Source organism: Oryx dammah, unplaced genomic scaffold, assembly GCF_014754425.2.
Source record: "Oryx dammah isolate SB20612 unplaced genomic scaffold, SCBI_Odam_1.1 HiC_scaffold_27, whole genome shotgun sequence".
NCBI classification, from domain to species: Eukaryota; Metazoa; Chordata; class Mammalia; order Artiodactyla; family Bovidae; genus Oryx; species Oryx dammah.
The window spans coordinates 114078589-114222767 of record NW_024070211.1 but is presented as its reverse complement, the minus strand read 5'-3'; the positions used below and the strand labels follow the sequence as shown (position 1 = coordinate 114222767).

At 37.4% G+C, this 144179-nt stretch overlaps 3 protein-coding genes and 1 non-coding gene across 5 annotated transcripts; 3 read left to right on the top strand and 1 right to left on the bottom strand.

Moving 5' to 3' along the window:
* The first annotated feature begins 25270 nt into the window (after positions 1-25270).
* Positions 25271-25578, top strand: LOC120854295 (ubiquitin-like protein 5). The gene has a single exon (XM_040228204.1). It carries the CDS (start codon positions 25271-25273, stop codon positions 25466-25468), a length of 198 nt encoding a protein of 65 aa, XP_040084138.1. The 3' UTR covers positions 25469-25578.
* Positions 25579-31138: 5560 nt separating this feature from the next.
* On the bottom strand, positions 31139-31243 carry LOC120855276. Its single transcript, XR_005719237.1, has one exon. It is a non-coding gene; the product is annotated as a U6 spliceosomal RNA (small nuclear RNA).
* Positions 31244-37981: 6738 nt separating this feature from the next.
* On the top strand, positions 37982-41151 carry ATP5MC3 (ATP synthase membrane subunit c locus 3). The gene is made up of 5 exons (XM_040228203.1): positions 37982-38115; positions 38303-38414; positions 39551-39628; positions 40135-40328; positions 40892-41151. The coding sequence occupies exons 2-5, from the start codon at positions 38376-38378 to the stop codon at positions 41004-41006; spliced, it is 426 nt and encodes a 141-aa protein (XP_040084137.1). The 5' UTR covers positions 37982-38115; positions 38303-38375; the 3' UTR covers positions 41007-41151.
* Positions 41152-55318: 14167 nt separating this feature from the next.
* ATF2 (activating transcription factor 2) lies at positions 55319-135199 on the top strand. 2 transcript variants are annotated; one of them, XM_040228201.1, is made up of 14 exons: positions 55319-55812; positions 66442-66541; positions 78231-78305; positions 79795-79864; positions 91124-91220; positions 94211-94329; positions 94457-94585; positions 98246-98424; positions 99924-100038; positions 103264-103350; positions 114391-114540; positions 117361-117567; positions 128182-128287; positions 132663-135199. In XM_040228201.1, exons 3-14 carry the CDS (start codon positions 78274-78276, stop codon positions 132887-132889), a joined length of 1518 nt encoding a protein of 505 aa, XP_040084135.1. In that variant the 5' UTR covers positions 55319-55812; positions 66442-66541; positions 78231-78273; the 3' UTR covers positions 132890-135199. The 2 variants fall into 2 exon arrangements, with proteins under 2 accessions (XP_040084135.1, XP_040084136.1); XM_040228202.1 differs by lacking the exon at positions 91124-91220.
* The last annotated feature ends 8980 nt before the right edge of the window (positions 135200-144179 follow it).

The window sequence follows — 144179 nt, the reverse complement described above, 5'->3', positions numbered from 1 at the left end:
TTTTCCTTTTGTTATTTGGGCTTTGGTGTAATATCTAGAAAATATTGACTGATTCAAGGTCATAAAGATTTAGGCCTTTTTTTTTCTTCTAATAGTTTTATAGTTTTATAATATCTTACATTTCAGTTTCTGATCTCCTTTAAGTTAAGTGTATATGGCATGTGATATGGATCCAAACTCATCTTTTGCAGGGGTATAGCCAGTTGTCCCAGCCCCATTTGTTGAAAATTATATTCTCCCCCCATTAAATTGTCTGGATACCATTGCAATATGAATTAAATGTATGGACTTGTTTCTGGACTCAGTTCTCCTTCATTGATCTGTACGTCTATCCTTTTGTTGACACTACTATTTGATTACTGTGGATCTGAGATCTGGAAGTGTGAAACCTCCAACTTTATTCCTATTTTTAAAAATTGCTTTAGTTATTCTTTTTTTTTTAAGCTGTGCTGCAGACATGTGTGATCTTAGTTCCCTAACCCCTGGAGTGGAAGGGCAGAGTTTTAACCACTGAACTGCCAGGGAAGTCCATGATTATTCTGAATCTCTTGTATTTTTTTTTTTTTAACTTTGGCTGCACTGGGCCAAGATATTAGTTCCCCAAGCAGGGATAAAATTCACATTTTCATATGAAATATAGAGTCAGATTGTCAATTACTGCAAAAAGCTAACCAGGATTTTTATAGGGATTATGTTGAATCTGGAGATTAATTAAGAGAGTATTGCCATCTTAACAATAGTAAGTCACCAATCCATGTGTACAGATGTTTTTTCTATTTATTTAAATATTCTTTAATTCATTTCAACAATATTCTGTGGTTTTCAATATGAAAATCTGACATTTCTTTTGTTAAATTTATCTTACATGTTTTATTTTTTGTTATTATAAATGAAATTGTTTCTTAATTTCATTTTATTGTTCATTGCTAGTATGTAAATTTATTTTGTATATTGATCTTATATCTTGCTATCTGAATTCATTTAAATAGCTTTCTTTTTAGTGGATCCCATAGGATTTTCTATATATAAAGACTATGTCACCTACAAAATGAGATACTTTTACTTCTTTCTTTCCAATCTGTGTGCCTTTTATTTCTTTGTCTTGCCTAATTGAGTGAAAGAGGAGAGTGAAAAAGTTGGCTTAAAGCTCAACATTCAGAAAACTAAGATCATGGCATCCTGTCCAATCACTTCATGGCAAATAGATGGGGAAACAGTGCAAACAGTGGCTGACTTTATTTTTCTGGGCTCCAAAATCACTGCAGATGGTGATTGCAGCCATGAAATCAAAAGACACTTACTCTTTGGAAGTAAAGTTACGACCAGCCTAGAAACCTAGACAGCATATTAAGAAGCAGAGACATTAGTCTGTCAACAAAGGTCCGTCTAGTCAAGGCTATGGTTTTTCCTGTGGTCATGTATGGATGTGAGAGTTGGACTGTGAAGAAAGCTGAGTGCCGAAGAATTGATGCTTTTGAACTGTGGTGTTGGAGAAGACTCTTGAGAGTCCCTTGGACTGTAAGGAGGTCCAACCAGTCCATCCTAAAGGAGATCAGTCCTGGGTGTTCATTGGATGGACTGATTTTGAAGCTGAAACTCCAATGTGAAGAGCTGATTCATTTGAAAAGACTCTGATGCTGGGAAAGATTGAGGACAGGAGGAGAAGGGGACGACAGAGGATGAGATGGTTGGATGGCATCACCGCTCAATGGACATGGGTTTGGGTGGACTCCGGGACCTGGTGATGGACAGGCATGGCATGCTGTGGGTTCATGGGGTAGCAAAGAGTCAGACACAACTGAGCAACTGAACTGAACTGAACTTGCCTAATTGCCTTAGTGAAAGTGAAAGTCTCTCAGTCGTGTCCAACTCTTTGTGACCCCATGGACTATAAAGTCCATGGAATTCTCTAGGCCATAATACTGGAGTGGGTAGCCTTTCCCTTCTCCAGGGGATCTTCCCAACCCAGGGATCGAACCCAGGTCTCCCAAATTGCAGGCAGATTCTTTACCTAGAGCTTAAATGCTAAATGGAAGGGGTAAGAGTAGATATCTTTGTCTTGTTTATGATTTTAGCAGGGAAGCATTCAGTCTTTTCACCACTAAGTATGATATAGTTGTAGATTTTTCATAAGTCCTCTTTATCAGATTGAAAATTTTTTCTTCTATTCTAGTTTGTTAAGGTTTTTGTTAAGAAAAATTGTTGGATTTTGTCAATTGCTTTTTCTATGACTACTGAGATATTCATGTGGGTTTTGTCCTTTGTTCTAGTATATTGTGTATCAGTGTTTATTCTTCTTTAAATGCTTGGAATTCAATGAAATCATCTAATCCTGGGCTTTTCTTTATGGGAAGTTTGTTTTGTTTTGTTTTTATTATTATTACTGCTTCAGTCTTTCTACTTGTTATAGATCTATCCAGGTTTTCTATTTCTTCTTGACTCATTTTTAATATTTTGTGTCTTTCTAGGAATTTGTCCTCTTCACTAGGTTATACAATTTGTTGACATATGATTGTTCATGGCATATTTTTGTAATCCTTTGGATTTTTTAAGTTTAGTGGTTATGTTCCCCCCACCCCTGATTTTAGTAAGCAGAGTCTTTCTCTCTCTCAGTTAGTTTAGCTAAAGAATTGTCTGTTCTGTTAATCATTTCAAGGACAAACTTTTCAGTTCATTGATTTTTTTTTCTGGTTTTCTTATCTTTATTTCATTTATTTCTTCCCTAATCATTATTATTACTTTTTTTTTTTCCTTTGGGTTTAGTTTCCTCTTCTTTTTCAGTTTCTTAAAGTGAAAAGTTAGGCCATCTATTAAGATCTTTCTTCTTTTTCACTATAGGCATTTATAATCTATATTTACTACTTTAACTGTATCCCATACAATCTGGTATTTATGCTTTCATTCCCATTCATCCCACCTACTTTCTAGTTTTGTTTATAATTTCTCTTCTGATCCATTGGTTATTTAGGAGTGTTTAATTTTCATATACTTGTGAATTTCCCAAATTTTCTTCAGTTGTTTTTTTTTAAGATTTTCTGCTGTGTACAACAGGCACTTTACTTGTGATTGCAATGCAATTATACCAGGGGTGTGCAAACAAAATGGGAAGAAGAGAAAGTCAGAGAGAGTGGGATCCTGGGATGAGCAAAACAAGAAGGCAGGAACATTGGGATGTAGCAAAGGGAGGCTAGAAAACCCCTTGAGTTCGACAAGTTTAGCACAGGATCCCCAGTGTGCCAAGACTGGGCACAGGAACTCAGTTTGCTAGGGTATCCATCACCCTCTACACATCCCTCCCTCCTCCAAAAAGCCCCTAGGGTAGATTCCATTTCTTTCCTCCTTTACAAAGAAATCTGTGTCAATAGCTGACTCCTCCAACATTTTCATTATAATGAACACCCGTTTTGAAAGCCACCTAGATTCACAAAACCTCAGCTTTGCCCGGATATCTTTTTTTTTTCCCCAAGAAGCACATTATTTTATTTACAGTCCCACTGTTTTATATGTACATTTATGGGCTGTCCAAAAGCACTTTTTTTTTTTTTTAAAGCAATCCTGGCAATTTTAAATACTCTAAGCAGCTCCTGAAGATCAAGTTGTCAAATTCCTCACTAAGGACAGCCTTAGGTCATCTTCGTGCTTCCAGAGAGTTAAGTATTCAGTTGGCAGCAGTCTATGCTTCCAGCGTCCATCTTTCACCTGCAAGGATGGTGATTCTCATTTCTGCCAAATTCTGCACATGGTTATCAAGATCTACACCTGAAATGGCACTCTCGCGTTGACCTGATTTCACACCACGACATGGTCGGCATACGTGCTGTTACAGGGTGAAGCCTTTCCCTTTCACACGCACAAAATCCCCTCATTAGAAATTCCCTGACACACAGTCAATGAACTCAAAAGCCCCCACCCCCATCGCCCCGTCTCCTGGCATGGAAAAGCAGACGCTTGGAGCCTCCTGAGGTCTCAACGACAACGTGGCACAGGCCAAAGCAGGCCGCTGCCCTCCATGCGTTCAGGTGCTGGGAGCATCTTGCCCAGCCGGGTTGCGGCAGCAGCCTCCCAAGACTCAGGGAGGCCGCAGGGTCCTGCCCAGCGCCTGGGCCCTCAGAGGCCTGGCTGCGGGACAACCCGAGCCATCCGAACCTCTAGCAAAGTAGCATCCCCACCGAGAGCAGAGGCCAGAAAACTGCCCAGATATCTTTATGTTATTAGAGTCTAAGCAAAAATGCCAACGTAGTGCTTCTTTTCTTGAAGTGCCTCTCATCCGAGGAGTTATTTTTCTCACTAGGCTATTTTACTGTTTTGAACAGTTTTACATTTAGTGTCCCACAAAGAACAGGTAAGTCATGGAAGAAGTGCAAGACCATATCCCTTATCTGAAAACCTGGAGGTCACATGTGCTTTAGAGGACAGATATGCCTCAAAATTCAGACCTTGTGATTCTATACCAGTCATGAAACACACAGGGAAAACCAAAATCTCCCTTCCAGTAATATATATCACTAGCGGCCATTTCCTTGGAGTGGATAATCAGGGACCACAAGCGGTGAATTCATGGCACCTCCCACAAAGACAGCAGCAGTCAGGCAGGTGGGATGCACCTGTTGTCCTCCTTCTCCACCCTCCCACCCCCTAATCCCCCACCTCCCTGGTCTCCCACAGAGAGTAAAGCGCTGGAGCCTGGGGGCAGACGGAGACCTGTTGTTGATTTCTAATTTAATTCCATTATGGAATTAAACCATATCAACTTACTTGATGTGGTTTCAGTCCTCCTAAATTTACTAAGACAGAAGAATGGACTCTGAATCTCAAAAGTCAGGAAGAACTTTCAGGGGGTTTTAATCAAGATGTAAGCAGTTAATTTAAGTTATCGAAAAGTCACTCTGGAAGAAGTGCAAAGTGTGCACGATTAGAGGATGACATGGAGGAGGAAAGGCCCATCAAAAGGCTATTGAAAATTATTCAGACAAGATGTTCTTAAACTGAGGCTGTGATAAGGAAAAGAATGAATGAACCAACATTATACTCAGGAAAGAGTGTCACTGAAGATGAGAATAATTATCTAGAAGGAGGAAGTCTAAAATGACTCTTGGGATTCTTGGAGCAGGGGAACTGCTCTGCATAATAATATAATGGTGGATAATGCCATTATACATTTGTCCAAACCCATGGAATGTACACCAGGAGTGAGCCCTGATGTAAATTATGGACTCTAGATGATAATCCAATGTAGTGTGACAAATGTTCTATTTTGGTGCAAAACCCTGGCAGTGAAGGAGGCTAGAGTGTGTATGGTGATGGGTAATATGGGAGCTCTTCGATGCTGTAAACAGCAATATTGCATAGGAACCTGGAATGTCAGGTCCATGAATCAAGGCAAATTGGAAGTGGTCAAACAAGAGATGGCAAGGGTGAACGTCGACATTTTAGGAATCAGCGAACTAAAACGGACTGGAATAGGTGAATTTAACTCAGATGACCATTACATCTACTACTGCGGGCAGGAATCCCTCAGAAGAAATGGAGTAGCCATCATGGTCAACAAAAGAGTTCAAAATGCAGTACTTGGATGCAATCTCAAAAACAACAGAATGATCTCTGTTCATTTCCAAGGCAAACCATTCAATATCACAGTTATCCAAGTCTATGCCCCAACTAGTAATGCTGAAGAAACTGAAGTTGAATGGTTTTTTGAAGAACTACAAGATCTTTTAGAACTAACACCCAAAAAAGATGTCCTTTTCATTATAGGGAACTGGAATGCAAAAGTAGGAAGTCAAGAAACACCTGGAATAACAGGCAATTTGGCCTTGGAATGTGGAATGAAGCAGGGCAAAGACTAATGAGTTTTGCCAAGAAAATGCACTGGTCATAGCAAACACCCTCTTCCAGCAACACAAGAGAAGACTCTACACATGGACATCACCAGATGGTCAACACTGAAATCAGATTGATTATATTCTTTGCAGCCAAAGATGGAGAAGCTCTGTACAGTCAACAAAAACAAGACCAGGAGCTGACTGTAGCTCAGATCATGAACTCCTTATTGCCAAATTCAGACTTAAATTGAAGAAAGTAGGGAAAACCGCTAGACCATTCAGGTATGACCTAAATCAAATCCCTTATGATTATACAGTGGAAGTGAGAAATAGATTTAAGGGCCGAGATCTGATAGATAGAGTGCCTGATGAACTATGGAATGAGGTTCATGACATTGTACAGGAGACAGGGATCAAGACCATCCCCATGGAAAAGAAATGCAAAAAAGCAAAATGGCTGTCTGGGGAGGCCTTACAAATAGCTGTGAAAAGAAGAGAGGCGAAAAGCAAAGGAGAAAAGGAAAGATATAAGCATCTGAATGCAGAGTTCCAAAGAATAGCAAGAAGAGATAAGAAAGCCTTCTTCAGTGATCAATGCAAAGAAATAGAGGAAAACAACAGAATGGGAAAGACTAGAGATCTCTTCAAGAAAATTAGAGATACCAAGGGAACATTTCATGCAAAGATGGGCTAGATAAAGGACAGAAATGGTCTGGACCTAACAGAAGCAGAAGATATTAAGAAGAGGTGGCAAGAATACACGGAAGAACTGTACAAAAAAGATCTTCACGACCCAGATAATCACGATGATGTGATCACTAATCTAGAGCCAGACATCCTGGAATGTGAAGTCAAGCAGGCCTTGGAAAGCATCACTATGAACAAAGCTAGTGGAGGTGATGGAATTCCAGTTGAGCTGTTTCAAATCCTGAAAGATGATGCTGTGAAAGTGCTGCACTCAATATGCCAGCAAATTTGGAAAACTCAGCAGTGGCCACAGGACTGGAAAAGGTCAGTTTTCATTCCAATTCCAAAGAAAGGCAATGCCAAAGAATGCTCAAACTACCACACAATTTTACTCATCTCACATGCTAGTAAAGTAATGCTCAAAATTCTCCAATTACGTGAACCATGAACTCCCTGATGTTCAAGCTGGTTTTAGAAAAGGCAGAGGAACCAGAGATCAAATTGCCAACATCCGCTGGATCATGGAAAAAGCAAGAGAGTTCCAGAAAAACATCTATTTCTGCTTTATTGACTATGCCAAAGCCTTTGACTGTGTGGATCACAATAAACGGTGGAAAATTCTGAAAGAGATGGGAATCCCAGACCACCTGACCTGCCCCTTGAGAAATCTGTATGCAGGTCAGGAAGCAACAGTTAGAACTGGATATGGAACAACAGACTTTTTCCAAATAGGAAAAGGAGTACGTCAAGGCTGTATATTGTCACCCTGCTTATTTAACTTCTATGCAGAGTACATCATGAGAAATGCTGGACTGGAAGAAACACAAGCTGGAATCAAGATTGCCGGGAGAAATATCAATAACCTCAGATATGCAGATGACACCACCCTTATGGCAGAAAGTGAAGAGGAACTAAAAAGCCTCTTGATGAAAATGAAAGAGGAGAGTGAAAAAGTTGGCCTAAAGCTCAACATTCAGAAAATGAAGATCATGGCATCTGGTCCCATCACTTCATGGCAAATAGATGGGGAAACAGTAGAAACAGTGTCAGACTTTATTTTTTTGGGCTCCAAAGTCACTGCAGATGGTGATTGCAGCCATGAAATTAAAAGATGCTTGCTTCTTGGAAGAACAGTTATGACCAACCTAGATAACATATTCAAAAGCAGAGACACTATTTTGCCGACTAAGGTCCGTCTAGTCAAGGCTCTGGTTTTTCCAGTGGTCATGTATGGATGTGAGAGTTGGACTGTGAAGAAAGCTGAGCACCGAAGAATTGATGCGTTTGAACTGTGGTGTTGGAGAAGACTCTTGAGAGTCCCTTGGACTGCAAGGAGATCCAGCCAGTCCATTCTGAAGGAGATCAACCCTGGGATTTCTTTGGAAGGAGTGATGCTAAAGCTGAAGCTCCAGTACTTTGGCCATCTCATGCGAAGAGTTGACTCATTGGAAAAGACTCTGATGCTGAGAGGGGTTGGGGGCAGGAGGAGAAGGGGACAACCCAGGATGAGATGGCTGGATGGCATCACAGACTCGATGGACATGAGTCTGAGTGAACTCCAGGAGTTGGTGATGGACAAGGAGGCCTGGCGTGCTGCGATTCATGGGGTTGCAAAGAGTCGGACACGACTGAGAGACTGAACTGACTGGACTAATTTTGCTATGAAAACAAAGCTGCTCTAAAAAATAGTTTATTTTATAAGAAGAAAAATGGTTTAAATAAAATAATAAAATGACTCTTATTTGAGATAGTAGTGACTTGATACAATGTATGACTCAAATAGGACCAATCAGAATCTTGGACTTTGAACCTTGAGCAGTGAAATTCAAAGCACTAAGGACTGATCTGCACTTTCTCCATAACCCCAAAAAACTGTCCTGCTGCTTTGAACCCAGAGCTGTGCCAGTTTTCATCCATCCACGGCCAGGATTAGGGTAAGGGGGTGGAGTAATTGAAGATGGAATACAAAATTTAAGTGGCACTCCAAAAGCTCAATAATCAAGATAAAGATTTAGTGCAATATTTTTAAAAATCCAGATTAATGCAGATCTCCATGATGAACAAAATATCAAAATCTTAAAGATAGGATCAGTGTTACTGATTTTTCCTTTTGCCTCAGGCTCAAATATGGCTTGAGCCTTGGTTGTTGACATTTTCCTTTGTTTCCATAAGCCAGTCCCTGTCTTTCCAATAATTCCTCCTTTTCATAAGTTAACCAGAAAATGTTTCCTTAGTTCACAACCCCAAATCCACCTGAGATGGAGTCTAACTTTCTATGTAAAGGTATTGTTGTTGTTACTCACTGAGTAATGTCTGACCCTTTTGTTACCCCATGGACTGTAGCCTGCCAGGCTCCTCTGTCCATGGGATTTCCCAGGCAAGAATGCAGGAGTGGATTGCCATTTCCTTCTCCAGGGGAATCTTCCCAACCCAGGGATCAAACAGGCATCTCCTGCATTGGCAGATAGATTCTTCACCACTGGGCCACCAGGGATGTTCCTTGGCTGCCACTGATTCCAAGTTACTATTCTAACTGATTGACCTTCTATTGGACAGATTCTATGTCATCCTAGTGCAAACCTAAAACTCCGTTTACCTGAAGACTATTTGAAATCAGAGGTTTTCTTTAAAAAAAAAAAAAAAAGCCACCGATTGAGAAAGAATCTCAAAATAATTACATTGAGTGAAAGAATTCAGAAAAAACGAGTACATATTGCATGGTTCCATTTATATAAAACTCCAGAAAATACAAACTAATCAATAGTGACAGAAAGCAGATCAGTGATTGCTTGAGGAGCAGGGGTGGCATGGGCAGGGAGGGATTACTAAGGACATCAAAGAAACTGGGGGATAATGGATGTGTTCACTATCTTGATTGTGGTGTTGCATTCAGGTATATACATATGTCAAACCTATCACATATACACTTTAAATATCTACAGTTTATTGTATGTCAATTATACCTCAATAAAGATGTTTTTAAAAAGCCACCTATTGGCCTTTAGATGTTGCAACTTTACTATAATTTCCACCTTTGGAAATTTTTAAAGTTTTACTTGAATACTACATAAAATGGTTTGACTTGATATTTCAGATGTTTAATATATTTTACTTATTCCATTTCGTCCTTTCTCTATACAGAGATGGATTTATTCAGATAATTAGAAATTGTTCCAAAGGAAGATTTCCCAAGGTTGCAATGGAATAGTAATTTAATCTATGAACAGCATAACATCTCATCTGAGAAGTGTATGAAAAGTATACATGATGTGCTGATTTCCTGCTCAAAAACTCTTGTGTGCAAATGATTCTCCACTTTTGAACAGATTGTCTTAAGGTTTTTGTTCGTTTCTAAGCTGTGTACTCCACTCTTGGGTCATACTTTCTCAAAGGAGAGATGTTTTACAAGCTGGACTTGTCTGTAGGCTCATTCCCTTAATCCTATTTGAGTATAGCCACAAATCCAACCTTGAAAATTAAAAGGGATAAAAAAATTTTTCCTTGAAAAAGAAAAATAATAAAGAAAATAGCATTTAATTATATTAAATTTTCTTTAATTTAACTTTAGAACTTGCCCTTGAAAGAAAGAAGTTGTATACAGAAGTTGGAAGGACGGTCAATGGAGACCTCAGTGGAAATTCTGAAGGAAACTTCGAGACACTTCCGAGGGCTTTACAGGCTAATAAGGAACTATTATTTCTAAATCTATTTTCCTCATTCAATCAAGTTGAGAGAGGGGATAAAAATTATTTTCCATAGTCACATTTCATTATTCTGCTTTGCTTTAGGTCTTATGGCCAGAGGTTCCTTTCCCTGGAAGTTGAGGTAAATAATGCTTCAGACTCTGACACATCTTTCAAGTCCACTTAATCAAATATAAAATCCAAACCACAGGAAAGAAAGAGGACTATCTCTTTTCAGTTTTCCTTGCCCCTTCATTCTCCAAGCCCCAGTTTCCCTTATACAATCCCAGAATAATCTATATGAGTTCTTAAAAGATTTTGCAGTCTTTATAAATTAATAACTTTATAAGTTTCTTCCTAAAAATTAATAGGTTTCTTTTTTTATTGTTTTACTTTGTATTTATTTTCAAGAGCTAGAGGAGTTTTTAATCTAAAAACTAATGTTTTAATCTAAAAATGTTCAAAGCTCTCCTTAAAACCCACATTTGATTATGGGACAAATGAAATAAATACACTTTGGTTTGTAATCAATGTAATTAATTTATAATGTATCGGAATTCTATAGCAGAAAACTCCATTTTCTGCTGACATTTTTATAGAACTCTTCTGATTTTAAGAGTCAGATCAGAGACTTCAGAAAACCGTTGATAAAAGGGGAAAAAGCCTAGCTCAGAAAAACAGAGTGGAAACCTTTATTAAAAAGCAAAGATGACTTTGCTTTTGGCAAAGTGGCACAGTGGGTAAGAATCCTCCTGTCAAGGCAGAGGGTGCAGTTCGATCCCTAGTCTGAGAAGATTCCACATGCCACAGAGCATCTGTTCTGTGCATTGCAACTACTGAGCCTGTATTCTAGAGCCTGCGTGCCTCAACTACTGAGCAATTACCAAAGCCCGTGTGGCTAGAGCCTGTGCCCCACAAGAGAAACCACTGCAATAAGAAGCAGAAGCACCGCCACCAAGAGTAGCCCCTGCTTGCCACAACTAGAAAAAACTCACGCAAAGCAGCAAAGACTCAGCACAGCCAAAAACAAAATAAATTTAAAAACAAAAAACCGCAAAGATAACATATATTTTTAAACTAAGATAAAGAAAAAATTTAATAAATATACAGAAAGAAAAAACCCAATAATGACATTTACAAACAAATGCATGCAGTTGATCCAAATTGTTGTTTTCAAGCATTACATGTACAAAGTCCTTATGAATGGCTTCCAGCTCACTGAAGAGAGAGTACTTCTCTACATGCCCAGTTACAACACTAAGGCAGATTGAGGGAGAAATATAATCAACCATTTGTTGATTATTTATTTTTTAATCATGTCCTCAAGTATCTACAGATGTAAGAAAGCATGTAGCTTCAGACTGGAGCTGTTTGCAAACAGCAGGATCATCTGGCCCAAGAAACAGCACTCACTGTGTGATGAAAACCATCCCTCCACAACCGTGTTTGGTTAGCACCTATGCCCTGCTGAAATTGGCATAGCACATTCTCCGTGGGCTTGCTGCCAGCCTAACAGATGGGCATGAATGTAACTCTGCCAAAGAACCAATGTGTGCGGTGAGCTCACAACTGTGGTTAGACAAGTTTCCAAGGATGTTGCATCTACTTAAGCTGCCCAGAAAAAAAATTTATGACTTACATGTCTTCAGATGGCATTAATGAATATGTAAATAATTCTCCAAATTGGTGGTTCTCAAAAGCATAGTTCCTTGTATCAGCAGCAGCATTGGCACCATTGGGAAGAAGGCTAGATCTGCAAATTCTCAGGCTCCATCCCAGACTATTGAATCAGAAGCTCTAGGAGTGAGAACCAGCAATCTGATTTAACAAACTCTCTGGGTCAGGGGTCCCCAATTTCTGGGATCTAAGGCCTGACGATTTGAGGTGGAGCTGATGTAATAATAATAGAAATGAAGTGCACAATAAATGTAATGTTCTTGAATCATCCTGAAACCATTCCTAGCCCCCTATCACCACTGGTCCATGGAAAAAACTGCCTTCCACAAAACCGATCCCTGGTGTCAATAAGGTTGGGAGCTGCTGTTCTAAGATGATTCTAATGCAACTCGAGAACCACTGCTCTAAACCATGTTCTCAAATGTTCAGATTACTTGAGAAATTAAAAAAAAAAAAAGACTGATGCCTATGTCTCAGGCCCAAAGATTCTGATATAACTGGTCTAGGATGCAGCCTGTGCCTCGAGAACTTTATTAATAAAAAAAATCTCAGGTGATTCTAATGGACAGCAAACGTGAGAAGCCCTGTTCTAACAAGCCTGGAATACCCTGTGAAGACTTTGGGAAGAAAGACTTCAGACTTCCACAAATGCAGATAAGTCTTTTTTGAAAGAACATTTGTACGGATCTTTGCTTAAATAATTCTTTGACTTTTTGATCTCTTTATTTTAAGCTATTGGATAGGATAAAGTTTATATAATCTGTGGCTTTTGGCAAAGTCCTGTGTGCTCTGAGTCACCATCAAGATTACTCTTTCCCAAAGCACTGTAAACTTCACACTCGATTTCAGTGTACTCTCTTTTTTCTTTAACCATTTTTTTTAATTGAAGTATAGTTAATTTGCAATGTTGCATTACTTTCAGGTGTACAGCAAAATGATTCACTATACACACATATACACACACATATATATACATACATCTATTATTTTTCAGATTCATTTCCATTATAGTTTATTACAAGATATCAAATATAGTTCCCTATGCTATACGGTAGACCCTTCTTGTTTATTTTATATATAGTGGTGTGTGTATGTTAATCCCAAACTCCTAATTTATCTCTTCCCACCTCTGTATGCTCTTTTAATCTCATGAACTCAGCATCTTCTAATATAATATCCCAAACTCTTTTCTACTGGTATGTCACTGCTCTGGTTCTCTTGAATACTGAAACCTAGTCTTCTTCCCAACCAGGAAAAGATCTGTTATAGTATAAGAAAATTAAATCTTCAAGAAGTCTAAATTGAGAAAATAAAAAACAGAAAAAATCCCCTTTAACACTCTGCTCTGCTTAGTCGCTCAGTTGTGTCCAACTCTTTGCAACCCTTGGACTGTGCCAGGCTTCTTTGCCCATGGCAATTCTCCAGGCAAGAATACTAGAGTGGGTTGCCATTCCCTCCTTCAGGGGATCTTCCCAACCCAGGGATCAAGCCCAGATCTCCCACATTGCAGGCAGATTCTTTACCATCTAAGCCACCAGGGAAGCCTTTTAACCCTAAAGTCTTTTAAGCCTAAACTTACTCAGCACATTTAGTGTAAGTATTCAACAAAGAAAGCAAGAGCCAGAAAACTTGAAATACCCATTAATTTGCTGTGCTTTCACTACCTGTGTCACATCAAGGCACAAGCAGAAACGGTAATATTTGCACATCCCACTAGAGTGAATGGGAGAGGTTGCTGCCAACTGGCCACTCCGAGGGCAAGAGATCAGGATCTTACACAGACCAACCTCACTGCTGGAGAGCTCTGAATCGATGAAAACTCAGATTCGTGGATTAAATCTTAATATCATTCTTTGGAAAATGAGACTTATCAAAGACTTGATTTCCCTTCAGTTTTTCAACGGCTAATCTATTGTAAGATAATGATGATAGCCCTTGGTACTATTCTGGTCTCTAAGTCCATTTAACACTGATAAAAACAATGTGAAGGGTGAAGTTAAGCAAGGGGACTTTGCTTCCTATGAGGGACTCTCAATTTGGTCACCTACTAGCAGTGTGACCTTGGGCAAGTAATTTAATTGTGTTTTACCTCAATTTCTCTACCTATAAAATAGAAGAATGATAGTATCTATCTCATAGGGTTATTGTGAAAATTAAGTGAGCTAATGAGCGGTAAATCATAATTCAGTTCAGTTCAGTCGCTCAGTCGTGTCCGACTCTTTGCGACCCCATGAATCGCAGCACGCTAGGCCTCCCTGTCCATCACCAACTCCTGGAGTTCACTCAAACTCATGTCCATCGAGTCGGTAATGCCATCCAGCCATCTCATCCTGTCATCCCCTTCTCCTCCTGCCCCCAATCCCTCCCAGTATCACAGTCTTTTCCAATGAGTCAACTCTTGGCATGAAGTGGCCAAAGTACTGGAGTTTCAGCTTTAGCATCATTCCTTCCAAAGAAATCCCAGTGGCCGCTATTCTTATCAACAATAGTTACAGGTAACAGTGGTGTTGTGTGGACCTTATTAGCCCTCACCCTCATTTCCGTTATCTCAGTCTCCCATGGCCACCATCAGTGGACCTACTGAGTGGCCATTCAGCCATCCTCACAGATGAACAGACAAGGCACAGGAACAAACAGCAAACTGGTAAGGCATGCTCTGCATCCAGACAATAAGCACAAAGTGCCCGCACCCTAGCAAGGTGTGCTGATGGCGTGGTTTTCAATTAGAGTGACAGAACAAGGTGGGGGAGGTGGGGAGGTTGGAAATATTTGGAAACATTTCTGGCTGCACAGAGCTGAGGAACGCTACTGGCATTTAGCCAGTGTTGCTCAATGTCCTCAAATCAATGGAAACCAAAATGGCAATAGCATCCACATCAAGAACAAGTCAGAAAAGGACCAGACCCCAGTGTGATGACTGGGGCGTAAGACAAGTCACCAGTACACGGACTTGAGAACAAGTACTAAGAGTGAGGAGCAGTATCTACTACACTGTGGCCCAGAGAGGGATGTTTATAAAGGACCCTCGAGATGAGCATCTATGGAAGGAAGGGGGCTTAGTCTGTTCAGGCCACTATAATTAAACACCACCAGATGGGTAGCTCAGAAACAAAAGGAATTTTTCTCACAGTTCTGGAGACTGGAAGTCCAAGATCCAGGCAGCAGCATGGTCACATCTTTTGGTGAGGACCCTCTTCTGGTTCCTAGCGAAGGCTTCTTACTATGTTCTCACAAGATGGAAGGAGGTAGAGAGCCCTATAGAATCTCTTTTATAAGAGCACTAATCCCCTTCATGAGGGCTCTACCTTCATGATCTAGTCACCTCTCAAAGGCCCTGCCTACTAAAACATTACCTTTGGGGTTATGACTTCAATACACAAACTCTGGGGAGACACAAACATTCAGACCAGAGCAGGGACAGAAGCAAAACTGGGAAATGGGAGAAATCAAGCTGACTCTGCGGGAAGTGCTGGAACCAGTACAGTGCTGGAGCTAGCTGTCGTCTCAAGTTGGGCCAAGATGTCAGTGTCCTTACATTCCCCATTGGTCAGTCATTGGATGTGGGCTGCCCTGTAGAGGGTGACTCTCAGGCAAGGCCATTCTCTTTTGTTAGGAGTCCATGAAGGGGCTAACAGCTGAAGGCTATCTGTTGACAATACTCTTAACAGCTCAGTTATTAATAGTATTAATAAGATCCATTGGAGAAGGAAATGGCAACCCACTCCAGTGTTCTTGCCTGGAGAATCCCAGGGACGGGGGAGCCTGGTGGGCTGCCGTTTATGGGGTCGCACAGAGTCGGACATGACTGAAGCAACTTAGCAGCAGTAGCAGCAGCAGATCCATTAAAAGAGGATCAGAGTGGCGTGTAACAGATGAACAAGTATGTAGAGTAACATGAACTCCCAGTGGCCAGTACCACAACACAGCCTCCTAGATCAACTTTCGGCACAAACACCTTCATCAAACACATTAGTTCTATGTCTAGAGTTTGGTTGATGATCTATGAAGCAGGGAATTTGCACAATCTCAAGACTATGCCCTGTTAACCTAACTTGGAATGATCTGAAAGAAGAAATCAGTCAATAAAGTGATGAAATTACCCCAACTCTCCAGCAAGACCCTAGGTGTCACAGTCTGTTTTGTGCGTTCAAGCCAAGAAATAGGCATTTGACACATTCAACCTTGCAGCTCAGACCACCGTGTTGTTATGCTAAAGAGACCCAAACATGGCTTTGTTTAGGAACTGCTTCTCCTTTTGTCAATCTTGTCTGGAAGGGATGAACAGCAGTCTTTTAACATGAATCCCTGTCATAAATATTCAATTAGAAGGAAGAAATTTTGACACTAGCTCTGGTTTATCCAGTGGTCCAGCGTTGCCCTGAGTATGTTTGCTCAGCTGGAACTCTCTCAGGCTACTTCATTCTAGTCAATCTGGTTTTCCCAAATTTGGATCATGTTCTTTTCTCCCTCCACATGGTGTCTGGGATCTTGTTTTCATCAGAACCAAAGTGATACCAGCCATTGAGTATCACCAGCATAGCTGCTGCTCAGAGAATCTTGCCACAGGATCCCAGTTCACCTTGCCTGATACCTTAATTTGGATTTTTGTGATTTGGACTTCTGGTCCAGCTTCCTTGAAAACTCATCAAGTCCGTTCCCCAACCCCTGCCCCTTAAGTAAAGTTTAAGCTTCCTCTCATCTCCTCATAGACCCCACACTGTTGAGGGTCCAAAATAACCACTAGAAAATTATATGGTCTATGACATTTAGAAGCCTCTTAGAAGGATGTTTCCAAAGTACAGACTTCAGGAATCAAATTAGTATAAGTCAACTCTAGCCACGTAGAGATGGCAGACTTTAACCCACAATTTCCTTGGCCTCTTTTCTTCCCAGATCTTGGTCTTTCCCCCACAAGCAAGGTTATTTTACTTCATACATCAAGTATTCCTCTAAACACACCAATCCCTTTGCTAGAACATGACTAAAGACATCGCTCAACATCTCATACACCCTTGGGGCTTCCTACTGAGGTTTGGTTTCCTGTCTGATTGGTATTCCTTCTGCAGTTAACTGACTGCACACAATCAGTAGTCATTTCCCAGGCTCTTTGGGATAACTCCAGCTCCCCCAAAACTCTGAGCAGTGGCTTTGTCCAGATAAATAATAATACCTTAGCCATTTAAGTAATTAAGATAAATATCTTAACCATAAATGATATGTATACTATGCATACCTGTATAATATAATAACAAATGTAATGTTAAATAAAATGTCTTAACCATTTAATAATATCAATAATGTGAGTAATATCTTAACTATTTGATACCAATATTGTAAATAAATCCGAACCATTTAATATAAATACAATTTATATAAATCATAAATAATATCTTAACAATTTATACCAATATTATTCATTTGAAAGGACTCTGCACAAATTCATACAGACTGAAGGTGGAATAGTGGTTGCCGGGGGCTGCATGAGATGACAGGAGGAGTTATTGTTTAATGGGTACAGAGTTAGGGGTGATGAAAAATTTCTGCAGATGGACAGTGGCGATAGTTGCACAACAATGTAAATGTGCTTAATGATTCTGAACTGTGCCAGTCAGTCAGTCAGTCCCATCGCTCAGTCGTGTCCAACTCTTTGCGACCCCACAGACTGCAGCACGCCAGGCCTCCCTGTCCATCATCAACTCCCAGAGTTTACTGAAACTCTTGTCCATTGAGTTGGTGATGCCATCCAACCATTTCCTCATCTGTCATCCCCTTCTCCTCCCACCTTCAGTCTTTCCCAGCATCAGGGTCTTTTCTACTGAGTCAGTTCTTCACATCAGGTGGCCAAAGTATTGGAGCTTCAGCTTCAGCATCAGTCCTTCCAATGAATATTTAGGATTGATTTCCTTTAGGATGGACTGGTTTGATCTCCTTGCAGGACAAGGGACTCTCAGGAGCCTTCTCCAACACCACAGTTCAAAAACATCAACTCTTTGGAGCTCAGCTTTCTTTATAGTCCAACTCTCACATCCATACATGACTACTGGGAAAAATAGAGCTTTGACTAGATGGACCTTTGTTGGCAAAGTAATGTCTCTGCTTTTTAATATGCTGTCTAGATCGGTCATAACTTTTCTTCCAAGGAGCAAGCGTCTTTTAATTTCCTGGCTGCAGTCACTATCTACAGGGATTTTGGAGCCCCCCAAAATAAAGTCTGTCACTGTTTCCACTGTTTCCCCATCTATTTGCCATGAAGTGATGGGACTGGATGTCATGATCTTCGTTTTCTGAATGTTGAGTTTTAAGCCAACTTTTTCACTCTCCTCTTTCACTTTCCTTAAGAGGCTCTTTAGTTCTTCTCCACTTTCTGCCATAAGGGTGGTGTCATCTGCATATCTGAGGTTATTGATATTTCTCCCAGCTATCTTGATTCCAGCTTGTGCTTCATCCAGCCCAGCATTTCTCATGACGTACTCTGCATAGAAGTTAAATAAGCAGGGTGACAATATACAGCCTTGACATACTCCTTTCCCTATTTGGAACCAATCTGTTGTTCCATGTCTGGTTCTAATTGTTGCTTCCTGACCTCCATACAGATTTCTCAGGAGGCAGATCATGTGGTCTGGTATTAGTGGGTAGCTGTTCCCTTCTCCAGGGGATCTTCCCAACCCAGGGATCAAACCCAGGTCTCCCACATTGTAGGCAGATTCTTTGCCAGCTGAGCCATCAGGGAAGCCCTCTGAACTGTATACTTAAAAATTATTACAGTAGTGAATTTTATATTATGTATATTTTACCACATTTTTTCAAAAAGGACTCTGGAAACTAATATTTTTCTTTCACATCACTCCTAGTTAGTTACTTTGATTGAAAGCGGACAGATATTCTCTCAAATACCCACAATTATGGCTGTTTATTGTAAGACTCAGGATGGAGCCAGAATCTCATGACAGTCAAGGAACAAGGATCAGGGTGGATCAGAAACTGCCCTGCAAAAGAGAGCTGTGACTCTTCCCTCTAGTGCTCCATCTCCACAGGGCTCAGCCCTCTCCCTCTCCCGACTTCTCCTCACACTTGTTGCTACTCTTCCCACAAAAGACTGGATTTCTCTTCTCCATCTTTTCTCCTTCTCATAGGTTCCTCTTAATTATTGTCTTGGCCTTCCCTGGGGGCTCAGATGGTGAAGAATCTGCCTGCAACACAGGAGACCCAGATTCGATCCCTGGGTCAGAAAGATCTCCTGGAGAAGGCAATGGCACCCCACTCCAGTATTCTTGCCTGGAAAATCCCATGGACAGAGGAGCCTGGTGGGCCACAGTCCATGGGGTTGCAATGAGTCAGACATGAGAGCAACCAATACACTATTGTCTCAGCCTCTTTACAGCTTAGCTTCCTCATACCTGGCTTTGCTCTTGGCCTCTATTGTGCGTTGTAACCCCCTCTCTACTTTCATACCAGCTCCTGCTATTACCCACCTCATGTTCTATTTCCCAGATCGGATTCCCACAAGCGAGCTTGTGATTGGTCCAGCTTGTAGTAGTGTTTTTTGAGCCAAGTCACACTATAAGCTGCTCTCCAGCCAATATTTTGGCTCCCTCTAGTGCAATCAGCCATATATAGGAAAGGAAGATTTATATGGTACAGAACATGGCCCCTTCATCTCCTCTTTAGCAGAGACCATAGCTATAATTGACACTGTGATAGCCACGTCCAGTACAACCTCATTTCCCATATCTTCACTCCTTATGCTGTGGATGATAATCCCTTTCCAGGCAGCCATGGCAATGGGTCAATGACATGTCTGGGTCCATGACATCTTTGACATCAGTAAACTTCAGGAATATCTCTACTATCAGATGGAACTAAAGACCAGATCCCTGACTTATATTAGCTAGACGCCCTCCTTGCTTTAGGGATCACCAGAGAGCACGCCTCAGGTGAGAACACATAACCAATTTGAAACACTTAGCTTGATTTTAGGACATGTTTTTACCCCCTGCTGTTTAATTATTAGTTTCCTAATGTTGGCATAACATAAATCCGAAAACTCCTTTGGAAAAATATATCATTTTTAATCAGCAAATTATTTTTAGTTCTTGGCTTTGGTCATTAAGTTCTAATAATGGCCCATAGCAAATGTACTAAGTACTAATGTTTTACATAGCACATGATAACAATTTATTGTGCAGGCAACATGCTAAGGAAAATATTCCTCCCAGTTGGAGATACGGGAGGCGCTTCCTTGAGACATCAGATGTGGCTGTCTGAGTCCTGTAGAGCAGCCTGAGCTCATCAGCTGGCTCACCTGCAGCTGTGCAAGGCTCACAGCTTCTGGACAGCAGAACAAGCCGAAAAGCTGCATTGTGGGTGCCCCCAAGTGGGTACATTTTGATGTGCATGCTGAGGATTTTCTGGCCAGCAACTCTAGCATTAGGTCATGTCTGGGGAACGTTTTTAAAGATGGAAAAAAGCTATATTTTGTGTATGATTTTTAGCATGCACCTCTTATAACCTAGTATTTACTGAAATAATATTTAATACTTCAGGTTATCACAGATCATTTATTTTCTAACTAATATCTTATGGGAAAGGTTTCAAGTTATAGCCATATAAGAGTGTGGAAGTGAAGATGATGGACTTTAATTTCAGACACAACTTGACTTTGAACACTCAGTCCCTTATTACTTGTGTGACCTTGGGCAAGCTACTTAATCCCCCTAATCATAATCATCTCATTTTAAAAATGGGATTCAGGAGTATTTGAAAGAGCATTTATCTTATAGGTCATGTTTTGTAATATAGACAATGTCTGACACACTAGAAGTGTTCAGTAAATATTATTTTTGTTTGTAAACAAAAATAGTTATGTATGTATATAAAATAATATTTGCATATATATGCAAAATAAAGTGTATTTATTGACATATGTCAAGGAGCTCCCCAGTACCTTTTTAATAAGTTCCTTTCCTGGTCAGTCAGACATAGGCAATTTCTGTAATTTATGACTGAGAACTGAGCAATGTATATGGTTATGGCAAGATAAAATGAATGAAGTTGACCTGGTTCCTCAAAAATGTCAGTGTCATGACAGACCAAGAAAGGCTAAGGAGATGTTCTAGATAATAACAGATTAAAAGACACATTGACTAAGTACAATAAGTGACTTTGGACTGGGTCCTGTATGAGAGGGGAAATTTTTCCATAAAGGACCGTATTGGGACAACTGATGAATGAAGCATAGGTTGTAGGTTGAATAAAAATATTTTATTAATGATAAATTTTCTGAATTGATTGCTGTGATTATGTAAGAAAATCTTCTTGTTCTTAGGAAATATGCAGAGAAATATTAAGGGACATGATGTGTGCAACCTACTCTCAAATGATTTAGAAAAATAAAAATATAACATCTGTGTACATATACAGATAGATATAGAGATATATTTATGTATAAAGACAATACCAGACATACACCATACATGTATACAAACAAAAGGAATAAGAGAGAATATGAAAAAGTGTAAAAGTGATAAAATTGGTGTCAGGGTAAAGGGTTAACAGTACTTCTCTATTCTCTTTTTGCAATTTTTCTTTTATACTTAAAATTTAAAAATTTAGGTGAATTTTTTTTGCAAAAAATATTTTAAAAATAATGAAGTACTTTCTTCCCAAAATACGAGCTACTTACCCAGTATTTTGACACAAACCCACAAAATTATTGCAAATTATTTGGCAAACAAAGTATGCTATATGTTAAAGGGATATCTTACACCCTGAAGAACCCTAGAATATGTTAACTGATTCCTTTCAAAACTGAGAAATAGAGCATAAGTGTTGTTATGAATATGAAAAATTATGAGCTGTAAGAGCTCAAAGAGACCTTAGAGAACACCTAGAAACAGGCTTTTTTCAAATAAAGAAATCACCCAAATTTCCTTAAAGATATATCATCCACTCTAAATCATTCTTGTACTCATTTCCTGATGGTTTAAACTTACCTATGATTCATTATTCTGAAAACTGTAATAAAGGGAAAAAATTAACAATTTCTTCTGCCTTTTCTATCCTAACTAATGCAAGATAATAAAAATAGTTGCCACCGGAAAGATTTTCCTTGTAGAATAACCCCAGCTAATAAGTGAAGAAGAAAAGATTGAAAAAGACCATGGCCATGTTTCAGTCCTAATGAAATAATGGATCTATGAAGTAATCATCAGTTCAGCTCAGCTCAGTCGCTCAGTCGTGTCCGACTCTCTGCGACCCCATGAATCGCAGCACACCAGGCAACTCCCGGAGTTCACCCAAACTCATGTCCATCGAGTTGGTGATGCCATCCAGCCATCTCATCCTCTGTCATCCCCTTGATTACTAACATATTTATTGAAAAATTGAGGTATAATTTTGGGGGTTGTTTTATCAGTAAAGGATATAATATAAATTTTGTATTAAAATTTATATTAAAACTTATTTCAAAAGTGTACAGTTTGATGGCATTAAGTACTTTCACATTTTGTACAAAATCAGTTCAGTTCAGTCACTCAGTTGTGTCCGACTCTCTGCAACCCCATGAACTGCAGTACGCCAGGCCTAACTGTCCATCACCAACTCCCGGAGTCCACCCAAACCCATGTCCATTGAGTCAATGATGCCATCCAGCCATCTCATCCTCTGTCATCCCCTTCTCCTGCCCTCAATCTTTCCCAGCATCAGGGTCTTTTCCAATGAGTCAGTTCTTCACATCAGGTGGCCAAAGTATTGGAGTTTCAGCTTCAACATCAGTCCTTCCAATGAACACCCAGGACTGATTTCCTTTAGGATGGACTGGTTGGATCTCCTTGCAGTCCAAGGGACTCTCAAGAGTCTTCTCCAGCACCACAGTTCAAAAGCATCAATTCTTCGGTGCTCAGCCTTCTTCATAGTCCAACTCTCACATCCATAGATGACCACTGGAAAAACCATAGCCTTAACTAGATGGACCTTTGTTGGCAAAGTAATGTATCTGCTTTTTAATATGCTATCTAGGTTGGTCATAACTTTCCTTCCAAGGAGTAAGTGTCTTTTAATTTCATGGCTGCAATCACCATCTACAGTGATTTTGGAGTCCAGAAAAATAAAGTCTGACACTGTTTCCCCATCTATTTGCCGTGAAGTGATGGGGCTGGATGCCATGATCCTAGTTTTCTGAATGTTGAGCTTTAAGCCAACTTTTTCACTCTCCTTTTTCACTTTCATCAAGAGGCTCTTTAGTTCTTCTTCACTTTCTGCCATAAGGATAGTGTCATCTCCATATCTGAGGTTACTGATATTTCTCCCAGCAAATCACCACTGTTCATTTCCAGAATTTTTTTTGGCATTCTAAAAGATACTCTGTAACCATTAACAACAACTCTCCATTTCCCTTCTCCTCAGTCCTGGTACCCTATATTTTAGTAATATTTCCTATCTCTACAAATTTGCCTATTCTAAGTACATCATAAAAAAAGGAATCATACAATATTTATCCTTTTGCATGTGTCTTATTTTTACTGTTTTCTAATTTCATCCATGTTATTGCATGTATCAAATTCTTTTGCTGAGATACAATAATTTTTTCAGTCATAATTTTTGTTTCTATTCTTAAAAAATCTCAATTTTCTAAAGCCTACTTCTCTCTCTTTTTTTTTGTAACTGAAGTATAGTTGATTTACAGTGTTTCAGGTATACTGTAAAGTGATTCAGTTATATATAAATATATATACATATTCATTTTCAGATTCTTTTCCATTATAGGTTATTACAAAATATTAAATATAGTTCCCTGTGCTATACAATAGGTCCTTGTTGTTTATCTATTTTATATACACTAGTGTGTATCTGTTAATCCCAAATCCCCAATTTACCCATCCCTATATCTTTCCCTGAAGAACTATGGATGGAGGCTTGTAGCACTGTCCAGGAGGCAGTGACCAAAACCATCCCAAAGAAAAAGAAATGCAAGCAAGCAAGTGGTTGTCTAAGGAGGCTTTACAAACTGCTGAAAGGCAAGGGAGAAAGGGAAAGATATACCTAACTGAATGCAGAGTTCCAGAGAATAGCAGGGAGAGATATGAAGGCAAAAATGAACAATGCAAAGAAATAGAGGAAAACAATAGAATGGGAAAGACTAGATATCTCTTCAAGAAAATTGGAGATATCAAGGGAACATTTCACACAATAAAGGACAGAAACAGTGGGGACCTAATAGGAGCAAAGATATTAAGAAGAGGTGGCAAGAATACACAGAACTGTACAAGAAAGTCATATTGACCTGTATGACCACAATAATGTAGTCACTCACCTAGAGCCAGACATTGTGGAATGTGAATTTAAGTGAGCCTTAGGAAGCATTACTATGAACAAAATTAGTGGATTTGAGCTAGTTCAAATCTAAAAATGATGCTGTCAGAGTGCTGTACTCAATATGTCAGCAAATTTGGAAAACTCAGCAATGGCCACAGAATTGGAAAATGTCAGTTTTCATTCCAATCCTAAAGAAGGGCAATGCCAAAGAATGTTCAAACTACCGTAGAGTTGCACTCATTTCACATGCTAGCAAGGTTATGCTCAAAATCCTTCAAGTTAGGTTTCAGTAGTACATGAACTGAGAACTTCCGTATCTTCAAGGTGGGTTTCAAAGAGGCAGAGGAACCAGAGATCATATTGCTAACATTCATTGGATCATGGAGCAAGCAAGCAAGTTCCAGAAAAAACATCTACTTCTATTCCACTGACTATGTGAAAGTCTTGACTGTGTGGATCACAACAGACTGTGGAAAATTCTTAAAGAAATGGGAATACCAGACCACTTAACCTGTCTTCTGAGAAACATATATGCAGATCAAGAAGCAACAGTTAGAACCAGACATGGAACAATGGACTGGTTCAAAATTGGGAAAGGAGTACCACAAGGTTATATATTGACACCCTGCATTTCACATGAGTACATCATGTGAAATGCCAATCTGGATGAATCCCAAGCTTGCTTGTGACTGAAATCAAGATTGCTGGGAAAAATATCAACAACCTTTGATATGCAGATGATACCACTTTAATGGCAGAAAGTGAAGAAATAAAGAGCCTCTTGATGAGTGAAAGAGGAGAGTGAAAAAGCTATCTTGAAACCCAGCATTTTCAAAAAACTAAGATCATGGCATCCAGTCCCATTACTTCATGGCAAACAGAAGAGGGAAAAGAGGAAACAGTGCCAGATTTTATTTTCTGGCTCCAGAATTACTGCAGATGGTGCCTGCACCCACAAAGTTAAAAGATGCTTCCTCCTTGAAAGGAAAACTATGACAAACCTAGATAGCACATTAAAAAGCAGAGACATTGACTTGAGTGAAGAGCTGTGGCGTCAGTCAGTTCTAGGCAATTCAAACTCCAGCCAAGATGATTAAAGTTGTTTGCAATGACCATCTGGGGAAGAAGATCTGCGTTACATGCAATACTGATGACACCACTGGGGATCTTAAGAAGCTGATCACAGCCCAAACTGGCACCCTTTGGAACAAGATTGTATTGAAGAAGTGGTACACGATTTTTAAGGACCAGGTTTCTCTGGGGGACTATGAAATCCATGATGGATGAACCTTGGAGCTTTATTACCAGTAGAGCAGAATTCCTTCTCCCTGCCCTTCCCTCTCCTCCCACACTAATATGGATGCTTGTTTTTGGAAACTGATGTTAATACAAACTTAAGGACTACAAAAAAAAAGAGAGAGAGAGAGAGACATCACTTTGCTAACACAGGTCCATAGAGTCAAAGATATTTTTCTAATATTTATAGACTCTTTCTATAGTCAAAGACTATTTTTCTAATAGTCATGTACAGCTGTAAGAGTTGTACCAGAAAGAAGGCTGAGTGCCGAAGAATTGATGCTTTCATACTGTGGTGCTGGAGAAGACTCTTGAGAGTTCCTTGGACTGTATGGAGATCAATCCTAAGGGAAATCAAACCTGAATATTCACTGAAAGGACTGATGCTGAAGGTGAAGCTTCAATACTTTGGCCACCTGATGCGAAGAGCTGACTCATTGAAAAAGCCCCTGATGTTGGGAAAGAACGAAGACAAAAGGAGAACAGGGTGGCAGAGGATGAGATGGTTTAATAACATCACTGACTCAATGGACATGAATTTGAGCAAACTCCAGGAGATAGTGGAGGACGGAGGAGCCTGGCATGCTGCAGTCCATGGGGTTGCAAAGAGTTGGACATGACTTAGCAACAGAACAGCAATACTCCCTTTCCCCATTTAAGTTTGTTTTCTATGACTCAGTTTCTGTTTTGTACATAAGTTTACTAGTATCACTTTTTTTTTGGATTCCATATATAAGTGATATCACATGATACTTGTTTTTCTCTGCCTGACTTGATTTCATTTAGTATCATAATCTCTAGGTCCATCCATGTTGTTGCAAATGGCAATATTTCATCCTTTATTATGACTGAGGAATATTCTGTTGTAATATTCCATTTATGAGTGGATAAAGAAGGCATATCTTCTTTATCCATTCATCTGTTGATGGACACTTAGGTTGCTTCCATGTCTTAGCTATTGTAAATAGTGCTGCTATGAACACTGAGATATATACATCTTTTCAATTTAGAGCTTTCTTCAGAGATATGCCCAGGAGTGGGATTCCTAGATCATACGTAACTCTATATTCCTTAGTATTTAAGGAAACTTCATACTGTATCTTATAGTGGCTCCACCAACTTACATTCCCACCAACAGTATAGGAGGGTTCCCTTTTCTCCACACCTTCTCCAGCATACATATCCCATTGTACACCACACTTTGCTTATCCGTTCATTTGCTGACGGACATTTGTGTTATTTACACCTTTTGGAATATGCTGAAGAATGCTGCTATAAACGGATGTACAATTATCTGAGTTCCTGCTTTCAATTATTTTGAGTATATACTTAGAAGTGGAATTGTGGATCATATGGTAATTCTTTATTTAGCTTTTTAGAAGAGACATCACATTGTCTTCAATAGCAGCTACACCATTTTACATTCCAATGATCACGGCACCAGGATTCCAGTGTGTCTGCCTCCTAATCAACTATTGTTATTTTTTCATTTTTTGGATCATAGGCTTTCTTATTGGTATGAAATGGTATCTTATTGTGGTTTTGACTTGCATTTCCCTAATGACTAGTGATGTTGTATATCTTTTTATGTGCTTATAGGCCATTTGTATATCTTGTTTGGCAAAACACCTATTGAATTCCTTTTTTATATTTAGATTAAGTTGTCTGAGGGGTTTGTTGTTTAGTTGTAGGAGTTCTTTACATATTCTGAATATTAATACCTTATCAGAGATATGATTTTAAATATTTTCTTCCATTATGTGGGTTGTCCTTTCACTCTCTAGATAATGTCCTTTGATGCATACATTTTTTAATTTTGATGAAGCCCAATTTATCTGTCTTTTTCTTTTGTTGCCTGGCTTTTGGTTTCATATCCAAGAAATCATTACAATATCCATTGTCATAGAGATTTTTTTCTAAGGGTTTTATAGTTTCAGAACTTACATTTATGTCTTTGATTCATTTTGAGTTAATTTTTGTATATGGTATAAGGTAAGATTTGCGGTATTTCATATGCAAATATCTAATTTTCCCAGCACTATTCATTGAAAATAAGATATAAATTTTTAAGAAAATTAAAAACTCTATTCATATATATCAATATTTCTATATTCTCAGATGCTCAGTCATGTCCAATTCTTTCCATGTAAAAATATAGTGAAAGTTTACAACTCCATGGACTACAGCCTGCCAGCCTCCTCTGTCCATGGAATTACCCAGGCAGGAATACTGGTAGCTATTCCCTTCTCCAGGGATTTTCACCACCCAGGGCTTGAACCCAGATCTCCTACATTGCAGACAGATTCTTTTCCATCTGAGCCACCAAGAAAGCCCAGAAAGGTACATACTATACTGTTAATAATTTTTATTTTTAAGGAGGAAACCAATATTAGGGAGGAGGATAAACAACAGTTATAATTTTGCTGGCTATAATTTTATATTGTTTAGATTATTTATAAGCCTGTAGTTATACATTACTTATATTACTTTAGAAAGACAATTTTGATGGGATTCTTTTCCTGATGGTTTTTAAGAGAAAATTGGTTGGATGTCAAAGCATGGGATGAGTAAGCCAAAAGGGTTACTATTCTGGCAGGTTAGAGGTCCAAATTAAATAAAAACTCCAAGACAAGAGAAGTGTAATGTGGGAAGGAATAATCAGATCTCAAGGGAAATACTATTTGTCTAGATAATCTTGGAGCAATGATAGCAAATAAAGACAGTTAACAAAACTTGGTCCTAATTCTTAACACTGCACTTAGTCTGTCCCCCCATTTGTTTTGTTTTTAACCTTCAGCTGAATTTGAGTAGCATGTATTTTGTTGATATATATAAGAGGTATGGAGAAGGAAATGGCAATTCACTCCAGTGTTCTTGCCTGGAGAATCCCAGGGACGGGGGAGCCTGGTGGGCTGCCATCTACGGGGTCGCACAGAGTCGGACACGACTGAAGTGACTTAGCAGCATATAAGAGGTAACTGAACACTCAGAGGTCCCCCTGTGCTTTGCCAGGCAAAGCAGTCAAAGTTACAAGGGTGGGATGCATTGAGAGAGTAGCATGAAAACCTATAGAAGACCAGAGGATTTTAATAGCAATGTAGTAGGGAGCCAGGGCGGGGTGGGGAGGCAGAAAGGCTTTTAATTTTACCTTAATTACTACATATTTTATTCTAGAATTCTCAGCAAAGAAAATCCTTATAGAAAGCAGGCTCACAATTTCATAAAATAAATAAATAAATAATACTTGTTGAATGAATGATTGACACATGAATCTGAAGGGAAAAAATAAGAAAAACTAAATAAAAGTAGAGTAATACGAGAGTTGCTTGGTGGTCAAGTGGTTAGGATTCAGTGCTTTCACTTCCATGGCCCAGGTTCAATCCTTGGTTGGAGAACTGAGATCCCACAAGCCGCATGGCATATATGTGTGTGTGTAAATGTATATACACACACATATAGCTGAAACTGACAATATACCTTCCTATCACATAAAAGAATACAAGAAACTCCAGCCAATATATAGATAAGAAGGTGTACAAACCCACATCCACACAAACATGATGCTTTGAAACGGGAATAGTCTTACCATGAATAGATTAGAGTTTGAATATAATTTGAAATATATTGGATAGGGCTACTGCCTAAAAGTACACCCAACCCATCACCAAGAACTGAAATTCAACATTTAATAATGCTTCCCTTTGGTTTCATTAATGCAGGTGCCACAGAGGGGGTAATATAATACATTCATCAGTTATCAGAAATTAAAACTTTCCTAACATATTGCTTTTTTAACTGTTGAAGTTCATGCTTATGGTAACGTATCAAATAATGCAGAGGTAAGCATGCACATTCACATGTGAAGAAAATTTAAGTTTCTCCTTTCCTTCTCCAATCTCATTGCTTAAAAATGGAGTGAGTGCCTATAAATAGGTCAAGCAAGTTCTAGGCTATGTAGAACTAGCAATAAACAAAACAAACTCCCTGCTCTCGTATCAGTTCAGTTCAGTCACTCAGTTGTGTCCGATTCTTTGCGACTGCATGGACTGCAGCATGCTAGGCCTCCCTGTCCATCACCAACTCCCAGAGCTTACTCAAACTCATGACCCTTCAGTCGGTGATGCCATCCAACCATCTCATCCTCTGTTGTCCCCTTCTCCTCCTGCCCTCAACCTTTCCCATCATCAGGGTCTTTTCAAATGAGTCAGTTCTTCGCATCAGGTGGCCAAAGTATTGGAGTTTCAGGTTCAGCATCAGTCCTTCCAATGAATATTCAGGACTGATTTCCTTTAGGATGGACTGGTTGGATCTCCTCGCAGTCCAAGGGACTCTCAAGAGTCTTCTCCAACACCACAGTTCAAAAGCATCAATTCTTTGGAGTTCAGTTTTCTTTATGATCCAACTCTCACATCCATACATGACTACTGGAAAAACCAGAGCTTTGACTAGATGGACCTTTGTTGGCAAAGTAATGTATCTGCTTTTTAATATGCTGTCTAGGTTTCTCATAGCTTTTCTTCCAAGGAGCAAATGTCTTTTAATTTCATGGCTGCAATCACCATCTGCAGTGATTTTGGAGCTCCAGTAAATAAAGTCTGTCACTGTTTCCATTGTTATCCCATCTATTTGCCATGAAGTGATGGGACCAGATGTCATGATCTTAGTTTTCTGAGTGTTGAGTTTTAAGCCAACTTTTTCACTCTCACTTTCCTCAGGAGGCTCTTTAGTTCTTCACTTTCTGCCATAAGTGTAGTGTCATCTGCATATCTGAGATTATTGATATTTCTCCCAGGTATCTTGATTCCAGCTTGTGCTTCCTCCAGCCCAGTGTTTCTCATGATGTACCCTGCATATAAGTTAAGTAAGCAGGGTGACAGTATACAGCCTTGACGTACTCCTTTCCCTATTTGGAACCAGTCTGTTGTTCCATGTCCAGTTCTAACTGTTGCTTTTTGATCTGCATACAGATTTCTCAGGAGGCAGGTCAGGTGGTCTGGTATTCCTGTGTCTTTAAGAAGTTAGAGTCTAATGTGAGATACAAACAAACCGGCTATACATAATGCCAAGGTAACAATAACAGCCATGGAGAAATATAAAGTTAGGTAAAGGATCCAGGAAAGCCACACTTAAGAGGTGTCTTGAGCAAAAACTTGAATGAAGTGGAGGTTAAGACAAGCAAACATAAGGTGTTCCAAATTAAGTAGCAAAACATGCAGTTTTAGGGGGCAGTATGGTTGGGGTCCTGGAGGGTCCTGGAGGAACAACAAAGGGGCCAGGGAGTATGTATGATCAAGGAGTTGTTTGTTCTTTGTATCCATTTCTGGACTCTTTGTACCTACAAAGAGTAAATTGTGGCTATGCTACCAACTAGATACAGTAGAATTCATTTGTTTCGATTTATAGGAGATTTAATTTTTTTTTCACTTTTTTAAATGAGTTGCATGGTTCCAAATCCAAATCCAGAAAGCAAAGTATATTCAAAGAGGGTTAGCAGCAGCAGCAGTGTCTATTCCTGTTCCCTTCTATCCATTCCTCCTCATATTAGGAGCCATTTTTGAACCTTCTATTTTTAAAACATAGGAAATGTATTTGTAATTCTCTCCCCTTCGTAGATGTATTCACATTCCTTCTTCACTTGTGAAGTAAATAGTAGCAGACTATAAAAATATGGAATACATGATGGATTTGTGTGTCACCCTTGCACAGGTGCCATGCTAGTTTTCTCTGTATCATTGTAATTTTGGTATATGCACTGCTGAAGCAAGCAATAAGTTAGATTTTACATGGGTAAGAGCTCAGAAGTGGAAACTACCTGGAAGAGATAGCTTCAGTAGCTGTTGCCATGGAGAGCCTAACGTAGCCACAAGACGCCAAGAAAGTACAAGGTGCCGGCAGAGAGAGTCAGTTGCCCACTGACAGACCAGCGGCTTTGAGAACAAAGTCAAGGACTAATCACCGACAGACCTTGCCTGCCTCACAAGGCAGCCCAGGGCCTATTCTGCTTCTGCTCGTGTCCCATTTCTGCCAGTATTCTGTTGTATCACGTGTGCTGTGTGTGCTCCGTCATTCATGCATGCACGTGTGCACGTTCAGTCGCTTCAGTCACGTCTTAGTCTTTGCTACCCTAAGAACTGTAGCCCTTCATTCTCCTCTATCCAAGGGATTCTCCAGGCAAGCTCAGTTGTGTCCAACTCTTTGTGACACCCTGGACTGTAGCCCACCAGGCTCCTCTGTCCATGGGATTCTCCAGGCAAGGATACTGAAACGGGTTACCATTTCCTTCTCCAGGGATCTTCCAGACCCAGGGATCAAAACTGCATCTCCTGCAATGGCAAGTGGATTCTTTACTACTGAGCCACCTGGGCAGCCCCTTTGTATCATAGAACAGGTCAATAAAGGGCTTTATTGTTTTGTTTTTTTAAATAAATTCTTTAGGTACACAAGACTATAAATACAGAATCCTTCTTAGGTACACATGCAGAATGTTTATTTGAACAAACTCATGCCACAAATTAAAAAAAAAAAAGAAAAGAAAATGTTCCTCGAGTTCTCTAAGTTTGAATTTTGCAATACAAGTAAGAAAAAGAAATTCTAGAGGTCATTCCAACTTGTCCCAACAGCCTAAAATTTTAGTTAGAAGAATAAGTTTTTGCAAATTACTTCAACCATACTAAGTACCTTAGTTACTACTGAGCAAACATTTATTGAGTGACTACTATGTTTAATACTCTATGTTAGCTGCTGTGGAAGACATAAATATGAATTAGGCCTAATTCCTGCCCTTAAAAATCTTACCATCTCTGCTAGTTAGTAACTTATGACTCTCAGCTAGAAATCTATGCTTCTTTGCCTTGTTTCTATTCTATAACTGGACCCTATAGGCATTTCCGCAATGACAACTGGCAGAATGTTCGGTTTGGCCAATAGAGGGTGCTGGAAAGACACTGTGAAGCCAGACCAAGAGGAAGGACTTTCCTTTCTTCTTCAGGTGGATTGGCTTGCAGCAGAGGCCTGTTGTGTTCACCTCAGCAGTCCTCATGGTTCACTGTGCGGGCCCTGCCTCCAGCAAGTTTCTTCACCACAAGTGGACTGTGGACTGCAAGTTCCTGTGACAGCGATGCCCTTGCCTCTAGATTTCTAAATTCCTCCTTACTGTTCACTCTTTCTCAGCCAAGCGTAGCAGCTATTCTTATAGTTCCTGCTTGTAGACCCTTTAGAATCTACTCTCCCATTTTTAGTAGTTAGATACCTTTTACTGGTTAACAAAGTTTATATTAAATTTTCCCTGTTCAGCAGAAATACCTAGCAGATAAGGGAAAAAAGACAGATGTAAGTTAATGTAACTTCTGTGAGAGAATAGGCCACTATAATCACAGCCCCAAATCCAAAAAAGTTTCAGGTGTAAATCTACGGAATTATGTATCAGTTTGGATTGTGTTCAGCTGCACATAACAGAAAACTGACTTCAGTGGCTTAACCAAATAGATTGATTTTCTCCTGTACCATGAAGTCCATAAATAGGCAGTTAAGGGCTGCTATACTCTTGCCTGGAGGATCCCATGGACGGAGGAGCCTGGTGGGCTGCAGAGTCCATGGGGTCGCTGAGAGTTGGACACGACTCAGTGACTTCACTTTCACTTTTTACTTTCATGCATTGGAGAAGGAAATGGCAACCCATTCCAGAGTTCTTGCCTGGAGAATCCCAGGGACGGCGGAGCCTGGTGGGCTGCCATCTATGGGGTCACACAGAGTCGGGCAAGACTGAAGCGACTTAGCATAGCTACTTTAAAAAAAAGTTAGACTCCTTACTTATTTATTTTTTAATTGAAACATGGTTGATGTATAGTAAAGTTCCAGGTGTACAACATAGTGATTAACAATTTTTCAGGATTATGCTCCATTTACAGTCATACAAAATATTGGCTATATTCCCTGTGCTGTACAGTATATTTTTGTAGCTTATTTATTTTATATGTAACTGTGCTTTTTCATCCCCTACCCCTATCTTCCCCATTCTCCTTCCCCTCTCCCCAGTGGTAACCACTAGGTTGTTCTCTGTATCTCTGCTGCTGCTGCTGCTGCTGCTAAGTCACTTCAGTCGTTTCTGACTCTGTGCGACCCCACAGAGAGCAGCTCACCAGGCTCCCCTGTCCCTGGGATTCTCCAGGCAAGAACACTGGAGTGGGTTGCCAGTTCCTTCTCCAATGCATGAAAGTGAAAAGTGAAAGTGAAGTCGCTCAGTTGTGTCTGACTCTTAGCAACCCCATGGACTGCAGCCTACCAGGCTCCTCCGTCCATGGGATTTGCCAGGCAAGAGTACTGGAGTGGGTGCTACCTTGTTTTATTTTTATATTCCACATATAAGTGATATAATATAGTATTTGTCTTTCTCTGCCTGGCTTATTTCACTTTGTATAATGCCCTCCAAGTCCATCCATGTTGTTTCAAATGGCAAAATTTCATTCCTTTTTATGGTTGAGTGGTATCTGGCTCCTTTTCTTTCCCAGCTTCTCCATACTTAATGTGTCACTTCTGTACTCATGGTTGCAAGATTGCTGCTTCACCTCCAGACACTGGATTCATATTCCAGGCAGGAAAAAGAAAAGAAAAAAAAATGAACCAGTTGCCTCTAACTTCTTTCTAAGCATTCTTAGAGGCACTGCCAAGTAACTTCAACTCACAAACCATTGATAATTCCTAACTGTAAGTGAGCCTGGGAAGCTCAGTAGTTTTTGTAACTGGGAGCAGGATCCTGTAAGTAAGAGAGAAGGGGAGAATAAAGTTGAATAGGTAACTAGCAGCACCTGGCATATTAATTGGAAAAGGAGTAAGTTACTTACTTCGAGATGGGTTAGAGTCAGCAGAGGAACATGATCTCATACTCATATACATATTCATTTTCTTTTAATGAAAATGACCTTTCTATATTAATTATCAAGCAAGTAGATTAGATGAGATGAGTAGTAAAGTCACATTGCAGAGGAGCATGCAGGATAGGGGAGGATTTATTTAGAAATTATCTTTCATACTCTTTTTACTGCCCCATTCCTTTCTTCCTCATGCCATCATCACCCAGTTATCAGATATTACCTAATTCTAATGTCCCATAACTTACCATGACTAACCCCACAGTCTAAGAAAAAATGTAGACAGGATTAAATACTTATGACTAACTTATTATTTGTCTTTCTCTGTGTCTCTCTCTGTTTTAAATGCGTGTGCGCGCGCACGTGCACACACACACACACACACACACAGACACACACACACACACACACACACACCCCGTTCTCAAAGGTAGAACATCTGTTCTTTGAACACCTAAAATTCTTCATAAATATTTAAACTCTAACTCACAGAACCCACAAAGGATCTATTCTCTTCTAGGCCAACTCATCTGCTCTTTGACATGCTGACACATGTCAGGAGGGAGCCTGGACACAGAGGGTACCTCTCACTCGTATAGGCAACTAACCCATATGCACCATGGAAGTGAGACTGTTAGGGGGCCTGGCTTTTCTCCTGCCTCTTCTCAACAGTTACTGTTACTGATTTATGGCTGGAGAGGAGGGGCTTTTCTCTAAGCCATTTCCATACACAAATCCATTTAGAATAATTTTTCCCTTAAGATAATCTATTACTGAAGTATAAGGACTGTGATGATTAATTTTATGTGTCAACTTGACTGGGCACAGGAGTATGTATATTAAACATTATTTCTAGTGTCTGTGAAGGTGTTTCTGGATGAGATTTTTTTTTAACTGGAGGATAATTGCTTTATAGTGTTGTAGTGGTCTCTGTCATACATCAATGTGAATCAGTCATAATTATATATATAATTATTTATATATACATATGAATATATTTTTATATTTTATATATTTTTATATACATATATTAGATATATATATATATATATATATATATATATATATATATCCCCTCCCTAGTGGGCCTCCCTCCCCACCAAGATCAGCACTTGAATCTGTGGACTCAGTAAAGTAGATTGCCCGCCCCAGTGTGGGAAGCCATCATCCAGTCCATTGAGGAATAGAACAAAAGTCAGAGAAAGGAAGAATTCACTTTTTTCCTCCCTGTCTCACTACTGAAGTGGGCCATTCCATCTTATTTTCTCAGACTGGGATTTATATCATTGGCCTCAGTGATTCTCAGGCCTTCAGATCCAGTTCAATTATACCATCAGCATTCCTTGGAACTTCTCAGTCTCTATAACCACATAAGTCAATTAATTCCATATGGTCATTCTGTGTGTGTGTGTGTGTGCGCACGCGTGTGCTCAGGTGCACACACACACTAAGTCGTTTTAGTTGTGTCTGATTTTTTGTGATTCTATGAACTGCAGCCCTCCAGGCTCCTCTGTCCATGGGATTCTTCAGGCAAGAATACTGGAGTGAGTTGCCATGCCCTCCTGCAGGGGACCTTCCACACCACCTGCATTGGCAGGTGGGTTCTTTACCACTAGTGCCACCTGGGAAGCCTATAGATATATGTAAACAATAATGCTTAATATAATAATGCTCTGTGTTAGTCCAGGTTCTCCACAGAAACAGAACCAGTAGGATCCTGCCAAGAGAGGTCAAATTTTTCTTCCAGCTAGTTTTGTTTCTCTGGTGAACCCTGACTACGACAGAGCATTATTGTTTCTTCAACTTTAGACATCAAAGGACATCTTACCACATACTTCAGGCAAGAATTGAGTGCTTCAGAAAATATACTAATAAGTTCTCCTTGAACTGCACATGTGAATTAACTCTTATGTGCTAAAGATTGAGCCTAAAATGATTAGCTTGCATGTGAGTTTGAAGCATCTGCCTCTGAAGCTGGATAAGTGTCTTAATTGCCTATGAAGTAGATCAGTCTTAACTCATTCTTCAAATTTTAGTTCTGAGGGCTTCTCCCCAGGATTACTGCTAGATGATACTGCACCGTTGTGCCAACTAGAAAAAAAGTGATCCTCTGGGTCCATGTTGTTTCAGGGCTCTAGGCCAAGTAGGTCAGATTTCAGTCCCTAGACATCCCTAGATACTTAATCTTTCATGTTGACTTGTACCACTTCCACAGCCTCTTGTTAGAACTACTAAGTCAGATTTACAGAATTCAAGACCTGACAGAAGTCCAGTAAGAGCCATTTTTTCCCTAAGATATTTCTGTATTCATCTGAAGCCCAAAGATACCCACAAGTGTTAAAGTTGGGTCAGTTTTGAAAATACTCGGACTTTCTTTAGTCCCTGGCCCTACAGGAAAAAACATTTACAATCCCTTAATTCTCCCAATCACAGGGCTGGGAGAAAAACCGACCTCCCTCTCTTTACAAAGAGGTAACTTTGTGCCCAAGTCACAAAGCTCTGAGATCTATTCATCTGCTTATTCTTTTGTCCCAGTACTTTTTTTGGGGGGGGAGGGGGGGGCTTATTCCTTTGTCCCAGTATTATTTTGAGGGGGCTCCAAAATCACTGTAGATGGTGACTGCAGCCATGAAATTAAAAGACACTTGCTCCTTGGAAGAAAAGCTATGAGAAACCTAGATAGCATATTAAAAAGCAGAGACATTACTTTGCCAACAAAGGTCCGTCTAGTCAAAGCTCTGGTTTTTCCAGTAGTCATGTATGGATGTGAGAGTTGGATCATAAAGAAAGCTGAGCTCCGAAGAACTGATGCTTTTGAACTGTGGTGTTGGAGAAGACTCTTGAGAGTCCCTTGGACTGCAAGGAGATCCAACCAGTCCATCCTAAAGGAAATCAGTCCTAAATATTCATTGGAAGGACTGATGCTGAACCTGAAGCTCCAATACTTTGGCCACCTGATGCGAAGAGCTGACTCATTTGAAAAGACCCTGATACTGGGAAAGAGTGAAGGTGGGAGAAGAAGGGGGCGACAGAGGATGAGATGGTTGGACAGCATCACCAAATCAATGGACATTGATTGTACGGGCCCTCAGAGGACACTTGACCTTAAGCTCTGGGGGTTGGTGATGGACAGGGAGGCCTGGCTTGCTGCAGTCCATGGGCTTGCAAAGAGTCGGACACAACTGAGCGACTGAACTGAACTTGCCCCAGAAGGTCAGGCCCACTTTCCCCCAAAAAATTATTCCAGACTTCTGGAACTCTTTTTCAGATTCCTTTACAGAAATGTATTTTCACTTTCTGCTAAGCAGTGAATGAAACGTTTTCCCACAGAGTCCTATTTCACAGAGAAGAATGACCAGGAAGGGATCTCTTTTACGAAAGAAACATACCAACTAATAAAAGGCCAAATCTCATTAAGAAAGTCAACTGAAAGATTAACTCCCACTATTCTGCGACCAGCTTAGATCAAAGGCGAAATAATCCGTTCGGTTCCCTCTCCCTGGGCTAGTTTTCAATATCTACTTTTTGTCTGTCCTTAACCCTTCTTCTGCCCGCCACTCCATCTTGGAGCGGCTGTCTCTGTCCTTCCGGACTGGTTACCAATAAAGTTGTTACAAAGTGACCTTGAGCGTTTTCCGGGCTGCACCCAATTCCCCGCCTTCTCCATCCGGGTGCTGCGGTGCGGATAAGAGCGGGACTGCGCGTGCGCGCCCAGCCCCATTCCTTCGACCTCTGCCGCCGCCGCCTCCGCCGCCGCCACCTCCGTGGAAGGTAAGCGGAGGGCGCGGAAGCCGGGTCTGGCCGTGGTGAAGCCGCGCCCCAGAGGGACCCATTCATTCTGCCAGCGCCTCGTTTGGCGCTGGGCCCGAGCTGACCGCGTGCTCGGGAACCCGAGGGACTTGGGTGGAAGTACGGGCCCTCGGAGGACAGTTGACCTTAAGCCTCTTTGCCTCCGCAGAGAGGAAGCGGGAGAGGAGCCCACGTCTCCTGTCACCCAAGTCCTCCAGCTGCGCTGTCCCGAAGAGTGCAAGATGTTCGCCTGCGCCAAGCTTGCCTGCACCCCAGCTCTGGTGCGTAGCCCAGACTGGGCCTGGAGCTCGAGGGCCAGACCTCTTGGCCCGGACGTCTACGTTGTTGAATGGGTCACCTCCGCGTGGAACTCACGGCCCTTTCAGGACAGTTCCCTCACGCCTCTAAACCTCTGTGTCTTTTTATCCCTTTCCTGGGGTTTCTTACTTCGCTCCTCCCCTCCACTCTGGTTATGGAGAACCGCCGAGGCCTAGTTCCTAGTTGTCAGGTCCAGCTCGGTCTAGGTCAAACGCTCCTTGCTCCTTGTCCTGGAACGGCCCCTCCCCCACCTCCTCCGACACCCTGTTGGATCGGGGCACGCGAGGGTTAGGGTGCAGAGAAGAGTGGAAGGGGCCTCTAGGCCTACATTCGCTACTGCTGCGGTCTCCATTACGATTTGTAGGTCAAACTCGATGCTGCAGAGGAACTTTGCCTCACCCTGTGTGGGCGGAGGCAGCTAGTGCAGGAGCCGAAAGTTTCTACTGCCTTTGGGGTGTTACTTCCAAAACCATTTTTGGGCACTTTGTGTGAAGATCTGGGGGGTTTATCTTAGAGAATCAGGTCTTGGTTCTGAAGGAATTTTCTGTGACCTTAGTGGACACTCAAGGGCAGGAATATGTCCTTATGGTCAGACTGTTTAAAGGATTGTTCTTCCACCACTGTGGAATTGTTTAAACTGCTTTTTAATTTTATGATTAATGGACATATAGGAATAATCTTAGAAATAGCGGGAGCTCATGTTAACTAATGGGCTATTTAAAATGACAGGCGTTTATAGTACTTGTTGATCCACTTATCAGAGAATGTGGGGTATGTATTGCTGGTTTTCTGATCTGAATTGTGGCACTACAATAATTGAAATTTTAAAAGTAATACTCTTTCTAACTAATTGTTCTAAAAGTTTTGTTCAGAGTATTACAAATACATTATGAATAACTTTTAAAATTTCATTAACAGTTTTGTTAAAATTGCTTCATGCATTGAAACATGATCAAATAGCCAGGATAAGAATCAATAGAGAAAAGTCATGATGTTTCTGACTCATTTTTGCAGCTTACCTTTTTAGAATTCATGGTGTGGGAAGGTCCTTGAAAGTCATATCTGTTGTCTTAATACATGGAATCTTTTTCATGAACAGATCAGAGCTGGATCCAGAGTTGCATACAGACCAATTTCTGCATCAGTGTTATCTCGACCAGAGAATAGGACTGGAGAGGTAAAATTAACTAATGCTACCAAAGAAGTCTTAGGGTCTTTATCAAAGCAAAGAGGGAAAACCTCGTTAATGAATGGTTTTAGGCAGTCCTTTCCACCCTTTCATCCAGAAAATTTGCAGAGGATGAGCCAATGAAAGAAACTTTATCCAAAACTTAGTCACCTGAATTTTGGCCAGGAAGTATAATTAATATATATGTTTAAGTGTTTTGAGTTGCTGGTGTTTATGATTTTGATAACAAGTTACTGAAGAGCCTACTCTATTAAAAAGCATATGCACATACACTTTCTTAATTTTCAAAGACCTTATGTGGTGTAGATACTGTTGTTCCTTTTCTGCAAGACTGGAATTATTCTAAGCCCTAGAGTTTTCCATGGTGCCACACCATCTTCTATTCAAACTCAGCTACAAATATAGAGAAGTGGTTATCATTTTGACAGTACCATGATTAAAATAGCTAACTATGATTACTGATTTGACCTTTGCCTTTATTTCCTGCTCTCCAGGGCTCTACGGTATTTAATGGCACCCAGAATGGTGTGTCTCAGTTAATCCAAAGGGAGTTTCAGACCACTGCGGTCAACAGAGACATTGATACTGCAGCCAAATTTATCGGTGCAGGTGCTGCCACAGTAGGAGTGGCTGGTTCTGGTGCTGGTATTGGAACAGTCTTTGGCAGTCTCATCATTGGTTATGCCAGGTAATTTCTATTGCCAAATAAATAGCTTGAAACATGTTTGAAATAGTTGGAAACTTAGAAAACTAGTGAAATAATAATAGCTACTTGCTATTAAGTGCCTTTCTGTGTCTTGCATTACATTTTGAGTACTTTGTATGCATTATCACTGCTCCCAAAACCCCTTGGAGAGACTCAAGTTTACCTATTAAGGACTAGAGAAACTCCTTGTCTAACGTCAGAGCAAGAGAGCTCACGCTTTAAAAAAATACCAGTTTCCATTTTATTATTTAACACCTTTTATTTAACTATCAAATCTTAAACATACTTTTATAGGGATAAGAAGGTCAGAATCCTTCATAATGGATGAAGACTGACCATTGATACAGGGAGATGATTCCTCTCTTTTCCCATATGATTAGAAATGAAGGGAAAGGAATGTCACAGGCAGAACCAAAAGAGATCTGGGCAGAACGCTGTGCCAGTACTTTTCAGCTTACAGAGAACCCAACACTAATAATCTGTTTCTTTAACATTTATCAACCATGCTAAAATTTGAATAATATGATATGTGTTGTCTCTTTTAGAAACCCTTCACTGAAGCAGCAGCTGTTCTCATATGCTATCCTGGGATTTGCCTTGTCTGAAGCTATGGGTCTCTTTTGTTTGATGGTTGCTTTCTTGATTTTGTTTGCCATGTAACAGAAATTACTGCTTGAAATGTTGGCATTCATATTAATTACGGATATAATTCTGTGTATCTTACTGTGACTCCGAAAACTGTAGTGTTGGTGTCATGGAAATGTCTGTTATTTCCAAAGTCATTTCATTAAAGATGAAACTTTAATTTTTGCTGTGATTTGTATTTACCTAAATTTAAATTTAGATCATCACTGAGAAGAACGTGTATTCAGGCAGAGGCTGTATCAGTCCCTGATGATGGAAAATATGCTAATATAATTTTTATGGGAATTATTTTAATGTTTTGCACATTGTAAATTATAGGGCTTTAGTTTATTCATATAAAGGGGGAATGTTTGAGTGCTTTGAGCTTCTGTGAAATATGATTAAATCAGATTAATTACTTAAGATGGTCTTATGTTTTGAAGGGCTAACATGAATTACAATACTTGGAAGCAGTATTATCTTCCAAGACTAACCTGGCTGGTCTTACACACCTGGATCTAAAAATAAATCATGTCAGGTTTTTAGGAATTGAAGCTTTATTAAATGGGTGTTGAGATTAGGGAGGCAATTTTTGATTGTCAGTAAGTCTCACATTAAGCAATTGTGTGTTTATAGTGAATCTTATCTGTCTTCTTAGAAGAAACTCAATATCAAAAAGTAAACTGAATTGGCTGCAATTTAAAGCCAAAAGTTGCTACAGCATTGCTTATCTTTGATACTAACAAATGCTTATAATAGGAGTCTTGGGAATGACAACAGGTTCAGTTATGGGCTTCCCTGGTGGCTCAGATGATAAAGCATCTTCCTGCAATGTGGGAGACCCAGGTTCGATCCCTGGGTCGGAAAGATCCCCTGAAGGAAATGGCAACCCACTCCTGTACTCTTGCCTGGAAAATTCCATGGATGGAGGAGACTGGTAGGCTACAGTCCATGGGGTTGCAAAGAGTCATACACAACTGAGCGACTGGTTTCTTTCACTTTCAGTAGTAGTTTATTGTAATATTATGTGTTGCTTATCGGTCAGGTTTTGCCTATTAAAATGAAGAAAGTCTACTATAGAAAGACTTGAGTTTTCCTCATAGCAGATATATACTTCCTCAGCAGATACATTATTTGTCATCACAGTTGCATTGGTTCTATAAAAGATTAAGATGACAGTTGGGAAAGCTTCATTTTACTCCTTTAATCCCTTCTGCCTAATCTGATTTCAGTTGAGAAAAAGCCATCAGTTTCAAGGGTTTGTCAAAGTACAGTGGTGGAAAGACCATCTCCATCAGAATCATCTAGGATGTCTATAAAGTACAAATTCCTAGGCTTTAGACCTACTGAATTAGAGTATTTGGCCTTGAGACTCAGCCATCTGCATTTTTAAAAAGGTTTGCCAGGTAATTTTTTCACGCTATTTGAGAATCACTAACTTTTCCGTATCCTTTCCACTGCTGCTGCTACTGCTAAGTCACTTCAGTCGTGTCCAACTCTTTGCGACCCCACGGACTGCAGCCTACCAGGCTCCTCCATCCATGGGATTTTCCAGGCAGGAGTACTGGAGTGGGGTGCCGTTGCCTTCTCTGATCCTTCCCACTACCTAGTGTCAAAACCTAAAGAGCTACAGCTACTGCCACTTTTTGGTTAATCATCTAATGTGTGTTACATGATTTCCTGGAGCCTTCACTATTTTCATAAATAGTACCACTCAGTATTTGAATTCAGCAATTTAAATGAGAAGTATTATATGATCCAGCAATTCCACACCTTGGTATATATCCAAAAAAATTACAAGCATTCAAGCAAAAGCTTTATATACAGATGTTCATAGTTGCACTGTTCACAGCAGCCAGAAGGTGGAAACAACCAAATTGATGTTTGGATGAACAAATGATGGTGTTTGCATAAACTGATGATAAGGTGTGGTATATCCATGTAATGGAATATCCATGTAATGGAATATTCAGCCATAGAAAGGAAGGAGGTACTGATAAGTGTTACAACATGAATGAACCTTGGAAACAGACTAAGTGAAGCCAGACACAGTAAGACTGCATATTATATGATTCTATTTATATGAAATACCCAGAATAGGCAGATCCATAGAAACATAGAGACACGGAATTCCTGGTGGTCCAGTAGTTAGGACTCTGGACTTTGACTGCTGAGAACCCAGCTTTGATCCCTGGTTGGGGAACTAAAACCCCACAAGCCTTGCAGTGCATCAAAAAACAGTCCACAGAGACAAAGCAGATTGGTGGTTACTAAAGGCTAATGGGAAAAGATTGGGAAGTGCCTGCTTAATAGTTGGGATTCTTTTTGGGGTAATCAGTGTTCTGGTGATGGTTGTACAACACTATATGTACCAAGTGCCACTGAATTATACACTTTAAAATGGTTGAAAGAATATGTATTTTACAACTTAAGTACTGTACAATTAATATAAAGTCCAGATTGTAAAGTCATACCAAAGTTTTTAAGTCCTAGGGAAATAGATTAACCAATCCTTTGTAACAACTTCATTTTGTTTATTTTATTAATTTTTAAAGGCATAGTTCATTTATTTTTAAACTATTTGGCTGTGCCAGGTCTTCTTTGCAGCATGCAGTATCTTTAGTTATGGCATGCCAACTCTTAGTTGAGGTATATAGGATCTAGTCCCTGAGCAGCAATGTAACCTGGGTCCTCTGCGTTGGGAGCCCGGAGTCTTCAGCACTCGACTACCAGCAAAGTCCCCAATTCATTTTAAATAAGATAGTCAGACAAACCAAAACCTGCTCTTCGTGCTGGTTTGGTGCTTAAAGAGGCCTGAAACATTAATTATGGAACAGGTTTCTTAAAAGACATGCCCTTAGCTGAGGAAATCCCCTGAGAATGAAAAGGAAATTGTGCTATGGCTGCTTCTAAATTACTGAACAAAAACATTCTTAGAAAATAAGTATAACTTAGCAGTGTAACCACAGGCAATTTTATCTTAATTACAATAACAAGTTTCCAACACTGGAATATATCTTTAACAGCAGAAATGTTTATTGTACAACATTTTTGCAGCAAGTGCTACTAGCCTTACTAGCAAATATTAATGGTGTTTGCTTTTCACTAACTTTAGTTTCTGAACAGAGGCCAATAAAGATGTTTTCACATCAAAGACCAAATGAGTTTTCCATGTTAATAAGAGTTTGGCCTGTTTAAATACTCCGAGAGACACCACCACCCAACGGTGGTAGAAGAATGTTGTTCCTGATGGTATTTCAGATTTCTGTGTGTACTTATTTGGTGACACGTTGTTACCTTTCCTCATTGCAAAAATGTATTTTTGATGCCTTTGGGATTAACCTTAAATGCAGATTTGAATATAAAGTATAACTAAAGAGAATCTTGTCATCTAGCCACAAACACTAGACACTTAGGGAAATAACCGAAACAAAGTAGAATGGTAAGTTCCAGGAGAGTGGTAGAAAGTACTATGATGTTCAGAAGGGGTAGGAAGAGTTTTCTAGTGATGGAATTACATGAAGAAGAGTTAATTTTCTACAAATTAAACCTTGAACTGGTGGAATGAAGAAAGCCCAGATTAAGAGGATATCTTAGTGAATAGCATGAGGTAAAGTTCATGAGAAACAACTGCCAGGGTAGGGAAATAGTATAGGCTACAAAGGTAAACTGAGGCCAAATTATGTGATCTGGCAGATGTAATTCATTTGACCACAGCCAGCTGTTGATGGCCTAGATCTGCTTAAAATTTAATACAAGAACAGTGTGTAGGATGGACTGGAGCCAATTATGGTCAAGATTGAAGCATACTCTTAAAGACTTGTGGGCTCGAAAAGGGGAGATGTAGTCCATTCTGAAGGAGATCAGCCCTGGGATTTCTTTGGAAGGAATGATGCTAAAGCTGAAACTCCAGTACTTTGGCCACCTCATGCGAAGAGTTGACTCATTGGAAAAGACTCTGATGCTAGGAGGGATTGGGGGCAGGAGGAGAAGAGGATGACAGGATGAGATGGCTAGATGGCATCACGGACTCGATGGACGTGAGTCTGAGTGAACTCCGGGAGTTGGTGATGGACAGGGAGGCCTGGTGTGCTGCGATTCATGGGGTCGCAAAGGGTCGGACACGACTGAGCAACTGAACTGAACCGGAGGTACATGATACGGAGTGTATGTGAATAAAAGAGGTGCAGAGCAGGAGTAAGGACAGTGACCGTGGACTCACAAAGACCTGGGAACACCTTAAGTTTACACATCAGGCTGATCGGTCCTTGGCACAAGAGCCCACAACAATCAAAAAATTAAATCTTACAGAAGGAAGATAATCTGATTTCCAGAGATCCACATTATTAAATTCAAATGTCCAGTTTTCAACCCCCCAGAAAAAAAAATCACAAAATATTTAAAGGAACAGGAAAGTATGGCTCATTCAAAGGGGGAAAAAAAAAACATCAACAGAATCTTCCTGATAAAGACCTGATGGCAGATCTGCTAGACAAAGACTTAAACAACTATCTTAAAGATGCTTGAGGAGCTAGAGGAAAATGTGGAGAAAGTTAAAAAAAAGAATTCCCTGATTTTAAAAATTATAAAATCTACAGTAATCAAAACCATGTGATACTGGCTTAAAAATAGATACAATAGACCAATGTAATAGCCCCCAAATAAACCCTTCCATATATGGCCAAATAATCTTCACACTTTTTTAAAGTATAGTATAGTTGATTTATAATATAATCTTACTTTCAAATGTATGGCAAAGTGATTCGAATATTTTTTCAGATTATATTCCATCATGGTTATCACAAGGTATTGAATATAATTCCATGTGCCAACAGTAAGTCCTTGTTGCTTATCTGTTTTATGTACAGTAGTTTGTTAATTCCATACTCCTACTAATTTGTCCCTCCTCTCTCCCTTTAGGTAACAATATGTTTGTTGTCTTGTGTGTCTGTTTTGTATGTAAATTCATGTGTACATTTTTTGAACTCTACATATAAGTGGTTCAGTTCAGTCGCTCAGTCATGTCCGACTCTTTGTGACCACATGAATTGCAGCACGCCAGGCCTCCCTGTCCATCACCAACTCCTGGAGTTTACCCAAACTCATGTCCATTGAGTCGGTGATGCCATCCAGCCATCTCATCCTCTGTCGTCCTCTTCTCCTGCCCCCGAGCCCTCCCAGCATCAGGGTCTTTTCCAATGAGTCAACTCTTCGCATGAGGTGGCCAAAGTACTGGAGTTTCAGCTTTAACATCAGTCCTTCCAATGAACACCCAGGGCTGATCTCCTTCAGAATGGACTGGTTAGATTTCCTTGCAGTCCAAGGGACTCTTAAGAGTCTTCTCCACCACAGTTCAAAAGCATTAATTCTTCGGCACTCAGCTTTCTTCACAGTCCAACCCTCACATCCATACATGACCACAGGAAAAACCATAGCCTTGACTAGACGGACCTTAGTCGGCAAAGTAATGTCTCTGCTTTTGAATATGCTATCTAGGTTGGTCATAACTTTTCTTCCAAGGAGTAAGCGTCTTTTAATTTCATGGCTGCAGTCACCATCTGCAGTGATTTTGGAGCCCCCCAAAATAAAGTCTGACACTGTTTCCACTGTTTCCCCATCTGTTTCCCATGAAGTGATGGGACCAGATGCCGTGACCTTTGTTTTCTGAATGTTGAGCTTTAAGCCAACTTTTTCACTCTCCTCTTTCAGTTTCATCAAGAAGCTTTTTATCATATAGTATTTGTCTTTCTCTGAATTCACCACATATAATATTCTTAGGTCCATTCATGTTGCTATAAAAGGCAATATTTCATTCATTTTTATGGGTGAATAAATTTTTTTGTAAAATAGCTTTTTATAAAAATGCTAAACTGTTCAATGGGGAAAGGACAGTCTTCAGCAAATGATATTGGGAAAACTGGATATGCACATGCACGAGAAAAAAGCTGGACCCTTATTAACAATCTACAAAAATTAAATTGGATTAAAGATTTAAACATGAGACTTAAAACTATAAAACTCATGAAAGAAAACAGGGCAAAGTTTGCAGACAGTTGGATGTGGCAGATTTCTTGGATTTGACACCACAGGTACAGGCAACGAAAAAATAGATAAGTTGGACATCATGAAAATTTTTTAATTTGTGCAATAAAAAATCTTAACAATGGGAGAAAATATTTGTAAATCATAAGATTAAGTTCCATATAGAGTAGTCTTAAAACTCAACAACAAAACAATTTAAGAATGATCAAAGGACTTGAATAGATATTTCTCCAAAGAAGACACTCAAAAGGCTAACAAGGATACGAAAAGATACTCAACGTCACTAATTATTAGGGGAATGCAAATAGCCCATGAGAATAGCTACACAAAAAATAACAAAAGTTGACATGAATAGGGAGACAATGAAATCCTTAAGCACAGTAAGTAGAAATGTAAAATAGTATGGCTGCTGTAAAAAATAGTGTGATGTTCCTCAAAAAAAAAAAAGAGTAGTCAAAATCATGGAGACAAAAAGAATCATGGTTGCTAGGGGCTGAGGTAGGGAGAGTTGGGGGGGCTATAAAATAATGAGTGTAGAGTTCAAATTTTACCAGATGGAAAGAGTTATGGAGATGGATGGTGGTAATGCTTGCACAGTACTATGAATGTATGTAATGACTGGAATGTAGACTTAAAATGGTTAAGATGGTAAATTTTATGTGTATTTTATCAAAAACTTTTCAAAGGGAGGGATTAAGGGCCTAGAGATTTCAATAAGGTTGGAGATCCTTTCAATGTTTAGACAAATTCTTTTAAATTTCAGTGTTCAAGATCTCAGAAGTAAGGTAGGTCCAAGGAATGATGAAATTTTGTGGGTAAGTTGCTGAACGGCTAAAGTTGGGTAGAAAATAATGTTATTGAAGTTAAGCTTAAGGAAGAATTGTAGAGAAATGGGAAATAACATTTAAGAATCAAACTATCTCATGCTTCTACTGTAAGCTTAAAATTCTGTTTGATCATTTTAGCTAATATGGTTTTGTTTGCATGATAAGTAAAGAAAAGTTTGTTTTATTGCAGTACTGTCCTCTGCAAAACCTTTTAAAAATGTGGTTTCTACACATGAAATAATGAGTTGCTGAATTTCTGTACATGCTGAGAATATATAAATTTCATAATTTCATGGTATTACTCTATTGATAATACTATGAACTTCAGAGATGGTCTATCACTACTTGCCCAATTATTAGGGGCAAAAAAATTTTTTTTTCAGATCTAATACCATTCTCCTCTGCCTCAACAAACATAGCAACATTATGCCTTAGCTTGCTTTGATAGTTAACAAGTAGTAGTGAAAATCTGTCATAGTATAGGATTTATTCATTGGAAGGACTGATGCTGAAGCTGAAACTCCAAATCTTTGGCCACCTGATGCGAAGAATTGACTCATTGGAAAAGACCCCGATGCTGGGAAAGATTGAAGGTAAGAGGAGAAGGGGACGACAGAGGATGAGATGGTTGGATGGCATCACCGACGCGATAGACATGAGTTTGAGGATGAGTTGGTGATGGACAGGGAAGTTGGTTATAGACAGGGAAGTAGGCATGCTGCAGTCCATGGGATCGCAGAGTCAGACGTGACTGAGCAACTGAACTGAATAGGATTTATAAGAAACAATAGCATCTTAATAGTTTATTTTTAAAGTATTTAGCATGAGTTTGTTTATACTTCTCTCTTTCCTCCACTTGTCCCCATCCTACACTTCCCTCACACACAGAAGCTCACTTGTGCATAGTCCTAAAGGTTTTCTGGTGATGTGTATATCATAATTTACTTGAACAATGCTACTCAAAGTGGTGTCCGTGGATCAACACCATTAGTATCATCTGGGAGCTTGTTAGAACTATAGGTTCTGGAGCCTCACAGCAGATCTTTTGAATCAGAATCTGAAGTTTAACAAGGAGCCCAGATTATCTGTATATATTAATACATTGAACTCAAAGCTTACAGTGCTTCTCAAAGAAGCACTACCAGAATACTACAATTGCCAGCATGCCACGACTCAGACTCCTTTATCTTTCAAAAAGCTATCAACTCACTCATTGGGAGACTTGTTTTCTCCTCCCTATTGCAGTGTACCACTTGCAGTGATACATTATGCAGTGATACACTGCAGTGATTCTTAAAGTGTGGTCTGAGAATTCTGAGAGCCCCAAGAGCCCTTCAGGGAGATGAGGTCCTCTCTTCCATTTACATAACTCCGTGGGGCTAGATTTTCATCATATACTTCAACTGCAAATCAAGTGCAGAAGAAGATAGAATAATGCAACTATCTTCTCTTAAGCATGACATAATAATTTGTGAAAATTTTATTCCTTTTGTTTTGGAAAATACTATTTTTCCCCAAAATGTTACTTATGTTAACATGTGGTTATGAGGTACAGAGTCAGGAAGTTGAGAAACACTGGTCTAATTTGTCAGAGAGAAAACAGGCTTCAATACACATCTCAAAAATCTATAGAAATGTCAATTTTGTAAATTGAGAGTAACCTGTCTCCCTAGGTCATATCCTTTTAGCTATCAATCTCTTTATAATCTCAAAAAATTGGCATAGGTTCTTGGCAAGACTCTATACTTCTTTCTCCCAAATAATATAAGTAATCTGTCTCTTAGATATTTTGTAATTTAGAGCTTCTTTCTGAACAATAATGAAGGGAAGAACTGACCTAAGATCAACAGGGACTCATAAATCCAAGAGCTCCTGATTGTTCTGCCTATTAGCGTTAGCTCTCATCCTGCAGCAGATCTTGGTAGAGACTCCTAAAAGGACTCATGGTTGTTGTCAGTGGCTGCTTTTGAACAAAAACCATTTAGTCAGCAATTCCCAGCCATGGAAATTCCAGGATCTGCTCCTCTTACAAAAAAGTCACAGGATTTGCTTCCTCAAATAGCTGCATAGGTTGGCTGAGTCTCTCGGATGCTGGACAGCTCAGTATTATTCCCTCAAGATTTGTATCTAAAGGACAGTTCAAAGCATTTATCTACTTCTCTAGAGAGGTCTAAACTATCTGTAGTTCTCAAGTCCTGTAAACCTGTATAAAAGGAGTAAGCTTATAATACTGCATGTTATCACACTCCTGCTTTATTTTTCTCCATAGCACTTACCACTGAGTTATCTTACTATTTATATACATACTGTGTTGCCCCTCCTCCCACCATGAGGATCTGCTTAGGGGACTTTGCCTTGTTTAATGTTGTGGTCTTAGGGCCAGGAACAGTGCCTGACTTATTGAGCATGTTTTATGTTCCATAAATATTGACACTTGAGAAAAATAGACAAGGCATTTGGTTGACAGTGAACCTGAGAGACTGTGTCCAAGGTAAGAAGGTAACTGGAAAGAGCTAGGTATTAGCTAGGGCCCAGGAGAGTCCATATGACTAGACCTACCTTGGTTTCTGATAAATAAGGAACTCATGGTTTTGGTCTTATTTGGGCCTCAGGTTGATAGGTAGACTAGATATGGGAGCCAGGAAGGGTAGACACAAAGGACAGATAAAAGTCTTTATTCTGGGAGTAGTTCTACTTTACAGGTAATTTAATAGTGTGTGAAAGCAGACCATAATGATGACAAACCCTCTCTGTAGGGAGTGGGATGAGAGAGATAAGAGAAGTCATTGAGATGAAGAATGAAAACGAGGCCTTAAATTCCATTCTCTCTCTTTGGGCTGGTGTCACTGAAGCTGGCATAAGCTAATCGGTGTAATTTGAAGATAAATACAGCTCCACAATGCCACACACAATGATAAATTCTTTTGAGAACCAAAGATTGGGGGCGGGAGGTGTGTAGTGGTCTTCCTTGCACTTGAAATGTTCAGAATGGAAATTTCCATGGTGAGAACAGGCGCCAAGAGATAACTATATCGTAGGTCATGGCTGTCAGTGTACGAGAAAACTCTGGCAGTGTACAAGAGAGAGAATCTGCTACGGGATAGAAGCTACCCCCAAAATCAACTAAAGTATCTTAGGCTATGCAGTCTTCATCTTTCAGATATCAGGCGGGTGGGTAATTATTCTGCTTCACACCACACAGACACACATAAACACACCCTTCCTGATTCCACAGGCAAAATCTAAACCACTGTACTGAGCTGCACCTTGAGGATATCTGTGAAAATGTACAGACTCTTTCCCCTAGTCCAAGGCAGACATAAGGGATGCCCTGGACTATGCTATGTTTTGTTTAGTTACAAACAGATACTACATCTTATAAATTAAATCTTCCCATTTTACTCTGTATAGATAGATATTTCTCTATCAGTATATATAGTAGGGTTTTAGTAGCATTCTTATGAACAATAACAAGATTTATGGATTAATAATCTCATAAATACTTCTAAATAAGATGGAAACACAACATTCTGTGGCATTGGGAAGGTTTTGAGAGCATTTAGAGGCCACCATTGTTCCTTGTGTTTATTTAGTAATGGACGCTTTTTTCAACAGAAAGGTGTTTTCTTCAAATAGTCTCTCCTTGTATCGAATGAACACCAGTTTTATTCAGAAGTCGTGCCAGTTTCTTAAAGGTGGTTCACCAGGTCCTCACTAATTTTCCTAGGAGTAAGTTAGATAGATACATATGAGGAATAATAAGACAGGCAAAGAAGCAGTCCAGAAGTTTCCCGCCCTTGTAAAAAAAAAGCTTGTAGTGAGCTTACAAGTTCACAGGATCAAAAGTGAAACTACTGGCTGCGTTTTGTACACACCGAATGTTTTCTCCATTGCAGAAAAGCTGCCGTGAAGGAACTGTTGTGGAACTAGATGTACATGAAGTAAGCTGCTTTGCTACGCCAAACTGCTACAGGTATATGTAACAGATTTGCATTCATTCCACCCGTTTTTCCCTCTGACCTCCTTCATTTTTAAAAAAGTTTTTAATTTTTTGGCTGCATGGCATGTGGGATCTTAGTTCCCCAACCAGGAACTGAACCCAAATTCCCTGCATTAGAAGCATGGAGTCTTAACCACTGGACAGCCAGGCAAGTCCTCCTCTGACCTCTTTTATGTTTTTTCAGTTTTGATATATTTTCTCTTTAGAAAATTAGCAAAATGTATCCTCACAACTGGAGAAGGCAATGGCAACCCACTCCACTACTCTTGCCTGGAAAATCTCATGGACGGAGGAGCCTGGAAAGCTGCAGTCGATGGAATCGCTGAGGGTTGGACACAACTGAGCGACTTCACTTTGACTTTTCACTTTCATGCATTGGAGAAGGAAATGGCAACCCATTCCAGTGTTCTCACCTGGAGAATCCCAGGGACGGGGGAGCCTGGTGGGCTGCAGTCTATGGGGTCGCACAGAGTCGGACACGACTGAAGCGACTCAGCAGCAGCAGCAGCATCCTCACAACAGATCAGGGTACCATCTGTATTACTAATGATTCTTCTCTTGTCTAAAAAGACTCCCAAAGACTTTTTAAAAAATATGTTTTAACCCACTATGTAGATAATTATCAACTTGGCAAAGTCCTGGAGGAGGAGGGATGAAGAGGAGAAATTTAAAACCAAACCTACTGCCAACTGAAAATGAATCAAAACTAGAGAAAAGAATTTCAAATTTTTGACATAAGTGAATGGAAAATGTTTTTTTTTAATTCATCTAATTTGGAATGCTGTAACATTTATAACTCACTTATAAATGAGTGACATGTGACAGTATACAGTAAACAGGGTGACATATACACCTTGTACTCCTTTCCCAATTTTGAACCAGTCCATTGTTATATGTCTGTTCTGACTGTGCTTCCTGACCTGCAAACAGGTTTCTCAGGAGGCAGGCAAGGTGGTCTGGTATTCTCTTTAAGAATTTTCTATAGTTTGTTGTGATCCACTCAGTCAATTTAGGATTTGAAATAGCTCAGCTGGAATTCCATCACCTCCTCTAGCTTTGTTCGTAGTGATGTGTCCTAAGGCCCACTTGACTTCACACTCCAGGATGTCTGGGTCTAGGTGACTGATCAAACACACCAGTGTGGTTATCCGGGTCATTAAGATCTTGTTTTAGTTCTTCTGTGTATTCCTGACACCTCTTCTTAATATCTTCTGCTCCTGTTAGGTCCATTACTGTTTATGTCCTTTATTGTGCCCATCTTTGCATGAAATGTTCCCTCGGTATTTCTGATTTTCTTGAAGAGATTTCTAGTCTTTCCCATTTTATTGTTTTTCTCTATTTCTTTGCATTGTTCACTTAGGAAGGCTTTATCATCTCCCTTTGTTATTCTTTGGAACTCTCCATTCAGGTGGGTATATCTTTCTTTTTTTCCTTTGCCTTTCACTTCTTTCTTTTCTCAACTATTTGCAAGGCCTCCTCAGACAACCAGTTTGCCTTTTTGCACTTCTTTTTCTTGGGGATGGTTTTGATCACTGCCTCCTGTACAATGTTACGAACCTCCACCCATAGTTCTTCAGGTACTCTATCAGATCTAATCCCTGAGCTCCTGAGGTTTTAACAATCAATGTTACGCTACACTAACAGTACTACAGTGTTACTAACATATAGGGATGGTGAAGTGAAATGAAGTCGCTCAGTCGTGTCCAACTCTTTGCGACCCCATGGACTGTAGCCTACCAGGCTCCTCTGTCCATGGGATTTTCCAGGCAATAGTCCTGGAGTGGATTGCCATTTCCTTCTCCAGGGGATCTTCCCGACCCAGGGATCGAACCCAGGTCTCCTGCATTGTAGACAGATGCTTAACCAGGGAAGCCACCAGGGAAGTCCTATAGGGATGGTACTTTCATTTTAAGTTGAGACATAAACTGTGTCAATACTTTGGCTTCTTTCAGATCTCTTGAGTAATGATATTAGTTTTAAAAGAGGGGTTTGTTGACTCACATACAGGCATACAGACCGGAAACCTGCTTAATGCCAGATACCGTTACTGAACTGCAGTTCTTTTACTGTCAAATACATGCCCCACGATCTTCCAACAGTTTCTGTTTCACTTGAGTTTGGAGATGTTCGAGAGTACCAGTTATGCTCATGAAAGTGAAAGTGTTAGTTGCTCAGTTGTGTCTGACTCTTTGGGACCCCATGGACTAAAGCTCACCAGGCTCCTCTGTCCATGGAATTCTCCAAGCAAGAATATTAAAGTGGTTTGCCATTCTCTTCTCCAGGGGATCTTCCCAACCCAGGGATTGAACCCATGTCTCTTATGTCTCCTGCATTAGCAGGTGAAGTTTTTATTGTCGAGCAAATATGTTCATATGTAAACTCAATTCATAATTTTGCTACAGACTAGAAATGATCACTTAATAAGCAGAAAAAAAGGCACTGGAAAAAATGTGCTTTTAAGAAACTAATGCAGATTTTCACAGGGGTCCCTATCATACTTTTCAACGGTGCTAGTGTGTATTTATTGAACAACCAATATCCCTGCAGTTAACATTTGAAACATTTAAGTTGTAAAAAGAATCACAGATTTCTACTTCTGTTTGTAGGAGTGTATTTGTGTAAACTGTAGTGCAATAAATATGATCTCTTTTGTTCTTCATGTTAATCAAATGACACCCCACACACACACACACACACTTTTTAAACAGGTACCTTCAAAGTTTGACAGATATTTTCTTGGTATTGCATCGACCTGTGAAGCAGTAGGATAGTAATGTGGAAAGAGCGCTATTTCTATGCCGTATTAGTGTCCTTTGGTTTTCTCTAAAGTGTTAACACGGAGTTGTTCATGTTCTAAAGATTTGAAATTATCTCTACTAAAATTGATGTATTTTTGCCTGTAACTACTTAGTAAAGGAAAATTGATAAAATAGGATACACCGTAATATGGAAGATTTTCTCATAAAAAAGTCCTTGTTACTATTTTAAGTTAGGGAGATATAGTGTAAAGCACTGTATTTCCTTTTGGTAAGTTACTTTGAACATAATTATATGCTAGCATCACGTACAGGGCGCTAAGAGCCGGAGGAATCAGTTTCAGCTATTGCTTAGTAAAATTCGAAAAAATGCCATTCATAGTAAAGGCTTTCTCGCTTATTTTCAGAACTGACATCTTGCTTTCCCATTTCAGACGTGTTGGGGGCTCGAGTTAATTTCCAGCACATTCTGCTTCTTCTAAACCGAAGCTCTGCGTCTCAGGGTTCAGTTGTAGCTGGAAGGTGGGTTCTGGTGAGCGCCTCCCTACGCTTTACTCTCCTTTCTACCTAGGACCGGGAAGTGAGAGCAACGGAAATACCAGGTTTCCGGAGCTGGGCTCAGAGGACTCCTGCTTTCTCTGCCGCCGCTCGCAACCTTCCCAGAGTTCACCTTTCCTTCCTGCACACCATCAACCTCACGCGACCTCAACATCCACCTGCTCCAGCGCCCCACACTCGCGCCCGCCTCCCAGCCGTCTGCCAATCACAGTCTTCAGTCGCTCGCGGGTTACAGAGACACAGCTCTTTTGACTCTCTGGTCCCGCCCCCTCCATAACTGCTTCCCGCCCTTCGAGTTCTCTATCCAATAATCAGCGCCCGAGTATCCCTTGGTTCCCGCCCCAATTTCCCTGCCCTCCTGAAGTCCCACCCCCTTCCTTAAGCCTGACGGAACCACCTGACCCGGAGGCGCTCCGTCTGAAGGAAGGCTAGAAGGGGAGTGTGCGTGTAGGGGAGGGGCGCGAGAAGAAAGGAGGGATGCCGGGAGTGGGCGGAGAGAAGGGTTGTCAGTCCGATCTCGCGAGAGAGGACGGAAGCCTGTGGGAGCCCGTGGCCTTTAAAGTGCGGTTCAGCCCTTTCCTCTAGGGGTAGTTTGTAAACACCGTGGAGCTTGGGTCTTCGCAACGACCGAAAAGAGCATGAACTAGTGAGCTGGAAAGGTGAGTAGTGATGAGGAGAGGGCCGCAGGACTGGAGACTGTAGGGATACGGAGAAAGAAGGCACTAACATGGCGACGTCGCTCACCATAGTCCCCACCCCCCGCTTCCCATCACCTCGGGCTCTCCTACCTCTGTGCCTAGCCCTCGGGGCGGCTGTGGCTGCGCTGCCGCCTCTGCGGCCCGCGCGGCGTCGGCTTCTGGAGCCGGACTGGCCAGGCCGGACCGTTAGGTAACTGGCATTTGTTGTTCCGGCCCCTCCCCGCTCGCGCGCTTTCCTAACGTGGAGGAAAAAGGAATAACGGCTTCTCTTAGACCCCTCCCCCGATGTACCTTCCCCTTCTCTGGTCAGTTCAGAGGTCCCGGGGGCACATGTCGGAGTCGCAGAGGGCGCAGGGAAACCCCCCTTCAGTTCTGGGATGGAACAGGAAGAGGGCCGGCTCTGGTCTCTGCACTCTGTGGTTGGGCACTGTGTATGATGGTGGCGTGGGGAGGAACTGGAGGCGCCGTTGAAAATAGGGTCAGGGGTCTCTGGCTGCGGTGGAAGCTGACGGAACAAATGGAGTGGAGAACCTGGGGGAGCTGGAAGTCTTTGCCTTTTCTGTCCTTTCTGCCCCTTCTCACTCCCGCCACCCCCCACTTTTTCCCGATGGGGCGGGGCTGAGGTGCGGGTGCAGATTGATTCTAGTATTTTCCCCCATTTTTTTTTTTTTTTTAAATTTAAGCCTTCCTGGGTAGACTGCAGAGAATCTGTAGGGGTATAACTTTTTTTTTTTTTTTAATTGATGCCCTGGGGACCAGTACCGAGAGTATGTGTATGTGTGTGTCGGGGCGGGGAGGGAGGTGGTGGTGGTTCTGTGTTCACTGGTTCAACTGGCACTAGAAGGAGGGAGAGAGCGAAAGAGATGGGGACTATTTTTGTCCCCTTATATCGTATAAAATTATCTTTGCCTTTGCTTAATGAAGAGTTTTAAAACTGGCCAGACCAAGAGCAAAACTACTGTGAATATGATGGAGTAAAAGGGATTACTCCTGATGGACTTTAGGCTATTGACTAATACCTATTATTGTGTAAAAGTAACAATTTCTAGGGAATATTAAAATTTGAAGACATAGTAGATACACTTAATGTATAGATTTGAAATCATAACAAAAACTGTTACACTGAGCACATTTTTTGTCATCTGAAGAAATTTATAACCATTGTCAGTTTCTCTAGGCATTATCTTAAAACCTATATCTTTGGTCTTTTGTACCAAAACTATGAAGGTGAGAAGCTTCTTAGAAAGTCATCTCTGTATGGTTAAGTGCCCTGAAAGACAAATATAATAGCAATTATATTTTGTTATTTAATTGATTACACTGACTTCAATAATCTACTAAAAACACTGTTCTCAAAACTGCAGGAACATCATTGTAAAGTATGTTAAAAAAAAATGGAGATGCCTTTCTTCATATCAAACAATTAAGGCCATCGATAATTGAATCTTTTTAATTGTCATTAAGGATGGAGCTTTCAGTTGCTTTTGTGCTTATGTTTTTAAGGTACATAATACCGTCTGCAGATTTGATTGTATTTTCTAGAAGTTCTTTTTAAAACATTTTATTAGAATGTTTATTTCATATTTGGGGCAGTATATTATCTATTAGATAATGTAATCCAGAAATTCCTACATTTACTTTACTTGGAATATTTGTTTCATGTTTTAAAACTAAGATTAACAGTAAAAATGATTGTGTCAGCTCTTTCATAAATTGGAGTATTTGTATTTAGGATTTAGAAGCTATATAAATTTCGTTTTTAAAAACGATATACTCTGCCTCAAATTTCTACTACCTATAATTAGCATTAACTTTCAATTAATCATCTACATTTTTTCTACTTAAATTTTTGAATTTTGGAAAAGTTGGGGTTTAATGACTTGTATGTTCTCTGCTGGTAAATTGTTAGATCATATTAGATCAAGTAAACAGTCGCACTGTACATGCTGTTTCCACTCATTTTTGTTTTCAATCTCTTCCTTCCATTATGAAATAAAGACTATAAGCTGGTACTTATTTCTCTTTAATAGTCTTACTGTAATGTCTTCCAACAAAGTAGTTGAAGTCTCCCTATTTAAAACCAGATTTTCACCAGTCTCTCATTGAAAACCTAGTGAGTAGCAATAATTTATTTTTTAAAATTAATACATAAAATGTTATTCTAGGCTCTAATTAAAATGTACTGTAAATAAAACAAATTAGCAGTTATAGTCAGTAGTTTAACTTCCTATATTTCTGGGTTTATCTTATTCTCACACCTATTCCTTAAGACTAAGAACGTACATAAAATTCCTCATGTTCTCTTAATGTAACTTAACGAGGAGGTAGTAGCAATAGTATTCATCAGTTCGGATCTAGGGGCCAATCCCACAAAACATCTTATTTCTGTTTTTTAAGGTTAAAAAGTTAGTGTAAGGTATAGTTTCAAAGAAATTTAAGGAAGTTTGTGGATCTTTAAGGCCAACAATAATTGGAATTATTTTACATATATATTATAATTGTAAATAGATAATTATTACTTTCACTTAATTCTTTTTAACAAGCTTGAAACTGATACATTCATTTATATTTTTATTTTTAGTGATGTCTTTTGTTTCTCTTGGCATTTTGGTAATTGTAGTAATTAAAAACATTTTTTGCAACAAGAAGGGATGTAAATAAATGCTTTGGGAGCTAGGCCTATTCACCCATGTCTGCAGTCTGTGTCTTAACAAAGATAGTGATTCTCAGTCATTTTTTCTGTCACAATATCCAAGGAATAGAAAGCACTCCCAACAGCTGTTGTTGTTTAGTTGCTATGTTGTGTCCAACTCTGCGACCCCATGGACTGCCAGGCTCCTCTGTCCTTGGGATTTCCCAGGCAGGAATATTGGAGTGGGTTACAATTTCCTTTTCCAGGGGATCTTCCCAATACAGGTATCAAACTTTTCTCTCCTGCTTGGCAGGCTGATTCTGTACCACTGAGCCACCTGAGAGGCCCAGTCCCAACAGTAATAGTAGCTTATTATTGGAGAGATTAGTTGAGAAAGACAGGTGGGAATGATTGTAATTGGCAAAAGCCAGTTGGTAAATCAACAGGTGTACTTTGGTATTATATGGCTACCTTAATAATGACCTTAAGTTTATAAATATGTTACCTAAACATTCTTTAGTTTGCCTCATGGAACCTGAATCTTTTTGACATTCCAGTTTTATAACTTAGTTTTTTTCTTATTCTATTGTTTGGGTTAGTGAGTTTCTTTTTATTTATTGGATACTTGCTAGGATAGTGTTACCAGAAATCACTGAAATGATAAAATTGTGATACTGTGATTTCTGTGCAATCCAGTTATCATTTTCTTCTACTTCACCAATCCCACTATAAACATTTCAGTGAGACCTTTTATTTCTTCCTCTCCTCAGTGGAAGAGATGATTCAATTTAAAGACCATACTTCTGATATTTGTGCTTTTGATTTCTTTACTAATTATTTACTATAAGGACAACATCATTTCTCAGTCACAGTGTTGAGAGTCACTGGTATCTTTTATCTTTTGTAAGATAGATTTTAATGATTGTGAAATATGGATGTTGGAATGAGGGTTACTTCTGAGGTAATATCTCTTTCATTTACTTGAATTTTGACATACTTTGTATGGTGTAGGAGGAGGTAAGCTTACTAGTATTGTTATGGGAATTGTACATAATCTATATCTTATTTGTGCCCTCTTCATAATGAAAAATTATTATTGATGTATTCTTGAGTGGTGATTATGAATTATTTTAATTCTTGCTTAGCTGTGAATTTTCTATTTAAACAGAGATAAGTTTTTAGTGAGGAAAAGCAGTGATCAAGAAGCACATTTTGTTCATCTTCCTTGAGCAAAAACAATGCTGGAGATGTTATTTCACATAACTGATATGATTACCAAGTCTAAAATAATGTTATTGGTAAAAACTTGGATTAGCACTGTTCATATTCATAACCACTAATCTGTAAGTTCTTTGTGTTTATATATTTCTAATCTTGTTCTATTGTAATTTTAAACTTTAAGAACTTGCTTACCTTGTATCACCTAGGAAGTAGAGGTCTGGGAATAATCAACTCACTTGAGAAGTGAAGTTTGACTTAAAAATTGGACTACTGTTCTTTTCATTAAAGAATATTTTGAGACATTGGGCTGATTTAACTATTCACATACAGCTATCCCTCAATATCTGTGGAAGTTTGGTTCCAGGATCCCCTGTGGATACCAAAATTTATTGATACTCAATTCCCATATATAAAATGGCATTGTATTTGCATATAACCTAAGTATATCCTCCCATGTTCTTTAAGTCATCTCTACATTACTTATGATACCTAATACAGTGTAAATTCTGTGTAAATGGTTGCCAGCAGGAGACAAACACAAGATTTGCTTTTTAGAACTTTCTGAAATTTCTTCCCCCCAATTTTTTTTTTTTTTTTTTTGGCCACACTGCTTGGGATATTGGAACTTCCCTGACCAGAGATTGAACCTGTGCCCCCTGCATTAGAAGCACAGAGCCTTAACCATTGGACCACGAAGGAAGTCTTGTTCCCCCAAATATTTTTGATTCAAGGTTGTTTGAATCCACAGGGCCATCTGCACTCAATGTCCTTTCATGAATACAGTATTGAGAAAAGTCTGTGATGCTCTTCATGTATCTCATCAGCTTTGAGGAATTCCATCAAGACTTTGGTATACTCTTGGGAGTGGTGATATGTATGAAGAACATCTGTCATGTGTGCTGTGCGTATGTATGTGGAATTTTCCAGGCAAGAATACTGGAGTGGGTTGCCATTTCCTACTCCAAGGAATCTTTCTGACTCAGGAATCGAACCTGTGTCTATTGCGTCTCCTGCTTTGGCAGACAGATTCTTTACCACTGTGCCACCTGGCAAGTCCCATGTCTGCTGGGAGTGGGCAACAATTAAAAACTACTGCTTTCATCCTTAAAGCTGAGCTTATATTTTTCTCACTTCCTTACACTGATGAACTAAACATGTACCGGATAACTTGAGGGGATAACATCAAATTCATGGGTTAAAGATTAATTTAAAAAAACTTCTGTCTAAAAATTTAACTAGTTCTCACCTTGAGACTTAAAAATAAAGGAGGTAGTAAGATTAGGATTATTAGGAAAATGTACATTTAAAGTCAAAGTAAAACAGTAAAATTTATAATAAACTGAACAGATACTGTATGAGTGCTATGCACTGTACTTAAATGTTTTACATAGACAGTAATTTCACTTTTTTTGGACAATCCTGAAACTAGTATATTTTTCTTACTGGAGAGGATAGTAGTGCAATCATACCATTTAAATTTTTCCTAGCTTAGAAACTCAAAGAATCTTAAACCTTGAAAGGGGAATGAAGTCCTTCTAGCATACAGCTTCAAGTTTTCAGCTTCTTAGGTTTAAGTTTATTATGACTATACTGCTGTTCCCAGTATGAGCTCTAGGATCATTTCTTGGCTTTTTTTTTTTTGGTGCTTACCAAGATATGAGAGGGAAATTAGAGCACAGAGAAAACTCTAATAAATCTGTGCAGTTCCTTGATCTGCAAGCCTGTCCTCCTGAGTCCCTACGATTTTTGCTTTATTAATTTTCTATTCCTCATCAAAAATAACCACATACTTTGCATTATAGAACAACCGAAATTTATCTCACAACTTTTGTCAGAAGTCCAGTTGGGCCCTCTTTTTAGGGCCTTACAAAGTCTAAATCGGTATGTTCACAGAGCTGCATTTTTGGGGGGAGGTGGGGAGTCTCTTGAGGAAGAATCCACTTTCCAGTTCATTTGGATTGTTGACTGCATACAGTTACAGGACTGCCGATCCTCTTTCCTCGTTGACTGTCAGTTGGAGCTGGTCTTCACTCGTAGAAGCTAAAATGTTTTCAGTATTGCTGCCTCCAGTAATGGCAAGTAAAGCCTATCTCTTGCTTATCTCTGACTTCTGCTGCTGTCAGAATCTGACAGAGAAAGTTCTCTGCTCTCACTGGGTCATATGGTCAGATTGGCCCATTTGGATAACCCAGGATAACCTTCCTGTTTTAGAATCTGTGACCATTTTTATATCTGCAAAGTCCATTTTCCTCTGTAACATAACCTATTCATAGATTCCAGGGGGATTGGGGTTTGGTACATATACTCCTGAAAATAAATTTGATGAACTATGTATGTACTCTTGCACATTTCTAAGTTGATTCCTAAAATTTTTCTTTGTAAGTTTAGTTTTAGTTGGCTTAAAACTCATCATTCAGAAAATGAAGATCTTAGCATCCAATCCCATCACTTCATGGCAAATAGATGGGGAAAAAGTGGAAACGGTGTCAGATTCATTTACTTGAGCTCCAAAATCACTGGACAGTGACTGCAGCCATGAAATTGAAAGATGCTTGCTCCTTGGAGGAAAAGTTTTGATAAACTTGGATGGTGTATTAAAAAGCAGAGACATCACTTTGCTGACAAAGGTCTGTATATCAAAGCTATGGTTTTTCCAGTAGTCATGTATGAATGTGAGAATTGGACCATAAAGAAGGCTGACTGCCAAAGAATTTATACTTCAAACTGTGGTGTTGGAGAAGACTCTTGAGAGTCCCTTGGACAGCAAGGAGATCAAACCAGTCAATCTTAAATCAGTCCTGAATATTCTTTGGAAGGACTGATGATGAAGCTTCAGTACTTTGGCCACCTAATGTGAAGAGACAGCCCATTGGAAAAGACCCTGATGCTGGAAAAGATTGAGGGCAAGAGGAGAAGGGAGCAACAGAGGATGAGATGTTTCGATGGCATCACTGACTCAATGGACATGAGTTTGAGCAAACTCCGGGAGATAGTGAAGGACAAGGAAGCCTGGCATGCTGCAGTCCATGGGGTTACAAAGAATCGGACACAACTTAGTGACTAAACAACGAGTTGAAAAAAAGAATGATTTCTGACTTTTCAAGATATTGACACCATTCTAAGTACAGTTGATTTTTGAAGAACACAGGTTTGAACTGCATGGGTTGACGTATGTGGATTTTTTTTCAGTAGTATATACATTACTGCGTCACCTGCCAGTAGTTCAATCTGTGGGAGCATAAAAAGTGGAGAATCCACAGATACAGAGGACATCTCTTAAGTTACATTCGGGTTTTGGACTGTATGGAAGATTGGTGCCTGGAGTCGTTCGAGCGTCAACTGTGATCCTTAGTGATTCGATCTGTCATTGGTTTAAAAAAACAAATGACTTAATTCACCTTTAACAACTGAGCATTTTTATTCCTTTTTCTTACTGAACGTATAATTAATTTTATTTGAATCCAGGGTATTTTAATGCTTTAAACTATTTTGATCACATCACCTTATCCTACTTCTTTGCAACAAATATAAATTGAACTTTACAAAGTTTCCTATTGATTTCCTCTTTGCTTTGTTCTCATGAAGCTCACTCTCAGGACAATGCATTTTTCCACAGTATTTTGAGACTAGAAGAGGCAATCATTAAATGAAAGGGGTTTTGTTCCTGTCATCACATTGTTCAATACATCTGAATTCAAAACATTCCTCAACACTAGGCACGACACCATTCTTGAAAAGCCATGCTTTGCTTTAACAGCACTATTTATAAAGGTGCCTTGATTAATGGAGGCTTTAAGACACTCTTATTTTAAATCAGCCGCTTGTTTTGTTCCATGGAGATTTTTATAATCCAGAGCAATGCATTGTAATAATATTTGGTATGGCTTTCTTTTCAAATATGGAATTATGAACACTTAGGGAAAGCAGGCAGATTATTATTAGGAAAGCAAACATAGGGAAGTTGAAGATACAGGAATTGATTTTCTTAAAACATGTCTTACTTATGAGTCCGTTGAAAAGTCTTAGTGTATCTGCAGTAATACAGATACCTGTCTGAACGTTGCTGCTTTGAAAGTCTATTCCCCCACCCACCTAGCTCTTCTGCTTCCACAAGGCCGGAAGCTAGCTTCTCTCCCAGAATCACCCTTAAGTAGAGTTAATTCCTTTCTCACACTAATGTCTACCTTTTTGGGCCCTGTTCCTTGGCACAGTTTCTCTTTCCTGAATACTTGCCATTTGTAGTGTTTGTGCCCTTTAGCAGACAGAGATCCTACCCCTTACCTACAAGTTGATTTTATCCAAGTATAAGACACACATAGCTGGGGTAGGATAGTGTAAAGGAGAGAGTCCTTACCTTTGTGCCCTTCAAGTTGTAAACAAACCTTTATTTTTCATGTTTTTCAAAGTCTAGATAATCAGCTTAACCTTGTATGCATTAAACATGAGCTCTGTTTGGCAGGTTCAGCTGGCTGGCTTAATGTTGTTGCTTTTGCTTCAAGTAAAGATCAGAAGGCTATCTTCCTGCTTTCTAGATATAAGTTCCTGGTCTTTTGTAAGCAGCTGCTGAACTAAATGGAGATATTCAATAGGAAAATCTGAAGCCATACTTAAGCATTTCCATGAAAGAAATAATTTGCAGAAATTTATCTCTCTCTGGAGGATATGAACCTTTGAGCTATCCCACAGAGCCATTTGTGCTTTGAATTGCTGCTCCTTTCATAGTCCCCATTTTGCATTTGTCTAGCAGAATACCCTCTTCTGGACCCTTTTCCTTTAAGAAACAGTCTGTATATAAAACAGAATTTTGTTGTCAGCTTTGAAATAAGAGTCATTATCACTTTTGGTATTTGCATCAGAAGGTTTAAACATATTAAGGCCTTTTCAGCCAACTTTATTCAAGGTAAAGTACAAGTTCTCCTTTCAACAGTTTGTGCAATAAGGAAATGGAGCTCCAAATTCACACTTGGCTGTCACGTATGGGAGCTCAGCACTCAAGTGTAGGGAGAAGTTGACTTTCCCTTCAAGTTTGTTCCTGGGATCACTGCCTTTTCCTAATGCAGTTAGTAACTGAGCTTTTTGGCAAGTTCTTACCCAATCCCACCTTCAGTTCAGTTCAGTCACTCGGTCGTGTCCGACTCTTTGTGACCCCACGAATTGCAGCACGCCAGGCCTCCCTGTCCATCACCAGCTCCTGGAGTTCACTCAAACTCAAGTCCGTTGAGTCGGTGATGCCATCCAGCCATTTCATCCTCTGTCGTCCCCTCTTCCTCCTGCCCTCAATCCCTCCCAGTATCAGAGTCTTTTCCAGTGAGTCAACTCTTCGCATGAGGTGGCCAAAGTACTGGAGTTTCAGCTTTAGCATCATTCCCTCCAAAGAAATCCCAGGGTTGATCTCCTTCAGAATGGACTGGTTGGATCTCCTTGCAGTCCAAGGGACTCTCAAGAGTCTTCTCCAACACCACAGTTCAAAAGCATCAATTCTTTGGCGCTCAGCTTTCTTTGCAGTCCAACTCTCACATCCATACATGACCACTGGAAAAACCATAGCCTTGACTAGGGCACTCCATGACTTACCTAACGGTCCTGTGTAATCATTTTTATGGAAAGTTTATGGAAAACCTAGTGAGATGATCCTTCCAAACCTTAACTATTTAGGTTGTTTCTTTACTCTGGTCTTCAGATACAGATTGGTCTTGCATATTTAGAGAAGTCCTTATTAACATTGGTCTTGCTCCTTGGCTGCTGGCAGAACTATCTACTTTTTAAAGCTCCCATCAGTGGACTGATAAGGCATCTCTACAAGGTATCAACCATCTTCCATTTTAGAATGACCAGAGTATGATGACAGAAAAAACTAATTATCCACCAATATTCATTCTCGTCTTTTTTCCTTATTGTAGATGCTCCATTTCCCCCCACCCCCACCTTGAGCATATGATGAAATAAAGAATGTATTTCCCAGTTTCCCTGCTAGCTCTAGCCATATGACTTAAATTCTGACCAGAATAGAGGTTTCCTGTAAAATTTCTGAAAAGTGTCCTTGAAAGGAGGCTATCATTCATCTCCGCATTTCCTTCTTGTCATCTGCTGTGACGGTTAGACCTTGAGCAGTTATTTTAAGCCATGATGGAGATGCCACATGTTGAGAATGGCAAAACTGCAAAATAGAAGGAACCTGGGTTCCTAATGGTCATGAGGACTGCCTGTTTTCATGTGAGAGAAATAAACTTTTGATTCACGTAAGCCATTGTTATTTTGAGTTTTCTCACAGCTAAACCTAATCCTAGCTGATAGAGGTGTAAAAAAGTCAAGTTGTTTCCAAGTAAGAACCACATAAACTGTTGTGTAAAGCACACTGACACAGGAGGAACTATTAATGTTCACTCTAAGAATTTTGCTGCTCAGATTCAGCACTGCCATTTTACAGTAATCAGCTTCTGTTACATTAAAAAGTTTTTTCTCTTTTCACCAAGACTCTATTGCCATGCTTCCATCCTTGAAACTACTACACCTCTAATAGGTGGCAGTGTGCCAGGAGTTGTGGGAGGCCACAGGATAGGTATCTTCCTGGAAGGTTTTTGAGGGAACCTTAATTTTAATATTAAATAATGGAATGGAAGGCAAAATTCACATGCACTTTAAAATGTAAAATAACCATTTATAAATTTTTGTAGTGAAGTTATTTAGCTCTTGCAGAGTAATGACTTTTCTCTTTTCTGCCTCTCCTTTGCCCTAAGGATATTTAGATGGAAGCTTGAGAAGCACCGCTTACTTAATAAGAGCTGACAGATAACTGGCAGCAGAGTAGATAAAGCTCATGGCCTACCAGCTAGAAAGGTAAGAGATTTTAAGTTTTTACTGCAAAGGTGGCCTTTTATTTTGTGCTTGTCTCTCAAATATTATTAAATTAAAGAGATATTTCCAGACAGCAGTCCTGAGAATGTTAGTGTCCTACCATATTGACTATTGTTTAATAAAAAAAAAATTCTGAGGTTTGGCAGATTTGGAGATGTCCTTTTGGAGCTACAATGCATATCACCATATAAAAGCACACCAAAGACTTTACATAAAAGTACATAATTTTAATTCAAAGGGTCCTAACTTTTCTGACTAGGGAGTCCTCTATAGCAGAGTCCCAGTATGAAAGTCCCAACTCTTGTAGGACTTTATAAGGATAGTAACACGAGTTAATCCTTGAGATATTTTCTATATTTTAAAAACATTTTGGACAGAAAGTCCTACTCTCTTGGATGTGCTCAATAACTGGATTACTAAGAGACATTCGAAGTTACAAGGTAGGGGGATAGTGGAGGGAGGAAGATCAGTGGTAAGTGGCATTAACCAAGAAACAGATGAGTGGGAAGTAATAGCACTCTAGGATGAGAGAGTGAGCTGATTAAAGTTTGCATTACTACAGTTAAAAAATCTAGGTATCATAAGAATGCGGTGGGTGTCAGAGGCCAGTCCATGCAAGGGTCTGCAGACACCGTTAAGGATTAGAGACCTAATCATAAGAGCGTAACATATCCTTTCCTCTCGTTTTGACTGGCATTGCTTGAGTATAAATCATTCTTTTTCCTGAATCTAGAAAGTTTATAACTGATTTTCTTATGCATGGTGTTATTCTCACTAATCATCCTCCACACTTCTATTAGTGATGTTGCAAAAATGCCCCTTTGATGATCTAAATCACCTATTTAAAATCTTTACGTTTTTTATTATTCTTTAAATTTTTTAAATTTATTTTTTAATTGCTTTACAGAATTTCATTTTCTGTCAAACCTCAACGTGAATCTTCCCATTTTAATAGCAAGATTAAGCAAACTTCTTTGAAGAGCCAAATAGTAAGATTTTAGGCTTCATGGGGGTCACATATAGTCTCTATTGCTTCTTTTTCTCCTCCGCCCCTCCCACCCCACACACACTCCTCAATATTTAGAAAGTTTGGCACAGGGCCATAGTTTATAACCTCAGGGTAAAGGTCAGATAAGGGAATGAGGTTGGACTCCAGACTCCTTGCTTGGGTACTAAAGGCCCTTTGAAATTTGCTTCCTGCTCTGGTCCCAGCTCTCTTCTTCAATCATATATCCCATAGTTTAGCCATTAGAAGTTCTTGGAGATCCTTCTGTGTATTCTGCTATTTGCTCTGCCCAAAACATCATCTCTTTTTTCCTTGAGAAGACTTAAGTCCAGGCATTACTTCCTTTAGTACCCTTCGCAGATTCTTTGTCTCTCCAGGGTTGGCTAGGTACTTGTCTTAATGACGGGGTAGAAGATCAGATAAATTTAACTTTAGAGAAAAGAAGAGCTCATACTCAGTATACAAAAGATTCTCAGTTCACCCAGTCACAGAAAGCATCAGGCTTCATAGAAACTTCTTTCGCTCATCTTGGCTACATGGTTTTTTGTCCCTGTTTTTTGTGCCTACTCCATTCTGGCTTTCATTAATTTCTTATCAGTATGAACATGACAGAAGGTTTCTATGAATCCTGAGTATGATTTTAAATGTCTAATGTATAGCTCTGGTTGACTTTTCTTTTTAAACACATTTCTTGAAGAGGTAATCTGATTGGCCTAACTTATTCAGATATCTTTCCTGGTTTACCTGAATGAAACAGGTATGTCGGGTAATGGAAATATAGGATTGCCCTTTGCTGGCCGTCTGGCTCTAGGAGGGGATTATGGGTGGGGAAGAAAGGTAACCAGCTCTAGTATACTCCCTGTTCCCCTATGTTCCCATAGCACCTGTGTATATCTTTATTATTGTATGTATATCACTAAATTAGTATTACTATTTTCACTTGTTTGCCTTCCTTATTAAACTAATTTTGAAGTCAGGAAACATATCTTATTCTTAATGCAGTATCAGGTACAAATAGTCAAATATTTTCAAATAAATTTCATAAAATATATTTGTATTAGAAATGTTTGAGAATTCTGCACATCATAGGTAACATTAAATATTATCTGCATTTTAGAAATCTGCTTTGAAGCTTGAATACATGTTTTAAATGTAGATGTTACAACATTTGTAGTTCTGTAACTAGAAGATCGGTAAAATTCATATTTTAGAATGTAGTGATTTCTGAAATTAACCACCAGAAACTGATTCATTTCCCCCACTTCTGTTTTCAAAGATTCATTTGCTTATACTAGTTTCTATGAAGTGATTTCCTTTTTACTTGTTTTTGATAGATGTAAGAAAAGCAAATATTTTTATCAGTTGTATCATTTGAATGATATAATTCAAAATGGCATGGGAATATTGATATTACAGCGTAAAGGATTGTCTATCTTAATATGTTTAATATTGTCTATCTTAAAATGTTTAACCCACATTGCATGTTTTAAACAAGGGAGTTGCCTATAGGACAGGTAATCACCTAAATTTTAGTCACCTCTCAAGTCTTTATTCAGATACAGAAATTATTATTCTGTTTGCTCTTAACTTTTAATACAGAACATAGTTTTTCTGTTCTTTGACACAATATGAAAGTTATAATCCAGAAACAATCAGAGAATTGTTAAAAGAATCTGTATATTTTAGTATATTCAGTATATATTTTATATATACTGTATATGTACATATAAATATGTATGCATATTTTTATATATTTATATATAAATATATATTTTAGTATATACATGATGCTAATTATATAATGGTTATATGTGAATTATGATAGTGCATGTTATTTCTCTACACTTTAAGCTCCTTCTATAAGTTTTTCCATTTTTATTTTTAAATTTTTTTAGTTTGGAACCTTTTAAGATAAGTTGCTAGCATGATGTCCCATTCCCACAAATACTTTATTTTCTACAATAGGACATTCTCCTCTTAAATCATAATACAACTGTGAAAATCAAGAAGTTAACTTCAAAATATTGCTACCATCTAATCTGTATATTATATTTAAGTATTGCCAGTTATTCCAATAATATCTTTTCTTTATAGCAAACAGATTTGGTCTAGAATCTCATGTTGCAGTTAGCTGTCATGACTCATTGGTCTTCTTCGATCTGAAACAGTTCTTGATCTTTCTTTGACTTGGACACTTTGAAAATTATGGGCCAGTTGTTTTGAGGGGATTTACCTCAGTTTGGGGTTGTGTAGTATTTCTTCATGATTAGATTCAGATTATGTGTCTTTGGCATGACTATCATGAAAGTGATGCTGTGACCTCCTCATTGCAACCCTTTGGTTGCAGTGATATGGATACTGATTTTTCTTATTTTTAGTATTGTTAACTTGTATCATTTGAGTAAAGTGATGTTTGCCAGGCATTTGTACTATATATTACTCTTTTGCCTTTAGTAATTAAAATGTATTTTATGGGGAGATAGTTTGAGAGGATGTAAGTATCCTGTCTAATCAAACTTTCAGTTTATTCTTCTATATTGGTATGTATCTTTTATATCAGATTAATGAAATCCTATTTTATTTATAATATCTATTACTGTCATTTATTTTGATTCTGAAATTGTCTGAGATCTAGCCACTTTCTGGCTAAATCCATAGTAAGTGCATCTTTCTTGCACAAGATTTCAAGGCCCATCATGTATTTTTCCTGCTTCAGCCCTGGAATCAACCAATTCTTCAAGGATCCCAGGTTCCTTTTGGTTGAAAATGGCATTTCGACATCAAGGTCTGGGTGCCAAGTGGGCTTCTTGCTTATGTGATATCAGTGTTCCTAGGCCCTCTCAGTGACACAGCTAGGGAAGTATGTGAATATATGTGCATATTTATACACATATTATCATCTGTGTTTCTGTATGTTTACATTGAAAATCATGAGTTCATACCAGTATCTCTAAATCTTATCATCAGGATTTATTCTGTGTAATTATTTTCATCCTCTGTATAGTGTTGCCTATTTTCATCCGCTGTATCCTTGAGAAATTCACTTATCCATTCATTACCTGCGTTACATGTAATGAATTGCCTGTTGCCACCGGACCTTTTCCTCTCAGCAGGTAGGTATCCTCTTGCTTGGCCCTGATATCCTGTCCTGGGCTGATGCCATCCCTGTTCTTTACCTCACATGGATGCCTCCTCACCCTTCTAGGGCACTGACATCCCACATCAGACTGCTTCCCCCTGCTTGCATAGACAGATCTTTCCTCACCTAACAGTCTCCTGTCCAGCTCAACCCCCCTCCTCCCATGAGCACCTTTCTCTTCTTGTCCAGGTACTTAGACAGGCTGAACTTAGGCTGCTCCCTCAATGGCCTGACTAATCTGTCTCCCGTGAAGATACCCTTATATATGTTTTTCCTTGGAAGGTTGTGTTTTATATTCATTTTAAGTTACAAGAAATGGTTTGCTGGTTAATTTCAACCACTTCCTTCCTTTCATCTTCCCTTAAAGTATTTTTCGTTACTGTTTTTTAACTGGCGTCTTATATTATGTGTGGTTTTATTTGATAATGGGTCTGTTGAGTAACTCTACAAGTCCCCAGAGAGTCTTTCTGTACTATTTTTTTTTAAGTGGCTTACATAAAATAGGTGTATAGTTGGTAAGCAAAGAATTGCAACGCAAGACAGTTCATATGCACAGTATAGCAGAGCTTGCCAGCTGGCAGGCACAGTATAGCAGGAGAAACTTCTTGTTCCATTTTTTACCTTGAGTAAGTCATTTCACTGTTTGGGGCATCATTTGTAGTTTGCATAGTTAGGACTAGATCAGGAATACAATGAGGTAAATAATTAGAAAATCCATGTTATAAGAAAGAGCCTCTGACCTGTATTCAAGAGAGAATTTTGGATTAACATTTTATTTTTTTGAATGGGCAAAAGGCACAGATAAAGTTGATGTTTAAGGATACAGATTTGAAAGGAGTAAGCTATGGTGATCTAATGTATAGTATAATAACAACAATATTGTGCTATAATTAGGTAATGTAAAATAAATATACAATGTCAGTTGTATTGCAACATACAAATGTATCAAGGTAGCATATTTTACACCTTGAATTTACACAATGTTGTATGTCAGGTATCTCTCATTTTTTAAAAAAGATTGGGCAAAGGAAGCATTTTCGAGATTACAAAGAACCATTATATATATGAAAAGGTTCAACCTCATTGGTGTGTCAATATATGCAACTTAAAAATTTTTTTCCCACTAATTTAACAAGAATGTTAAATATTCACTGTTGGTGTGGGCATTGAGAAATTAGGTCTTTCTTTACACTAAAGGTAAAGTAGAAGTCAGTGTTACGTATCTGAAGAGTTTAGCAATATAAATTAAGTCTTAAAAATGTGCCTTCACTTTGATACAGTAGTTTCTGTTCTAGAAGTTCATCTGATGAAAATAATTACAGATATTACACAAAGATTTGTCCTCAAAAATAGTCACTGATGATAAAAATCAGTAAGAGAATAGTTATAATGGAGCTCAGATGGTGAAGAAGTCACCTGCACTGTAGGAGACCTGGTTTCAATCCCTGGGTCGGGACTATCCCCCAGAGAAGGGAATGGCAACCCATACCAGTATTCTTGCCTGGAGAAACCCACAGACAGAGGAGCCTGATGGGTGACAGTCCATAGGGTCACAGAGAGTCAACACGACTGAGCCACTAAGACACACACATAATGGAGTAATAGAGAATTAGTTATAAATATGTTGTATCTGTATGACACTGTAGATCTATATGGAATACTGTATAGCCATTAAAATGACATTTAATATTTAATGATTCTATCAGGGGTCCCTAACCCCCAACTGCAGACCAGTACCTGTTCTCAGCCTGTTAGGAATTGGACTGCACAGCGGGAGATGAGCGTCGGGGCAAGTGAGTGAAGCTTTGCACCATTCACCGATCCCCATTGCTCTCCTCATGGGTTCAGATTACCACCTGAACCATCCACCCCCACCCCAATCCTCCACCTCCGTCCGTGGAACAATTGTCTTCCACGAAACTGGTCCCTGGTGCCAATAAAAGCTGGGGACTGCTGATACTATTTCATAATGTGGCAGAATTGCAGTTCAGTTCAGTTGCTCAGTTGTGTCCGACTCTTTGTAACCCCATGAACTGCAGCACACCAGGATTCCTTGTCCATCACCAACTCACTGAGCTTGCTCAAACTCATGTCCATCGAGTCAGTAATGCCATCCAGCCAATTCATCCTCTGTTGTCCCCTCCTCCTCCTGCCTTCAGTCTTTCTAGCATCAGGGTCTTTTCCAGTGAGTCAGTTCTTTGCAGCAGGTGGCCAAATTATTGGAGCTTCAGCATCAGTCCTTCTGATGAATATTCAGGACTGATTTCCTTTAGGATTGAAAGTTTGATCTTGCAGTTCAAGGAACTCTCAGGAGTCTTCTCCCACACCACAGTTCAAAGCATCAATTCTTTGCATTCAGCTTTCTTTATAGTCCAAGTCTGACATCCATATATGACTACTAGAAAAACCATACCTGTGACTAGACAGACCTTTGTTGGCAAAGTAATGTCTCTTCTTTTTAACATGCTGTCTAGGTTTGTCATAGCTTTTCTTTCAAGAAGCAAGCATATTTTAATTTCATGGCTGCAGTCACCGTCTACAGTGATTTGGAAGCCCAAGAAAATAAAGTGTTTCCCCATCTATTTACCATAAAATGATGGGACTGGATGCCATGATCTTAGATTTTTGAATGTTGAGTTTTAAGCTAGGTTTTTCACTGCAGATGGTGACTGCAGCCATGAAATTAAAAGACGCTTGCTCCTTGGAAGAAACGCTATGGCAAACCTTGACAGCTCAGCCTTTCACATGGCGTACTCTCCATATAAATTAAATAAGTGGGGTGACAATATAAAGCCTTGACATACTTCTTTCCAATTTGGAACCAGTCCGTTGTTCCATGTCCCATTCTAACTGTTGCTTCTTGACCTGCATACAGATTTCTTAGGAGGTAGGTAAGGTGATATGGTATTCCCATCTCCTTAAGAATTTTCCACTGTTTGTTGTCATCCACACAATCAAAGGATTTAGCGTATACAATGAGGCGGAAATAGATGCTTTTTTGCAGTTCTCTTGCTTTTTCTATGATCCAGCGGATGTTGGCAGTTTGATCTCTGGTTCCTCTTACCTTTTCTAAATCCAGCTTAAACATCTGGAAGTTCTCAGTTGCACACTGTTGAAGCCTAGTTGGAGAATTTTGAGCATTATTCTGCTAGTGTGTGAGATGAGTGCAATTGTACTGTAGTTTTGAGTATTCTTTGGCATTGCCTTTCTTTGGGTTTGGAATGAAAACTGAACTTTTCCAGCCCTTTGGCCACTGCTGAGTTTTCCAAATTTGCTGACATATTGCTGACATTTTAACAGCGTCCTCTTTCAGGATTTGAAATAGCTCAGTTGGAATTCCATCACCTCCAGTAGCTTTGTTCGTAGTAATGCTTCCTAAGATCCACTTTACTTCGCATTCCAGGATGTCTGGCTCTAGGTGAGTGATCACAGCATCGTGGTTATCTGGGTCATGAAGATCTTTTTTGTATAGTTCTTCTGTGTATTCTTGCCACCTCTTCTTAATATCTTCTGCTTCTGTTATGTCCATACCATTTATTTAGATAATTGTATTTTAAAGGAAATTGTAACACTTTTTTTTAAATGAAAAAAATATGGGATCAAGACCATCCCCATGGAAAAGAAATGCAAAAAGCAAAATGGCTGTCTGGGGAGGCCTTACAAATAGCTGTGAAAAGAAGAGAAGCGAAAAGCAAAGGAGAAAAGGAAAGATATAAGCATCTGAATGCAGAGTTCCAAAGAATAGCAAGAAGAAATAAGAAAGCCTTCTTCAGTGATCAATGCAAAGAAATAGAGGAAAACAACAGAATGGGAAAGACTAGAGATCTCTTCAAGAAAATTAGAGATACCAAGGGAACATTTCATGCAAAGATGGACTCAATAAAGGACAGAAATGGTCTGGACCTAACAGAAGCAGAAGATATTAAGAAGAGGTGGCAAGAATACACAGAAGAACTGTACAAAAAAGATATTCATGACCTGGATAATCACGATGGTGTGATCACTCATCTAGAGCCAGACATCCTGGAATGTGAAGTCAGCTGGGCCTTAGAAAGCATCACTATGAACAAAGCTAGTGGAGGTGATGGAATTCCTGTAGAGCTATTTCAAATCCTGAAAGATGATGCTGTGAAAGTGCTGCACTCAATATGCCAGCAAATTTGGAAAACTCAGAGGTGGCCACAGGACTGGAAAAGGTCCGTTTTCATTGCAATCCCAAATAAAGGCAATGCTAAAGAATGCTCAAACTACTGCACAATTGCACTCATCGCACATGCTAGTAAAGTAATGCTCAAAATTCTCCAAGCCAAGCTTCAGCAGTATGTGAACCGTGGACTTCCTGATGTTCAAGCTGGTTTTAGAAAAGGCAGAGGAACCAGAGATCAAATTGCCAACATCTGCTGGATCATCGAAAAAGCAAGAGAGTTCTAGAAAAACATCTATTTCTGTTTTATTGACTGTGTCAAAGCCTTTGACTGTGTGGATCACAATAAACTGTGGACAATTCTGAAAGAGATGGGAATCCCAGACCACCTGACCTGCCTCTTGAGAAACCTGTATGCAGGTCAGGAAGCAACAATTAGAACTGGACATGGAACAACGGACTGGTTCCAAAAGGAAAAGGAGTACCTTGAGGCTGTATATTGTCATCCTGCTTATTTAACTTCTATGCAGAGTACATCATGAGAAACGCAGGGCTGGATGAAGCACAAGCTGGAATCAAGATTGCTGGGAGAAATACCAATAACCTCAGATATGCAGATGGCATGACCCTTATGACAGAAAATGAAGACCTAAAGGGCCTCTTGATGAAAATGAAAGAGGAGAGTATAAAGGTTGGCTTAAAATTCAACATTCAGAAAACAAAGATCATGGCATCCCATCCCATCACTTCATAGCAGTTAGATGGGGAAACAGTGTCAGACTTTATTTTGGGGGGCTCCCAAATCACTGCAGATGGTGACTGCAGCCATGAAATTAAACAACGCTTGCTCCTTGGAGAAAAGTTATGACCAACCTAGGCAGCATATTAAAAAGCAGAGACATGATTTTGCCTACAAAGTTCCATCTAGTCAAGGCTAGGGTTTTTCTAGTAGTCATGCATGGATGTGAGAGTTGGACTATAAAAAAAGTTGAGCACTGAAGAATTGATGCTTTTAAACTGTGTTGTTGGAGAAGACTCTTGAGAGTCCCTTGGACTGCAAGGAGAGCAAACCAGTCCATCCTAAAGATCAGTCCTGAATATTCATTGGAAAGACTGAGGTTGAAGCTGAAGCTCCAGTACTTTGGCCACCTGATTGGAAAAGCTGACTCACTGGAAAAGACCCTGATGCTGAGAAAGATGTAGGCAGGAGGAGAAGGGGATGACAGAGGATGAGATGGTTGGATGGCATCACCAACTCAACGAGATGAGTTTGAGTAAACTCCAGGAGTTGGTGATGGACAGGGAGGCCTGGCATGCAGCAGTCCATGGGGTCGCAAAGAGTCAGACACAGCTGAGTGAACTGAACCGATAGGTTGTAGATGCTTGCCAGTTCTGTGTCTGCAGTCCATTGTCTTCTCTGGCAGTTTAGAGTTGAACAAAGCCTCCTTCCCATGCTTTCCTAGGAGCATATTTCCACCCTTGATGTGAAAGGGAGATAAACCTGGATTTAGAGGTTTGAGATTAGCATTTACGCCTGCTGGAGGAATTATAATCAATTATGTCTCAAGGTGCTTTGTCTGTTGTCTTTACAACTACCTCAGCTAGATATTAGGAAATAGTATAAGGAATGGGAATTGTTATTGGTTGGCTAGAAAATAATCTGCTGTGTAGGTAAGGAACTTCTTTTTTAGAATGAGACAGTAGTAGTCATGGGGGGTAGAAAAGAATACCGAAGGTTAATTCTTTCAGAAAGCTTTTCTGTAAGTATTGGATTGGTTCCCTACACTACTTCTATATTTTTAATATTTTAACTCTTATTCTTAACCAGATTGTATTGAAATTTCTGTTTTCTTTCTTCTGCTTGAACAAAAGTTTCTCAGAGTGGAGGGTCTGTTTTTTTCACCTTTGTGTCTTTGTGTGTGTTTGATGTTTAAATGTTTCCTGAACTCAACTGAGTTTAAATAATGCTTTGATTTTTCAAAGCAATATGAACTGCATCTTCTTATTAGTTTTAGGAGTTTATTGAGATAGGTAACATAATCTAAACTTATCTGGTTCATATCATATAGCAGTTTATTCATTCCTTAGTATTTAATGGGGGTCTTCCCAGGTGTCACTAGTGGTTAAAGAATCTACCTGCCAGTGCAGGGGACACGAGAGGCACAGGTTCAATCCCTTGTTGGGGAAGATTCCCTAGAGTAGAAAGTGGCAACCCACTCTACTATTCTTCCCTGGAGAATCCCAGAGACAGAGAAGCCTGGCAGGCAGTAGTCCATGGGGCTGTAAGGAGTCAAGATGACTGAGGAACTAACATGTTCTCTTTCTTTCAGGAGAACTTTCTTCTTCTTGTCTCTTATATCATCTCTGATTCCGGGACTCAGAACTGTAGCTATTTGCACATTTATCCACAGGAATTACCCAATTCTGTTGAGCAGGACATTCTTCACCACATTTATAAGCAAAATTATTTAAAAACAAATTTTTTTCTCTTATGTACCATTGGCTTTTATGGATAAGCATATAGTTAACTCTGTTCGCCACTAGATGGGGTTTCAGTGACTGTAATGGAGTATTGCTGCTGCTGCTGCTAAGTGCTTCAGTCACGTGCGACTCTGCAACCCCAGAGATGGCAGCCAACCAGGCTCCCCCGTCCCTGGGATTCTCCAGGCAAGAACACTGGAGTGGGTTGCCATTTCCTTCTCCAATGTGTGAAAGTGAAAAGTCAAAGTGAAATCGCTCAGTCGTGTCTGACTCTTGGTGACCTCATGGACTGCAGCCCACCAGGCTCCTCCATCCATGAGATTTTCCAGGCAAGAGTACTGGAGTGGGGTGCCATTGCCTTCTCCGATTAGCTGGGTTTAAAAATGAGGCACTCACCTAAGTAGTTTAAGTATGTTGTACTTGTCCTTAAGCTACTATCAGATAAGTAAGCTATGAAGTTAGGGAAGAGAGAGCTCCTTCAACTACATTGTGGGACAAATAGACTTTGATGAATTAGCCTGAAAACCAGACCACACTGACTGCATTTGAAAAAATTTAAAGCTTTCTGAATAGGTATTTTGAAATACGAGGTCTCCTCTTTTCACCAGACTTCAAAAGTCAGGATTTTCACTCTTATTGACCTTCAACCATAACCCTAAGGGCTAAGCTAAATGTTTCTCTTTTACCTTCTTTATGGTAGAGTTGGATATATTTTGCATTTATATGGGTGTTTTATTTTAGGAGCAGAGCTCTATTATAAAGATTCTTAATAGTGAGTGGGTTTTTGGATGACAGTAGTTACAGAGAGTGTAATTATCTGAGTGTTTTTTTTTTTTTACTATGTTTCAAGAAGTGTTTCAAAACTAAATACTTAATAGTGTGAAACCACTTCATTTTTCAGTATCCTTGCCATGAAAAAGAGGACGTGATAAGTTGTTCAGCTTATGAAATTCAAGTTACATGTGAATTCTGCCAGGTGTGTATGCAATAATTTGGTATTTGGGGCTATTTAAAAAATTTTTTTTATTTTTCATATTGTAGATTATAAGTACTTTCATAGGTTATTTCTAGATCATGTATTTTTTTAATAAATAAGGAATACTTATTTACAAGTATGTAGTTTTTACTCCTGTTGTATTTTTAAATTATTAAATAGAGCATCAAAATACACTTAACTGTGACAAAGATAAATACATATATTTTAGGGTTTTGATTTCTCCTTAAACGAGTTCCAAATAATACTAGTCCCATGAGGTGAAAAAAGGTTAAGATAGAAAATGGATGTGGCAGATATGCTGTATTCTAGGTGCTTTTCTGGTCATTTCCCTTGAACATACTAAGTCTTTGAAAAGTCCTGCCTCCCAAAAGAAATATTCTAGCACTTCCCAAATCTGACTATTATAGCAATTGTCATCTCTGTTTCTGAAGGGCTTTTTTGAAAGGTTTTTGAAGGTTACATATTTCTGAAAGGCTAATAAACTAGTGTTGAAAAAGAAATAATTTTACGGAATTAAAATTAGTTCAGTCAAATATAGTTGTTACATGTAATTTATAGGAAGAAAGCAAAAAAAAACCCCTGAAAGTTAATGGAAGAACTAATTGGGAACTTTCAAGTCTAAATCAAAAAGTAGGAAAATAATGTTGACTTGAAAATGTCTTTTTTGTAGTTTTGGTTTAAATCAGGATCCAGGAAAGTCCCCATATTGTATTCTGTTTAATATGGTTTATTCAACCTCTTTTAACCTAAAGCAATTCCCCTCTACTTTCTCTTTTCTTTTGTTCCCCATGACATTTATTTTTGAGGAGACCAGGTCTTTTGTGCTGTAGAATTTAGCTAATTGTATCTGAGTAGTGGTATTTGACCTTTTTTTTCTATCTCCTTTATTTCCTGTAGTAGAACCTAGAAAAGCTTGATTAGATTTCAGGTTTGGATACAGCCGCACCCCCTGCCCCCAACCACGAATACTTAATGTGCTTTCCGCTGTCTCACCAGGGGACTCAGAATATTTGTCCCACTTTTGGTGATGTTAGTTTAACACTGACCCATGAGTTCAGATGCTGTCGACCTGACCCAGCCATTATGAAACTCCCATCACCTTTGCTCCTGATGGTTTTATCAGACATTGATGAGAGTTGCCTGTCCATTATTTCATTGGTATTTAAAGTAGTGATCTTCTAATTATTTCATTCTTTCCACACTTACCCTACTCAACAGGAAAGGTTTAACCTAATAGATCAGAGTTCTTAACATTTTTTTCTATAATGTGAAATCTGCATGTTGCATGTCTTTATTCATAATAAGAAAGTGGAAGATGGGGTTAAAATGTCAGTAAAACTGTTCTATTTCACGTTCAGATAGAAAAGGTAAAAAGCTTAATGAAAATCAAGTAATATTACATTTTAAGTTCTTTATTTAAAAATCTGTACTGTAAAATGTTTAACTACCTCTGAATGTTTTATTATAGGCAATACAAGGACCTGTGGAATATGAGTGATGACAAACCCTTTCTATGTACTGCCCCTGGATGTGGCCAGGTAATACATAAATTATTTGCTATGTTCACATTTATTAAACACTTATGACAGTGAATGTTGTCATTAAGGGGATTCCTTTATGATATTTTGTACAACTTTGGAGTTAGAAAGAAAATAACCCAGAAAAATTTGGAGAAAAAAATTCATTTTCCTCAGCAGCATATCTGAATTTTAAAGAAGACAATCTAATATGGAAAAAAAAAAAAGTTAAGTCTTGTAAGGGAAAGATGGAAAACCTGGAGAAAACACAAGGTTTAAAAGTATTTTCATTTGACCATTATTGGTTGAAAATCATTGTAAACTGCCCAGTTGGAAATCAGATACATTATCTTGTATGAATTTTATTTGCTGAACCCTTGTGAAATTAACTAATTTTTACCTCTGAGCAAACCACTGATGTACAACATAACACTAATATACTAATGTTAGTAAGTCTAAAATCTTTAATATAGGCTTGTGTGGAAGCATTTTCAGAAAATAATATTTTATTGTTTCAGAAGATATTTCAGTGTTTTTCAATAGGCCATTAAATAATCTAATGTTGTTATAATAATCTTAAAATAACTGTAGACACTGAGGAATGAGAAAATAAATTTAATGTGTAGTAAAATTATAGAATACTTAAATATACAAACTATAATCATAAATATTAAAATGTTTCTTTGGTTCTCATTATTTAGTTGATACTTTGAGATATAATTTATATACAGTAAACTGCATATTACTTATAAGTGTACAGTTTGATACATTTTAACATATGTATGTACCCATAAAACCATCACAATTCAGGTAGTGAGTGTATCATCATCTCCCGAAGTTTCTTGTGCTTGTTATGCCTCCCTCTCACCCCTCCCAACCCTGTCAACCTCTGTTCTGCCTTCTGTCACTATAGGTTAGTTTTTATTTCTAGAATTTTATGTAAGTGAAATCATACAGTATGTACTTTTGACTGGATTCTTTCATTCCACATTATTTACAGTTTCTCCATACTATCTGATCAATAGTTAATTCCTTTTCATTGAGGAATAGTATTTCCTTAATTCACAAGCAGTTATTTATTCACTTGTTTATGAACTTGTGGCTTATTTCCAATTTTTAGTTGTTAGAAATAAAGCTATTGTGAATATTTAAGTACCAGCCTTTGTATGAACACATTCTTTCTTTTCTCTTGGGTGACTACCTAGAAGGGTAGTGGTGGGATCATATGTTACATATAATAGGAAACTGTCAAACTGCTTCTAAAAGGGAGATACCACTTAATATTTCCACCAGCGGTCTGTGAGCAATCCTGTTGTATAATATCCTTGCCAATATTTGGTGTGGTTCTTTTAATTTTAGCCATTTTCATTGAGTGTATACTGATATATTATGTGTTAATTTGCATTTCATTGATGAAAAGATGAGCACTTTTTCATTTGCATATTGGCCATTTTTATACCTTATTTTTTGTGAAATATTTTCAAATCTTCTGCTTGTTTTTTAAAATTGAGTTGTCTTTTAATTATTGAGTTGTATGAGTTCTTTAAATATTCTGGATACCAGTCCATCTTCAATTTTTTATTTATGTCTCTGATTTCCAACTTGATTTTCATAATATGAAAATAATCTGTCCATCAAAAGATGGACACATGGAAGTCTGATGTGTTAATTTTTTCTCTTTGATTGTTGCTTTCTGTGACTTACATCTAAGAAACTGTTGCTTACCTTTAAGACACAAAAATACTCTCCTTCATGTTCCTCTGAAAGTTTGGCTTTTCATTTAGGTCTCTTGCCTTTTGAATTAATATTTGTGCATAAGTATGAGGTAGGAGTTGAAGCTCACTTTTTTTTCCCATATGGCTTTTCAAAGATTCTAGTGTCATTTGTTGAAAAGATTTTTTCCTTTGTCCATTAAATTGCTTTATCCCTTTTCTTGAAAACCAAATGATTTGTAAAGCATGGATCTATTTCTGAGCTTCTATTCTGTTTTTTCATCAATCTGTCAATTTTTATGCCAGTATAGTGAGCCTTCCAGTCACTTAGGGTAAGTTCTCTGATTTACTTCTCCTTTTTCAGGATTGTTTTAGATAGTCTTTTAATTGTAGACCTTCTGGTGAGGGTGTAGTGGTATCTAAAGATTTTAGTTTACATGATGTCCAGTGATGCTGAGCAGGATAAAAGTGGGGCTTCCCTAGTGGCTCAGACAGTAAAGAATTCGCCTGCTATGCAGGAGACCCAGGTTCAATCCCTGGGTTAGGAAGATCCCCTGAAGAAGGAAATAGCTACCCTCTCCAGTATTCTTGCCTGGAGAATTCTATGGACAGAGGAGCCTGGTCTTGGGGTCGCAAAGAATCAGACACAACTGAGCGACTGACGCTTTCACTTTCACAGGATAAAGGTAGAAGTTACCAGAGTTGGTGATATTTTAAATGGGTTGGTCAGTGAATGCTTCTGTAATAAGGTGACACTTGAATAAAGACGTGGAAGCAAACCCTACACATACCTTGGGGAAGAGTTTTTCAGAGTGAAAGAACAACAAGTTTAAGGCCAAGAGGGAAGAAATGGATTTGGTGTGTTTAAGAACAGAAAGATGACTGCTGTAACTAGAAAGTTATAGTGATTAACTAGGATAAGGGTAGGAGATGAGGTCAGAAAGGTAGGGGAATAAAAAGAGCCCATAACCTGTAGAGCTTTTTTGTTGACTGTGGTCTAAGGTGTTTGGGTTTATTCCCAGAGGAATGAAAAGCCATTGCTGAGCTAATAGTGGAAGCTGGGAAAGTAGAGACTGGCAGCAGTCAGGTGAGAGATAATGGTGGCTTTGACTAGGTGGTAGTAATGGACATATAGATAAATAGAGTGATTTGACATATATTTTGGAGATAAATTTTGTATACATTTTTCTATCAATTCAAGAAAGCAAATTCCAAAATCCTTTTCCACTAAAATTTTGGATATGATTTACTCATAATGATAAATTACATTTACTCCTTGGATTTGGGACTAAGTTGAATAGAAAGGTGGTCCATTTTGCTGAAATGGACTGTAAAGAGAGCATAATTCTGTAACCCCTGGATGATAGCTAATACAGTATGTTTCTCAAGCCAGCCTTTGGGCCATGACTAATTTTGCTGTGTTGTTCTAGGAATCATTCTTGAAAACTCAGTCTCAGACAAGTCCCTGATTCTTTGTCTTATTCTTTTCTGCTTAAAATAGTTGGAATTGTCATCTCGTGATTAACTCTTTAGTAATATGTATGCCACTTTTAATAAAAAGCATTGTATTTAAATTTACTTAAGAAATAAGGTTAAATGAAGGTTAGCTCTCATTTGGCATTTAACCAAATGAAGATTAAATGCCAACAAAAGATCAGAGAGGATGAGAACCCAAGATCGAATTAGTAATGTCTAACTTTCCCGGTTTTTGGTACCTCAACCCCAAAACTGGGAGAGAGAACAGTGAGAGAATGAATTCAGTAAAATTAGGGGAATTAAGGTAAATGGAAATGAGATAATTTTCAGGTCAAGAAAATATTTTAAAATTGATGAGGAAAATTACACAATCTGTTCAAGCACATCCATACTGTTTATAGACACTATTAATGCTTCCTTAGCTGATGAGATGAGGCAAATGGAACATTACACAACACATCCCAGGGGTAAAGCCAGAGCTTATTCACCTCAATACCAGATCCAGGAAGTCTGGGAACTTTCTGATATTCATTATTTGAGTTCTCCGAGCAGACTGCCTTGTACATGCCCAATCTATGGCACAAATAGCCAAGAGACTGAGAGGTAGACTACCCCTCAGGCCACGCGAATAGGAAGGAGAGCCTTTGTAGAGTCTTCTGCAGATAGCAAGGGTGTTTCAGCGCTTTATCAGGCCTAAAAGTCACCCAACTTTTCTTCCTCAGTATATATATCAGCAGCATTTCCATCTAATGATGCTATCTATAAATCAATCTATTATTAGTTTGACATTTTCTACCATTAGAATGTTTATATTTTTGGCAAAGCAGCAGCCATTTTACTTCATTCATATTAAAAATACTCCTTCTGCACTCTCCTTCATTGCTGGTAAAAGTGCAAGACGGCAAATGCATTTACACTTTGACCCAGCAATTCCACTTCTGGGATTCTGTCCCACAAATGTTATGTCAAAACTATGAAAAGACATATGCCAAGGTTATTAAATATATGTTCAGTATATTTTGTTACCTGGCAATAGTTGGACAGCGGTTTTCCATGGGAATAGAAGCTGAAAACTACAAAGCTCCTTGCAGCTTTAGTTTGGAAGTGACACGGCATCAGTTCTGTAGCGTTCTGTTGATGATGCAAGTCACCAGACCAGCTCAGACTCAAGGGGTGGAGGATAGGTACCGTCCTCTGGATGGGAGAACCAATGTTAACCACACGGCAAAGGAAGGAGGGTATATATCATACCAAAAGGAATTTGTGGCCATGTTTTACAATATGCCACAGATGAATACTGCAATATTTCTAGGTAGAATAATTCTTAGGATTGGTCTCAAAAAAAAAAAAATGCATTGGGTGAATTGTGAGTAGAAATGAAATGAGAGAGACCATAGGTTGATAACTGCTAAAGCTGAGTGAAGTGTGCCAAGGGTGTTTATTACACTATTTTTTTAAAATTTACTTAAATTCAACAGAAGAAAAAGCAACCTATGGCTGAATATAAGAACATGTGTGTATCAGAGATTGCTTAAAAGACTTAATATTTTTAGAAAATATGAAAAAATATTGTTAGAATAGTTTTTTAGACTCCCTATTATGAAAGGAGATAACACTCATTTTTCTTCTTCTCCTTTCCTCCTCCCTTGATGTCTGGTAATAATTGTTTTTCCATTGGTAGAGTTAGGAATACAGTTTGATAATCCATAATCCCCATATGTCTTCAGTTTTACTTTTGTATTTAAGTAGTATAGAGAGGAAGGGTGAGAACTAAGCTTTAAGGCACTCCAGTGTTTAGCAATCAGAAAGAGGGGAAGGACACAGAGGAGGCAGAGAAGCAGCAGACAATGAAGAAAACTGTGTTTTAGAAGTCAAGTAGAAAAAGTATTTCAAAACGGGGAGAAACAGTGTAGTCATACAGTTGATAGGATAATTCAGTATTTACTATTGAATTTAGAAATATGGGTACTGTTAAGACACCCTGGTAAGAGTAGTTTCAGTGAAAGAGCACTGACGACAGTGAGATTGGGGTTAGCCTGAAGAGTAAATGTGGAGAATCAGAAGTGGAGACATTGTAAGATACTTTTTATTTGTAATTTAGCTTAAAGGGAAATACTGCTGAGGGAGGATTAAAGATGGAGCTTTTTGTTTGTTTTGAATTTTAAGGTGCGACTATCATAGCACACTTTACACTGCAGAGAGAGGAACTGTTGTAGAAATGGGGTCCTTAAGAGAGGATGGGATCCAGTGTTCAAGTGGAAGGACTGGCCTTAGATAGGCCCATGGACAATTTATCCATAGTATCTGAAAATGAAAAGTCGGGAAGAGGTGTGGAAGGTTTGAATAGAGAAATGGAACCATATCAAAACTTAGACATACAAGCATGTATGTTTCTTCGATATGGTCACCATAAAAAACTACATTTCTGTATATTCCATTGCACAAAAGAAATTATCTTTAGAGGCTATGGCATATTGTTATTAAGAGATTTGTATTACTTAGGATGCAGGCTGATACAAAGAGTCAACCTTAACAACAGACTGATCGGCTTGTTTTTTAATATAATAACCAGGAAGTAGGAGTCCCAGGTTGGCTGATTCTGTAATCCTCATCATGCTACTTCCATTTTTAGGTCCAAAATGGCTTTTCAGCTCCTGACATGAAGTCCACATTGCAGCAGTAAGGGAGGGAGACGGGGAAGCAGAGAGAAGCATGTATACACCCATCATTGTAGGAGCATTCACTGGAAGTAATGCAAATGATTTTCACACATTCTTTTGATCCAAAAGAATATGGCCACCTAACTGCAGAGAAAGCTAGAAAATGTGATCTTTGTTCCGGGCGGCCAAGTGTCATCTAAAATTTAGAAATTCTTAATTTGAAGGAGAAAGAGTAATAGATTTTAAGGGACAGCTGGCAGTCCTTGACATAATTTTCAGAGATGATTTTGAATTTGGGAACATAACAAAAAGTCATTTGGAGCCAAAGTCTGTTTAAGCTGGGCAATACTAAAGCTACCAGTTGTGAGTTTAGTTAATAGTAATATATCAGTGTTGGTTTCTTAGTTTTGATAAATGTGCCACAATAATATGAGAACATTAGGGGAAACAAACTGAGTAAGGAGTGTATAGGAACTCTGTGTACAATTTTTGCAACTTTTCTGTAAATTAAAAGTTTTCCAAAATAAAAATTTTATTCAAAACAGTAACGAAAAAGGTCTACCTGAGAAACTCAAAAGTTGCTTGTGAACCATAGAATAGAGCTTTCAAATATTTATCAAGTGTGTAGCATACCATGTCTAAATTTGTGCTCCAACTTGTTTCAAAAAAGATTGGAGGAATTAAAGTTCCATATAATAGTTGTTATAGTAATAAAAGCAATTATAATGATACTAACATTTTTAAACTTTGCTACGAAGCTTATGTGGGTTATGTTATTTAATCCTGCACCAGTCCTATGAAATTGATGCTGCTGGCCTCATTTTACACATGCACAATCAAATATAAAATCAAATATACAATGATTGAATCCCTCTCAGTCACAGAACTTGTGAACACTGGAGGTAAGTGTGAACCCAAGCCTACTTAAGCCTACTTTTGTGTTATGTTTATAGCAAAATATCCCAAAATAGAATGTTTAGCCTTCAAGGTATATTTCAATAGGGGTCTTTGTATATGTATCTTTTTCAGTGAACATTAAAAGTTTTTCTTTTTTCTTAATTACAAAAGTATCACTGAGAACACTGACAAAGTAAAATCTAGAGAGGATGTCTGTTAACATTTGGTACATTTCCTAAGTTCTTCCCCCTTTTATTTTTCAAACAAAATTGGGATCATACCGCATGTATTAATTTGTATTCTATTTGTACGCCAATGACATTATATAGTATTATCCTATACAGTATAGCACTATACTATATTACATAGTATATTATACATTATATAGTATGACATATTGTGTGTTAATTGAAAACATGAGTTTGAGTTCCTGTGTAGTGTTCTGTTGCCAGAATATGTCCCCAAATCTATTTACCTATTCCTCTTTTATGGCCTAAAAATTAATTATTATGGCCTAAAAAAATCACAACATTGTGATGAATATTCTGTATAACCCCTTATGTACATCTCCCTAATTCCTCAAAATACATTTTTAGAAACCAAATTATCGGATCAAAAGGTATACACATTTTTAAGGCTCCTCATACATTTTTTCATATTGTTTTTAAAAACTAAAACAATTTTTTAGTTTCACTAATAACTTTAGGTATTTTTCTCATCATGAACACTTCACTCCTAGGTATTAATAACTTTTTTGGCATATATTTGTTCTCTGAGATACTTAAAATAGTCTAATCTATGTTATAGTAATACCTTATAACTGTTACTGGCCAAGTGATAACTGGGCCAAGGTCAGCATCATCCATTTGTTAAATCTTGCTTGGACTAGGAATGGTTATGGTCTCTCTCTACATTCAAATAGTAATTTCCTAGGAAATCAAAAATTCTATTCAGCATTGATTTTAGAAGCACCAATCTGATGGTGGTAATACAAATTATTTTTTGTCACTAGTTAACAACATTCTTCCAGATTTGAATTTTAGCTTTAAAACACTTAATGGACTTAAATTTTCAAATAGGTTTTAAAATTTTTAAGTATATTTTGTTGATAATGTTATTTCAGAGAGACCTATAGAAATCAGTGCAAAATTTTTAACTGTTGGCTCTTTCTAGTAAATTTTTTATGTCCCAGTCTCTGTTAGGTATTTCATAGATAGACTTTTGATAATTTCATTTATTTTAACATGTTGTTCCATTGAATTTGGTAAAAGAGACAAAGTTGAGATAATTTAGTGAAAGAGTCTTTTAACATTGAAATTCTTACATTTTATTGATAATAGCTTTGCTTTTGGTGATGCTCTCATTCAAAATTTTTTCTTTGGTAAAATATTAATACATTATAACTATTTTTAAAGGAGATTAAGATTTCATTTTATTTAATCTGAAGTTTCAATGAAAGTGTGGGAGAGTGTATGTATGTTGGTGTGTTTGATCAGTAACTCCCTGGTGTTAAATTAAGGTACTTAAATTCGTGAAAGAAGTAGTAAAATGGGCTATTGGCCTAATGACCTTATAATTTAATACCTATCAGTATTTTAAATTAGGAATAATCATCTATATCATGAATATAAATGCATGTGTTAAATGCAGAATGGATTTCTTAAGTTAATTCTGATAAGAGTGTTCACACTTTGGAAACACAAATTTCTCCAATATCTGAGCTTAAATTAATTTTTTATGGAAGCAACTATTTCACCCCCTCCTATATTTGTCAGGTTACCCTTACTTTTTAACCTTGTAAGAGATTGTTGGCCTATTCTAACTTTCTTGACTGCCTTTTCCATTGTTTATTCAGCTGTATGTTTGAAGTCTTTCTTATTTAACCAAACACTGCACATGTATAACATTTTCATTGGAGTAGTGCTCACAGTTGCCTGGAAGAAAGAAATTGTATTAATTCAGTATGTTATTACTAGCAGTATCATTATTTTTCTACAAAACTTAGTTTTAGGATAAACCTTTTAATTTGTCTGGAAAAGCAGTTCAAATATTCTTGCAAAAATATTAGCTTGTAGTAGCTGTTTTGTATTTGTTGAAAAAATAATGCATTTTACATATATATATCTTTTCCTGGTGACTGCCTTTTGACACTGTTTTAAGTTTCTCGTTAGAGGTAAATAAGTGTTCTCAGATGATAGGCAAGCTTATAGATATAGATAATATCTATATCATGATATAGATCCATGATAAATTGATACTCACTTGTATCAAGTACCAATTTCAATGTATTTTACCCATGTATAGAAATATTATATGATTAACAATTCCTTTATAAATAGCATTTAGATAAACTTGATCTCTGTGTTCTCTTTGAAACTTTGTGAATTCATATTCCTGGCATTTCTCCTTTTACTATTCATATGATCTTAAATGTATTTTAGGGTCCTTTTACCTGCTACTTTTCACTTAGAATCAATCTTGTTGGTATTTTCACATATTTTGTACAAAACATGTAATTTATTGTATATGTAGTTGCCGTTTGATTTGAATATTTGTGTTCAAACCAGTAACTAAGCAGAGGATACCGTTGGGATAAAATTCCTAGGAGATAACTTTGTAAGCTTGTCTGTTAATTATGCTGACTTTGCTGTTTTAAAATCTAAGACCTCTACTAAAATGCATTTGTTTGCAAATGTTTAATGATTGCCTTCAGTGGAGAAGCCACATTGTTAGGTTCTTTGGAACATAAAGTGAATCTTGCTTTAAGATGCTTGTAAGACATTCAAAACTGTAATGCAAAGTAAAAAGCAATGAAGTAGTGCTGGTAAATGCTATCGCTGTGTTTATTCTTCAAAAGCTTCATATTGGAAACTCTTATCAAAGGATGACTATTTCTTATTTTTCCACATTTGGAAAGGATTCTTATATGTAATGACAGAGCAGTAGGAAAATAGCACTTGTGTAGGGCAGAGCTAGATTATGATTGCTCAATGATTGTTTCAATTGTAAATGAGTAAGTCAAGGGATAAAGTTACTCTTTGCACCTATATACTTCATCTTCAATGGGAATACAAACAGTTTACAAAGAGGGGACATATTAATTTTCCATTGGTGTACAGTAACTTAAAAACAATATAACAAATTAAATTAACGCTTAATTCACCTTTAGGAACAGTCTGTGGTTTGGTGGTTTTTGTTTCTTTTAGATTGGGCTTAAAGATTCAATTCTTTACTTGTAAGGAGTTCATTCTTTCAGTTAGCATTTATTGACTACTTACTATATGTTAAATTTAGGGAAACTGAAATAGGAGCTCAGCCTACTTGAAATATGAAGACATCAATAAAATATTGCTAGGTGCTATAAACATGTACTGTGCAGAGCAAAATCAGATATAAATGACAGGGATTAACTTTTTACAGTGGGCTTATGGGCTGGGCTAAGGATGATACAAGTCATACTTTTAATATTGAGAAAAGAAAGCATAATAGATAGAAATATTTCTTTTACATTGCTTTAAGGTTAACCCTAAAGCTGCTATCATTAGTTGCATGAGAGGATTTACGTACTGAGTTGAATAGGGAATGGTAAGACCACAGGATAAGGAATCTATTTTTTGGTGGTTCCGAGAAACCATGTTCATTATTTTAACATCCCATTTTTAAGGGATAGCCTAGAGAGTGAGTATAGATCCCTTAATTTGACATCTTATAATTATTTCTTTGGAATTAAAAAGTAAGTGCTCTATATTTCAGTTGTAAATGTTGCTAAAGATAAGGATCATCTTCATAAAGATTGATATCTAGACACAGGAGATATTTAAACAATGTATTTATTATATTGTAATCGTAAATGTCACCTTTAGCATGTAGGACCTATCAAAGTTAAGTGTAGCTTTAGAAATAATTTTGCTTCCTTTTTTAATATGAGTATGATAAATGTAGAACCACTTTATTCTAAGTTAAAATTTTTATTTTAAAATGAATTGCTTTATTGTATTGACTGCTATTTCTTTGCTGGATTATAATCAAGGCATTCTTTTTTTATGTGGTAACATAAAGCACCTTGACTTACTTCTTAATTTGTCCAGGAGTAATATTTTTATAAGAAAGTTCTCATTTTAAAAGTGGTAAGTAACCTGAAATCTAAGTAAAATAACAGTACTTTCTTCAAAAGTCATTATACCATGGAGTATATATTTCTACTATGATATGGCAAAAATTAACAGTGGTCTATTTTTAGTGTCCAAATGAAATTTATGTAAAGTTTCTTTGCCTCAGGTTTTTTTTAAATGCTCTCAAATGAGTTACATGACCTAGTATTATCATTATTGCTCATTCTTGGGTAATGAGTTTCTTTATGATTGAGACCTAGTATGTTTATCTCTACTAACAGTAGATTCTTTATTGTTAACAAACTGCTATGTCTTTGTTAATGGTGGTTTTACATGTTGTTGTGGAAATGAAAATTTCCTTATCATTTAACTTATTTGATCAAATTGAAAATCTTAACTATATTTTAAAACTTTTTGCCACAGCGTTTTACCAACGAGGATCATTTGGCTGTCCATAAACATAAACATGAGATGACACTGAAATTTGGTCCAGCACGTAATGACAGTGTCATTGTGGCTGGTTAGTATATGCTTTTATTAATAGTTTATATACATATTTCACCTGGAATGTGCACAATTTTTGTGTATTCTCTGTAAATAATATAGTCTGGTGATATTCCAATAACTTCATTTACAATAAATGTTGGCAACATGTATTTTACCCATTACATTTTCATGTTTCCTTCTGACCATTCATTTCACTTTTTTGTATAGTTTTCGAATGTAGACTTCAGTATCATTTTTGTGGAAGTTAATTAGGATCTGGGAGCATTCATACCATTTCCAGAATTTACATTTAACTGATAATTCAATTAACGTGATGTTTAGTCATTGTTTCTTTTAGCTGTTTACATCTGCTTTACAGTGCTGTGAGAAGCTAGAAAATGATCAGGCTCCTCCTGTGGAGAAAGCAGTTAGCAGACTTGTTCATTAGGATTTTGTTTATGTTTCTATTTGGACTAAACATCTGTATTAATAAACGGGGCTTAAATTCAATCAATGCTTTTTATTTTTGTATGTTGCTCCTGTGAACATACTGTATCACCTAAATGGATGATTATCTTTCAGTATGTGAAGAGAGAAGCCCAGTGCATGCACTGGTTTATTGTCCTTCCATACTGTCAGCTACTTCTTTTTTGGGTATTTATAGATGCATACCTCTCTGTATATGTATACACATAGAAGTATTGTGATAAAATGATTTTATATAAAATTTAATATATAAATTTCAGCCCTTTTGTCATAACCACAGTCATATATTACAAATATTCAAATTATTTTAATTTTTTTCTCTTTTAAAGCTTAGGTTATACTATTTGTAAGTCTAGAATTATACCTAAATGCTGAATATTATTAATACTTTTAAATTATTACCCAGCTTGAAATCAAATTATCTCTCATAAGCATTGTATATGATAATGAAAAAAGATAATTCTTATTATTCAGTATCAAGATTTTTGCCTTGAAAAAACTGGAGGTAACAGATAATTCACCAAAAAACAATTTGTTTAGGAAAAATGTAGGGGACCACTCAGCACATCTTCATTTCTGTAAGTAAAAGGAAGCAGGTTAGAGTGTGGTATGTATTTCTTTAAAATACCGTGTATCCGATATTGAGAGAGAGAACCAAAAATGCAAACAAAATAACTACAGCCTGGAAGTTTCACTCCCCTGGGCATGAAGGTCTTTCCTTCTCTGGAACTTCTTGCCTTAGAGCCATATCTCTCTCTGTAACCTTTAACTCAGAAATATTTTGAGATTGGTTTCTAGAACTTACTTTCCTATCTGTTTACATTTAATGTGCTAGAAAAGTAGAACACATCTAAACATAGCACTTGACTTTTTTTCTTTAGCTAAATATATTTGAGTAGTATAGCGTAACTGTGTAAATATAGTGCATGTTGCGTGTGATATATATTTGATGATCAATAGCCAAAAACCATATGCATGTTTAAACAATTGTGCCTGTGTTGACTTTTTTCTTTCCAAGCCTGATCATTACAGTAATTGCTGATAAAACATGATTTTTGCATATGTATTTTATTTTTAAGACTCCTCTCCCTTTAATTGGAGAAGGTAATGGCACCCCACTCGAGTACTCCTGCCTGGAAAATCCCATGGACGGTGGAGCCTGGTGGGCTGCAGTCCATGGGATTTCGAAGAGTCGGACACGACTGAGCGATTTCACTTTCACTTTTCACTTTCATGCATTGGAGAAGGAAATGGCAACCCACTCCAGTATTCTTGCCTAGAGAATCCCAGGGATGGGGGAGCCTGGTGGGCTGCCGTCTGTCACACGACTGAAGCGACTTAGCAGCAGCAGCAGCTCCCTTTAATACAAAATAGGAACCTTCTCTTAGGCATAGACAAATCTTTTGAGCATGAAACAGAAGAGTCAAATTTAGGTTCAGTTTACTATTGTAATCATGATGGGTGGACCTAGGTTGATACAAGAATGCTGGGCCCTTATTATAACAGCATTTTGTATGCCTTTCGGGGAGTATAGGTTATATACATTGCAGACTATTAGGTAAAATGATGACAAAAAGTCCTTCAGTAATTTTGATACTACTACTACTGTCTGAGGTAGGCCTATATTATATCTAATGTGTATGACAGATAATTTTAGTGGAAAATATTTATATGTAGTAAACACATTAATACTCTGTGTATATGTTGGGTTGAGGGTGATAAAACAGTAAGTGATGCCCGCTCTAGGGATCCAGTAGTTAACAAATACATATTTTAATTTCACAGAAGGTTTTTTGAGTATTATATCTTAAACCAGGAGTCATTCTTATACTTTTATTTAGTTTAGGCTAGATCCTTGATGTAACTTATAAAGTTGATGCCCTAAAGTATATAAAATGTGAATAGAATTGAATGTGCTATTAATCATAATCAGTGTGAGCAAACAGCATTGAAAATAATAAAACTAAACAGGCAAAATTCATAACTTTGCTGTTTTTCATTCAGTGTAGACCTTAACTAGCTATTGTTTTGTAATTAATATGTGCTCACGTGTACACCCAGTTTGTGTTTTAGTGCAACATTGTTTTATCTTAAGCCTGCTTTCATAATAAATTATGAACACTAGTGGAAGGGTCAGGTTAAAGCAAATACACATGTTCTTGTCCTAGTTTTCCCTAAATTGCATGTATTTTAAGTATTTGTAAGTTTTAATAGTGTAAATTTTTTAAAAAATTTGTGTTAGATAATAATAATAGTTTATTTCTGAATAGAGGATGCTTATGTCACTCAGAACATGTGGAATAAGGAACAAGAAGGAATTCTTTTCATACTTTTATTGTTCATAAAGTTGGAGGAAATACCTTAAACTGCAACAAGAACTTAACCAAATTTTGTTTGCTTTAAAGGAAGAGGTCTTTCCAAAGAGAATTAACAGCTGACTGAACCAGTCCTGCTAATTCATTAATTTACTAGCTAAAATACTTTAGAGTCCAATATGATACTTAAATCTGTGTAATTACTTATTGACATTTATTTCAGATCAGACCCCAACACCAACAAGATTCTTGAAAAACTGTGAAGAAGTGGGTTTGTTTAATGAGTTGGCAAGTCCATTTGAGAATGAGTTCAAGAAAGCCTCGGAAGATGACATTAAAAAAGTATGTTATTAACCATGAAATTAAGAGTGCTTCTGACAGAACAGTTTTCACTTGTTGCTTTCTTATTTTAGATATACTTATTGGCTGTTTTTAAACTCCTAACACTTTGTCTAATTTGCGTTTTTAGATGCCTCTAGATTTATCTCCTCTTGCAACACCCATCATAAGAAGCAAAATTGAGGAGCCATCTGTTGTAGAAACAACTCACCAGGATAGTCCTTTACCTCACCCAGAGTCTACTACCAGTGATGAGAAGGTTAGAAGTTTGTATTTACAGAAGAAACTCAAACTAAGTGGAAAAAAAAATCAGCATTCTCAGTAAAGTCTAATATTTGGTCTAGATAAAATGTTAATGTAATATGCATTAATCAGCATCAGGTTGTACTTGTCTTACATGTGAAACCCTGTGAATACTAAGGAATTTTAGGGAAAGAAGATAATTTGTTTATAGATAATTTTTTATGACAAATTATTGGAGAGAATAGTAGTCATTTAAGATAAACCTGTTTTTTTTAGAGGATACATAAATTTATAAATTTAATTTCTCTGGGTTTTGCTTTTTTTTTTGTACAGTGACAGCTTAATTAAGAATCTTTGCAACTAAAAATTGTTTGAACAAAGGTTATATAGACTTTTAAAAGGTTAAAGGAATAGCTACTTACTTCAGCAGTGATCTTTGGTAATAGCAACTAACAGGATGACGATGACACTGTCTTACTTGGTATAGTCTTTTTGTAGTAATTTAGTGCCTCATTCCTAGATCTGACTACTTTGGTACCTGGGGCCAACTGGGGTATATTATGTGCTGAGTTACCATTATTACAGATGTTTCTCAACTAATGTTCATTCATTAGCACATCTACTAAACACATTTATTTGGAGGCATGGGGCGCAATAAAAGGCAATGACAGTGTTCTTTTGTAGGTTATGTTACTCTAAAATCATAGCCTAACTAATGGACTTTTGCCATGGCAGAGGAGCTAGAAGTAAGGCAGAAAAGGTAACTATTCATTGATACCTAGGAATAAATGCTTTGACCATTAGGTGTTTTGTATTTTTTTATTTACTTATAATAAAAGTGTATTCTCATTATTAAAAAACTTTAAGAATCCAGAAAAATATAAGAAAGAAATTACCTTTTACCCCATAACTGAGCTGTAAGACTTACTAATATTTTGAAACATTTTTCCTAGATATATGCATACCTTTATACATAGAAATATACATATATATATTGGGCTTCCGTAGTGGCTCAGACAGTAATGAATCTGCCTGCAGTGCAGGAAACCCGAATTCAATCCCTGGGTTGGGAAGATCACCTGGAGAAAGGAATGACTACCCACTGGAGGATTCTTGCCTGAAGAATTCCATGGACAGAGAGGAGCCTGGCAGGCTACAGTCCATGAGGTTGCAAAGAGCTTCCTAACACTTTCACACATATACAAGTGAATAGTTACATAGAAGTATAAAGGGATAAAAAGATAAATATCAAGAAGAATCATAGTTTACTTTTTTATATCATGTTTTAGACAGCATTAATGAAGATTTTCCCATGCCATTAGAAAATTTTCCAAAGTCATAATTTTTAATGTACTTTATCATTATCATAATGTATTTACAGATCTTGAATGTAAATATTGTTTCCACATTATCACAGTTATAAGAAATGCTGTTAAATCTTTGATATAAATATCTTTTACCTAGAGAATATTCCAGTCCCTTCGCACTGAACAGTTTTTTCCTGCTGGTTGCTGCTTTAGCCCTCTTAGGGGTACTACTTCCTGCAATCTTCAGTCATTAGCTCACACTGGGCAAGGCATAGTTATTGGAATAGCTGTAAGAAGTAAATTCTGAGCCCCCTTCTCTTTCTCAATTTTTTCCTTCTTAAATGCTCTCATCCAGACCTGTAACTTTAAAAACCATCTACCTGGTTTCCAAATTTGTATCAACCCAGATATTTCCCAGATTTCCATATTCATATGCAGCTCTGTCTTGACATTTCCTTTTATGTGTCATGTTAAACGTAGTATGCCTAAATTAGAGCCCTTCCCACCCCCCACCCCCCCACCATCTTCTTCGTCTCAGTAAGTTTTCTCTCCATCCACCTAGTTGCTCTGGCCAAAAATAAAGAATACTTAATTCCCTCTTTTCCTTTTCAATGAGCATATCTTACCAAACCTACTTCCTGAATATATCCTTAATTTATCTCTTTCATCTTCACTGTCACAACTGTAGTCCAAATCATCTTTTACTTGGATTATTAAGTTACCTTCTAATAATTGTTAATAATTATTTGTTAATATAGTGTTCAGTTAATAAAACTTTTAGCAATTACCAGGACTTTCTACTTCCATCTCCAACCTATTTTCCATTAGCTGTGTATTTTTCTTAATTGATGGCTTTTTCTTTTTAAATTCTTTTTAATTGAAATGTAACAAACATGCAGAAAGTGTCCAAACACAAGCATATACAGAATACTTAAATTTATGTAGATGTATATCTGATATACATGTATTTGAGTGAAAGTCACTCACCAGAATACTGGAGTGGGCAGCTGTTCCCCTCTCCAGGGGATCTTCCCAACCCAGGGATCGAACCCAGGTCTCTTGCATTGCGGGTGGATTCTTTACCAGCTGAGCCACCAGAGAAGCTAGACTGTATATTTTTAATATGTCACTTCTGTGCTTAAAATCCTTCAGTGGTTTGCCTTTGCATTTAAGGTAGTTCACACTTCTCCGTAAGCCATCATTGATTTAGACTTGTATTCTTATCCAACCTCACCTCATTCCTTTTCTGTGATAGTGTTCATCAGATATTCTAAGCTTTTTCCTCCCTCAAAGACATTGCTCTTGGTATTGCTTCCTTCTCCCTAGAATGCACTCCTCATCTTTCCAGTACCAGTTCAAATGCCATTTTTCAAAGAAGCTCACTTTACCTCACTATGCTATCTAAAGTAGCCAACTCCAACTTTCCCTCAGTTAATCTCTCGTGATTTATTGATATTATGTTATACTGTTAGTCTGTAACACATTACTGTCCAAAATTTTCTTGTTTGTTTTACTTGTTTACTGTCTCTTTTCCTCCTAGTCCTTCAGGGCATGTTGTAATTTCTCAAACTTGTCAAGTAAACGAAGTTCCAGTAGTACTAGTTTTTCTTTCTTCCTGTGTAGCTTAATAAAATTGTGAGAATAAATGGCAGTATAAAGGCAAATTCAAGGAACATGGTGGACCAGTTTTTATACTAGTTATGGAGTTCTGGATAATCTGTTTTCTAATCTGTAAATTGGGGAAAAGACCATCTATAAGGTTCCGTGTTTTTCTTTACTTTGGAAAGATCTTACTCCAATAGTTTAGTTTTACATTCAAGGTATTAATATTACTTCACCTTTTGATACTGAGAAATTATTGGTAATGTAGAGATAGTTACCTGAAATTGGCAAACATTTGTATTACTTAAAAAAAATTTTTAACATTTCTATTATTGATATCAACTATAAAAGAGTCTCCTGGACCTACTTCTTCTTTATACAATATAATGATGGAGTAGGACAAGGAAGTCCGATCTGAATTTTAAGTTCTGTACTTCCATGAGAATGGAATTGTAGTTTTATATTTTACTAGAATTCTCATGGAGTTATATAGCCAAGTTGCCCAGCCTAAGTTATTTCTAGATTGATGGTAAAACAAGTTGTACTGAAAAAATCACTCAGATGTTTTTTAAATTAAAATATTAACACTGCATTTGAAACAACAATTTTCTCGTAATTCACTTTAAATAAATATTAATATATTTTGGGGTGATACTAAGTACTAAGTTTGTGGGGTTTTTTTTAAGACATGTCATTCTATTCATTAAGGTACATGAGTTGACTTGGATTTTTAAATTTCATTGTTTCTCCATCTCATTATTAAATAGGAAGTACCATTGGCACAAACTGCACAGCCTACATCAGCTATCGTTCGTCCAGCATCTTTACAAGTTCCCAATGTGCTGCTTACAAGTTCTGACTCAAGTGTCATTATTCAGCAGGCAGTACCTTCACCAACGTCAAGTACTGTAATCACCCAGGCACCGTCCTCCAACAGGCCAATTGTGTAAGTGATTTGGGCCAGTCATTGAATTTTATGAATTGTTAAGTTTTTGTTGTCATGGTTTTCCTAAGACATTTAATTATTCTAATTGTGGCCTTAGTTTTGTGTGTGTGTTAATCATTTTTGCATGCTTTTATTTTTGGAAAAAATACTTGGATAATTTTTTTTTAATATAAATGTTTTCTAACACATTAGAAAACATATACAGAGCTTAATTTTAAAGACAAATTAACACAGATTGTGATTTTAACATGGTCTCTTATTTTCATGCTATTTTACACAAAACACATAAGATTATCTTTATCACTAGATAACATTTCTTTCAGGGCTTCCCTGGTGGCTCAGATGGTAAAGAATGTGCCTGCAATGCGGGAGACCCGGCTTTGATCCCTGGGTCAGGAAGATCCTCTGGAGAAGGGAATGGCTACCCACTCCAGTATTCTTGCCTGGAAGAATCCCATGGACAGTGGAGCCTGGCAGGCTGTTGTCCATGGTATTGCAGAGTAAGACACAACTGAGCAACTGACACAAAACATTTCTTTCAGTTTTTACAGGGAGCTCTCAAGAACTTTCTGATAAGAATTTCTCTCAGTTAATATATTACAGCTTGTTCTCTAAGTAAATTTGTAGCTTTTCCCATTTTTTTCCTTTTTTTCTACACTGCTTACATACATTGTGCATTTAAGATGCAATTAAAACTAATTAAATTTTACAATGTGCTTTGCAGTGGTTCAGAAATGTTGGTTTAATTACTTGAGCAGTATATATACACCATGTATGATTTTTTGTGGGTATTTTGTTCATTTTAGGAGAAACGGTATCAAGTTTGCATCTGTCACATGGGCATTTTCCTTGGGCTGGACCTCTTGTTCGTTTTTTTTTCTTCCAGTTTTGTTGAGATATACAGTGAACGCTTAGGGCTTCCCAAGTGGCGCTAGTGGTAGAGAACCCACCTGCCAGTGCAGGAGACATAAGAGATGCTGGTTCGATCCTTGGGCCAGGAAGATCCTCTGGAGAAGGAAGTGGCAAACCACTCCAGGATTCTTGCCTGGAAAATTCCATGGACAGAGGAGCCTGGCAAGCAGATGTAGTCCATGGGGTTGCAAAGAGTCAGACATGACTGAGCACACCATACACATACACATTACATCCCTAGTATTTATGTGTCTTCCAACTATCAGTATCTTCTGACCACCTTTGTTACCATACAGAGATGATATTACATTATTAATGATTATATTCTTCACACTGCGAATTCATTCCTGTGACTCATTTACTTTGCAACTGGAAGTTTATACCTCTTAATTTCTCTCATCCCTCCATTCCCTTCCCTCTGGCAACCACCTGTCTGTTCTCTATTTCTCTTCTGTTATGTTTATTAATTTTTTAGATGTCTCCGGAAATTTTATTTTTAAATTATAATAGTAAAAATACTTTTATATTTTTTAGACATCATTGATTGGATTTCTTTTTTCTAATTGCCCTTCTTTTGTTTTCCTTAGTCCTGTACCAGGCCCATTTCCTCTTCTGTTACATCTTCCTAATGGACAAACCATGCCTGTTGCGATTCCTGCATCAATCACAAGTTCTAATGTGCATGTTCCAGCTGCAGTCCCAGTAAGTTTTTAGACTATTTAATATTTTCTTTATAGAAAACTGATCTTTATAATCAGAAAATACACTTGGGGCTGCTTAATTAGTTTATGAAACTGAATTCAACAAAATACTTAGTGTTAAGTAATATTTACTCATCGATATTTACTGTGATAGCATAAATCTTTCAAGGCAAACATAACTGGATAAATAACATTTTTCAATCCTTGAATCTTAATTGTTTTCCTTTTATTTTTAGTATTAAGAACTAATTCCTAAGGTTCAAGAGGGAGAGGATATATGTATACCTATGACTGATTTATGTTGCTGTTTGGCAGAAACCAGCAAAATTCTGTAAAGCAATTATCCTTCAATTAAAAAATATATTAAAAAAATAAACGTAAGGTTGGATTTTTTAAAAAAACTAATTCCTTATTCAACCCATTTCAATTTGCTGGATTTGTAGAACTCAAATATTAACATAGGGGACTTCCTGGTGGTGCGGTGGCTAAGACTCTGCGCTCACAATACAGTGGGCTCAGGTTCAATCCCTGGTTAGGGAACTAGATCCCACGTGCCTCAACAAAGATCAAAGATTCCATGTACTGCAACCAAGACCCAGCACAGCCAAACAAATAAAAACAAATGTATTAAAAAAAAATATTAACATAGATTTCTGTTTTGTAAGATATTTATACTGGAACATTTATCAGGTAACTCCATGTTATTTTGATTATTAGAGAAATCGTTTATAAAAGCATTCTGAACTTTTATGGTCATGTTGGGTTTATGGAATTCCTTTGCTCTCCCAAGCATGTGAAAATCTAAATGGTTTATTAGAATGGACAATAGATAGTTCCCACTTTTCCTAATGAGAAGATCAAAAAGAAGTTTTTTGAGGGGCATGTTAATTATATAAATGTTGAAAGACATAGTAGTTAAATACCTACTTATACTATTCAGTAACTTAGTGAGTATTTAAAGGCACATTCTTTGGAATAATATATTATAAATAATGCTTTTTTTTCTATTCTCACATTTCATAAGATAACAGAATCTTCAAATGTGTCTTTAATATTCAAGTTTTTGTCATTAGAACCTATTTTTAAGGAACTCACAAAGTTTTCCAAAACACATTATTTTCATCCTCATCTAAGTAATTTCAGTGTAACACTTTTTGAATCTACTATTATAATCCTGGAAATCTTACATTAAGTCCTAATACTCAAAAATACAGTCTCTTTTTTTCCACCTTGTAGATAGATATTTCTGGTCAGTACAGTATAATCATTTATTGTATAGTTTTTAAAAATTATTTTTAAAATCCTCCTTACACTTTTGGTGAGATTATATCCTCAGAACACTTTTGGTGACATTATATTTCATGAATATTAACTAAAATTAATATTAAATACTTATTTTTATTAACTAAAGTGACCTTTCTAAGTATCCAAAATTAGCATTGATTGTAATATTTCAGGTATTTCCACAAAATCAAGGTAATGTGTTGTCTTCAAATGGAACTTTGTAGTTCAAAATGCATTATTTGAGAGTTTTATAAGGACTCAAATATAAGGTGACTACTCTCTCTTTTCTCTGGATATTTTTGATGGGAAAACATTCTTGTATCTGGGTTTATATGGTATCCTGTTAAATGTAACTGCAATGAGAGAAACTGAAATGAAAAAGAGATATACTTTAGTATACAATAACTAATCATTCAGTGTTGATATTATGTTCTTTTAAAAGAAGGCAAAAGACAATGGAAAATCTGTTAAGTAGTGGTATTAGTGAAATTACTAGAGGTGATCAGGTTCTCCTTTGTCATTATGCTTTATTTAATGTATTAAAGAACTCTCATGTATATATTTTATAAACTATATGTATATATTTTAGAAAAGCATAGTTCATATGTATATATTTTAGAAAAGCATAGTTCATATGTATATATTTTAGAAAAGCAAAGTTCATTGTTGAAATTACTTTTTATGCCTAGTTATACAAATTTTAACATTCTTTCTCATTCAAAATGGGGGTGTGATAGATCTGTGAGAAATTTGCATCACTCTGAATATTATTCATTTCTATAAGAAGGAATTATTAAAAAAGTAAATTATGAAAATTGAAGATTAAAAATGAATGTCTTAGAAAAATTGACAATTTTTGAAGGATAAATCAGGATTAAGATCATTAAGGGTTCAGATACAGTTTTCTGATTCTGCAGTCTCAAATAATTTTATCAATGATTATATTTATATTAACTATAAATAGTAATATATTGGGTTGGCCAAAAAGTTCATTCAGTCCCTCCTCATAAGATGGCTCTAGTGGCACTCAGTTGTCTTTAATTTCATTTGAAACAATTTTGTTAGATTGTATTGTGACAGCTGTCATATCAGTGTACATTTTTTAAAAAAATTGAAATCAGTGAATTATTTATAGCCATTTTAATATTGAATGAAAGCAAAAGCAACATTTTCAACACATTTATGCTTTATTGTTTCAAGAAAGGTAAAAACGCAATTGAAATGCAAAAAAAAAAAAAAGACGTGTAGTAAATGAAGAAGGTGCTGTGTCTGATAGAACGTGTCAAAAGTGGTTTGTGAAGTTCGTGCTGGAGATTTCTTGCTGGACGATGCCCCATGGTTGGGTAGTCCTGTTGAAGTTGATAGTGATCAAATCGAGGCATTAATTAAGAACACTAAATCTTATATCATGAGTTTGATAGCTGACATACTCAAAATATCCAAATAAGCACCGAAAATCATTTGTACCAGCTTGATTAATCATCACTTTGATATTTGGGTTCCATGTAAGTGAAGTGAAAAAAACCTTCTTGACTGTTATTTCTACATGTGATTAGAAAGGTAATGAAACCATTCCATTTTTAAAACAAATTATGACGGGAACCTAGAACAGTTCTTTGCTCAAAAAGATAAAAAAGTTTTGGGAAGATAGAATCATTAACTTGTCTGAAATATGGCAGAAGGTAGTGGAACAAAACAGTGAATATGTTGTTCAGTACAGTTCTTGATGAAAATGAAAAATGTGTCTTATTTTTTACTTTAAAAACAGAAGGAACTTTTTGGCCAACACAATATATACTTTCTGTTAATGTATAATATATTGTCATATACATATTAATATATACTTACTATGTAAGTTATTATAGCAGCCATTTTGCAAATAAAGTACAAATCTCATTTTGAATATATTCTCTAGTAATAATTTTTCAATATCTTCTGATAGCTTGTTCGACCAGTCACCATGGTGCCTAGTGTTCCAGGAATTCCAGGTCCTTCCTCTCCTCAACCAGTGCAGTCAGAAGCAAAAATGGTAAGCAAGATTTTGTTTGTTCTGTACATATCTTGACCCTGTTTTGAATTAGCTTTTTCAATTGAAGCCCACTTCAGATGTACAATTTAGATCAAATTTTATAAATTTGTGGGCTGTATTACATTATAGGGGAACCAGAAAGTTTGGAAAAGGAAAGTTTTAATTAGCATAGTGACAGGGTACTGGTACTTAAGCAAATAAATCGATTGGGAGTAAAGTTCTAGTTTTTATCATTGGTTTGTCTGATGTTTGAGGTAGCTTTTTAGGCAAACTCCTCCTGCTGGAGGCTAGGGATATTGCAGCTGAAACTGGAAGTAATCATCTGAAGGCAGCCCTGACATAATGAATGATTTTAAACAGTCATACAAATGAGTAGAACAGTATTAAGAAAAAATTCTGAAATAGTATACAGGTTAGTAAACATTATATATATAAAGGAAAACCATATTTTTGACTTATGTTTCAGGCACTAAGAAATCAATCTTAAGGGGTAAACTATAGGGTAGGAAGCAGAAGACATATTTTCATTTTACTCATAATTCTTCTGTTCACTACCCCCAAACAAGCCACTTTAATTTTTCTGAGACTCATTTTCCTCATCTGTAAAATAAAGGGATTAAACTTTGATTCCTGGGGTCTTTCTTAGCCTCAATCTTTCTTACTTGCTAATCATCTTAGTAGATGACCTGAAGCTGCTGCTATGGGGTGGGAGGATCAGTGGGGTAATTTTCTTTTAAATCAAAATAATTCTCCCTTCTACAATTTAACGCACTTTAGAGCTAATTTTTAACTAAAATCAATCGATAGTTGTTAGACACCTATTATTTGTTTCAGTTATATGCTAGGCACTACACTGACATTATAAATTTGTACCCATAAAAACCATTATGTATTATTGCAAGGCTTTAAATTTTTTACTGCTATTCTCCATTAATGCAAATAATCAGTCTGAATTTGGCATGTGAGAACTTTTTTTTTAACAGTAAAACTTATATACTGTCTGAATAAATAATAGTTGGTTGAAGAGTATTAAAATTAGCTGGTTATTGATGATAGTGAAAGAACTTGAAAATCCAAGAGGAGAATTTTTCATGTGACACCATGTTTAGGTTAAAGCCATGGAACTAAGATGAATCTTTTTCACTTGATAGCAGAAGGCCTTCACTGGGAATATGTTTTACACTTCCTACTTAACGTAACTAGTATAATGAAAAATTGAATTAGTGAGAACTGTGTAGCAGAGAATAGAAGTTAAAGAGATCCTGTTGTTGTTCTCTGCATCTCAGAATACTTTTACATATTCAGTGGACTTTTCCCTCCACAGTTTGTAAAGAACAGATCAGATTTAAAGAAATACTTTTGGCTATAAGATAGAAACTAATAAGATTCCCTGAATAACTGAATAAATTTGAGAAATTTAATTAGTAAGAATAAAAATATTTTGTATGCTTGTACACTGAAAAGTACCAAAGCTGTATTTCACATGTTTATGTATGAAACACAGTGATAGGTTGAAGGCCCCCCAAATTGCATGGGGAGTCACAAATTGCCTCACTTAAATTTAACAGTCCAATTAAATTTCTTAGTAAAATATTGCTAACATATAAAATAGCCATATTTAGGTGATTACCTGTTTAAATTGGGATAGTAAATAAGATTGTCCTATTTTTTAATTAAATAAAAAGATTCAGAAATTAGCCTCCCCCCTCCTTTTTTTAAAGCTTTTTGTTATGGAAGATTTCAAGTATTATATACAAAGTAAATAAGATTCTGTAATGAATCCCCATGTACTCATCACCCAGCTTCAATTATTAGCAGTGTAACTGTTGTTCTTCCTCAGACCACTCCTTACCCTCACTGAATTATTTTTTAATAAGCCTTTCTTAAATGTAAAATTTACATAGATTGAAATGGACCAATTTAAACTGTACAGTTTGAGTGCATTCGTGTAACCCACCTCTATTTCGGTATAGAACATTAACATCTACCCACGTTTCTTTATGCCCCTTCCCTCAGTCCATCTCCCCCGGCTGTTAATATTTATCAACAGCAGTGTAAATAAAATCACTGTATACTCTTGGGTTCAGCTGAGTATATGTCTGTGGAACTTATCCATGCGGTTGTGTGTATTGTAGTCTCTTTCTGTTGCTGAGTAGTTTGCTGTGAGTATACCACAATTTCTTTATCCATTCTTCTGTTGGTAGAACTTTGATTGGTTTGGTTTGATTGTTTCTAAACTTGAATTAAAATGTCAGTGTCATTGATTTTCTTATTAAGCATCAGGGGGCTAAAAAGATTTACTAAATAAATAATTGTATAATTCTAATGGGAGAAAGTTGAGACTAGGTTCATATCCTAGTGCATAGAGGTTTTTTAATGATCAGATAAATGATCATGGGATTGGATTCTTTTCTCTGTCAGTGATAGAACTCTTAATTCCATTCTCTCCAAATGAATGGTCCCCAGCCCATATCCCCTAGATTCATGTTACATGTTAAATAATTTTTCTGACTTTTTACCAGTCTGAAGCCCCCCAGCAAATTTCTTCTTTCACTGCTTCAGTTGGATTTTGCTTTGTTGTTTTCAACTCTGAAAATATTTAAACATCCTACCTGTTTGATTCTGCATCTCTGTTAAGGATTTATTTGACCTTTGTGGTCACAGTCTGTTAATGTTAAATAGTACAACAATAGTAACTGTGCTAAAATGTGGGTAAAAAATGTTTGAGAAATGGCACCATTTGAACACACTATAGCTGCAGAGAAACTTATTTGTATCCTAAGATAGCCAAGGATGCTTTTGCGGTGGCCTGGTTTTCATGTGCCCAGTGCTTACTGGAAGATTTATATGCATTGTGTTTGTTACAGATATTTAAAGAAGATCTTTTTTTATGAAGAAATTCTTTCAGGACAACTTGTGCTTGTTTTGTTTTTTAAGAACTTTAAGTCTTTGGAAAAGTAAAAACTTAGTTTAAGTAAAAATATATGGGGGGTCCACAAATAAAAGATTACCTAGTATTTTTTAATACTCTAGGAAAATTCCTGGGATCTACTGTTTTCTACAAAATTTCACTGGCTCTCACCAAATGTAGATATAGTTTAGGGGTTTTGTTTGTCATTAAGCACATTAAACCATAGATATTTGCTACCTGTGTTACTCTTCTAAAAAAAAACAAATTTCCTATGTAATATTTGTAATCAAAAAGTAACTCACCTGAATAAGAAAATGTTAACCATCCAGGAGTTTCATTTAAGAAGATTTAGTTAAGTATTTAAGTTGTATTCCCCAGAATCATTTCTTTAAGACTTGTGTGACAAACTGAGAGGTATCTTTGCACGCAGTGGGTAGCTGGTAGGTCTTCTGCAGGGGGTTTCTACTGAGAGCTGACAGAGGGCATCTTGGCAAATGTTCAGAAACCTACATTAACTTAGTTGGGCCCTGCATGGAGCCTCATGTTCAGCAGAATTCTTCTGACCTCCCTCTGCATGCCAAGCTAATCAGCAAACACCAAATGAGCCCACTCCAACGAAACAGAATCTCTCCCAACCTACTTCATTTTCATATGTTCTCTGGGGGTGGGGAGCAAGATTTCACAAGGACTGATGATGCTGCAAAGACCACAATAATGATAATTAACTTGCTGAATTTAGAAGATTATGCTGTTAATTAGTTGCAAAATAAAGATAAGTAATAGAGCAGCAGATGGTAGGATAACACCCAGGAGAAGGAGGGTTATTACTCTGATGAGCTTTTGTGGTGCTTATGAAATATGGATCTGACTTTTTCATAAATTGTTTCTAGAGAACATTGTGTTTTTTCTTTGAACTATGATCAAGTAATTTATTCCTACCAGGTAACTGACAGATGTGATAAAAATTTGCTTTCATGGGTACAACATATAACATAGAATTTGAATAACATTATTTTTAGCAGATTACCTCTTAAGATGGATCTCAGACTGGTCAGCACAACACGACTATATTCACTCTTTTTTTTGTTTTTCCTACATTTACTCTTTAATTGACACAGTCTTTAAGACAAAAAGTTTTCAACATAGTAGCTGAATTTTACAACACTAAAATTTAACTCTAACATTAAAGCACTAGTCTGCTTAGAAACATAGTAATAAAGATTTTTGCTTTCTTTTCTTTAGTTTAAAATTAAAATTATGCCTAGCTTTTATTGTACATATTAGAGAATATAGACTTGTTAAAACTTATATAATTTCTCTGAGTACTTAATCTTCATTTACTTATGTTAGATTTCTCTATTGATAGAATTTTGATCCAGTAATGGACAGACCAGTGTCTGATACTCTTAATGGTTACTAAAATATACTTAGAATACTTAATGTGAGGACTTCCCTGGTGGTCCAGTGGCAAAGACTCTGTGCCCCCAATGCAGGGAGCTGGGGTTTGATCCCTGATCAGGGAACTAGATTCCACATGCTGCAACTAAGACCCAGCACAGCTAAATAAATAAATATTTAAAAGAAAAAAAGAATACTTAATGTGAGACAAAAGCTCTAGTTTGAAAAACCTTTTGTTTAAAATATGTTTGTTCAGTGAACCAGGAGTCAACAGACAGAATTTCTGTTCCTGGATCTGCTTCTAACTTGCTCTGTGATCCTGGGAAGTAACTTCACTCTTGGGGCCTTAATTTATCTATAAGATGGTAATTGGACTAATTGAGTAGCTCCAAAATTCTGTTGTAAAATAAATATCTATCATATTTATAGATGTTTTCATTAGTTTGGGGGACCAAATTACCCTTCTTTAAAATGTCTCAACATATATGTGGGTGGATTGCAGATATCCTTACATTAGTTGTAAAATGTATATGAATCACCGTTTAAACAACTTTCTTCTCCTAACCCACTGTAATTTTTTTTAGCATACATTTGTTTTTAAATATGTTTGTTTAAAAAAAAATTTATAGTTTAAAAAAAAATCTGTAGTTCAGAGCAGCGTTAATTAACCCTTGAAAATCTTTTTCTTGCATTTTGTATCCAGTGGCACACTTCCAAGTTAGACCCATTGTAATCAATGTAACAGCATGGAGCAAACATTAGAGCTTCCTCACTGGATGAGTACTGTATACCCTAGGGCAGTCAAGAGAGGATAATGAATGAATACTGATGCTGCTTTTAAGTGCTCTATAAGGTAGTAACTTGCCCTACTAAAGATTATTCAAGAGAGTGATGTTTATGTACTTCAGACTCCCCTATGTGCAGTTACTGTATTTCATTAATTCTAAGAGCTAAGCTCTTTACTATAAAACTTTAAATGCTCTTCAATTCTATCTTTTCTACCTAAGGACTTAAAAATGTTTTACCAACACATAATTTTCCAAGCTTCACGTTTCAACCAGTACTTATATTTTTATACATTTTAAATCCAAAAATGAAAGCCCTAACCTAATGCTATTATAGATTGGCTTTTAAAAGATGTAATTATGCACACTGACCACCTCCCCAGATCCTCCTCCTTCTGTTTATATGACCCACACTTTCAAATTCCTCCCTTTTTGCTTTCACTTCTTTGACCATTTAGTTTAAGTATTCCTTCCTGATTACAGCCAAGTACTGCTTTGGTCACCTACCTAATGAGTTTTAATCCATCTACTTCCACACATTATCCCATCAGTTATGAGTGTCCCAATTTCCTGAATCTTAGCTGCTAATGTGGTTATTTCTGCTTGTTTATAAGAGAAGGAAGAAAAAATGGAACTGGGAATCTTAACCTGGATTCTGAAAGATGCGGTGTACCATGTGGTCTTGAGAATATATTTTCCAAAATAAAATACATCTGGAAGAGTTCATGGTGGTCCAGTAGCTAAGACTCTGCGCTCCTGATGCAGGGGACCCAAGTTTGATCCTTGGTCAGATCCCACATGCACAACTAAGAGTTTGCATGCTGCAACTAAGACCTGGCACAGTCAAATAAATATTTAAAATTTTTTAAAATATAATATTAAATATTAAAATTTTAATTTAAAATTTTAAATATTTAGCTTCAGGCTGAGCTAAAACTGTCCTTAAAATGATCCCTGAGTACTTTTTTTCCTAAGTATATTTTGAAAATACAAAAGTAAAGGAACTCTTGTGATTCTTTGGTGTCCATACCCTAACACCTGAACTGTGAAAATAGAGGGCTCGATTTTTGAAAAAGGTTAGGAAGCTCATAAAAAATTAAGAAATCCTTGTATAACTCAGGTAAGTTTTACTAGGTTGGTCATAACTTTCCTTCCAAGGAGTAAGCATCTTTTAATTTCATGGCTGCAATCACCATCTGCAGTGATTTTGGAGCCCCCAAAAAATAAAATCTGACACTGTTTCCCCGTCTACTTGCCATGAAGTGATGGGACCAGATGCCATGATCTTTGTTTTCTGAATGTTGAGCTTTAAGTCAACTTTTTCACTCTCCTCTTTCACTTTCATCAAAAGGCTTTTTAGTTCCTCTTCACTTTCTGTCGTAAGGGTGGTGTCATCTGCATATCTGCATATTCAAAAGCAGAGACATTACTTTGCCAACAAAAGTCCATCTAGTCAAGGCTATGGTTTTTCCAGTAGTCATGTATGGATGTGAGAGTTGGACTGCGAAGAAAGCTGAGCGCCAAAGAATTGATGCTTTTGAACTGTGGTGTTGGAGAAGACTCTTGAGAGTCCCTTGGACTGCAAAGAGATCCAACCAGTATATCCTAAAGGAGATCAGTCCTGGATGTTCTTTGGAAGGAATGATGCTAAAGCTGAAACTCCAGTACTTTGGCCACCTCATGCAAAGAGTTGACTCATTGGAAGAGACTCTGATGCTGGGAGGGATTGGGGGCAGGAGGAGAAGGGGACGACAGAGGATGAGATGGCTGGATGGCATCACCGACTCAATGGACGTGAGTTTGAGTGAACTCCGGGAGTTGGTGATGGACAGGGAGGCCTGGCGTGCTGCAATTCATGGGGTTGCAGAGTCAGACACGACTGAGCAACTGAACTGAAGTTTTATATATTTAATCTTTACCTCAGCGCTACAAGGAAGTTTTCATTTTTCCCAGTTTTACAGATAGTTTGTTCAGATAGTTTGGGACAGAGTTAATTTCTAAACAGTAAAGTATCTTCTCAGCTGCACACATTTTGTATGCTAATATATATACATACAGTATATCTTATGTATGCTAACCAGTGAAGAAACTAGGACTTTATGAACTGCTGTTTGCAGTTCATAAAGAAGTACTCAGTCAGAAAAGATGGGGAAAACATACCTAATCTGGGGTGATATGGCTTTAGCGGTTACAGTATCAGACTTGGCATTCCGAATCCTTCATGGTTGTCTTTCGCACCACTTGGCTTGCAGGATCTTAGGTCCCTGACTAGGGATTGAACTTGGGCCTATGACAGGGACAGAGTGAAGTCCTAACCACTGGACTACCAGGGGATTCCCTTGTAGTTGTCTTTTGAAACGTCGAGCCACCCAGCCTTAGATTATCTTTCTTGATTTTTCCATTTTCTTTTTTTTTCCCTTCTTTTTTTGGTGGGGGGAGGTAGGATAATATACATAACATGTGCCATGGAAAAACTGCACTTTGAAAAGGAGATCCAGATTTAAATCTAGGATCTTAACTAGCTTAATGGCTGTGTGACCTTGGGCAAATGGTCTCTAGTGTCCTAATCTGCCAAATTCAGACTGAAATTGAAGAAAGTGGAGAAAACCACTAGACCATTCAGGTATGACCTAAATCAAATCCCTTATGACTATACAGTGGAAGTGAGAAATAGATTTAAGGCACTAGATCTGATAGAGTGCCTGATGAACTATGGATGGAGGTTCGTGACGTTGTACAGGAGACAGTAATCAGGACCATCCCCAAGAAAAAGAAATGCAAAAAAGCAAAATGGCTGTCTGAGGAGGCCTTACATATAGCTGCGAAAGGAGAAGCAAAAGAGCAAAGGAAATACACCCATTTGAATGCAGAGTTCCAAAGAATAGCAAGGAGATATAAGAAAGACTTCCTCAGCGATCAATGCAAAGAAATAGAGGGAAACAATAGAATGGGAAAGACTAGAGATCTCTCCAAGAAAACTAGAGATACCAAGGAAACATTTCATGCAAAGATGGGCTTGATAAAGGACAGAAATGGTCTGGACCTAACAGAAGCAGAAGATATTAAGAAGAGGTGGCAAGAATACACAGAAGAACTGTACAAAAAAGATCTTCATGACCCAGATAATCATGATGGTTTGATCACTCACCTAGAGCCAGACATCCTGGAATGTGAAGTCAAGTGGGCCTTAGGAAGCATCACTACAAAAAAACTGGTGGAGGTGATGGAATTCCATTTGAGCTATTTCAAGTCCTGAAAGATGATGCTGTGAAAGTGCTGCACTCAATATGCCAGCAAATTTGGAAAACTCAGCAGTGGCCACAGGACTGGAAAAGGTCCGTTTGCATTCCAGTCCCAAAGAAAGGCAATGCCAAAGAATGCTCAAACCACTGCACAGTTGCACTCATCTCACATGCTAGTAAAGTAATGCTTAAAATTCTCCAAGCCAGGCTTCAGCAATACGTGAACCGTGAACTTCCAGATTTTCAAGCTGGTTTTAGAAAAGGCAGAGGAACCAGAGATCAAATTGCCAACATCCGCTGGATCATGGAAAAAGCAAGAGTTCCAGAAAAACATCTATTTCTGCTTTATTGACTATGCCAAAGCAAGAGATGGGCTTACCAGACCACCTGACCTGTCTCTTGAGAAACCTGTATACAGGTCAGGAAGCAACAGTTAGAACTGGAAATGGAACAACAGACTGGTTCCAAGTAGGAAAAGGAGTACGTTAAGGCTGTATATTGTCACCCTGCTTATTTAACTTCTATGTAGAGTACATCATGAGAAACGCAGGGCTGGAGGAAGCGCAAGCTGGAATCGAGATTGCTGGGAGAAATACCAATAACCTCAGATATGCAGATGACACCACCCTATGGCAGAAAGTGAAGAACTAAAGAGCCTCTTGATGAAAGTGAAAGAGGAAAGTGAAAAAGTTGGCTTAAAAAAAGCTCAACATTCAGAAAACGAAGATCATGCCATCTGGTCCCATCACTTCATGGCAAATAGATGGGGAAACAGTGGAAACAGTGTCAGACTTTATTTTTCTGGGCTCCAAAATCACTGCAGATGGTGATTGCAGCCGTGGAATTAAAAGATGCTTACTCCTTGGAAGGAAAGTTATGACCAACCTAGATGGCATATTAAAAAGCAGAGACATTACTTAGCCAACAAAGGTCCATCTAGTCAAGGCTGTGGGTTTTTCCAGTGGTCATGTATGGGTGTGAGAGTTGGACTGTAAAGAAAGCTGAGCGCCAAAGAATTGATGCTTTTGAACTGTGGTGTTGGAGAAGACTCTTGGGAGTCCCTTGGACTGCAAGGAGATCCAACCAGTATATCCTAAAGGAGATCAGTCCTGGGTGTTCATTGGAAGGACTGATGTTGAAGCTGAACCTCCAGTACTTTGGCCATGCAAAGAGTTGACTCATTGGAAAAGACCCTGATGCTGGGAAAGATTGAGGGTAGGAGGAGAAGGGGACAAAAGAGGATGAGATGGTTGGATGGCATCATTAACTCGATGGACATGGGTTTGGGTGGACTCTGGGAGTTGGTGATGGACAGGGAGGCCTGGTATGCTGTGGTTCATGGGGTCGCAGAGTCGGACAGGATTGAGCGACTGAACTGAACTGAATCTGTAAAATCAACATAGTGTTTATTAGAAACTGATTTAAAAACTACTGATAACACAGCAGCAGGGGTGGATCTCAGGTACATTATGCTATAGGAAAGAATCCAGATTTAAAAGGCTTATTATATACACTATGGTTCCATTTATATGATATTCGGAGAAGGCAAAACTTTGAGAATTGAAAAACAGACTTGGGATTTTCAGGGATCGTGGTGGGAGGTAGTCATGTGTGGATATGAGAGTTGGACCGTAAAGCTGAGCACCGAAGAATTGATGCTTTTGAACTGTGGTGTTGGAGAAGACCCTTGAGAGTCCCTTGGACTGCAGCGAGATCAAACCAGTCATTCCTAAAGGAAATCAGTCCTGAATATTCATTGGAAGGACTGATGCTGAAGCTCTAATACTTAGGCCACCTGATGTGAAGAACTGACTCATTGGAAAAGACCCTGATGCTGGGAAGGATTGAAGGTAGGAGAAGGGGGATGACAGAGGACGAGATGGTTGGATGGCATCACCAACTTGTTGGACATGAGTTTGAGCAAGTTCTGGGAGTTGGTGATGGACAGGGAAGCCTGGGGTGCTGCAGTCCATGGGATCTTAAAGAGTTGGACATGACTGACTCAACTGTGGTGGGAGGAGAGTGTGACAAGAAAGAATCATGAAGTTTTGGTGCATGATAGGACTGTTCTGTATCCTGATTGTAGGAGAGGGTTGCACAACTGTATGTGCTTGTTAAAACTCATAGAAATATATGCTGAGAAGACTTTTACTGTATGTAACTTATACCTCAGCAAAACATTTTTTACACTACTGACCTTGTTTTTAAAATCATACCCAGAATCTACAATGATTAGCAGTAGAAAATATTTACTAACACTTGATTAAGCAGAAATATTGGTGGTCTTTTCATATATACCTCATTTCTAAGGTATCTGGATCAGTTATAGATATTAAGATATGCACAGATGAAAATAAATTGCAAATTTTCTAAGTTATTCTTAGTTGAAGTAAATGAAAACAATTGTATTAGAATCATGTAGAGGACTTTGTCTAAAGCTCTTCTCCAGTATCTACCCCTTTACGCTATTTCCAAAGAAAGGAGAGAGGAAAAGTTGCCAAAAAAGACTCAGGAACGCTTCCCAAAGGTCCTTTTACCTGTCTTACTGATATTTAGGAATGCAGTGGAATATAATAAATCAAAACTAAGTTTAAAGCCTGTGTATTCATTAACAAATGTCTCATTTGGTTAGCTAAAAGTGTGTTGGGAGTTAGATTTGGGTAGAAAGGGAGCATTTTTTTTTTAATTGGTATTTGCATTTCAGAGATTAAAAGCTGCTTTGACCCAGCAACATCCTCCAGTTACCAACGGCGATACTGTCAAAGGTCACAGTAGTGGTTTGGTTAGGACTCAGTCAGAGGAATCTCGACCACAGTCATTACAACAGCCAGCCACATCCACCACAGAAACTCCGGTATGTGTGTTGTTTTTATCATTCATCACTCAGTTTTCCTTAACAAAACCACACAGTGTGACTTCAATGACTATATACTTTGAAAAGATTTTCTGGTCAATTTTTTTTTAATTTAAATTTATTTATTTTAATTGGAGGATAATTACTTTACAGTATTGTATTGGTTTTGCCTTACATCAACATGAATCTGCCACGGGTGTACACGTGTTCCCAATCCTGAATCCCGCTCCCACCTCCTTCCCCATACCATCCCTCTGGGTCATCCCAGTGCATGTGGTCAAATTTTTATTCCAAAAGTATATTTAAAAAGCCTTAAGAAAAGGTAATTCAATATAAAAGTTGAATATATAAAAAATAAATAAGCAGTTACTACTGCTGAGGGCACTCTGTAAATGTTTCTCAGAGTATCTGTATGTTGGTTTAAAATGGTACAGTATCCATCAATAGTATTTAAAGAAAACTTTTTTACTATTGGTTGTATTCAACAAGTAATTTATATATGAACCATATTACTGATATAAGACAGTTCTTGAATTAACACTTGTGAAATGTCACCAAAGTAGCAGATAGGTTTAATGGCAGCTGTTTATACTAGAGACCCATTTCACTCTAATTTGTGTCTGGCCATTAGATGATTGCTATTTCTATATGTCTGCAGTAAAGTGTTACTGTATTTCTGTTAAATGTTACAGAGCTCTATTTAGATGTTTTTCTTCTCTACTTAAAGAATATTAGCATTTAAAATTAAAACTTTCCAATTCAAGAAACACAGCTGAACAACAAGTTTAATACTACCTCCTAAGCATAGGTGTTTAGATAACAGTATTTTACCTTTGTGAAACTTAAGGTAAAGTGAAATAGTTGTGGTTGTCATCCACCAAGCAACTTTACCTAGGGGCCAAAAGAGAGGAAAAGTGAGTGTGTTCTTATGTCTTAATTCAGGGTTAGCCAGCTGGCTCATGAGCCTAATGCAGCTCACGTCTGTTAATCTATGGCTGGCAAGTTCAGTATGGCTTTTACATACTTAAAAGTTTATTTAAAAGAAAATGAATGTAATTTATTTTCTTGTACTACCTGTAGTTTACCTGGATCTCATTTTTATTTATATTTTTATACTTTATTGTATTGGAATGAAACTCCAGGACAGGACAGCAGGACTTTTATCTACTCTGTCACTGCTATACCACTAAAATAGTTCCTGCGTATTTTTCAGTGAAGTAGAATGAATGAATCAATAGAAAAAAGGAGAGAAGGAAGAATATATGCTTCTAAGTAGCCTCAAATCCTTGTTAGAGGTAGAGATATATATAATTCAGGTTCATTACCTGCAGAGCGTAAAGATTTCTGCCTATGGTATAGATGAAGAGAATGTAGAAATTTTTGTTTACATCATTTTAAAATATCATTAAAAGTAGAGGCAAGAGATTTGTTTTCAGGCTGCTACTTTGGATCATGTGTCTATGGCCACAAAGTGCTTTCTTTTGCACTGTTTCCAAAGGTTTATATCCCATCTCCTGTATTCGGGTGTTCTGTGGCACAATTTTGGGATTTGTGAGAGACATGAAGATATTCTATAATCCTAAACACCGGACAGTATCACTAATGACTGAAGATTTCTGTCTGGCTGATTTTGCAGGGCAGACGGACCAATTAAAATGAAAATCTAGACTCTGAGATTCTACCTACCAGGAAAATGAGCATTAATAATTACACAAACCTGACCCTTAGAAAAAGACTGACCCCAAATTTCAGAAACTGAAGAAAAGCTGAATACACTAAAATGTGTATGTACTTTCAACTCCTTAATTTTAAAGAAACCAATTTTTAAAAAACATTTACAGTTTAATGCTATTTTTTTATTGCAAAAATAGCATAGAAACCATGGTATCCCATAGTGAATTTAAATAAAAAGTTATTTTTTATTAGTACCTTAATAATTATCAAAGGATTGAATAATAACATAGTGTTTGCTTAAAAGTGCACTTGGAAAAATAAAAGATCTGTACATCATCATTTGTATTGCATTTTTAAGTTTCTTTGTATTCTCTCTATAAACATGAAAATATTATTTATACAAATGTTAAAGAATAGAATACAATCCTAAAGGAAATCAACTCTGAATATTCATTGTATGAATATTGATGCTGTAGCTCCAATACTTTGGTCACCTGATGCAAATAGCTGACTCATTGGAAAAGACTTTGATACTGGGAAAGATTGAAGGCAGGAGGAGAAGTGGGTGATAGAAGATGAGATGGTTGGATGGCATCACCGCCTCAATGGACATGAGTTTGAGCAAACTCCAGGAGCTAGTGAAAGACAGAGGTCTGGCTTGTTGCAGTCCATGGGGTCGCAAAGAGTCAGACACAACTTAGCAACTGAACAACAACAAAGAATACATTCACTGTGACAGTGAGAATCTAGGTTTAGCAGTGCTTATTTATTTCGAGGAATTTGTTAAACAACAGGGTGATTTGCACATTGCTTCAGAATATTGATGTATACAACAAGACTTAGAAAATAAAATTAGTACCTGTCACCTTTGCAAGGGGCTTCCCCGATAGTTCAGTTGATAAAGAATCCAGCTGCAATGCAGGAGAGCCCGGTTTGATTGCTCGGTTGGGAAGATCCACTGGAGAAGGGAAAGGCTACCCATTCCAGTATTTTGGCCTGGAGAATTCCATGGAATGTATAGTTCATGGGGTCACAAAGAGTTGGCACAACTGAGTGACTTTCACTTTCACCTTTGCAATCCTTTAGTGCCTGTTATATTAATCACTAGGTACAAATATAAAAAGCTTTCATTTGTGTCTATTATAGGCTTCTCCAGCTCACACAACTCCACAGACCCAGAATACAACTGGTCGTCGAAGAAGAGCAGCTAATGAAGATCCTGATGAAAAAAGGAGGAAGTTTCTGGAAAGAAATAGAGCAGCAGCTTCAAGATGCCGACAAAAGAGAAAGGTCTGGGTTCAGTCTTTAGAGAAGAAGGCAGAAGACTTGAGTTCATTAAATGGTCAACTGCAGGTATGGTGCATATATGTAAATTGTTTATTTTTAATAATTATGAACACACATTTTCCTTATTTTTTCCTAGTTAGCCATTCAGACATTTTAGGACACAATATTGGGTGTGTATGGAATCTGTAGTAAAGTGTAGTTTAATAAACCTGTTTGAATACCAAGATGAAGTAATATAACTTTCAATACTGATACAGTGAAGAAGTTTTTAAATGTAAGTGTTTACTTGGCATAGTACAAAAGTACCTAAACTATCTGGTTTAAACTTTATAAAGTTATGATATAGAGTTCAACAGAATCTTAAACTGTAAAATATTACTGGTACTTCACTTTTCTTATTTTTTGGTTCATGTCACAACTGTAGAGTTGGTTCAATTTGCAGTTTTTGTTTTTAAGTTCTTTTGTTCTTTGAATTATAAATTTTGTTTTGTTTTGTTTGTTTTATTTAAAGTGAATATAGTGCTCGTGAAAGGTGCCAGATTGACAGCTTTGGAACTGAAGGACTAATTATCCACAGAACAGGTACAATATGGCCAGTGGCAGTAGAAAGCATTTCATACTGCCCTGCCAGTGTGCCTCAGATTTATTTCTTAGGAACCCTATGTGGTATAAAGGTTTTAAGGCTCCTTCCTATTCAGTCTTTGGTAAGATTTTCAATGATGGCATTTGGCAGCACTAAGTCTATTTCCTTCCTTCTGTTTTTTCTTCCTTTTTTGGTGGTGTTTTTAATGTTGTGAATATTCTCGAGTAAAATCTTCTAAACTACCAATTGATGAGCATCAGTGAGAAAAATCGATGAATTTATGAATTAAATTGATGAATTTAAATTCATTATGAATTTAATGAATTGTAGTTATTATTGGTCAATCCTCTGAGCTGTCCATTCCTACTTAAGAATTAATCATGATTGATGATTGTTCTCATCTTACATCTTTAAAGATGTCACCAGTATCAGTGTCTTGTTTAAACACTTAGGAAAAAGCTTTCTAGCTTTTTTAGCTCCAGGGATAGCATTTCACCTAATGTAAATTTTAATAACTTAACACTTTTTCATATGTGAGACAGACATCTTTTAAAACTCTGTGTTGGGCTTTGAATATTGACATATTAGCTTTAGAACAAATAAATTATCTTGCAAAACTTACTTTTAACCATTTAAAAAATATTAAATATGATTTTAATTTTACCATATCACAGAGACTTCAGATATGTACTTATATACTAGGATATGTTAAATAATATATTACCTGATAAATAAATTCTTCTTCAAGAACGATTTTCATATCATAATTTTTCGAAACAAACGAATTTTTTTCTTTAAAGTGAAACATTATAGATACAAATTTATGTACTATAAAAATGGTTATCAGATTTCTGAATATTAATTATTAAATGTTTGAGTATGCATATTAATACAGTAACGAAGTGATTTAGGTGGATCTATTCTTAAACTAACAAAATCATTCTTCTGAATGACTTGGCTTCTTAACAGTTACATGGTATTAAAAATAACATTCTTTGTTAGCTTCAGTTGTCTTACCCATGGAATAGAGATAATAATACTTGCTGGTCCTCCTGCTCTACATTGTTGTTTACATCAAATTAGAATTTTTGCAGGCATTTTAAAATATATTAATTTTAATAGGATAAATTGATCAATATTTTCTTCTGTAATTTGGCTAATTATGCCTTTTTAAGAAGTGAAAATGTTTCAAAACTATAAAGTGGTATATAAATATATGGTTATATTCTCAAGGTACTGGACTTCAGGTTGGGCCAGTTTTCTGTTCTGACCCAAGTTATAACAATATTAACAACTTTTAATGAGATTGTTGTTCAGTGGCTAAGTCATGTCCAACTGTTTGTGACCCTGTGGACTGCAGCATGCCAGGCTTCCCTGTCCTTCACTATCTCCCACAGTTTCCTCAAACTCATGTTAATCATATTGCTATTTCCTTAATTATACTGCAGCCCTGGTCACCACTATGAACACCAACAGTGCTTTATTATTTCAGAAAACTTTGGAGAATTCAGTATTCACAATAAATGTAATATTTACTTCATTAATTTCATGTTTTTTCCATCATCCAAACTATATAAAAATATCATTATTGTAAAATTATTCATTTTTATATTTCCTAATTTGAGTAGAAATTTCTTGATTGGAGGAATAAAGGCAAGATTTATCACCTAGGTAAGAGTTAGCTAACACTTCAGTTTTGAAGCAGGCATGAAACTTTTTAAATAGAAGTTACAATCAAGAAATCACTAAGTTAAACTCTGTAGTTGAACATAACTACTTAAAACCTCAAATTAAAACAGAACCAGTTGTTTTTTTTAAATTGAGGTATAGTTGATATATAGTATATAATTACGTTTCCATGTACATGTCCTGATTCACAGTTGTTAAAGGTTATACTCCATTTACAACTTACTTTATTCCTTGTGCTGTACAACATGTCCTGGCAGCTTGTTTATTTTATACATAGCAGGTTTTTTAAATGTTTGTTTATATATTTGTCTGTGCTGGATCTTAGTTGTGGCATGTGAACTCATAGTTGAAGTATGTGGGATTTAGTTCTCTGACCAGGAATCAAACCCTGGGCGCTCTACATTGGGAGTGCAGAGACACAGCCACTGGACCACCAGGGAAGTCCCTACATACAGCAGTTTTTAATCTCTTAATCCCCTATCTCTGTCTTGCCCACTGGTAAGCACTGTTTTTTCTCAGTATCTGTTTCGTTTTTGGTTATTCACTATATTCACTAGTTTTATGTTTCAGAACCAAGATACAAGTGATATCATACAGTGTTTGTCTTTCTCTGATTTATTTTACTAAGCATAAAAATCAGTATTTTTAGTCACTAATAATTGAGGAATGGATAGCATCATCGTTAGAAAGAAAGTGTTCTTAGTTTTAAAGATGTATACCAAAACATGAAGCTAGGTGAGATGATGTGTTATTGGGTATTTAAAAAAAAACTTTTGCAAAAAAGAAAGAGAATACGGTCCTTTTGAATATATTAACCTGGAAAATGTCTAATACTATGGGCAAAAAGTAAGTTGCTTGAAAACAGCCCAGATGTCCATCAGTAGGTAAATTGTGGCATATACATCCAATGCAATATTTTTCAGCCACAAAAAGGAGTGAAATTACATGCTACAATGTGAATAAATCTCAAAACATTATGCTAAAGTGAAAGAAGCCACAAAGTCACATACTATATGCCTCCATTTATATGAAATATATAGACCAAATTAATCCATAGAGACAAAATGCAAATGGGTAGTTTCCAGAGATGGGGGGGAGGAAGAGGAAAATAGGAAGAAACTGGTTAATGGATAAGAGGTTTTACTCTTGAATGGTCAGATAGAGAGAGGGTGGTGGTAGCACAGCATTGCAGATGTGTACTAAATGCTACTGAATTTTTCAGTTTAAAATGGTTAGTTCTATATTATGGGAATTTCACCTCAACAGATTACTCAGAAGTCACATACTAAAAATGTATAGCATAATTCTTTTTCATTAATGAAAGCTTTATAGTTAAAATGTATAAATGTGTAGGTATGGAAATCAGTATAGAAATGAATCTTGAAATAGAGGTAAAATTTTAAGAATGACTTGTATTAGTTTGTAACAGTGATAAAGGGGGTTTGGGAAGAAAGGGTACTTCAACTATGACTTTCTCTATTGTTTCAAGTGGATATATGATTTTTTCCTGTTTTTTACTTACATATCATATAAAATAAGTTTTTAAAAAAAGTAAGTGACACATTCTAGTTTTCAGAATATGAAGAGTTAATATGCTTATAATAGATTCTGGAGAAAAAATTTCATTCAATCTGCCAACAGCAAAACTGTTAACTGTGAAGAACAGAATGACTTGTAAAGAAAATTGAATGTCAGAGAAATAATTAAACTCTACTTTATGTGAAAACATTCATCAGTTCTACATTTCCTTAATAATTCTTCACGTGACATACACGTTTAGCTGATCAGGGCAGTAATGACCCATGGTTACTTATATATAATAAAAGGTTTAATGAGTGTTGAGGTGTGACTGTTCATATTTTTACCAAATACATATTAGGTTTTAAGAAAATACTAATTATTCAACTTTACTGTCCCATTCACTGTATTTAATTATATTTTAGCTTTCTAGAATCATTGCTTTAAAAACAAGTTCATCAAATTGTATTAGAGACATTTATGGTACTCTAGACCAAGAATTGGATGCTGTTGGTTATAATCTATTATATTTTCAAAGGTAATATATGATTTTGTCTTTTACTTGAAATGGTTTTAACGCCGTTATGTCTTTGTCTTAAATACTCATCTTGTGGGTTAGTTTTCAGTTTAGAATTGCAGCATTTCCTTTATGAACAAAAGGCAGACTCATAGGAGCTCTTAACATCTGTGATAATACCTGTAGAATTTGTTGTGGATTTTGCTTTTAAAACTTAGGCACTGCAAATGTGTGTGGGCTGGAAGCTCGGTAAATTAATAGAAGCATTCTTTGATAAGATATGTGAGGAGTTTTCACTAATAAGTTAATGATACAGAAAAGGTTTTGTTTACTGGTCCATTGACTTAGGGGAAATGGGATCGGTTTTTTAATCCTGGTACCTAAACAGTATTTTACTTTAGTATTTATCACTTGAAATAGCAATGGCAACAATTGGGAGATAGTATCCAATACCTGAAAATTAAAAAAATGTTAATTCCTGAAAACCTCTAGAACTGTCTTTCTTCTCCACTCCCAGACTGAGTTTTTCACTATATTCTAGAGGGGAAAAGTAATAGTGATGCCACTTCTATCTCACGTATTTTATTCTGAGTACTTCTTTTTACTGTTGTTGCTCAGTCGCTAGGTTGTGTCTGACTCTGCGACCCCATGAACTGCAGCACGCCAGGCTTCCCTGTCCTTCACTGTCTCCCGGAGTTTGCTCAGACTCATGTCCATTGAGTCAGTGATGCCATCCAATCATCTCTTCCTCTGTTGCTCTCTTCTTCTCTTGCCCTCAATCTTTCAAAGTATCTGGGTCTTTGCCAATGAGTCAACTCTTTGCATCAGGTGGCGAAAGTATTGGAGCTTCAGCCTCAGTCCTTCCAAAGAATATTCAGGACTGATTTCCTTTAGCATTGACTAGTTTGATCTCCTTGGCTGTCCAAGGGACTCTGAAGAGTCTTCTCCAGCACCACAGTTTGAAAGCATCGATTCTTCAGTGCTCAGCCTTCTTTATAGTCCAGCTCTCACATCCATACATGACTATTGGCAAAACCATAGCTTTGACTATATGGACTGTTGTTGGCAAGGTGATGTCTCTGCTTTTTAATATGCTGTCTAGGTTTGTCATAGCTATTCTTCCAAGGAGCAAGCGTCTTTTATTTTCATGACTGCAGTTTTTACTAGTCTTTACTAAAATCTTCCCAAGCCTTTACCTCCCCATCTGTCAAACTCATAGAATAAGTACTATTTTAAAGATCAAATAAGAGAGGTAATAGAGAAGTTAAGATACTTAAGCTACTCTTCACAAAAATCAATGATAATAGCAGTGAGAAACTCCCCAAAGAAGAAACTATCCAATATTATTTCTTTAATTTGGGGGATAGTAGCTGAACTAGAAAGTCAAAGATCATGAATTTATGGAACCTGATCATCAATCTGTGGCCAAATATCAATGAAATGTTTTGATTGGTTAATCAGTTAGCTATCCTGTTATTATTTCATCAGTCTAATCTGCTTCAGACAAACTGTAAATATATATTTATATATAATTTGTTCATCAGTATGTAATTAACCTTTGAGTAGATACAAATAGATTAGAGCAATGGTATAGACAATGCCAAATAATTACATATTCTCTTAGACCGTAACTAGCATCTGCTTTATCTTACCAAATACATTTTACTTTGACACCCCCCCAAAAAAATCAGTAATTGGTCGCATTTGAATGCGACTTTATATATGTTTTCAAAATGTTTTCAGAATGACCCAGAAAGACAGTTAATATGTTCTGCAAATAAACTAATAACAGACAAACCAGAAAGGTTTTGGAGGCTGAATCCAATTATAATCGGTCTAAAATGCTTCACAGATACAGAGGTATAAGTCTTTCTTTTCTCCTTTAATCTTAAATCTGCTTATGGCTTACCATTTATTCCTTTCAGAGTCACTGTGACCTAAGCAGACTGGTTCTCTTGTGGCTCTCAGTCACGGTTTATGGAGCTGCCTGGGCTAAGTACTGTTCGCCTATGCAAGTTCTTTCCTTTATACGTATAATTATGTGACTATAATTCTTGACTGTTCTGTTTAATTTGTTGAATTTTCTGCATTTATCATAAATGATTTTTAAAATACTGGCCAGGCTTTGGCAAACTCTTCTAATTCTGCCTAATGTAAAGGTTATATACCAGGATAAGCCTCCTTTTATCAAATCCTACCTGGGACCTGATGTAGACCATAAGCATATGCTTACACTTAGGGCTCTCCAGCTCAACTAAATCCATTTCTTGAAGGTTTGGCCTCTCTTATCCAACAGTGTTTGCTTTGCAGTATTTCTTACAGTCCCAATTCTTTGCTAGCAACCATGTCCCATTGGCTGCTTTCAGTCTAGTGCTGATAACCAGTTTTTAAAGAAATTGAATATTAGGATACAATAAAATACAAACTATTGATTTAGTATAACCTTTTGATCAAAAATCATTTGAGCTTCAGGATTACCATTAGGAAAATCTCTTTATCATTATAAAATATTTTAGATCAGGATGATGGAAAAGATTGGACTAAATTTGTTTTGAGCACACCTTGAGTTTGTTGGGTTTTTTTTCCTTACAATTTCTGTCATTTAAAGGTATAAGGGGAAAATTACATTATTTACATTTTGGATAAAGAACGGCATACTTCTGTATTGTATGTCACTTCAGTTCAGTCGCTCAGTCGTGTCCGACTCTTTGCGACCCCATGAATCGCACGTAGCACACCAGGTCTCCCTGTCCATCACCGACTCCTGGAGTTCACCCAAACTCAAGTCCATCGAGTCAGTGATGCCATCCAACCATTTCATCCTCTGTCGTCCCCTTCTATTCCTGTCCTCAATCTTTCCCAGCATCAGGGTCTTTTCCAGTGAGTCAACGCTTTGCATGAGGTGGCCAAAATATTGGAGTTTCAGCTTCAGCATCAGTCCTTCCAATGAACACCCAGGACTGATCTCCTTTTTAGTATGTGGAAATTATAATATTTAAACATTTTTAAATTTCCTCCTCTCTTCCAGTTTTTGCCCCTGATTAGAATTAAAGTCAGTTAACACAAATATAAATTGTGAAAGTCTTAATCACTCAGTCATGTCCAACTCTTTGCGACCCCAGGGACTATATAGCCCACCAGGCTCCTCTGTCCATGGAATTCTCCAGGCAAGAATACTGGAGTGAGTAGTCATTCTCTTCTCCAGGGCATCTTCCCAACCCAGGTCTTCTACATTGCAGGCGGATTCTTTACCATCTGAGCCACCAGGGAAGCCTTATAACAGGAGTCAAATACCTTCTCCCTAAAGTCCTTAATGTTCATTACCCATTTTTAGCTGGTGGCATCTTTACATTTGTTGACTTGTTCATGGACCAGGTAGTCTGATTAGGTGAACAACCATAATACCACCAACTGTTAGATGGAATATCAGTTTCTGTATTCAAACTTATCAGTTTCAAACCTATCATTTAAAGAGAGATTTTTTGAATATATTTGAGTGCATAGGAATATTGTTTAAACACCCAGAATTTTATTTAAACTATTTTGTATCAGATTATCAACTTGTGACTGCTCAGGAATTTTATCTAATACATCATTTCCTTTCATAATATGGTTTATGATGACTGTCCATATAGAGTATTTAGTTGAAAAGGCATTTGTGATTTTTTAAATTCTGTAATTGAGATGATGCTATTAAGTATGTCAATCTTCCTTTTCTAAGAAAATGAACAGTGTGACTATGTGGTGAGGTTGTTGACAAAAATAATGAAATTAGAACCACTGACCAGTTTTATATTATTTAAGCTATTTCATTTCATCCTCTTTAGTGGGGTGTTTTTTTTTTACCCACTGGAAATAGATTTTAGAGAAGACCATAGTAATTCAGTGTACTCAGTTTATGCTAGGCCATGGGCTGTGATCTGGGGATATAGAAAGCAAGGTGGTTCCTGCTCTTGAGAAACCCCAATCTAACAGAAGTGGCAAATAAGTAAACAAAAAACAATCCAGTGTGATAAGTGCTATCACACTATCAAACACACATACGTACATTTATGTAAATATGGCTGTGGAAGCACAGAAACACACCATGTGTATTTCTATTGTCCTGAGTTGACTTTTAAAGATAGTGAAATAATTAAGGCAAAAAGGAAAGGTTTTCTAGATGGAAATAACTATATTTAGCCATACAAAATTTCTATTTATAGGTCAAAATGATTAAATATAGATTAATAGGTTCAAACTAATGAGAAGGGTGGGTCACAGGTACTCGATTATAAAAGATTGTGTATTCTTGACTAAAAATACATCAGTTCAGTTCAGTTGCTCAGTCATGTCTGACTCTTTGCGACCCCATGAATCGCAGCACGTCAGGCCTCCCTGTTCATCACCATCTCCCAGAGTTCACTCAGACTCAACGTCCATTGAGTCAGTGATGCCATCCAGCCATCTCATGCTCTGTTGCCCCCTTCTCCTCCTGCCCCCAATTCCTCCCAGCATCAGAGTCTTTTCCAATGAGTCAACTCTTCGCATGAGGTGGCCAAAGTACTGGAGTTTCAGCTTTAGCATCATTCCTTCCAAAGAAATCCCAGGGTTCATCTCCTTGCAGTCCAAGGGACTCTCAAGAGTCTTCTCCAACACTACAGTTCAGAAGTATCAATTCTTCGGCAGTCAGCCTTCTTCACAGTCCAACTCTCACATCCATACATGACCACAGGAAAAACCATAGCCTTGACTAGATGGACCTTAGTTGGCAAAGTAATGTCTCTGCTTTTGAATATACTATCTAGGTTGGTCATAACTTTTCTTCCAAGGAGTAAGCGTCTTTTAATTTCATGGCTGCAATCACCAATACATATCCAGCCCTATTTCATATTAGAGAAATTAATGAGAGAAACTTGTAAATGGGAGTCTCAAAATCAAGCTGACAGCAGAAAGAGGGAGAAACATTTTGGATTTTATATGTTGGATTATTCATAATATGGTTTCTTATAAGTCCTGTCATTAATAGAGATAATTAGGAGTATTGACACTAATGAGTTCAGTATTCCATAGAAATTAATTTTATCTAAATAACAGCCGGTTTTTTAAAGCAAAACTTTAAACCTTTTCTTTTGTACTTTAATCACTATACACCCCATTCTTGTCTCAAACACAATGTTCTAAACATAATTTAACTTTTTTTTTTTTTAATGGTTCAGAGTTCTTGTAAAGCATCAGTTTTTGTTTTGTGCTTTAACACAGCATTTACAATTCGTTGTTATTGGGGTGTGAGGAACTGTTTGACTCGACAAACTTGCCTTTGGATTACTGAGCTTTTATTCTTCTTGTGTGTTCCTATCATCAGTCACTTAAGGAGACCTAATAAGTCTAATCTACTAAATTATTTTACATTCAGCTTTCTGGGTAAGAGATTTAGGGATGGAAAAAGAAGTGCTTTAGCTTTTATGTATACCTTTTTGCTGTATTTCTTCATTTAATTTTGGGTTCATGGATGAAATGTGAATAGTTAATGTAAGTCCAAATAAGTAGAGGTATTTGTAAGTTAAGATTTTTTAATGTTATTAATCTGTTACATTCATATTATTTGTAGCTCTTGAGTATTGGTAATTATCACTAATTTATGTGTTAAGGTTTGGGGGTGATCCAAAGGAATTAATTGGGCTTTCTCAACTTGGAACTTCAACATAGAATCTACCAGATTAATGCATCCAAAACAAAGACTGAACTGCTCATTCTGTAATAAGAAGAAGGACAAATCATCATTGATTTATCAGATTTAGATGTGTACAAATGGTCTAGGTCAAAGGCAACTAAGCCGTTTAGACATTATGTCTACTTTCATTGGTTCCGTGTCCAAAAACACAGTGCCTTGTGATGTACTTTAGATAGCTGTGATTCTCCAGTTATTGTGTTTTCCCCTATGGAGATTTTCCTAGTTTCTAGAAAGCTGTTTAATTAGTTTCCAGGATAAATTTTTTTTTATTTCCAAGTGAATAGAGTCAGTGAAATTTTATCCTGACTCCCTTGATACTTCTAATTGTTCATATAATCAAAAGAGCATGTAACATGTGTAAAATAAAAATACCTTTGATAGGTAACCTGTGTAGTATATAAGCAGTTCCAAGGCAAATGATCATGTAAAAAACTTTGAAATACGCTATCCAGTTGTGATTTAAATTTTTATGTAAGTTGCAGGTTTTATGTAAATATTAAAATATAAAAGCTAATGTGTAATTAAATAAATTTAAGCAGCACATTTTTGTTTATTCCTTGGTATTTTAAAGATATCTGATTTTCATATCTTCACTTGTTTTAAACAGTGAAAATTGTTTAGTCTGATGTTGGTAAGGTACATAAGTTGTTTCTCCTCCAGAGTGAAGTCACCCTGCTGAGAAATGAAGTGGCACAGCTGAAACAGCTTCTTCTGGCTCATAAAGATTGCCCTGTAACTGCCATGCAGAAGAAATCTGGCTATCATAGTGAGTAATGTTCCATTACCTATAGCCTTAGGCTGTATCAGTGAAATACTGCCAGAGTGAACCAAGCTACCATTAAAAAAACGGAGACTGCAGTTCTAATATTTAATATTAAATATCAGAAGTTCTGCAGAGTTATTATGGAATGGAGGATATACTTCTCAGAATCTAGAGTTTTTTAATTTTCCTATATCTAGCTTTTTCCTAGAGATTACTATTGATCAGCAAAATGAGTTGGTTAATAATTTAAAATATAGTGAAAGTACTTATGATATTTTGTTTATATTCTCAGAGTAATAGTTTTCTTGGATTGACAGACTGAACAGTTCTTTTACAGCCTCCATTTAGTAATTTTTTTTTTTAATTAACCATCTTTACTTAACAATCAGTAACAGATCCTATTGTTGCAGTAGCAGATCCTAGGTATTCTTCCTTAGATAATCAGCATTGTGCAGTTTTATCGTTCTGAATGTTTATATTGAGCCTTCTAGTTACAAAAATACTAAACTAGAACAGTATTGAAATTATCTGCATGTAAGTTTCCTCTTAAATATTTCCCTTTAAAATGAGGTGGTTTTTTTTCTTCTGTTTTCAGCATTTTAGAGGTTAATTGTGCTTTCCTTCTTGTAATGTCCTATTTTGATAAGATGCACAATGTTGGAACCAGCTGTTAGTCTTGAATAAATGGCCAATTTTGTCCATCGTACACAAATTTGTAACAAATAACATAGCTGGGAATGCATTAGGAACATTCATAATATATAACCCATAGCTTTCATTTTTATGATTTAGTGATATTTCAGGATATTTGTAAATGTGAAGATTGTTTCAACCATATGTATCCACTTCATTTTAATTTGCCAGTGTCAGTAATTCAAAGGAAAGAAACATTTTGTATTGGATGCAAACAGTTCCTCAGGTGCTCACGATAAAACTTAATGGCCACCATCTTTACTTGTAGTCATTGTAAGCAGTTTCATCAGAATGGGCAATATTTTTTAATTTAAAAGATTCAGTAGATTTAGCAACTCTCTATGTCATGTATATTTAGAACATTGATTTTTGTCAGTTTTGAGCAAATATATCTCATTCCTTTGATATCTCGTCATTTTGACAGGATTGTGAAACACATTGTGGAGTAAATTGGAACCATGTAGAATTATGTTTGGGGTTGTGTTAATAATGACTGCTGCGGGGATGAGGCTATTATGGCTCCCATCTGACTTAACAGCATAATTTCCTTTAGAAGCTACTGAGTTCAGCATTATGCATACATGATTTTCTTAACAAGAGAGCTCTCCTGAATTTTAATATTCAAAAAGAAATATACAAATAATTCTATAAAAGTAGAAGGAAAATTAACTCTTAAGTTGCATTCAATTTATAATTATCTTCAATTTTTTAATATAAATTTATTGGATAACCCCAACAGTTTCCTGTTATCCAGGCAGTATATACTCAGCAAATGCAATCTAGTTCTTTATTTGAAGCCACAAAGATTTTTTTAAGTGTACAGATGTATAGGTTTGCATGCTGTATCCTCAAACTGACTGAAAATCTAGATTAATAAGTTTTTAGTGAAGATATACAAGGTTGTGAAAAATGTAAAAAAATAAGATATTTTGAAGTTTTGAACAGTTCCCATCTTTTTTCCTGTCTAGTCATCTATATGTCAGACTGATTGACGTCAGTATAGTTCTTGTATAAAATTAGTTCTCTTCAGCTCTACAAATTGGATTTTGTAGAAAATTAAAAATTTTTATTTTCAAATTTGAAGTCTGGAAAAAAAGGTGACTTCTCTGTCTAATAGTCAAGGCAAAGATTGCTTAAGTTAATGTTTAAATCTCAGAAAAAATCTGGAGAAATTTACAATTACATAACTGCTCATCATACTATAGCACATAGCAATTGCTAATGATAATGAGCTGTCATACTAGTTACCCTTTCAAAACAATGTGATATGAAACTCAGGTTTAGAAGAAATTGAGTAATATCACAAAATATTGCAGGTAAAAGTGACAATATAAAGTCACACAGTCATAGAGTCTCTTTTTTAACAACAGAAAGTCCCATATCCTAGGAAACCTTTCAGTCATGAGAAAACCATGACATTGATTTTAAGGGTCAAAACAAGAGTGGAAATATGAAAACATTTTTAATGTTTGGATTCTGTGAAGAATAAAACATAAGAGTAATTCTACTGCCATTAATTCATCTTCTGTAAACCTCTGGGCATAACTAACATAGCAAACACGGTTGTCTCGGTAATCATGAGAGAGAAGCAAAGCTTATTAGACCCTGAATGTGAGCTTATACTTTCACTAATGAAAATATGTATGCATACTAGTGGAACTTCAGAGAGTGAATTGTCAGATAACTGGTTTCTTTTGGTTTAAGCAGTGCTAAAAATGGCTCTTAGAGTAATAAGATCTCTTGTGTCTTTCTATTGTTTGTGATTTACACTAGCAATTTTTCTCCCCTTTCCATCTCGAACTGGACATAGATACAGCTGTATGACATTACAGAGGTATTTTATACGTAATTTATAAGTGAGTACCTGATTCTTTGTACAACCTAAAGATTTGTTTTACCTAATTCTGAAAAGCTTGGAGAAAGATACCTGTCCCTTATCACTTTTCATTTTGAGTCCATCTCCCCCATTGTATATTTACATGTCCTCATACCACTTGTCACAGGTCGCTCTATTTCTGAAAGCCGTTATATCCCTAGAACTTACGTTGAGAGGAAGGTCATTTCGTTATCATGTTGAATAGTGGTGAAATAGAGGGCTTTTTACTGTGCTCTCCAGTTAAACTGTTATTTGCCAGTGTTTTCTTTGAATGCATTATTATTGTATTGGCTATTTAACTGAATTGTAAATATTTTATAACATTCATTGTTGCTTAATCAGAAAAGTACCTTTATGCTTTAGATAATTTTAAAAAGGATTACTGACTGTGGTTTTTTTTTTTTTTTTTTTTTTTACTGTATCTTGACATCAAATTTTTATCCAGTGGGGCAGTTTTATATTTAAAGCAGATTATTAGAGATGGTGAGATTCTTTCAAAAATGCATGGATTTGAGGCAAAAGTATCAAAATTCTGTAAGGGTTACTATATTTCAGAAAACCCTCAAAAGGAAGAATTATATTTGAACTAAAGTTGTGCTTGCCAGATTCCTCCCCCTCTATCTTCTACATTACAAATCACTGGGTAAGTCCTGCTTCATGGGGTCCACAGTCTTAATAATTGACTTTCAGAATGAGCACCTGGCCATCAGTAAGCAGGCCAGTATGTACTCTCAGATTTCACAGAAAGCCAGCTAATTGTCATTTCTGAACACCAAATAAAAATTATTTTAATACCAAATGCAAGCTGCAAAAGAACACATCCTGTATAATACTGTTTTTAAAGTGTTCGAAAATGAAGCTGAACGATCTGTTTAGAGCTTTATACCTATCTGGTAAAACTTCAAAGAAAAAACAAGGGAATTATAAAAGGAATACATATAGAATGGTGATTACCTTTGGTGAAGAGAGGACCCTCCAGGAAGCACAAGTGTTAATTGCAATCTTTAAGTTGGGAAGCTGAGTTCACAGGTGTTGATGCGATCAGTTGTCTCATAACTTGCATACACTTTAACTATTTGTGGGTGTTATACAAATGGAATTATTGGTTTCTCTTCTGTTAAAATAAGAAAGATGTAGATTTGTTCAAGCCAAAAAATTGGTTATTTATTTCCATAAATATTTAGAATGCCCTATCTCCAGTTTTATATGGATTTTTATTTGAATCTCAATGCATGCAACTATAACAGCTGGTGGCATTTAGATTCTAAATATTGCTTATTCTCATGTGTATAAATCATTAGAATCAGGTGTTATAATCACTCATTGCTGCAGTAGATAGAAAGTCAGAATAAATATAGTTCTGCAGAGGGAATTATTTGAAGACATAATTTGTATGTTAGAATTCATTTTGATTATGTATATTTTCTAACGTTTTAATAACAAAACCAGTCTATTGGCCTACATGTCAAATGTGTTGCTGGGTGTTTCATTTTATCTATAAGAAACTTATCTCTCAAATTCCTACTTAATTTTCTTTCTTAACACTATTTAACAAATAATTCTTCAGCACTGTTTTACTGGGCATTGAGGTGTTTCCATGTGCATGCCTGTGCCTTCATTTGGCGTGTTGCAGGCAAAATTGCCTATCATGACTTACAGCCACCTTTCAGTTACTCAGTTACTGACATACCAACTTCTCTAAACTGATTCTGTAAAATGTCATCTAACTTTTTATTATGTACATTGACTCAGCCTGATAAATTTTTACAACTATTCTAAGAAACTGAGTAGTTTTCTTTTTCCACTCAGCTGCTGATAAAGATGATAGTTCAGAAGATTTGTCAGTGCCGAGTAGTCCACATGCCGAAGCTATACAGCATAGCTCTGTCAGCACATCCAATGGAGTCAGTTCAACTTCCAAGGCAGAAGCTGTAGCCACTTCAGTCCTCACCCAGATGGCGGACCAGAGTACAGAGCCTGTGCTTTCGCAGATTGTCATGGCTCCTTCCTCCCAGTCACAGCCCTCAGGAAGTTGATTAAAAACCTGCAGTGCAGCAGCTTTAGATACTCATTAGTGACTTCAAAGGGAAATCAAGGAAAGACCAGTTTCCATTTATGCGAAATCTGTGGTTGTAAATTTTTTTTTGTTTTTTACTTGAAATTAAATTTGACTCTAAAGTTGGTGTAGCAGCAGTTGATGATCAGACTGAACAAGTTTTTAGTCTCTGGAAAAAGACTGATTTTGCTTTTTTTATAAATATTGTTAGATTTATTAATTTTTCTGTGCTCAATGTGTAAATTGTATTATAATTCATTGTGGTTTATTCACTTTTAATTTGGGGGTGTTTTAATAAATGGGGGTGTTACTGAATCTCTCTTCCTACTTCCATTTCTTTTGACCACCTCTTAACCCTCAACTATGATGGTAGTTTTGTTATATCATTTATACCAAAGTTCTGCATAGTCCCTATTGACTTTGTAATGTTAACAAGGTCATAAAGTACTAGCAAGAGAAAGAAATTTGCTTTTAATCTTTTGCCTTTTATTTTGCACATTATGCAAAAGGAAGAACATTACTGGACACTTTTTAAGTGAGTGAAATGTGGTAAAAGACATACAGTGCTTTTATGCACACTCTTAGTGAAGATCAGTAATAGTGCATTTTCTTTAAGATTTTAAATAAGCATGAATATTGGAATCCTTTATCATTTCAATAATGACTGTTTTTCAAGTCTTAAATTCAGTATTTTAAATCCTACGTTTTGAGGCTAATATGAAATAATATAAAGTACAATACAGGGTTATCGGATACTTAATAATTTTTTGATATTAGATTTTTGGTTTTGTTTATTTTTTACAGATTTCAGGTTTTAAACTGAGAAGTTTATGCATAATCAAGTAAGGTATGGTTGCCAGAAAAGCCTAAAAATTACTACTTAGAAAATTTAAGACTGTTTACCCCCATTGTCTTGTACTTGCAAGCTAACTTGTACTTGTGGAAGCACTGTCATCTTTTAGTAGCAAATTTTGATAACGTTTCTCGTGGGAAAAAATCAGTATCTATCTTTAGAACAATGTAACTATAATGTGGGACACAAGAGTGAGTGGGAGAGTGTGCGTATGTGTGTATGTGTGTGTCTTTCAATAGTTTATGCCAGCAATCTTTGCTTGAATGTTTAATGATGCCTTCGGTGTGATGCTGGCCAATAGATGATTGCAATTTAAGATGTCATTACTGTGCAGGCTTGGATAACTAACATTCCATGATGTAGTTTGTTTCTGATGAGATGATTGTAGGTACACTTTTCTCATTATCCAATCATCTGTGGGATACTGAGTTTTCTAATGTGCCATTATCTATTTTTATTCTGCAGTTATGTTCAAAATACAGTACAATATTTTAAAATAGACAAAATTGTTAAAAATAAAGTAGTAGATGTGTGTAAGAAAACTTTGTAAAATAGTTATGAGTCCTCCCCAGTAGCAACTTCTGGCATTCAAGCAGGATTCCATTATGTAAATATCTGTAACACATTTATAATAAGTTGTGTAGTTTGTTCTGCATCCATACTACACTATTTGCTAAAGTCTCAGTGCCATCTCTGAATGAGACTGACATTTAAAAAATCTGTATGGAATATCCTTGACAGTTCAAGGAAATATCCCACCTTGCCTAAGTTCCGAACTGGGAAACATTCAGATTATACAAATGACATTTCAGGACTTTTAAGTATGAAGATAATAGGAATTTTATTATTTGGCTTATAAAAAATGAGAGCATTTTTGGTTGATAATTCTACTTCTAAAGTTTTTTTTTTTTTAACTGATTTTATAATTTTCAGGTACTTAATTTCTAATCATGACTTTGCCATAGTTATGCTAAGGAGTTGATCTCAAAGGCACAAAATATGAATTCTTCAAGAAGGCTGTTTTTTATTGTAGTTTGGATGGGTTAGGAAAAGCCTCCGTTTTTCATTCTCCTAGGTCAGTCAGTGCATTTTTCTTAAATTTTATTATTTATGCAAGATAAAGTTCTTTGGTAACAGGAATTCTTGCAACTGTAAAATAAAACTACATAGATGTAAGAAGTCATGTAAACGGTTAATGAGCTTATTACCAAGGTTAGCAAAACTCATTGTAAATCAGTCTGTACTCAGCAAATAAAAATCATTATTAGTTGTATAAACACAAATTCCATTTTGACTTTCAGGATGTCACACTACTTCTGTACCTAGCATTTTGGGTCCTTATATTTGCAATGTTATACAAACTGTACTATTTTCTTTTATGTGCAGTTTGCATGAGTAAACCATCAAAGAATAAATTCTATCTTTAAATTATGTTCATAATTTGCTTGTTCTTACCTGTCTTTCCTAAAGTAAGATTACATGATAATGATGTTTTTCTCCTTCAGAATGAGAAGAACCTAATATTCTGTTTCCTGTGATAAAATTAATTTCTTCTCAAAGACCTTTCAGCTGCAAGGTCACTCAGGCCTCTTTCTTCTTTCCTGCATTCACTTTAACCCCTATCCATACAAAATGAACCTTTAATTTATGTCTCCAGCCCAGAATATTCCCTTACCCACATACACAGCTACTACACACAGATGCGCCAGCCTTTGGTTTATCTTGGTAACTGCCTGCCAAAACAACTCTATCTTTTACTCTGAATTGTATAATCTTCCCTTACCCTACCTTCAAACACACTGCTCCCATAATGTTTCATAAATCAATTGATTACCACACCATCCTTCCAGTTGCTGAAGTCAGAACAACCTTGTTCTCATCTTGATTCCTCACTTCTCACTACTCACATCCAACACATCAGGAAATGCTGTTACTTTCAAAATAATACAGAATTCAACCACTCATCATTTCCAGTGCTGTCACCCCGATCTCTGCCCTCGTCGTTCCTCACCCAGATTACTGTATACCTTACACCCACCTCCTTTCTTTCACCCTGGCTGCTACAGCCCATCCTAGATACAGGAGCGCCACTGAAGCTTTCCAAACATGCATCAGGTTAGGGCACTCCTCTGCTCCGAGTTCCAGAGCGGCTCATTACACTCAGAGCTGGAGCCCTTCCGGGGGCCTACAAGGTCTGTTCCCCAACCGCATCCCATTATATCTCTGGCCTCGTCACCTACCACACTGAGCACTAAAGGTGTCCGTTTTTCTTCTAGGCACTGGGTATACACTAACAGCCAAAACAAAAACCCCTGCTTTGGGGAAGCTTACGTTCTAAGTGGGGAGAGGGGTCTTAGGGAAACACAACACAGTATCAGTACATCATCTTCCTATGTTATAAAAGAAGCCAGAAGTGCCAAGTGAAGAAAGACACACCAGATGTGCTGGAGAGCACTGGAGTGATGATTCAGTCTTCTCTCTCAGAGCCAATCTGAAAAGATATAAAGAAACACGTGGTTATTTTTTCATTTTAAGGTATACATTTCATAAATGTGCTTAATGTAATTACATGATATCAAAGACTTCATGAAGACAAACTGATGTGTTTCTGTAACAAAGTTTGACCAATGATACACTGAGAAACTACACATTTGCTTTATTTCAGAGGATAGGAAAGATAAGTAAATTCCACACGAGTTTAAGTGTAGTTCTGCTCATTATCCATCTCTGAAACTATAGTTTGATGTCTGACAATAATAATTTATTTGTGAGAATGTAATTATGAGAGAATCCATTTACTGCTGGGACTTCATTTTATAAAAATATATACATGTACACACACAGAGACATGTATACACTAAATACCTAAAGAACACAGTTATAAAACCAAGTAGAAGAAAATTTTAATCTGATATTTCTAGATTACCTTGACCACAAGATAATACTTAACTTTTGAAGCAATTAAAATTATACCATTTTATGTCTGATATAACTGTGAAAAATCACTTCTTTAAACTTTCAATACAAATACATTTTTTTCTGTGATTCTCATACATTTTTAAGTGAAGGTCTTTCTAGCCGTCTAAAATTAGACTAAGAATTGGGTTTTCACTGAAGGAAAGTATTAAGATCCTTCTGTGTGGGAGAAAAAAACTCACAAAAAGTAGAATAAGGATTTTTCTGGAGAAATAAATAGTTCTACCATTTAAGTAAATGGTGAGTTGCCAATTATACATTGCCATAGAAGAAGTAAAATTAAGGGAAATGTTTCCAGAAGTACACATTTATTAATTCTGAAATAACTAATGCCATGTGACATTGGAACCTGTTGTAGCAGTCCAGTGCACCAAATATTGTAAAATTTTCAAAAATGTCATAGCACTCAGACTAGAAGAGTTCTGATATTCATCAATGGGCCAGTAAGTTGTATCTTTTTCCCTCAAATGGACATGCAAATTTTTCCAATGACTATGAGAAGAGGATGGTATGAGCACATGAGGATTGTCATGATCATGGTGCTTCTCTTGCTTTATTTTGCATTAGATTTTACATTTCAGAAATAATTCATTGAGCTAGAACCATGGTTTTATCATGCATTACCTCAATTATGTGGGAAAGTACTTATGATTATGAATTTCATTTTTAACTATCAAGTCAAATGTAGTTTTACTTTATTAATTTTACAGTAGGTTTTCCTTTCTATGAAAGTAGACAAAAGAGACTGTTCCCTCAAAAGAGCTCTTTTTAAAATTTTTGCTTTAATGATTTTTTAAAAGCATGTTAATTAAGAATTGCTGTTTTCCATAACCTGACACAAAAAGTATTTAAATGAAGTTTACCTAACAGAATTTAAGATGATAGAGTGAGTTGTCTTGAGTTTCTCATAACTGGAAGGAAAGAAATGCATTATGTGATGCTTGAGAAAATGCAAAAGTATGTCACTACCATTATCCTCAAAAAGAAACCCTTTTGCACAGTACAGTATTAATTGGTAATTTTATTTTTTTTCTTACCAATACTTTTTAAAAATCTCTCATGTAATTAAACAGTAGCTAAATTTCTCTATTTTTAGGAGATGTGCTTGTTAAAATTCTGTTAATAGGGTCTAATAATATCATTGAAAAATAAAATGAGTTAGGTAATATAGCTATCAGCATAATTAATTTGAGCATTTAAAACTTATTCAACAGACAATTAATGACTTTCCCCAGTTGCTAAACTTTAGCATTACATCTTAATCTGTTCAGTTCAGCTAATGGATTCTGAGGTAGCTTCCAACATTGAGGTACACTGCTAAATTATGAACAATCACATCAATAGTCTAAATTAACATATTGCAAACAAAGATCTTCAGATATTTTTCATGACTGAAGATCAAAACTGGAAATTCTTTTTTATGGACTAGAGATTATTTATGACAAGATAATATTAGATGACAGTTTTGAAAATGTCTATTTCTGTTGTCATTTTCATTGTGTTCTATTTATCTGTTGAAGTTATATAAGTGGCTCAGAAGTAGTAAGCGCTTGATCTATAATTTAAGAACTTGCATAAAATATTTGTATGTTTGCTATAACTAATAGTGCATAGGTATATATAATTTTTAAATCATTTATCATTTAACAGTGCTTTAATCTCTTGCTTAAAGATTTCCCCCAATTTTTTTCTGAATTTCTAACATAAAAATATTAATTTAGGTGTCTCATTTCTCTTGCTGGTGAAAACACTTATGAATATTGGCCCACTAAATGAAGTACCTAATAAGCACGGACTTTGCACTGAGGTGTTGGACTGTAGGGACCACAGTAAAAATAAAGACCAGGATCTTACCGTCAAGGATAATCCATTTGGAAAGACAAAATATTTGTTACATCTATGACAGTTCAGTTCAGTCGCTCAGTCATGTCCAACTCTTTGTGACCCCATGAATCGCAGCACAACAGGCCTTCCTGTCCATCACCAACTGGAGTTCACTCAGATTGACGTCCATCGAGTCAGTGATACCATCCAGCCATCTCATCCTCTGTTGTCCCCTTCTCCTCCTGCCCCCAACCCCTCCCAGCATCAAAAGTCTTTTCCAATGAGTCAACTCTTCGCATGAGCTGGCCAGAGTGCTGGAGTTTCAGCTTTAGCATCATTCCTTCCAAAGAAATCCCAGGGTTGATCTTCAGAATGGACTGGTTGGATGTCCTTGCAGTCCAAGGGACTCTAAAGAGTCTTCTCCAACACCACAGTTCAAACACATCAATTCTTTGGCGCTCAGCTTTCTTCACAGTCCAACTCTCACATCCATACATGACCACTAGAAAAACCATAGCCTTGACTAGACGGACCTTAGTTGGCAAAGTAATGTCTCTGCTTTTGAATATACTATCTAGGTTAGTCATAACTTTTCTTCCAAGGAGTAAGCGTCTTTTAATTTCATGGCTGCAATCACCATCTGCTGTGATTTTGGAGCCCAAAAAAATAAAGTCTGACACTGTTTCTACTGTTTCCCCATCTATTTGCCATGAAGTGATGGAACCAGATGCCATGATCTTCGTTTTCTGAATGATGAGCTTTAAGCCAACTTTTTCATTCTCCACTTTCACCTTCATCAAGAGGCTTTTGAGTTCCTCTTCACTTTCTGCCATAAGGGTGGTGTCATCTGCATATCTGAGGTTATTGATATTTCTCCTGGCAATCTTGATTCCAGCTTGTGTTTCTTCCAGTCCAGCGTTTCTCATGATGTACTCTGCATAGAATTTAAATAAGCAGGGTGACAGTATACAGCCTTGACGTACTTCTTTTCCTATTTGGAACCAGTCTGTTGTTCCATGTCCAGTTCTAACTGTTGCTTCCTGACCTGCATACAGATTTCTCAAGAGGCAGGTCAGGTGGTCTGGGATTCCCATCTCTTTCAGAATTTTCCACAGTTTATTGTGATCCACACAGTCAAAGACTTTGGCATAGTCAATAAAGCAAAAATAGATGTTTTTCTGAACTCTCTTGCCTTTTCCATGATCCAGCGGATGTTGGCAATTTGATCTCTGGTTCCTCTGCCTTTTCTAAAACCAGCTTGAACATCAGGGAGTTCATGGTTCATGTATGCTGAAGCCTGGCTTGGAGAATTTTGAGCATTACTTTACTAGCATGTGAGATGAGTGCAATTGTGCGGTAGTTTGAACATTCTTTGGCATTGCCTTTCTTTGGGATTGGAATGAAAATGGACCTTTTCCAGTCCTGTGGCCACTGCTGAGTCTTCCAAACTTGCTGGCATATTGTGTGCAGCACTTTCACAGCATCATCTTTCAGGATTTGAAACAGCTCAACTGGAATTCCATCACCTCCACTAGCTTTGTTCGTAGTGATGCTTCCTAAGGCCCACTTGACTTCACATTCCAAGATGTCTGGCTCTAGATGAGTGATCACACCATCGTGATTATCTGGGTTGTGAAGATCTTTTTTGTACAGTTCTTCTGATAGGAAATAATCAAAAACTACAACTTCTGAAACAGGATTTATTAGTTCACAAAAGAAGACAAACCATATTATATTTGAACTTCACCTTAAATTATGAATGAGATGGGTAGAAAGGAAACAAAAGTCACAACAAAAGACCACATAAATGAGTTATGTTTATAACAATGGAAAGATAGGAAGAAGAGGGTTAGTAATGAGCAAAACTGCATAGCTGGAATAGGGCTAGTTTATAGAGGGTCCTAAGGCAAAGAGTTGGACACGACTGAGCAACTGAACTGACTGACTGACTAAGGTATATTGTCACCTTCCTTATTTAACTTATATGCAGAGTACATCATGAGAAACGCTGGGCTGGAAGAAGCACAAGCTAGAATCAAGATTGCTGGGAGGAATATCAATAACCTCAGATACGCAGATCTGCCACCCTTATGGCAGAAAGTGAAGAGGAACTAAAAAGCCTCTTGATGAAAGTGAAAGAGGAGGGTGAAAAAGTTGGCTTAAAGCTCAACGTTCAGAAAACTAAGATCATGGCATCCGGTCCCATCACTTCTTAGAAAATAGATGGGGAAACAGCATCAGACTTTATTTTGCGGGGCTCCAAAATCACTGCAGATGGTGATTGCAGCCATGAAATTAAAAGACGCTTACTCCTTGGAAGAAAAGTTATGACCAACCTAGATAGCCTATTGAAAAGCAGAGACATTACTTTGCCGACAAAGGTCCATCTAGTCAAGGCTGTGGTTTTTCCAGTGGTCATGTATGGATGTGAGATTTGGACTGTGAGGAAGGCTGAGCACCGAAGAATTGATGCTTTTGAACTCTGGTGTTGGAGAAGACTCTTGGGAGTCCCGTGGACTGCGAGGAGATCCAACCAGTCCATCCTAAAGGAGATCAGTCCTGAGTGTTCATTGGAAGGACTGATGCTGGGGCTGAAACTCCAATACTTTGGCCACCTCATGCGAAGAGTTGACTCATTGGAAAAGACTCTGATGCTGGGAGGGATTGAGGGCAAGAGGAGAAGGGGACGACAGAGGATGAGATGGCTGGATGGCATCACCAACTCGATGGATGTGAGTTTGAGTGAACTCCAGGAGATGGTGATGGACCGGGAGACCTGGCATGCTGCGGTTCATGGGGTCACAAAGAATCAGACACGACTGAACTGAACTGAAGGGATTTAGAAAACAGGCAACTATTGACTTGGCTTTAAAAATGCACAATAGGAAGTCGGGCCCATGTGGCAATCAGCCTACAAATAGCACTAATCCAGCCATGAGTTGTAACCAGCACTAAGGGGAGAAGAGCCAATTCAGAGCAAAAGGAATAGGAATATCACTCAGCCATTAAAAAGAATGCCTGCAATGCAGGAGATCTGGATTCGATCCCTGGGTCAGGAAGATCCCCTGGAGAACAGAATGGCAACCCACTCCAATATTCTTGCCTGGAGAATTCCATGGACAGACGAGCCTGGTGGGCTACATATACATAGTCCCTGGTCGCAAAGAGTTGGACATGACTGAGTGACTAACACTTTAATTTTCTAATGCCATTTGCAGCAACATGGATGGACCTAGAGATTATCGTACTAAATGAAGCAAGACGGATGTGAAACACTGTGTGATAGCCCTTATACACAGAATCTAAAAAGAAATTATACAAATGAACTTATTTACAAACGGACTCACTGACTTAGAGAACTTAGAAACTTAAGGTTACCAGGGGGAAAGGGTTGGGGTGGGGATAGTTAGGGAGTTTGCGATGGACATGGACACACTGCTATATTTTAAATGGATAACCAACAAGGACCTATTGATTAGCACAGGAAACTACACAATGTTACGTGGCAGACTGGATGGGAGGGGAGTTTGGAACAGAATGGACACATGTATATGTATGACTAAGTCCCTCTGCTCTGCACCTGAGACTATCACATTATTAATCAGCTATACTCCAATATGGGCTTCCCCAGTGGCTCAGCAGGAAAGAATCTGTCTGCAATGCAGGAGACAGGTTCAGTCCCTGGGTCGAGAAGGTCCCTGGAGGAGGGCATGGCAGCCCACTCCAGTATTCTTGCCTGGAGAATATCATGGACAAAGGAGCCTAGTGGGCTACAGTCCACAGGGTCACTGACTGCAGCGACTGAGCGCACAACACATGCGCACATACTCCAATATACAATAAAATAGTTGTTTTTTAAAAGACACATCCTAATCAGACAAAAATTAAATACAGAGGAAAAAATGTAAAAGCAATGACATACAAGGAAATCCCCATAGGATTATCAGCTGATTTTTCAGCAGAAACTCTGCAGGCAAGAAGAGAGTGGCATGATACACCTAAGAGTGATGAAAAGGGAGAACCTACAACCAAGACTACTACCTAGGTAGGCTCTCATTCAGATTCGACAGAGAAATCAAAAGCTAAGAAAATTAAGCGCTACCAAACCAGCTTCACAACAAATTCTAAGGGAATTTCTCTAGGAGAGTGGGAGGGAGGGAAGGCCACAAACTAGAAATAAAATTACAAATGGGAAAGGTCATCAGTAAAGAAAAACATACAGTAAGAGTAGGAAATTATCCATACACAAAAATGATGAAACCAAAGACTAGGAGAAGAGAGTACAAACACCAGAAATGGGAATTGCATTTGAAATTAAGAGACCAGCAACTTTTTCAGGCAGCCTGAATATCAAATACCTCATGCAATTCAATATTTTAAATAAGAGAGTCAAAAAACGGGTGGAGGACCTAAGTGACATTTCTCCAAAGAAGACATACAGATAGCCAAGAGACACATGAAAAGATGCTCAACGTCACTAATTATTAGAGAAATGCATATCAAAACAAAATGAGGTATCACTTCATACTGGTCATAATGGCCATCAAAAAAATTGACAAACAATAAATGCTGGAGAGGAAGTGGAAAAAAGGGAACCCTCCTGCACTGTTGCTGGGAATGTAAATTGATACAGCTACTATAGAGAGTTGGACTGTGAAGAAAGCTGAGCGCCAAAGAATTGATGCTTTTGAACCGTAGTGTTAGAGAAGACTGTTGAGAGTCCCTTGGCCTGCAAGGAGATCCAACCAGTCCATTCTAAAGGAAATCAGCCCTGGGATTTCTTTGGAAGGAATGATGCTAAAGCTGAAACTCCAGTACTTTGGCCAGCTCATGTGAAGAGTTGACTCATTGGAAAAGACTCTTATGCTGGGAGGGATTGGGGGCAGGAGGAGAAGGGGACAACAGAGGATGAGATGGCTGGATGGCATCACCAACTCGATGGACGTGAGTTTGAGTGAACTCTGGGAGTTGGTGATGGACAGGGAGGCCTATTGTGCTGCAATTCATGGGGTCGCAAAGAGTCGGACACGACTGAGCAACTGAACTGAACTATGGAGAACACTTTGGCGACTCCTTAAAAAAAAAAAAAAAACCTAAAAGTAGATCTACCATATCACCCAGCAATCCCCCTACTGGGCATATACCCTGGGAAAAAACCATCCTTTGAGAAGACACATGCACCCTAGTGTTCACTGCAGCACTATTTACAAGAGCTAGAACACGGAAGCCACCTAAATGTCCATCAACAGGTGAATGGATAAAGAATTTGTGGTACATATATATAATGGAATATTACTCATTCATAAAAAGAACAAAATAGGGTCATTTGTAGAGACATGAATGGACCTAGAGCCTGTCATATAAAGTAAGTCAGAAAGAGAAAAATAAATATCCTATATTAACACATGTATGTGGAATCTAGTAAAATGGTACAGAGATGCAGGCATAGAAACAGATGGGTGGACGTGGTGGGGGCAAGGGCAGGCTGGAAGGGCAGATGAATTGGGAGACTGGGATCGGCGTGTATACACTACTATATGTAAAATAGACAGCTAGTGGGAACCTGCTGCGTAGTGCAGGGGGTTCAGCTTGACGCTCTGTGATAACTAGATGAGTG

What these genes read in the sequence shown, in the direction of transcription:
- ATP5MC3 (XM_040228203.1), top strand. Translation starts at nt 38,376, where the DNA reads ATGTTCGCCTGCGCCAAGCTTGCCTGCACCCCAGCTCTG. An exon ending in CAGAGAATAGGACTGGAGAG is followed by an intron (nt 39,629 to 40,134) that starts GTAAAATTAACT and finishes CCTGCTCTCCAG; the next exon opens with GGCTCTACGGTATTTAATGG. An exon ending in CTCATCATTGGTTATGCCAG is followed by an intron (nt 40,329 to 40,891) that starts GTAATTTCTATT and finishes TGTCTCTTTTAG; the next exon opens with AAACCCTTCACTGAAGCAGC.
- ATF2 (XM_040228201.1), top strand. Translation starts at nt 78,274, where the DNA reads ATGAAATTCAAGTTACATGTGAATTCTGCCAG. An exon ending in ATGTTCCAGCTGCAGTCCCA is followed by an intron (nt 100,039 to 103,263) that starts GTAAGTTTTTAG and finishes ATCTTCTGATAG; the next exon opens with CTTGTTCGACCAGTCACCAT. An exon ending in CATTAAATGGTCAACTGCAG is followed by an intron (nt 117,568 to 128,181) that starts GTATGGTGCATA and finishes TTTCTCCTCCAG; the next exon opens with AGTGAAGTCACCCTGCTGAG.
- LOC120854295 (XM_040228204.1), top strand. Translation starts at nt 25,271, where the DNA reads ATGATTAAAGTTGTTTGCAATGACCATCTGGGGAAGAAGATCTGCGTT.